At 41.0% G+C, this 134,645-nt stretch overlaps 6 protein-coding genes and 2 pseudogenes across 8 annotated transcripts; 3 read left to right on the top strand and 5 right to left on the bottom strand.

Annotated features, from left to right (window-relative positions):
- Positions 1 to 8,841: 8,841 nt before the first annotated feature.
- Positions 8,842 to 11,255, top strand: fadd (Fas (tnfrsf6)-associated via death domain). Its single transcript, XM_041938824.1, has 2 exons — positions 8,842 to 9,188; positions 10,564 to 11,255. The coding sequence occupies exons 1-2, from the start codon at positions 8,888 to 8,890 to the stop codon at positions 10,833 to 10,835; spliced, it is 573 nt and encodes a 190-aa protein (XP_041794758.1). The 5' UTR covers positions 8,842 to 8,887; the 3' UTR covers positions 10,836 to 11,255.
- A 3,186-nt stretch (positions 11,256 to 14,441) lies between these two features.
- Positions 14,442 to 15,947, bottom strand: LOC121608019 (annotated as a pseudogene).
- Positions 15,948 to 17,055: 1,108 nt separating this feature from the next.
- Positions 17,056 to 21,223, bottom strand: LOC121604195 (low choriolytic enzyme-like). The gene is made up of 10 exons (XM_041933681.1): positions 21,101 to 21,223; positions 20,885 to 20,915; positions 20,729 to 20,794; positions 20,307 to 20,459; positions 19,560 to 19,677; positions 19,229 to 19,407; positions 18,911 to 18,992; positions 18,303 to 18,427; positions 17,934 to 17,997; positions 17,056 to 17,784 (listed from the first exon to the last, which is right to left on the bottom strand). Exons 1-9 carry the CDS (start codon positions 21,161 to 21,163, stop codon positions 17,942 to 17,944), a joined length of 873 nt encoding a protein of 290 aa, XP_041789615.1. The 5' UTR covers positions 21,164 to 21,223; the 3' UTR covers positions 17,056 to 17,784; positions 17,934 to 17,941.
- Positions 21,224 to 24,131: 2,908 nt separating this feature from the next.
- LOC121608558 lies at positions 24,132 to 27,035 on the top strand (annotated as a pseudogene).
- A 935-nt stretch (positions 27,036 to 27,970) lies between these two features.
- On the top strand, positions 27,971 to 45,104 carry mtch2 (mitochondrial carrier homolog 2). The gene is made up of 13 exons (XM_041939803.1): positions 27,971 to 28,179; positions 29,385 to 29,469; positions 31,729 to 31,835; positions 32,900 to 32,926; positions 34,762 to 34,818; positions 40,553 to 40,610; positions 40,812 to 40,863; positions 40,955 to 41,014; positions 41,581 to 41,674; positions 43,316 to 43,363; positions 43,458 to 43,525; positions 43,601 to 43,676; positions 44,436 to 45,104. The coding sequence occupies exons 1-13, from the start codon at positions 28,093 to 28,095 to the stop codon at positions 44,520 to 44,522; spliced, it is 906 nt and encodes a 301-aa protein (XP_041795737.1). The 5' UTR covers positions 27,971 to 28,092; the 3' UTR covers positions 44,523 to 45,104.
- A 1,249-nt stretch (positions 45,105 to 46,353) lies between these two features.
- On the bottom strand, positions 46,354 to 51,520 carry znf414 (zinc finger protein 414). The gene is made up of 5 exons (XM_041939682.1): positions 51,304 to 51,520; positions 50,976 to 51,086; positions 49,503 to 49,608; positions 48,873 to 49,405; positions 46,354 to 47,088 (listed from the first exon to the last, which is right to left on the bottom strand). Exons 1-5 carry the CDS (start codon positions 51,353 to 51,355, stop codon positions 46,919 to 46,921), a joined length of 972 nt encoding a protein of 323 aa, XP_041795616.1. The 5' UTR covers positions 51,356 to 51,520; the 3' UTR covers positions 46,354 to 46,918.
- Positions 51,521 to 62,205: 10,685 nt separating this feature from the next.
- ankdd1a (ankyrin repeat and death domain containing 1A) lies at positions 62,206 to 86,217 on the bottom strand. Of its 3 annotated transcripts, none has more exons than XM_041941718.1 (16): positions 86,072 to 86,217; positions 85,180 to 85,283; positions 83,283 to 83,381; positions 82,820 to 82,918; positions 82,627 to 82,731; positions 82,272 to 82,370; positions 77,578 to 77,676; positions 73,421 to 73,519; positions 73,222 to 73,320; positions 72,154 to 72,252; positions 71,852 to 71,950; positions 67,242 to 67,337; positions 66,547 to 66,748; positions 64,663 to 64,794; positions 63,767 to 63,836; positions 62,206 to 62,277 (listed from the first exon to the last, which is right to left on the bottom strand). In XM_041941718.1, exons 1-15 carry the CDS (start codon positions 86,103 to 86,105, stop codon positions 63,775 to 63,777), a joined length of 1,527 nt encoding a protein of 508 aa, XP_041797652.1. In that variant the 5' UTR covers positions 86,106 to 86,217; the 3' UTR covers positions 62,206 to 62,277; positions 63,767 to 63,774. The 3 variants fall into 3 exon arrangements, with proteins under 3 accessions (XP_041797652.1, XP_041797661.1, XP_041797642.1); XM_041941727.1 differs by lacking the exon at positions 62,206 to 62,277 and adding an exon at positions 83,474 to 83,601 and having other exon boundaries at positions 63,550 to 63,836; positions 86,072 to 86,103; XM_041941708.1 differs by lacking the exon at positions 62,206 to 62,277 and having other exon boundaries at positions 63,550 to 63,836.
- A 523-nt stretch (positions 86,218 to 86,740) lies between these two features.
- On the bottom strand, positions 86,741 to 110,853 carry plekho2 (pleckstrin homology domain containing, family O member 2). Its single transcript, XM_041942468.1, has 7 exons — positions 110,315 to 110,853; positions 101,899 to 102,048; positions 101,452 to 101,574; positions 91,165 to 91,269; positions 90,908 to 91,006; positions 89,840 to 90,148; positions 86,741 to 89,734 (listed from the first exon to the last, which is right to left on the bottom strand). Exons 1-7 carry the CDS (start codon positions 110,321 to 110,323, stop codon positions 88,343 to 88,345), a joined length of 2,187 nt encoding a protein of 728 aa, XP_041798402.1. The 5' UTR covers positions 110,324 to 110,853; the 3' UTR covers positions 86,741 to 88,342.
- Positions 110,854 to 134,645: the final 23,792 nt, after the last annotated feature.

The following is a 134,645-nucleotide window of genomic DNA, read 5'->3' on the forward strand; positions in this document are numbered from 1 at the left end:
GTGACGGTGGGCTTAATATACTGGGACATGGAACCAAGATTTACAAGTGGGGGCCCACTGGTGCCACCAAAAACCATCACCTCTGTCTTTTTTTCATTAAAATTTAAAAAGTTCATAGCCATCCAGGCCTTTATGTCATCGAGACATCTGAGTAGTCGTACAACAGAGTGTTCATCCCTCTTTTTGAGAGGGACATAAATCTGACTGTCATCTGCGTAACAGTGGAAAGAAATCCCATGCTTCCTAAGTATGGAGCCCAGTGGGAGCAAGTAAAGAGAGAAAAGAAGGGGACCTAAGACTGAGCCCTGTGGGACCCCACATGTGAGACGAGCAGAGGTGGACACAGAGTCACTAAGGCTGACACAGAAAGTTCGATCAGCTAGGTATGACCTGAACCACTCGAGTGCTGTGCCCCTGATACCCACCCACTGTTTTAAACGAGAGATTAAAAGTTCATGGTCCACTGTGTCAAATGCAGCAGTCAAATCTAAAAGCACAAGAATAACACAGTCACCAGAGTCAGTGGCTAAAAAGATATCATTAAAAACTCTGAGAAGAGCTGATTCAGTGCTGTGCAGGGTTTTAAAACCGGATTGGAAGACCTCAAGAATTTTGTGCTCTTCCAGAAATGCCATTAGTTGTCTGCAAACTATCTTCTCGAGGATTTTTGAGAGAAAAGGCAATTTGAAAATAGGCCTATAATTTGCAAGAACAGCAGTGTCTAGTCCTGGTTTTTTAATCATAGGCTGCACTACTGCATGTTTGAAATTTTCGGGGACCACACCTGAGGACAAACTGCTATTGATGAGTGACAAAACAGAGGACCCTATAGTGGGGAGAACCTCTTTGAATAGTCAGGGAGGGACCACATCATCCGGGGAACCTGAGGGCTTCAACTGACCAACAGTCTTCTGTAACCACGACAGAGTTACAGGCTCAAACCTGTCAAAGACAGCAGAGCAGGGCACACAGACTGAAGAGTCATATGCAGGGGGTGAGATTAAAGCCATACTACTTGCCATACAGTATGAGTAAATTCAGGATGTAACTCCTTTGATGATCGCTAGTCCTATTTTCATAAAAAAATAAAACACAATTTTTCCTCAGTCGAATGTTGGGGCCAGTCTGTACATTGTAAAACTGCTCTACCTTTGACCAAAATGTTCGACAATAGAGACATTCAAAAAAATAAATGGCAAATAGATTCCATCTCATGGTTACAGAACACACATTTTCTCTCCACAACTCCAAATCTTACAAGAACATGATTTGTTGGGTAAATTAAATGTAATATTTTGGAGGCTACTTACTCGATTTTTATTTGTTACATAGAATTTCTGATTGTAGTCCATACAGATTTCCATTTAATATTCTCAAAATTTTGAATTCCAGATGGATTTTGACTGAGGGGTTGAGGTTTGGTGGTACAATTTCCTAATATGTTTATTTGTACATTTGTTACTTGTTAATTGTATTCCACCTAAATAGAGCTCTGATGAATATTGTGTGTTCTCCTCTCCTCCCCCTTGCAGAAGTGTTAACAGTCCAGTAGGAATTGCATCAAATACTATTGCATATTCTTTAGGAGTGACAGGAATTTTATATTTCATTAGAAATTCTGTATAGCTGTACAGGTGTTTGTTTCTATTTAATAATTGCGTGACAAACAGAATGTTGTTTCCAACCCAACCACCAAAAAACAATGTTTTATTTTTATATTTGATGTCTTTGTTGTTCCAGATTAATGATCATTAACCATAACATTAAGGCTTGTTTATGGAAATTAGAGAGATTGACAGGAATCTTACCCACATCAAATTTACAATGCAGCGAAAATTCTATCCCACCTACCTTCCTGAATAACAGTTCTGGGATAATAAACCATAATTTATCTTTTTCTTTTATATATCGTTTGAACCAATTAATCTTAAAGATTGTGTTGGATGTGCCAAAGTCCAACACATTTAAACCTCCTTCAGAGTATGAATTGCATAATACATTCTTTTTTAAACAATGTGGTTTATTTTTCCATATAAAGTCGAACAGTTTCCTGTCAATCTGTCCAGTAAATTCTTGAGGAACATCCATAACCATTGCTGGTTAAACTAGTCATGAAAGACCTTCACTTTTAGACAGTAAAACACATCCAATAACAGATAGATCTCTTGACAACCAAAAATCTAATTTCTTTTTCACTTTTTTTACCAGAGGATCAAAGTTCATATTAGCCCGTTCCTTTTGATTTTTACATATTTTGATACCCAGATATGAAACCACATCTTTAATAGGAATCCCACAGATTTCCAGAAAGTCATTAGGCTTCTCTTTTAAAGCAAACAATTCACACCTTCCAATATTTACTGTTAACCCTGATATGTCTGAAAACTTGTTCAGGCATTCAATGGCATGTTTAACCTCCTCTCCATTTTTTTTAGAAAAATTGTGGTGTCATCTGCTAGTTGGCAACACTTGATTTCTTTCCTGTCTAATGTTGCTTTGATTGATGTGCACTAACATGGTTTGCATAACTAACAGAAATAAAAAGGGTGCAGCAGGATCTCCTTGCTTAATTCCTCTACATATATTAAAGCTCCGTGTTGTGCCTGTAGACAGTCTAACCGAGCTTTTACAATCTTTATATAACAGTTGAATGGAAGATTTAAAGTTGTTACCAAATCCAAACAGGTCTAAGGTTTTGAAGAGAAACACTCATCAATAATTGTGTTGAGGCAAGGTTTAAGTCTCTGAGCAAGGATCAGCGAAAGTAGTTTTACATCATTATTGATTAAAGTTATAGGTCTCCAATTTTCAACCAGTAACAAATCTTTATCTGGTTTTGGTATTAAAGTAATAAGTCCTTGAGACATAGTAGGCGGTAGTTTACCAGCCTCAAGAGCTTCTTCGAATACACATAACAGAAAGTCTGCAATTTCATCTTTGAACTCTTTGTAGAATTCACTGGTCAATCCATCATGCCCGGAGATTTATTTCCTTTCAACTTAGATATACAAATTTTTATCTCAGCTGCCGTTCTTTTTTCATCACATACTTTCTTGGAGTCTTCATCAATACATTTTTCTACATTCTTTATTGAAGAAAAAAAGTTTTCATCAGAATTATGAAGCTTCTCAGCATAAAGCTCTTCAAAATTTTTTTTTTAATTAATAAGAAATTTCCTTCATATTTACTGAAATCTGACCATTAATGTTAAGTTTATGAATGGAGTAGAGTTCGGCATTTCTCTTTTCCAAATTAAAAAAATATTTTGTGTTCTTCTCTCCCTCCTCCATCCATCTCTTTCTGGATTTTATAAAAGCTCCTTTGGCCTTTTCTTCATATAACTGATCCAGTTCTAACTGGAGTTTAGTTAAACTAATTATATCTTCGTGGGACAGTTGATTCTTTCCATGTATCATGATTATCTCTTTCACTATACCATCTCTATTTCCTTACCTCTCTGAATTGCCAATCTCCTAATTTTATATTTCAATAACTCCCACTGTCCTCAATATGAGTTTAAGGTTTTACCTGTTATCCAACTTTCTTTAACAACTGATTTTGTGGTATCTAAAAATCGTTTATCCATTAGTAAGGTGCCATTGAATTTCCAGCAACTTGTGTTAGGTCTTTTACGTCGTAATATATTATTTGAACTTACTGATAAATAAATAAGTTTGTGATCTGTTAGCACCGAGGGTTCAATATATGTCTCTATAACTTGTTTTTCTAATTCTCTAGATATTTACCAAAAATCCATTCTGGACTGTTTACTCAGATCTTTAGTATTTCATGTAAAAAATGATTTATCAGGATTCCTATGCCTCCAAATGTCAAAGCAGTTTAAATTAACACATATATTTTCAAATTCTACATTTTTGTCTGCTCGTACAGAACGGTGTGGTATACAATCCATTGATGGGTTTTGGACTGTGTTCCTGTCACCCCCTAAAATTAATTTGGCTTGAGGAATTAAGACCAGAATTTGTGAAATATCCTCCTCATATTCTTGAAATAACATTTTATTTTTAACACTATTATTTGTTCCATATATATTCCCCAACACAAAAATATTGTCCATTAATTCAACAACTAAAATAACCCATCTTCCAAAAATATGTGTTTTACTTTTTAGAATTTTTCCTTTAAAGTTCCCTTTTAAAGTGGCAACGCCCACCGATCTGTTACTACCATAGGACATCCAAATGTCCTCTTCCCACTGGTTTTTCCAAAACTTATAATCTGACACTAAAGCATGTGTCTCCTGCAGAAAATAAAAATCAGACTTGAACTTTTTGCAAAACAAAAACATAGCTTTCCTTTTCATTACATCTCTGATACCCCTAACATTAATTGAACACAATGACAGTGACACTGTTGTCTGTATGTAGGATTTTCAAAATCTATTTCTCATAAACAAATTAACAGTCATAATACCTTGGATTACTTTTCCAGCGGGGGCTTCAGTGTCTAGTTTTTCAGGTAGTCCCCTTGTCAGGCCGCAGCTCCTTGCCATCAATTATGGCTCTGACCCCAATGAAGAAGGTTTTCCTGCCCTCTTTCCGAGCTGCTTCAATCTGGGGCCACAACTTGTCACGGGCCTCCTTGTCCCTCGCCATCAGGTCTTCCCCGAATCGGAGTCTCTTTGAGGACAGGTATTCTAAACCTTTCCCCTTCTTCCATATCATGTCTCTTGTTGATCTTGTAGCGAACCTGATGATTACTGGTCGAGATTTGCCTTCCATCCGCCTTCCGATCCTGTGGATGATGTCAATGATGATGGAGGAGAGGGTCCCCGACGCAATGTGCCGAGCAGATCTCCATCACAAGCCGTTTAACGTCCTCTCCTTCCTGCTCCAGTAGCCCATACAGCCTCAGGTTCCATCGTCTTTGGTACCGCTCAGCGTCATTTAGTTTCTCCTCCAGCTCAGAGATTTTCTTCTCGTGTTCAGAAGAGGCCTTTTGGATCGATGTAACATCTTTTTTCATATCTTGAATTTCATTAACAGCTCTTTCATTTATTTTGTCTGTCAGCATTCTTACAATATTTTCTTGTAGGTCGGCGAGCGTAGGCTGCACTCTGTCCTTTGACTCCATTTTCCCTTTCTTAGACACCGGTGTTATAGGCGCAGAGTCAGAGTCAGGTAGGGGCACCCGTTCAGGGCTGTGAGTCTTTGCATAGCTGTGCATGTCCAGGGCGCTTGCTTTTATGTCCTTAACGGTGTCGTTGTAAGAAGGTGAGAACAAGTTTCTGCTTACTTTACTAGGCCTGGGTCTTATTTTTCCGTGTCCTCGTGCTCTTCTTCTACATCGTTCCATCGAGGAGTTGGTTCAATTCCAGCTCTGCACGCGAAAAGTTTGCTGACCGAGTAAGCTGAGTTGTCTCACGCCATCGTGCTCCTCCGTCCGACTGCTGGCCCTTTTATTCGGCAGATCCAGCTGTGTCGCGTCATCATTAACGGACGTCGCTTCATGTGACGCTACAGAGGAAAGGACGTCTCAATTCTCCTTCCTCGTTTTTTCTCTCCTTGCAGAACCACTGTCTTATGTCGCCTTGGGGAAAGGGACCTGGCGACAATGCAGCACTGAGGGTGATGGAGTCTCAGTGAGCTGACTGCACCAAGCCCTATGACATGAACCAAAATTAAATCATGCTAAGAAGAGCAACCACCTGAGAATGAAAAGTTGCCCGAAGTTGTACCTGCAGATCACGAATCGACTACTGGTTAATCTCAAGCAGTCTGGATGAAAATAATATCCATGTTAACATTCTGACTACCCCGCTCACAGAACATAAAACTATTATCTATCTAATCTATCTAATTGAACAGCAGCTCAAGCTAGATGAAATCTACAGAGTTAAAGCAGAAGGAGCTTATGTGAGATCCAGAAAGCAATGGCTGGAAGAAGGGGAGCAAAACACAGCATTTTTTTTTTTTTTTTTTTTTTTTTTTTTTTTTAGGTTAGAAAAGTCACGCGGCAGAGCGAACTGCATTCAGAAACTTAGTATAGATGGAGCTGTCACAGATGATCCATAAAAGATATCCAACCACTGCTCAATGTTTTATAGGAACTTGTATAAATCACAATATGATGAAAATGCAACAAAATACTTTTTTGGACATCTCTCTCAGCTCAAATCTATTAGCTTCGACCAAAGGGACCTCTGTGACAATCAAGTAACCACAGTAGAAGTCAGAGTGGCCATTCAGCAACTTAAATAAATCTCCTGGAACTGACGGTTTGACATCTGAATTTTACATAACATTTTGTGACAAACTTGCCCCCTTCCTCCATGCTGTATTCACCGAAAGCATCCATAACCAGACTCTTCCTCCGACCTTATATCAAGGGCTTTTAACACTTATTCCTAAACCTAATAAGGACTCACTCTGCATTGATAACTGGAGACCAATCTGTCTCCTTAACAATGATTATAAGATCTTAGCTGGAATCTTTGCCAAAAGACTTAAAGTAGTACTAGATGACATTATTGATGAAACACAAACAGGATTCATGAAGGGCAGACACATATCAAACAACATAAGACTTGTTCTGGATCTTATTGATTATGCTGAATACTGCCCTGATGACAGCTTTATGTTATTTCTAGACTTTCGCAAAGCGTTTGACACGATTGAACATAAATTCATGTTCCAGGCTCTACAGAGATTTGGCTTTGGTAAATACTTTTGTTCAGCAGTAGAAACCATAAGATAGTGTGTATAAGAAAGCAAACTGCTCAATTAAAATGCACACAGGTACTTCTCCACGTTTTGATTTAGGTTGTGGAATCAGGCAGGGTTGTCCTGTATCACCATATTTATTTCTGATATGTGCCCAGTTGCTCTCCGACTTTAAACAAAGCCCCATCAAAGGGATAACTATAGCAGACAGGGAAATCATCATCAGCCAACTGGCAGATGACACCTCCTTTTTAAAAAAAAGAAAAAATTGCCTCACAAATTTTAGTTGCTATTAACCAAATTTCATTTTTTTCCAGAGCATCCGGACTTCACCTGAATCTCAATAAGTGTGAACTGCTCCCACTCAAAAACTGCAATAGTACATCTATCTCCAACATACCTGTAAAAGAGTCTGTCACTTATCTGGGAATCACCATCAACAAAAACACAAGCACCAGGTGCCTGACGAACTTTAACCATATCATAGAAAAAACACAGAAAAAAATTCAACTCCTGGCTCCAGAGAGATCTGTCCCTCCAGGGCAGAATTCTCTTAGCTAAAGCAGAGGGCTTATCTCGGCTTACATACACAGCAATGTCTTTAGATGTAAACAAACAGACCACTGCAGCTGTAGACAAAATTCTGTATAACTTTGTGTGGAAAAACAAAATCCATTGTATCAGAAAATCAACTTTAATAAATTCCCATAAAAATGGAGGATTTAACTTTCTTGATTTCGTTCAAATTCAACAGGAACAGACAATTTATTTGAAACTTCATTCCCAACTACATATTTTCCAAAGTGGGTGGGCTTAATTTTTTGTTACTCTGCTCCTACAATATTGACAAACTTCCCATAAAATTAGCCAACTTTCATAAACAGATACTTCTTTCTTGGTCTCTGATTTATAAACATCTCCCCCCATAGATACTACATTTGGAACAACAGGGACATACTATACAAACACAGATCACTTTTTATAGAAAACTGGTTCACCCATGGCATAATTTTAGTCAGTCAGCTCCTCAGACCAGATGGCACATTGTTATCATACCCAGAATTCTTAAATAAATATACATTTCCCATCCCTCCGAAAGAATACGCAATAGTATTTGATGCAGTACCCTCTGGTGCAATTATGCTGTTTAAAAGTGTCACGCTGCCTGAAACTGACCCACTACCTCTGGAGCCTGTGCAGACAGAAGTCGGTTGAATCTGCTTTTCAGTGAAAAAGAACAACAATCGAACCAGACGAGCACTGTTCCAAAAAGACATTGTCAGTTCTCCCAATGCTGTATCATACTGGAACAATACATTCACAAATCTGATTTGGAAAAACATATGGTCTCTCCCTCGCAAATATTTAATCACAAATAAACCAAAGAAGTATCCCTCAAGCTCATTCACCGAATCTACCCTTCCAATTTATATATGCAAAGATATAAAAAAAAAACATCATTGAACTCTGCTGCTTCTGTAAACAGGCTCCAGAGGATCTTCACCACCTCTTCTGGTCATGTCCCCACCTGCAGAGTTTATGGTCAAATCTCACTACCTTCATCCGTCAACATATTGACAAAAACTTTGCTATGGACTATCAAAATGTATTGTTTGGTTTCTTTTCAGTTCCACCCTCCCAAATAGACCCATATTACATAATTAATTTGATCTTATTTTTAGCTAAAGCTCATATTCACAACCGGAAATTCACCAACCAAATACCATGTACTTATCGTCTTGAAAGGGAAATCAAACAATACATTAATACAATTACTCAGTCTGAAAACAAGAAAGCCACAAGGACTCTAGAATTATTTTCTTTTTTTCCGTGTTTCTGAACTGATTTTATATTGACCTGTAAAAGATATACTGTATATTCTGTTTTCTTTTCCTGCACTTTTTGATTTCATGTAATATATATTTGAGGCTTCCTTATTTGCGCATGTAACCCTCTCACTCCCTAGTTTTTCTTTATGTCAACGTGAAGACCATTAATAAAAATAAAAAAAATCCCGGGTGGGAGGGACTAAGACGCAAGGAAAAGACGCAAGTGAGGGAAACGTGGATGCAATTTTGAGAAATGGGATGTGCCCACTGTAAAGCTCCAGACGCAAACAGAAGAACGGAAGTGAAAGTAAAACTGAAGTAGTTCCTGGTTCAGGCGGATCACAGCGGCGCGTCAGTGGAGGTGCAGTCCAAGACATGAGCGCTTTCCAGTTTAACGCCGTTTTACTGGAAATTTCTGATCAGCTGACTGCTGCACAGCTGGACCAGATGAAGTTTCTGTGTGGAGACACGATCGGGAGAAGAGAGCTGGAAACGATCGACACTGGAATAAGGCTGTTTACTGCTCTGACGCACAGAGGCAGGCTAGGAGCCGATAACAAGGAGTATCTTTGCGATCTACTACAGAAAATTCACCGCCGCGATCTGTCAGATAAATTAAACGGTTTTGAAAGTCAGACCGGGTCTGCCAACAACCAGCCGGACGACGAGGAGCAAGGTACAGTAGTCTGAACTTTGTGGCGGTGTAAAGCCACAGCAGCGGCCAGCAGCCCAGTGTTTCAGGGGCTGCTGACACTGACACTGATAATTATAGTGTCAGAGCCACTCAAGTCATTATACAACTGTTTTTACAGACTAAGTCCTCAAAACTATTCAGCTGACCTTGATGAATAAAATGGATCTGTGATCACTTTTATGTCATGCCCAATTAGAAAGTACTTCCATGTCCTGACAAGCAGCAGTACATTGACAGGTACCTGCTGGGTAACTGGAAAAGAACTTTTTCATCTGGAAACTCATCAAGTAACAATAGTATTTAAATTTTAGTACACACCATACCAATAGACTAAAAAGTAATATACTGAAAGTAACATGTCTATTCTATTCTATGAGGAATATGATAAAATCTTACCTTAGTCAGGCTTATATTCCATGTTTAATTTAGAAATTACAATACAATACAAATGATTTGTTACGACCCGCGGCTTGTCATTACAGATGCACAAGGTTCCCTTTAGCTTCTGTATGAGATAGACCAGGCTTTCCTGTTACTCCAGTGTAAACCCATGTGCAGTAATATTAGATGCCCAAAGCAACTGCTCCGGCCGTTCAACACGTTCTCATCCCAATGACACACAGAGCCTTCCTACCACAAAGCCTTTCTACCAGGTTAATGTTGTGAAATGGTCGCAGTTTATCTCGGTTTCTCATGGGACACGAACCCTAGTCTCCTGGGTGAAGGTCACGTGTTTGTTTGAGTCATCCAAGTATACTGAGGACACATGAGCCATTCTGAATGAGCCATTCTGAGCCTCAATTCAATCCACATGAATTTTAAATTTTATTTGAATTGAATATTTTATATCGTAACAAATCACAACTGAAGTTCTCTCAGGACACTTTACATTTAGAGCAGGTACAGACAAAACTCTTTATCTACAGAGACAATTCCCTCATGAGAGAGAGAGAGGGAGGGAGAGAGAGTATATATATCATAGTGTGTACATATGTGGTATATTTATGTATGAGATATATGTACATATTAGTAACAGATAGCACATGTACATAATAAGTAATAGCTTCAGTCACTATCCATCCGGACCGTCAAGACAAGAAAGCACAAAGACTCCGAGGAAGAAGCCAAGTCAGTAACATGCCTTGGTAGGACAGGAACGCATACAGATGGAGAGGGAGACAAGAACAGAGGAGCTCGGTGTTTCAAGCTCCCCGACAGTCTAATCCTACAGCAACTGCTTTTAAGTCCCATAATCCCATAATGCTTTGATAAGAATAAAGACGCATCTTTAGTTTCCTCAAATTAGGAAAATGTTTGGTTTTTTTTCAAATCCTCCTCCTGTCTCCTCCTTCTTCAGCCAAACTGGACATTGCCACAGAGGTGATCTCCGAGCGTCTGGGAAAGCCTTGGCGTAAACTGGGCCGCAAACTGGGTTTGAATGAAGTTAAGCTAGAGTCCATCTCCAAGAGGCATCCCACAGAACTGGAGGAGGTTGCGGTGGAGCTGCTGAAGGAGTGGAGGAAGAATCGTGGACCTGAGGCACGAACAGAGGAGCTGATAAAAGCCCTGAGAGCCTGCCAGTACAACCTGACAGCTGATGAAGTTGAACGCAGACTTGCAACCCGTTGATACTGATGGAGATTTACAGATCAGATAAAACAGATTAAGTCTGGAAGTGGAAATGAAAGCTGGGATTTAAAGAAATTAAGTTTCAAGAAAGTTATACACATATATGAAATTATGCAAAAACTAATCATCTTTGGTGAGGTGAATAAATGGACTTCCTGATTGAAACATGCACCAGAGTAAGAGAACGTGTGTTTAAAGGACTGAGCGGAGCTCTTCAGAGTCAGCTGTTTCATGTTTTAAATGAACTCGGTGATGTTCTGATTTTTCAAATAATAAATCCAACAGAAGGGGAGATTTCTGTAGGTGGTGGTGGACACATTTACAGACATGTCAGCAATATCAAAAGCAACTTATAGACACTTTTTCTATGATGGAGGAAATTATATTTTGTATCATATTAAAAAGCAAATTGTATCAACATGTGACATTTTCATTCATACTAATTTAACGTCACCAGTGCCATTTTTAGATGGAAGATGCTGTTTTTAAGTTTTCTGCTTTTGTTAAAGAAGGGAGAGGTCAAACTATGAATTATTATTTTGGCCTTTTCAAGGTAAGCAGGTGATACAGGGACCTGTTTAATACTCTAATATAAAAAGGCTCTTCTTCATCACTGGATATGTGAAAATAGATGATAAAATCGAAATAAGTTGTAAGGAATAGTGCGTTTAGTCCACTTATTCGCTTTTTGGTGCAATCAGTACCACTTTTGTGTGTTTGTTAAATATACACTTAAACAAAACAGATTTAACAAAGCAAGATACAACCTGTTAGTGAGCTTAAGAGGTGCTAGTATTAACCTTCTCCTTTAACTGTCCGCCAGAAAACTACTGACCATATTTTCCTGAATGTCAAACTATTCCTTTAAGATTATTTCTTCCAACTCCAAAATGAAATGAAACAAAAGGAATAAATTGTTACAATAGAGGGAATGATCAGAAGCCATCAAACAGCTTACAGTGATAACAGTTTTTTATGTGATATGAAAATAAAATGAGATGTTTTTTGAAATCACGTTTCTCATTAACATCTCCAAGTGCCAGTGTCCTTTGTCCTTTGAGTATCAGGCAGCAAATCGGCTTTTAATGCGTTTGAAATTTACAGGGTTTTTTTTCCCTAGGACAACCCAAACTGCCATCCACCCAAAACCATTATCTCCTTCATCGACTTGCTCTGATGTCATCAGGGCAGCAGGGTAAAGGCCCTTATATTCATTAGAAGTTTTTTTTTTCTTGCAGTAAACTTTCCTCCTGTCCATACTAGGTGTTTCCAATGTCAGTGGTGGGGAATAAAATACACAGTAATCATTATTTGCAAAAATGTCATCCAAGTTTTATCCGAACGTTATTTTAGGCTCCAGTGGTCGGAGTTGGTCAGATGAATTGGGTTTCTTCCAAAGTTGCAGTCTTTTTAGTCCTAAACTCCCTCTCTGTGTGTCTTGTGGACAAGAAGTCCAACAACACAATACACCATTTGTCCAAGCAATTATTTCCGTTTTCTTTGAACAAGCTTTTATTTTGACAAATCTTTTATTTTGAAAAATGGCCGGATTCTGTCGGTTACATCTCGGTCACTTGAGCGCTCAAATTTAACCCAAAGATAGCAAAATGAGTAAAAAACAGACGTGTTTGGAAAGTTTCTTTGTGAAGGGGAAAAGGCCCAGTGAAGAGACAGAAGAAGAGCAACGACTTCCAAGAAAAAGAAAGCTTTTAACAGACAACACCAGGAGTCCTACTTGAAATATGTGTCGACAGGTGATTCCCACACACCAAGCCTCTCTAATGAGGCAATGAAGCCTCAAAACTGCTTCACCTGGACACCAGGTAAAATTGTCAAGCGTTGGGGACAACTGAATTAGAGGATCTTAGTTTACAACCTATTCAAGCAAGAGATCCACTTTGCACACTAGGTCACAGTGTCTCCTTGGGGGACTAAAATTGTCCATGGTGAGTCAGACAATGTAAGATGTGCACAGTGCTAAGTTCCATACACACTTTCTCCCTTTTCACCATTGATTTTCTGTCTGAGTCAGTAACTTCAGACCTCCCTCCTCTCTTAAATGTCTGCTTTATGTAACAGCTGCATTGAACAGATACACATGCACACGGTACTCTGTTGTGCATTAATGCTGGAGGAGATGTAGGATATAGAGTGTGTTGCTGAAGAGGTTAGAAGAGCATCAACCCCTTTTCAAATGTGTGGAAGTGAAACATATTTATCTCTGACCACTTAATTGCTTTTGAAAAATAAAGGCATACTTTGCTTTGCAAGATAGTTGGCTAGTACCACTAAAATTAGTAGCCATCAGTCCATCTGGTTGTTTAGCCTTCTAGCTAATTAGCTTGTTGTGACTTGTGATACACAGTTATTGCAGAATAGTATTTTCAACTTGTTTCTTAAGGTTATTGGGTAAGTAGGGACGCCTGGGATCTTTCTGTGTGGAGTTTGCATGTTCTCCCTGTGCAGCGTGGGTTTTCACCGGGTTCTCCGGCTTCCTCCCACAGTCCAAAAACATGCTGAGGTTAATTGATGACTCTAAATTGTCCGTAGGTGTGAATGAGTGTGTGCATGGTTCTCTGTGTCTATGTGTAGCCCTGTGGTAGTGTCCCCTGCCTCCCTGTGCGTTGTGCGTTTTCTTCCTGGAGTGTGATCAGAGTGGTAACCAGGATTTTTGAGAAGAACAGTCATCACTTGGCCTCTTCTTAAACAGTTAATTATATTACTAAGAGTTGTGAATGAACAAATTAATGAAGTTTGAATGATTTTGGCTTCATTTTGGAGTCCGTAGTGTATCTATTTTCAGAAATTATGTTTTTTCAAGTCCAGTACTGATGTTTTCCACTAAATCTGAAGTGAATGGAACTACCTCTGCAGACTGGAGTCTCGAACAACTATAATGAACTTGTTTTGCAGTGTAATTATACCTTCAAATAATAATGCATATGCCAACTAAATTAAATTACATGGCTTAAAAGTAGATGTTTCTTTTAACACTTCATGTGAAATAGCATCAGTGTGTTAAGTTGCACTTTCTGAGTAGCTTGAAGCTTTGCTGCCACTTTCAACAAAAGCGTGGGCAGTTTCAAAGTAGTTTTCTAACACTTACTGAGGAAATACTGTCTGCATGTATTTTTATGTGTGTATTCATCAAAATATACTAACCTATGAAATAGTGGAATCAGCCTATAAAATACCTGTGTTCACATCTTTTAAATAGAATTTAACTTCAATAATACATTGCAATACTTTCAGTAACACATGTACTTTTCACCGACTTGATTTTGCCACCTGTTTGTCATTTCTTATTTGACTGGAGTTGCACTGGGGAAATTTGGGGAAACCTTTGACATCAGTATTTTTTTAAATCCTATTTTTGTCCTGATCCTGTCCTCAACAACATTTTTACTGTAACCTACCCACACATTGTGCTGGAGAACTGACAGTTTGAGTTTGAAACATCTGTCACTCAAAACCTCCTCTGCTCTTATCAGTGTGGGACATTCAACACTGTTGCCAATATAAACCCACCCACAGCAACAAACAACATGCATGTTAGCATGTCTTCGTGGAACTGCACCAGCAGAGCTGAAGTGAAGCCACTTGTTCTCACCTGTGGTACTGCATGACAGAGTTGTAGTTGTAGGGAGTGCCCTGGTTGAGGGTGGCAATCTTCCTGAAGGTGTGTTCCATTCCTAAAAAAACAACAAGGATAACATTAGCATTTATTTATTTATTTACTCTAGACAGCAGAGACTCCAGCAGCTCGAGAAATGGTTTGGTACAGATGTTTAATATTCCAAAAACAGTCAGACACAGCAGTCACACAATGAACTTGTGAGCATGTTCAGTGCAAGATCAATTTTGCAGAAATCTGTATCCCTTAACACAATGTGTTTCCCCTGGCACCGTGATGATACAGCTGTTTTTGTTCAAGAGGAGGTGCCACAGAGCCACTATAGCCCCATGAGTGTTCATATTTTCTGTGAAGCTTTTGACCTCGACAGTCACTGTAGGGCAGAGGAAACATGATCTTTTAAAAAGACTAAAGATTTTTAACATTAGTCTGAACATTTTCAATATTTCACATGAATAATATTTCCACTATTTTGGTCTCAGAATGGATCCCTGTCCCAGATAAGTCCGTAGCACACGACAATACCACAGCGTAAAAATATTACATTACAAGTAGTCCTACAGACAAACTTTTACCTTTTATAAGGAGATTTGCTACACAAAGCTAAGAGGCTCCATGAGGCTGCATACAAACAGCTAAATGCTAAAATAGTCTAACAATAACTATGTTGACCTACTGATATTATATGAGCATGTTCACCATTATAGTTTAGCGTGTTAGCATGTCAACATTTGCTAAAAACAAAGAATACAAAGTACACGTGAGGCTGATGGGAATGCCAGTAGTTTCAGGTATTTGGTCACAAACCAAAGTATTGGACAAATGCAATTTTTTTATGTGATCCTAAAATATAATTTCTTGAATCTTTAAAATCACTTTGTAAATTAAAAGTTGTGACTAAAAGTAATCTGGGTTTTGCAAAATTGTCTGATATCTGCATTTTTGTATGGCTATATAACCACAGAGTTTAGCTTAGAGCCCTTCATAGCGTTTTAGACAAAACAAATCTTTTTGAATGACCAGGTGTGCAGTGTACTCTAATATGTCATTCTGAATGATAAACAGTTGCATTACCGGACTGAACATTTTGCAGCAGGACTCTAATGTGGTTGTCCCTGTCAGAGCGGGTCTGTTTATGGTTGAATCCCAGAGCGTGGAGCAGCTCATGCTGCATGGTGCTATGGTAAAGGCATCCACGACGGCCGACGGGCCAGAGACACCACCTGCTTCCCACCACGACGGCCGACGTAGGAGTAGCAGCTGGACAGGATCAGAGGTGAGTTGAACAACACTGAAGTCAGAGAAAAGCTTCCATTCTAACTGTAAGTTGTAAGTATAAGTGTTTCTTACCCATTGTTGGACTCAATGCTCAGCCAGTCATGGTCGCTGCTTCTGCTGGGCCTGAAGCGGATGCAGGAGAAGGAGGAGAGGGCCTCAAGTCCACGGGTGATGATGGCCTTCTCACGGGAGGCTGGCATGATAACACCGCACAATATTTAGCCTTTTCCATCCCTCAGCATAAAAACTGTATGATGTATTAGCCCAAATATATGACAGCTTTTCTTTCCTGGGAATTGTTTTAGAAAAAGTGGGGTTGTATCAATTATGTATTCACAACAGCCAATTGTTTTTGAATGGAAAGAGTACCAGTGCATCAATGGCTCCTACAGAGTATGGCATTGTGGGCTATTTGTATTCTTCTTCACACCTCAACAATAAACTGGACTGGTCCACGAACACTGATGCCCCGTATAGACAGGGCCAGAGTCGTCTCCATCTTCTGAGAAGACTGAGGTTCTTTGGAGTATGTAGGACATTACTGAGGACTTTCGATGACTCTGTGATTGCATCTGCAGTCTTTCAGGCGGTGGTCTGCTGGGGCTGCAGAAGCTCTGAGAGGGACAGAGAGAGACTCAATAAACTGGCAGCTCCTTTAGTAACAGACTGCTGCATTCAGTGTGTAAGACGGAACGCTACCGCAGGTCCGTCATTCCATCAGATGTCAGAAAAAAAAATCACAAAAAAATGTACACTTCTCCATTGCATTCTGCTGCAGACATGCTGCAGCTGAACTCACCTTGGATGCTCTCTGTGTATTTGCGCAGCTGAGATTTCACTCCAGGTTTTTATATAAGCATAACTGTGTATATAAGACCAAATATGGATTATTTGTACACTAAGAAACCAAAAGAATCAGCTGAACTCATTTATCTATACATACACACATACACAGACAGAAACACCTCCAAACTACTATGGGCGGGAAAAAGGACACTTGTTGCATTTACTATCAAAATGTATAATGCTTCACTGTTTTCTCTGATTTTTACTGTTTTCTCTGATAGTTGCAATAAAGTGTAGCAAGTGTTTACTTCTGTTAATTGTTCAGTTGACATCAGCTGTTTATATTAATTAGAAATTAGATCATTTTTATGTCCATTGATCAGAGTTAACCTATAGAGTGACACTTTACACACAGAGAGGGGAACAAAATAAAAGCAACACCTGTGCAGTGTCTTGTGTTATAAAATGCACTCTGTCATTTTATCCACTTCACACCGTATACAAAAGAGGATGGACAAAATAAACAGTACAGTACTTTAATATCTAAGGCTGCCTCTTACAAAATGACCACAAATTAACAACTCATTCACAAAAATTGAAACAAGTCCTATTTCACAATTTTATATCATGAGAATTAAAAAGGGACATGTTTCCACAGTTGTGTGTCTGAGTGAACATACTCAGTATGTACTGAGTCTATCATTCAGACCAAGTCCAAAAAAAGGCTACAGTATGTGTTAAGTAAGTTTGATCACCTGTGTGTGTTTATCCCTCCTCATGCCCTGTTCATGAATTATTGCTGATCACCTGTATAAGTTCACAAAGATTTCTACGTCAATGCTCAACCTGTACTTAATTCACAAGTTCTTAGCTTTTGTGGCAGTGAATGCTGGTACAGTATTTAGTCATTTTGTCTTTTCAGATCAACATATGTATGGGTAGTGAAAAACAGAAACAGGGTGCCTTGAGGTTGAGATAAGCAAATATATATTTTTATTCATTATCAATTATTCAGCCAAGTTTGCAAGCACTTACTACATACTGTAGTTATATATACTGACAAATATAAATCTGTGATGATGTCACGGGACACTTATAATTTTTCATTAGGTCAGCACAAAAAATAATTGTATTAAATTCTGAATTTCATTGAAGCACAATCATTAAGCACAGGATGCATTTCTGGTTTTGCTTGTAGATAAAATGTTGCATCAATCATCAATTCATCAGTCCTCATTTCCTCTTGATTTCCTGTTGGAATAAGGAGGAATATGTTGAAAAAAATCACTGAATATGCATGCATGTGTATTTGCATGTATATGTTTCTTTTTTCAGTATATTGTTTTATGCCTTCCACCACAGGCTTTTGCTTTAAAAAAAAAACATCCAGACACACTTACTTTCATTTCTAGATGAAATTGTTTCTTTGCATTGGTTCCAGGTGAGGTCTGGAAACAGTTGAGTCTGAAATGAATTTCAAAAGACAGAAAAACCTTGAAAAGCTGCTTGACTTCTTTCTGGTACTGCTACAATGTACATGAAGTTTTCATCTTTGCAGGCCCACGTTCACTAGTCTGTCCTTTTTGTCAGTATGAGAGTGTACAGTTGGTAGGTAGATAGGTACACTAGTGTGTAGCCAGGTAGGTAGATTGGAAGACAGGTGAGAATGTTGATAGCTCAGAATAAATATAGTGTAGATAGATGTAGAAACAAGAAGGAAGATATTCAGTTGGGGCAGCTGGAAGCTTCATAGGAAAAAAGGTACATACTGCAGCGATACAGGCGGTTCACCCGAAGGATGTCAGTAGGGCTCATTTGGCTGGCCCTGCCAATGGCTACATTGCTGTTGGGGATGGGAACGATGGTTGGCTGCCTGTTTCTAGAGAAGGCATATCTGTGGCACAAATACACAGCAGTTATGAGAGGTTTAAACTGTAGACCTGCCACCATGTACTGTAACAAGATGAAAACATGTAATCTGACATATTATCACCTTATAAAGTTGGTATAGCCTAGCTAAGAGGGGAGTGACTACATATAAATACTCATGTCTCTTCATGTCTGCTGGTTGTGTGAATAAGGACCTGTGTGCTAACATGTTTGCCACAGCAAATTTAAAAGATGATAATATAGCATATATATATTTACAGCTTATAATTAGGATCTCCTCATGGCCAGTCTGGAGAGAAAGTGTCCTGTATCTCATTCAATGTACATATGGACATGTGAGCATTGAATGAAGACAGACTTGAAAAAAAAGGGAACATGTCCTTTAAAAATGCTTACTTGTGATATGTATATTACACAATTTTAAATCTTCAGAATAATTTTTTGTAGTATATTATTATGAAGTTCAGTAATTGAAGTGAGATGCTACCTTCCGTAGTGCATGACCGAGTTGTAGTCATAGGGAGTGCCAAGGTTCCTTGTTCTGATCTTCCTGAAATTGCCCTCCATTCCTGCAGGGGATCACACAGCTCAATCAAATATTGTCTCTGTTTTATTACAGTTTGGCATTCAAAATGATTGAAAAGTGCAGTAATGAAACCAGTGAGCAGTTATGCACACCACGTTAACGCTCTATTATTGTAGCGGCTCGGTTTTGATTCCAACCTGTGACCCTGTGCTGCATGCAATCCCCCTTCACTCTTCCAAAAAGAAATAAAGAGAAAAGAGTTTCTGTAATAAGACCCACCAGGAATAACGTTCTGAAGTAAGATGCGAACATGCTGGTCCCTGTCAGACCGGGTCTGTTCATGGTTGAAGCCCAGCGCGTGGAGCAGCTCATGTTGGATGATCTGCTGGAAAACACAGCCCTGGCGACTCAAAGACACTGTCTGGCCACGCCCACGCCGCCCGACAAATGAGAAACACCTGAAACACAGCAGTAAATAATAGTAAAGTCCCTTGAGAATAGCCCGTAAGGCCTGACTCTTGACCTGCACTTGTTGAAGACAAGTGTGTAAAAAGGATCTCTAAGTGTATTCATGTATGCATGTGTGGGATGTGCATTGTGTGGTCCATACCCTGAGCGAGACTGGATGTCCACAAAGTCAATCTGACCATTCAGTGGGGTGAAGCGGATGCAGGTGGATGCAGCAAATGACCGTAAACCTTGGATGATGGTATCTCTCTCTCTTTGAGCTTGACAGTAAAAAAAAAATAAAATAAAATAAATAAAATCAGTTTCGAGGATTTTGATGCTGTCGACCTCTCTGCCATCATGTTAAATCATACGACTACTACTAACACTTCTGCTACTACTACTACTACTTCTGCTGTTGCCAACACTGCTACTGCTACTACTGCTTTAAGGACTACTGCACCGCTACTACTACCACTACAACTGCTACAACTGCTGATGGTATTGCTACTATTACTGCTACCTGTTCCGTGACTACTCCTACAACTAGTGTTGCTAATGATACTGCCACTATTGCTACTGCTATTACTGTTACTACTATTACTACAACTACTATATTCATACTACATGCACTGCAACTACTACTGATATTGCCATTGCTACTTTTGCTACTACTACTGCTAACGTTGCTATTACTGTTGCTCATTGTTAAACCTACTATTTCTACAACACTACAGTTTACTGCTACCACTAACTACTAGCAATGTAACTAAAAATATGTATAAAGTGTGCATTTGATATTATTTGAATCATTTGAATTGTGAACAGTTTATGGGTGATATTTATTATTACTATAGAGAACCAATATGAAAGTCCTGCCTTGAAAAAGGGACTGGTTGTTGAGACTTACAGTACTGTCTGGAGATGCGGTAGGGTACATAGACATTGCCGTCGCTGGCTTTAGGCCACAGGCATCCTCGTGCTGTGCAGGGATCAGCATTCTGTAGACCAGTTGGCATTGCTATGTCTCCAAACATCACGAGAGGCTCATTTGGGTTCTTTCCTGCAAAATGACATGAGCATGGTGGAGAAAATGCTTTTGTCTAGTTTTGACTGTGATAAGGGCAGGTCAAATCTTCCACACTGATGATTCGGTTTATTTCGTTTATTTGCTGTATGCACCATAAGCATTATGCATTTTTCTGATGGTTATGTTCTACAGTATATTTAAGATTATGTTATGATTATGTTTCAGTCACTGTGCATTTGCTAATAGAATGATAACTTAATCAAAGATAATGAATAAAGCAGTTGCAGAGGAGATGGACATACCAACATTAGTATTGGCCCTCTCTAACAGCGTGGAGACACTGAATTCATCATCCTCAATGGTGTTACCTGAGTAGACACAGTTTGTTCAGGCATTAGTTGCACAATGTAAGACTATATTTGCAAAATGTTACTGTCTGAAAAGTAGCAATGTCTTACCAGAGTACTCATCACTCTTTTCAAAAGAAGCCTGACACAAAGTAAAAAAAAAAAAAGTCAGTTAAAAATAGTTGAATTGATATGGAGCCACAATGGTGTTATAGGAAATAAAGATGTTAAAATTCCCTTCTATGTAGGTTCAGATAGAGTGTTAAATCTAAGGAGAGATGTGACCTCAGCTTCAGAATATTGTGAGAAGTTTCTGCTGATGCCTACCTGTATAGTAAAACTGTTGACAGAACAGAAGAGGACAGTGAGCACAGCCACCTGGAGCATCATGACTGGTTGTAGGACAGCAGCAGCAGAAGACAGACAGAAGACAAGAAAATGCCTGGGGAAACAGAAGTGTTTGAACTTATATAGCTGGCAAAGTCAGTTAACTTTCAACCTAATATGGTATCCTGCTCACCAAAGACTTATTGACAAATTCAGCTCAATTGGAAGTGGCAGTTATTACGTAATTCGGACCAACATTTGTGCAAGATGAGGGCTTTGTGTTCTGCTGTTTATCCCTACTCTAACTAGGAATTGAAAAACACACCTTAATTTATTGTCTAGTGTAGTAGTATAGTAATTTAGTTTGAAGTGTAGAAAGTACGTTTATATATGTTTAAGAAAGGATTTACATTCCATATCTCACTTTAAGTTGAAAAACAAAACATCTTCTACAAAAAGGAGACACCATATTTTTTCTGCCTGCAACACTAAATAGAAGTATTCCACATGCCTTGTGCATCATTTTATACGCACTTTGCCAAAATTCAGCCAGACAAGTAATTTGCTCCACGTTCAAATGATAAAGATAAGCCTTTGAGCTGAAATCCTTTTGAAAGATGCAATAGAAATGATGGAGGGTCTGGCAGGACTGAAATGGCTGCAGACATATGGAAGTTCAGTAAACTCCATAAAGAACTCACTAAAACTCAATAGTAATGCACCATACCTTCCAAATCAACACACGGTAAGCTAATGGAAGTACGTGTGCTTGGAAAGGAGAGAGGATGAGTTATCCTTTTATCAATGCATTGTATTGTTTTCATCATTTTAGATTACCGTCAGTGAGGTAACTGTTATTAATAAGTTCTGGCAATTAAAAGCCAAACAACAGTAGTGTATGAGTAGTGAGAAAAATAAATGTATGTATGTATTGCTTGATCATGATAAAAGTCATTTACATTTTCTTAATCTAACATTGTAAAAATGAAGATAATGAAAGCTTCTTAAACATAATAGACCTCTTAAATACCCAGAAGATTTCTATTAGGTAATGATGAATCCAGTATATTACAGTTCCAGGAAGTGTCTGGGGGGAGGGAAGTCTGGGCATCCCTGCTTAGACTGCTGCCCCTGCGACCCAGCCCCGGAGAAGCGGACGAAGATGGATGGATGAATGGATGAATAATTCATGATATGCTACTGATGAGTATATACAGTTTTACTGAAAGTGCTGTATACTCAAAACATTTTTGAGAAATAGCTAGAAAATGATACTAAAGACATCTGCAATATTTTCAGTTGATGGAGGACATTAAATATGGGTCTGAATATTTACTCAGTGTAAATACTATATCACTTAAATGAAGGACAGAAACAAGCTGATATAGGATATGTAAAGTACACAATGTGATAACAGAGTGGAATAAGATGATTTTTTAAACCTTATGGGGAAATAAAAGGAGAAAACTGGATGTTAAGGGGAACTGGTTAGAGGTACCACTTTCTAATAATTCTGAAATATCTATCCAGAGTTTCTCCAGGCTGCTCATAGGTGAATGTGCACAGGGGTCGCTTGAAGACGTTTGCATGTCAGTTTCTTCTATACTGTGGTACATTGCCTAATGGTTTTATTAATGGTGAATAAATAACGTACTCATACTTGAGTGACCAGTCATTCTAACTCACTCTAGCTCATCAAAGAAGAGCCCTCTATTGGACGGGTTGACCACTTACCTTCTGGGAAAAGGTCAGTAGCAGTAATTGATTAGGAGATTATATCTATAATATACAGCAGTCTGGGGATTATGGTCTATAAATAAATACAATAATAAATAAAATATATAAAAAAAAATATTATATTCATTACCAATTAAATTGTTTAGTGGCACAAACAGAGTTATGATTACACTTGATTAGAGAACTTCATTAGAATATAATGAAAAGCACATAATTGCAGAAAAATGTTGAGGTTTTCATTGAAAGTCACTGATGCTTCACACAACGATATCACACAACTGAAGTGAGCTACACAAAGCAGCTGTGTCATGTTTATGTTATCACACTGAGGTTTGCACAGTTAGACAACCCCTCTGTGTGGTTAAGCTCACACATGTGCAGTTGCAAAAGCCTTGTTTGTGTTTATATGACTTCTCTAAATGTTAGGCACATTGCAACATGTGTTTGGTTTACACACAGTCTTGCAAAATGTTGCAAAAACAGGAACAATGACAGGGGGAAAGCACAGATTGTACTACTTTGCATGACGTGTTTGAAAACCATTGCAAGTCACTGATAACATACATTTTTTAATATTGTTAGAAACTGCCTTTATGAAACAGTAAATGTCATGAGATGTGTACACACTCACACACACTCACACACACACACACATACATGTGCACCATTTTCATATTAAAATAAACAAAGAAACAACAGAACCAAGTGACACAAAATGAACCCAATCTTGCAAAACAGCTATGACAACATTAAAAATGAATGAAAGAATGAATGAAATGAAATGACCTTGTAAAATTTTATCTGATTACACCTTCTTATATCTTCTCATATGAAATGTATTAAGACGTAATAAATACTTAGAACCACCACTTAGATATTACATTACTAATAATAATAAATAATTGTTTCAGCAGAAGATTCATAAATCAACTGAGTTTTTATGTCATTGCTTCAAATTAAGTTATCCTTTATTGATCCCTGGAGGGAAATTTGTTCCCTGTATTTAACCCATTCTGGGGAAGCCGGTGTTTCTGGAGGAAATCATGAATGGAAAGGAAATGCAAAGGAATGCACATGCCCCAGCCAGGATTCAAACCCAGCACCTTCTTGCTGTGAGGCGACAGTGTCTGATCCAATCTGCTGCAACAATTTCTCATCACATGGCAAGAATGAGACCAAGACATTTCTAAATAGAGATGGCATGGCTTTGTCTTTCAACATGTCAACTGAAGTAAGAACTGTTTCAAAATCGTATGTTTTGTTCTCTGTAATTCACAAACTGATTGGTCCTAAACAATTCCCAGGAAAGAAAAGCTGTCATATATTTGGGCTAATACATCATACAGTTTTTATGCTGAGGGATGGAAAAGGCTAAATATTGTGCGGTGTTATCATGCCAGCCTTCCGTGAGAAGGCCATCATCACCCGTGGACTTGAGGCCCTCTCCTCCTTCTCCTGCATCCGCTTCAGGCCCAGCAGAAGCAGCGACCATGACTGGCTGAGCATTGAGTCCAACAATGGGTAAGAAACACTTATACTTACAACTTACAGTTAGAATGGAAGCTTTTCTCTGACTTCAGTGTTGTTCAACTCACCTCTGATCCTGTCCAGCTGCTACTCCTACGTCGGCCGTCGTGGTGGGAAGCAGGTGGTGTCTCTGGCCCGTCGGCCGTCGTGGATGCCTTTACCATAGCACCATGCAGCATGAGCTGCTCCACGCTCTGGGATTCAACCATAAACAGACCCGCTCTGACAGGGACAACCACATTAGAGTCCTGCTGCAAAATGTTCAGTCCGGTAATGCAACTGTTTGTCATTCAGAATGACATATTAGAGTACACTGCACACCTGGTCATTCAAAAAGATTTGTTTTCTCTAAAACGCTATGAAGGGCTCTAAGCTAAACTCTGTGATTATATAGTCATACAAAAATGCAGATATCAGACAATTTTGCAAAACCCAGATTACTTTGAGTCACAACTTTTAATTTACAATAGTGATTTTACTTTGCACAACTGCTCTACTGCACACATATTTAACTGCTCGAATGTTTAGTTCAGATGTTTATCCCTTAGTTCTTTATTTTTATTTCACTATTTTTTCTTATATTGTTATTTTGTATTTTGTATTGGATTTTTGCCTCTTACTTGAAAGTTGTGCCTTACTTGAAGGTTGATCTGTACTTGAAAGTTGTTCATCACTTGTAAGTTGCACATTACTTGAAAGTAGTTCCTGTTCTTATTTTGCAGGCCCTTGTGTGTCCACCTTTTTGAGCTGCTGGGACTGCAAATTTCTCTTTGGAGATGAATAAAGTATCTATCTCTCTAAAAGATTCAAGAAATTATATTTTAGGATCACATTAAAAAATTGCATTTGTCCAATACTTTGGTTTGTGACCAAATACCTGAAACTACTGGCATTCCCATCAGCCTCACGTGTACTTTGTATTCTTTGTTTTTAGCAAATGTTGACATGCTAACACGCTAAACTATAATGGTGAACATGCTCATATAATATCTGCTAAATATCAGTAGGTCAACATAGTTATTGTTAGACTATTTTAGCATTTAGCTGTTTGTATGCAGCCTCATGGAGCCTCTTAGCTTTGTGTAGCAAATCTCCTTATAAAAGGTAAAAGTTTGTCTGTAGGACTACTTGTAATGTAATATTTTTACGCTGTGGTATTGTCGTGTGCTACGGACTTATCTGGGACAGGGATCCATTCTGAGACCAAAATAGTGGAAATATTATTCATGTGAAATATTGAAAATGTTCAGACTAATGTTAAAAATCTTTAGTCTTTTTAAAAGATCATGTTTCCTCTGCCCTACAGTGACTGTCGAGGTCAAAAGCTTCACAGAAAATATGAACACTCATGGGGCTATAGTGGCTCTGTGGCACCTCCTCTTGAACAAAAACAGCTGTATCATCACGGTGCCAGGGGAAACACATTGTGTTAAGGGATACAGTTTTCGGCAAAATTGATCTTGCACTGAACATGCTCACAAGTTCATTGTGTGACTGCTGTGTCTGACTGTTTTTGGAATATTAAACATCTGTACCAAACCATTTCTCGAGCTGCTGGAGTCCTTGCTGTCTAGAGTTAAAATGGATTGGAACCAAACAAATGCTAATGTTATCCTTGTTGTTTTTTTAGGAATGAAACACAACTTGAGGAAGATTGCCACCCTCAACCAGCACACTCCCTACAACTACAACTCTGTCATGCAGTACCACAGGTGAGAACAAGTGCAATGCGTCATCATCATACATGTGTGGGCTAATTTTGCAGGATGGGCTGTGGTTCTGTCTCACTGCTCTGTGTGCTGTTGTTCTCCAAGAACAACCTGCCCGGTATGGTCCCTATCGCTAATTCTAACGTGTCCTTTGGCAACGCTAAAGAGATGAGTCGCAATGACATTGCCAGGCTCAACACGCTCTACAAGTGCTGTGAGTTTCACATGAGCACATTATGAATAAATATACATATACACATACTGGTGAACACTAACTGCCTGTCTGCAGTTTGTGTCTACTATTCAAATCATATCTTACCCAATCCACCTCTGCACTGTTGTTACAGAAAAAGGCTGTCCAGATGAGAGGTCCAAGGGAAGATGAGTCCTCATGTTCACTGAAGAACAGATGCTGCAGACCACAACAGTCAGTCACAATACGATAAAATCACTTTGAGTGAATCACAGCATTCTCTTTCCATTCTTTCATCACATCTTTGTAATCAAGGTATACTCATTCAGTCATTTATTTTTTCATGAGTAGCTGTTTGCTCTTCTTGTGTCATGTCAAGTGTAACCATGACATTACAGTGCCATTAAATCATAGACTAAATATTGAGAGGAACTTAACTTAAATGTGCATCAGCAGTAACTGGTTCTGTAATGTGTTGTTCTTAATCATAGACGTCATCAATTAAAGTAAACAGAATGAATCAAAAATGGGATAACACAAAGAAAAATGCAAACTGGCCTAGAAAAAGGAATTAAGTTAATTTTGGATTTATGTATTACACAGGATGAATTTTCAACTGTTAAATAAATCACCAATCAAAATAATGGCATCTAAGATAATTATATCTGAGACGCCATTTTTATTTTATTTTTTTTTTTATATTCATTTTGAGCCAACAAAATTATCTACGTTTTAAAGTTTGAATGAAGTCTCTAGGAGAAAGTATGGCGAGGCAGCGGACAATTGAAAAAGGCTGAAATTTGAGGAAATTTCCCATTCATTTCTTATTGGAAATTTTTCGCAGTTTTTTTGTGAATAACTTTGTGAATTATTCACGAATCCTGTCGTAAGTACAAAGCACACCATTCCCAATCGAGCCGCACGTTTTGATATGTAGTTTGCGAGGGTTTTCTCAAAGCTGCGGGACTAGTTACGCAATGCTGACGCGAATATGAAAAATGAGAAGAAAAAACGCGAGAGATTACAATAGTGGCTCGTGCATTGCCTCGTGACACTAAAAAGTACTTAGTCATGATAAAAAATGGTCAATCTAATACTCTTTTCCTGGGGAGTTTTTATTACAATTAAATAAAGTTGAAGAAATAAATTTACAAGGCGATACATGAACATTATCTGTACAACACAAGCACATTACTAAACATATTCAAAAGGTAATATGCCCTCAGACTAACTATTTTATAGCAATAAGGAAGAAATTTTGGATCATTACTTTTTTAAATGTCCCTGCTCGGATAACTTCTGGAGAGAGATGTGTCTACTTCTCTTACTGGCTTCCTTTATAAACTCGTAATTACTGTATCACATGTCTTGTTTTTGGAGCTTCATGGAAAGTCACACATTCACATATCAAGATAATTAGCAAATGATTTTTGGTACCTTTTCGTAGTTAGTCTGTAATTTTGGACAAAATTATATGAACTATGAAATGCTAGAGGTGTATTGTTTTTGTCTTAATATGTGCTTTGTTTCTTTTACTGCAATCATAAAACTAAAATATTTTTAGTTAACTTATTTGTTTGCATTTATGTATATTTATAAATTTCTAATTTTCAGTGGTCATTGGTTTTAAGAAATATCCCTGCACTTTTCTGTTGTGTTTTTATGATTTTGTATTTTGAATTTTTCAGTCAGACCAAGAAAAGGGTCCATGCCGTCAGTAAACACTAGATGGCGGTACCATTTTACCGACATAAAATGTAGACGCTATCGGCTCCTATGTCGCAAGACCAAAGAGAAGAACTTCCTGTCTCCCTGTCTCTCCAAAAATGGCGGACACGTGTGGCCAAGTATTGCTGGGATCAGGGCTCACCGTCCTCTCTCACCCTCTGATGTACATTAAGGTCCTGATCCAGGTAAGAGGGGAAGTGCAGACGCTGGGAGGATGTTACTGCTTCTTTAGTCACGGTTTGCGAGCTTTATAAAGTACAACTCTACTAGGTAGTAGCCTGGAGGGGAAACTGTCAAGCTCAAGCTCAGATTGAGGTTAATGTTACCTCGCTTATCAGTAAATTAATGCGCAGTAAAGAACGTGACACTTACTGGAATCACTGTGGCGGACTTTAAAATTCATCATCTATCTCATACACATACCTGTAAGCGTTACGAAAAAAATCAGCTACATTATTGGTCAGTGTGCTGTCCCTATGACCTTCTGTTTCCAAAGTACTCCGTAATGGGCGGAAGCGAAGTGTATGAACCAGTTCTAGAAGTTAATGCTGTATTCATATGCAGAGTTGCTTCCTTAATTTTCTGTATGCTGAATGTACCATCGTCGTGAGATTTAACGTTATTCCCACATACATAACGTTAAGTTTTCTATCAAGATACAGCGTATGGAGTTCCGATACACTGAATAGCTAGACAGAGCAGCCGGGTAGCCGTCAGCCGACCAGCTCTGTGATGTCCTCTGACGTTACTGTTACACACTGTGTTGCAGCATTTTAGTTTATAGTGTAGTTTCCACCCGTGGAAGATTATTAAAAGCACAATGATTTTGTTGACCTGTGTGACAGTTAATGGTCGGAGAGGAGCTACTTAACGTTTCTTGGAGCTAACATGCTGTTTATACCCCAGAGGATGTTCGCTCACTACCGTCGTGTCTCTTAATTAACACATTTGTAATATTATTGCCTGCGTTGTGACCAAAGTCTTCGAGACCGTGTCATTTACGGATCGGTGCCCTTTGGCCCACTAAGATAGCTTTTAAGCTAGCACTAGTGTTTGCTAACTAGCTAAAGCCAACGTTACAGTTCGCATGTAGCCTTCTTCTTGCTGCTTTAAGTAAAAGTTGTTGTAAAGACGGGTAAACGTTTACATCGTATGAAGACTAAAATAACTGTAACTTAATAACTTCACTGACAGCGTGAACAAAGTATTGAGGCAAATATGGCAAGAAGTTCTTGAAAAAAAGTTCTTGGGTTAAAAAGAAACCAGGAAGTTTCCTAAACCCTCAGTTTTAGCTTCTAAGACATAATGAGAGTGCATTGACAGATCAGTTAAGGTGCACATTACTGATCACTCTCTTCAAAGCTGCCATGGTTATTCTGTGTGTTGTCAGGTAGGACATGAACCACTCCCTCCCACCCTGGGCAGGAACCTTTTTGGCAGACAAGTCTACCAGCTGCCTGGACTGTTTGCTTATGGTGAGTCTGGCTCTGCAGGTGAAGCGCTTTTCAGAAATGAGATCTGTCTGTTTAGTACAGCTGTCTTAAGAAGGCAGAAAGAGTTGTGCTTTTAATTTCTCTTTATGGGAATTTAACCTTGTGCTGCTGTAGCTTTTATTTTAATCTAACAACTCTGACTTAAGATGTGTTGGCAGTGGCATGGAAATGTAATGAGGTCTGACTTTGCCAGGTTGGACTTTGACTTTTATAGAAAGTGACTGGCCGGTTTATTCAAACATGAGAACAACTTGGAAACTTGCATGCATGTTTACAAAATGAGGTACATGTCTGAAACCTCTCTCTTCTTTTCTGGGTTTCTTTATGCCGAATTTGAACTGTATGCAGTGAGCTGTCAGATGCCAGATCTGTTTTTCCTGAGGAATATAATTTCTAATGTTTTGTGGGAATGTGAAAGCATTTTTCTGCTTGTCAGTAGGAATATGAGGCTTTTAAAAGTTAAAATATCTGTGTACTTAAGCAGTAATGACACAGGTCCAGGCAAGTCTTTTGAATTGTAACTCTGTCATCTGAGTTTTCTTGTAAACAACAAAAATGTTAATATTCAGTGTTTCTCACCAAAATGCACTGTATGTACCATTGTTGAGTGCATTTTTGTCCTTCAAATATGAATTATATATAAATAGATGAATTCAAAAAATTGGACATTGTTTAGATGCTAGCAGTGTACTTCTTCCTTTGTAGCATGTTACTGTCTAGCATGAAACGACCCGCAAGCCTGCACACATGCATGTAGACGCATGATATATAATATATATATAAATAATTCCCGAGTTTGATTTGAAAATATTCTTGCTCTACGTACTGTTTTTGCTGCCTCTCTGACGCCTGCCCTCTCTCTTGCTCCTCTCTCAATTCAGTGAATTAAGAGTTAATTTGAACCAAACCAGTGTTAGTGACGACTGTTGGAACAATAAAAAGACGGTTTTGGTGGGTTTTACTACGTTTTTGTCGCACTTGAATGAATTGAAGTTTTTTACAATGATAAATTTAGTTTCTGTGAATGGAGTCTGGCGGCTCTGGCAAGAGACATAACAGCTGTTTCTGGTTAAACAAAACAGGTCTTACTCTTTAACCAAACTGTATACCTGTAGGGATCTTTTCCTTAATATTGTTAGACACAGAATAAGAATCCGAGCCTGACAGTGGCAAAAACAAACACTTTTAGTGGACATACATTGACACCGTAACGTTTGCACAACGTCTATAATCAGCTAGAATTTGACTGGCATCTCTCCTCTGTGTCTGGGACATTGAAATCTTCCAGGACATGTGGACCAGTACTAATTGGAAACGTTACTTTCATTGATCAAGCAAGTGCAACAACATGAGGCATAACTTAGCATTTCAAAAGCCATATGGGAACCTGTAGATGTTTCACAATCAAAGCCTTGTGACGAAATGAGGGGTTTCTGTCCACGCTTTTTGGAATTTGAATTGGCTACAGAAAGTGTTGAGTTTGTGCATTAACTTTAACAGGGCAAACAGGAGTGCATCAAAACAAGGTTTCATAGTATAATTTATCCAATTATGCTCATCAAACAGGGAATAAGAAACAAAGGCCTGCCTCTAATATAAACCAGAGTAAAGACCGGTTGCTGTCTGCAGTTGACGTAGATAAAGGCCTCAGTCAATATTTGAGAAAATACAGTATTTTAGCAAAAAATAAAGCTATGTGTCCACCAGGAACCTCCGTAAACCATAGAAAGTTGGGGCAGAACAGCCACAGTCAATGTATGTACGCTGAAAGTGTTTGTTTTTGCCACCGACATGCTCAGATTCTTATTAAGTGTCTGACATTATTATGGAAAGGATTCCTACAGTGATACAGTTTTGTTAAAGAGTAAGATCTTTTCTCCACAAGATGTGATCCAATTTCACAAAAATCATTGGTAGTTGATGGTGTGACATAGTTAAGTAAATATTAGTGACTTAGTTAAGTTTTATGCACTCGCTGGAGACCCTACCCACGCAACTCAGGTTACATAGTGCAAGAACAGGCGGTTGGGGCACAGAGTGGGAATGAAAGAGGCACCATGAAAAAGATTTTTAAGCTGTTATTTTAATGTAAATTGGTTGCAGAATGTTGCTTTAAGTTGATTTTGATTTTGAGCTAAAATATTTTCAATAACATGATTGTGGTTTCTCAAGGAGTCTATTTTATACACACATACTGTTTTTCAAATGCCTCTTATAACTTGTGTATAATGAATGTTTCAGCAAAACACATCATCAAGATCGATGGCAAAGTGGGTCTCTTTAAAGGGCTTGGTCCAAGACTCTGTGCTGGCACCATCGGCACCGTCGTACACAGCAAAGTTGTGCAGGTAGGCCTGAATAAATCAAGTGTGCTATAAAAGGATATAATCACACCTGTAGCTTGTTCTTAAGTCAAAGTAAGGATCTAATGATCAACTTGTATAGAGGGATAGTGTCATTTCATCCTGAAAGTATTTCCTTTATGGTGTAAATCCCTTTTTACATTGTTGGGCACAATTGAGCATGAAGAAATGCTGGAAAAATGTATTTATTGAGACTGTGTCTTGCTACACAATTCATTTTCAGACAGCACCAACAACCAGTTTCTTTTCCATGATAGCAGAGAGTTAAATATGAAAACACCGAAAAAATGTGCTGTGTTGCTTTATTTTTTGCGTTAACACACAGTATATGACAAAACCTGCAACTTCCGGACTTTTCATGCTCAAATTTTGACAAGTTTACACCTGGCTGTAAAAAGCAACGTGATTTAGAAAGATGTCTCCATTACATATTACTTAGCAGGGAGCACTGATGAGCCTAATTTTTTAATCATATCTCCCATTCAGTAAATGTCTAGGTCCCAAGATTATTAGCAAAAATGTTGATATTGTGTCTTTTTGTGAAGTAATGAATTAAAGAAATTATATAATTCACATTTTTCAAAACTTTAGAATAAGTGCTGCAACTAATTGTGGTGTTGTCCATCATTATCCTTTAATACTTTGATTGTGTCCATTAATCATTTACTTTCTAAAATGTAGGGAAATATTGAAAAAAGCCTGGTATCATTTACCAGAGTTAAAAGTTGCTAAATTAAAAACCTTGTTTTGTCTAACAGTTGTCTAAAACCAAAGATATTACATTTACAATGATCTAAAACTGAGAAAGGCAAGCTAGTATGATCAGCATTTTGGTTCCCCTCTTTGGGAGGGGATTAGACTCAGTGTAAATGTTGCTTGATGTTTGCACTTGACAGTCAGGGTAGTTTTGGGGGCTTTCACATGTGGATTTATATGAGGCAAAGCACTGTACTGTACTGTACAAATCGCCAGCCAGGATTTAAATGTAACTCACCAGGTCTTTATTCACATGGGTCATTTCTTAATTGTTAACCTCTCCTTTCACACAGAAATGTCAGGAACAAGGCACACCTCAGGTAAGAGTTCTTTCTGATTTATTGTTTCTACTTTTACAAATGGCACTAGATGTTATGTACATTGTCACAGTACATTTGTCATTCCCAAAGTGCAGTATAGCAGTAGCAGTAGGTTGTCTGATACGTGTCATGTCTATTTTTGAAGATATGTCAGTCTGCACAGAGCAGGTTGAGTGAGACAGGAAATCCAACGCAAGGACGATGTAGAGAATCCAGTAAATCTTTTTGGAATAAAACACCCCATGCAGACTCCTGATTGCACATCAACAGTAAACGCAATTAAAACAGATAAAACAAAGAAGCCAGTTAACTGTGAAGCCTACTTTCCCATGGTAAAAGCACAAATATCAAAGAAAAATGACCAAAACAGCTAAATCTGAGCAAGTCGACAAAATCAGTCAGGCAAAATACTCCGCCTCTGAAACGTGGCCGGTGGAGATTGCAGTCATGAGGAGGATGGAAAACAGCATGTTGCCTATGCTACGTCACAGAGACATGCCAGTGGAATGCCGGATTAAGGGTCAGGTCATGCTCGAACAGAATTGGTTGTATGATGTGTAGTCCGATCATGTTGGAAATCAAAAAAAGAGTTGTTCCAAGCGGCCACATTTGAAGATGGAGTGAAATGCCAACCATCATAGAGAAGGTGGAGATGTGATGTTGTTGAACTGTGGAGATAACACATCTGTCTGTCTCTGCTAGAAGACATTCATAGTGCTGACCTCAGTTGTTCACATGAAAAGTGACAAAATAGTTGTGTGAAGAGTGAAAAGAGAGCTAAGAGAAGTTCATACCCTGCTTGCTTTCTCACTTCTACACAGCTGACCTTTGAGCACACTGTGTGAAGTGTGATTGAAGAGAGATTCATCAGATACAGCATCCCATCCAGTCCGACATCGTAAAGGTGTGAGGGAGATCATATGCAGTCATATTTATTTGTGAAGCAATGTTGATCATAGTTGAGCCTTGAGCAAGTTAAGTATAAAACAACAAATAATAAACTGGGCCAAACTCAGTAGGGTTCTACCCCCTGGGGCTTTGAACCCTAATGATAATAAACAGTGCAGACTCAGTAGGGTGCTACTCATTCTCATCAAAGTAATGTGAACATGAGTTTCCAATTTCAGTGTCTCAGACATTTATGATTTATGATTTATGGACCCTATTTTCCCATCTTTTCATGTCCAAGTGACTAATGGAAACAACAGTTTTTGAAATGGGTCCAGCATTGAGGGAGAGCGTTGCAGCCGGCACCCATGAAATAGGAAGGATCCATGCAGACTATTTGTTTAACAGTGAGATCCTTTTTGTTTAACCAGAAGCAGCTGCTTTATATAGCCAAAGCCACCTGGCAGTAATATAATTATCATTGTAAAGAAAACTTTATGCTCCAAGCTTGACAAAAAGCAGCCAGCAGAAAGGACGTGTAGAGCTGGAATATTTTCACGTCTAACTCTGGAATTATTTTCATAGGACCTTATGAGTGGAGAGACTTAGATATACCGGACTTCAACCGATTTTCCCAGTTAAATAAAACATTAATTACCAACTTTCACAATCAAATGTCTGAATTATTTTTACAATTTGATCCTATATTTGAATTTAGAACATTCGTTGACAGCCCTTCTGAGTGTAACGCCTGATCTATTAGTGGCCTGGTGGCCTAGGGGTCAGGACACCTGCCATGAACTTCAAATCTGGCTGCGGAACTTTGCTGCATGTCATCCCCATCTCTCTCCCCTTAATTCATGGCATCTGCCTGCTGTGTGTTGTCATAAAATGGCCAAAATAGTTGTTGGAGAAAGAAGATGTTGACGTGTGTCTCTGTTGTCCAGGTACTGGGCGGCCAGCAGAAGGCTGTGGAGGGCTCCCTACAGCACGTTGTTAACGAGGTAAGACACATAAACATCATGACATGCTGCCAGAAAACAACATACCTAGTCTATCAAGTCTTTCACCTTTTACTGAAGACTTCTGTGGAAAGAAAACAACATACCAAACCAGAGCAAGCTCAGGACATCTCTTTGGAGTTTCTGTTACTTTTAATCCACTACACATTGTCACATTATTTTTTGATCTTTAATTATATCATCCTCTGTGTTTTAACTGCTTAGCTGCCTTCAGAATGTATTGTAGCTCAACAAAGTCCTACAACTTTCACTTCCACTCAATGTGGTCTGGCAAGGTTTGTCATATTTACGCTTTTCAACAGATCAACAGTTTTGTTCAGCAGTCAGTATTCCTACAGCTAGCTGGATTTAAAAACTCATGGAAGCTGTTCTGGAGTCAAACTCATTACCTCATTAGCCTGCAGCTTGTGTAGTCTACTTTTGGTTGAGTAGAGCTGGAAGCAAGGTAACCGTGTCATAGCAGGCTTGGCTAACATAAATTAATGTGTTATATTCTATACTGACCACCTTTGGTAAATAAGAGAGCACTGAGGCAGAGAAAGTAGATGCTGCCACCTGCATTACATGCAGGGTAGCATGTAATACAGCATAAAGATGCTGCACATGCAGTGTGCAGAAACAGCTAACTGTAGCACTGTACTTCAAAAAGGTTTTTTTTTTTAATCCATTCTATTGTACATATTAACCAATTTTATATGCAGTCAAGTTAAGGGTTTTGAAAGAACTGTTATCTGTTGTTAACTGTTATGTTGAATTTCATAGGTAAGTCTCTCGTTGTGCTGTGTGCAGTTTTCAGAGGCTCTATTCATTTTGGCCTAACATCTTATTTCATTCATTATTTTCTTATAGCGCAAACTTGTTGAGCAGGAACAACTAAATGTAGCAGTTAACTTCAAAAAATATTTTATTAACAATTTATAAATGCAGTACAGCAGTGATATTGCTGAAACAAAACTCAAATGGACTGTGATGTGCAATCACACACACAAGATAAGATAAGAACCAAACAAGAAAGTACAGCAGTGACATACTTCACAGAAGTAAATATATAAATATGTATATAAACAAAAGTATATTAAAATATATATATTCAAGAGAGATATAAACAGATGATATTGCACGGATAGGAAATTACTGCATCAGGTATCTTATTGCACTGAGAGGTTCAAGGTTCAAGGAGTCCTAATTGTCCCCGTGGGGCAAGTTGCTCTATAGCCAGCAGTAACAAAAACAGTCAACAATCACAAAACAACAACATATTGCACAGAGGAAATAATAAATGGAACAGCAGATTAATCAATTACTTATTCAGAAGACCTATGGCTGTTGGTTGTTTAGCAGTCTGATGGATGTTGGCAGGAATGAGTTCTTGCAGTGGTTTAGCCTGGTTCTGGGGACCCTGAGTCTCCTGCAGGTAGGAGCTGGAACTCATGGTGTAAAATGTGATTCGGGTCAAACACAATTTTCTGTGCCAGTCTGGTAACGGACTGCTCATAAAGCAGCTGGAGGGGAGGATGACTCCTGACCCCTGTAATCTTCACGGCGGTCCGCACCAGACTGGCAATCTGTGACCTCGACTGCACAGTCAGGTCGCCGTACCAGGCCGCAATGCCGTGTCTGATGATACTTTCCAGTGCAGCCAGGTAGAAGAGCAACATGATCCTCTGCTCCACTCCACAGACCCTTAGTCTGCGTAGAAAGTAGAGACGCTGTTGGCGTTTGGAGCAGAGGCTTCCAACATGTACCTTCCAGCTGAGGGTGTTGTCAATGTGGACCCCCAGATACTTGTATGAACCCACCTGACTGATGTGTTGGTTCTTAATGACGACTGGCCTGTGGTCCCTGACGGACTTTGGGTCAAATATCATCTCCTCTCTCTTCCCCACATTCAGTACAAGATGATTTTGGTCACACCACTGGACAAATTCCTCTATTTCTGAGAAATAGTCCAGTGGGCTGACGATAGCTGTGTCATCAGAGAACTTGTTACACAGTCATTTGTGTACAGTGTGAAGAGGATCGGGGAGCTGACACAGCCCTGTGGGGCGCCTGTGCTTATCAATCTTGGTTCCTAGAGGGCGCTGTTGACCCTGACTTGCTGTGTGCGCTGTGTCAGGAAGGAGTGATACCACCTCAGAATGTAAGAATTCACATTCATCTCCTTCAGTTTTCCCATAAGCAGGTGCGGCTGCATGGTGTTGAACGCTGAGCTGAAATCAACGAACAACACATGTTCATAAGCTCTGGGGTCCTCGAGGTGTTTGCCGACCAGATAAGTGACGCTTGTAATAGCGTCATCAGCGCCTCGACCCTGCTTACTGGAAAACTGAAAGGAGTCCAAGTGTGTATCTACTTCCCTCCTGAGCAGAGTCACCATCATCCTCTCGAAACACTTCATGACTATGGAGGTTAGAGCCACAGGCCTGAAGTCATTGTTGGCCACAGGACATCAGAGTGATTACTGATTTTTTTTCCAGAGACTGGGGATGGTGTGTGAATCCACAGATCTCTGGAAGATGGGGTACCAAGCTGTCGTAAGCTCCTCTGCACAGGATTTGAGCAGAAACGCAGATATCCTATCTGGTCCTGTGGCCTTTTTGGTGCAAACAGACCTGAACATGGATTGGACCCCATGACGATGAATCACCAGCTTTGGGTCCTGCTCAGTTGCTGAAATTGAAAACTAGGACTCAAAGATATAGACAATGTATTTCGGTGCACTTTTTTCGGGGGGTACACAAGAATACTCCACAGGCCACCTTTTAACCTCACTTTCTGGACATTTTGGAACTTTTTCACATTGCCAAAATAGATGCAGAAATGTCACTTCTTAGCACATCCTGGGCAGTTTATTGGATATTTTTTTCTATACTCTATGCATCCTTACTGAGCGACTCAAAAATTTGTGAACAAACTAAAACTTAGCTTCTTTAATTTTGTGACTTGTAAATAAAAAATATGTTCTGTGGCATGCAAAAATATGATTATTGAGAAAAAGATGACCTAATTTCCAAAAGGCATAAAGTTTTTGATGAAGCATTTCTTGTAATATTTTATAAAAAACTACCTTTTAATTTCCATCTTTTGCAGTTTTGAAATAACAGAAAAGGACATGATCCCCTGCATGGTCAGTGCTTAGTAAGACCCCATCTGGTGAAAATCACAGCTTGTAAACTGTTTTTGTGGCAAGCTACGAGTCTTTCAGTTGTTGTTTCGCACAGGGATTTATAGAACTGTGGTGCTCTGCAGGAGATCGCCCTAAAGGCACTGATTTTATCAAACCGGCCCAAAAATTAGATGAATGAACTTTCCTTTTAATACAAATCAACAGAGACTGCTAAGCCTTCTGGGGGTATTTGTTTCATGGTCAGTCAGCGCTGCTGTTAAAACTCACTGGAATATGTTTAATGCAGCTTGCAACAGACTCAGTGACGCAGGAACATCACATTTCATCACATATGTATTATTGAATACATATATCGCAGTAACCTCTGGGATGGCTGGAACTGCTTCTCTTTGGCGAGTTGTCTGATAACGGAGGGTAGTGATAATGATGCCAGGTTCCGGTCAGTCAGTTTTTAGCGGAACTGAGTCTTTACCAGAGTCAGTTTTGAAAAGAGCCGCTCACAGGAGTATGTCATGGCTTTGCAGCTCAATGATTTCATGTTGTTGTTTGTCGGGCAAAACAGCTGTTCCACAATAAAGCCTTAGCAAATTGATCCAGTTCCTTTTGATACTTTTTATCTCCTGAATCCTCTCGCCAAATGCCCGAAGAAGTGTTGCACACTCACTGGCATATTCAGATGTCATAACAGGCTTTTGTTAGTGTAGAGTAGGAAAATGCACAGTGTTAGCCTTTTCCAGTTGCACTTGCCACAGCTTTAATTTCACTTCAGATGATTTCACATTTGAAAGCAGAGAACTGAGAAGTTGCCTAGAGTTTGAGGTTCAGCTCTGAGAAGTACTTGTTATATAATAATGTTATAATGGTACTGGTAATGTTCACTATGAAGGCCAAATCACACACACACACTTACTATCACTAAAAACTGTGCGTACAAAAATAAATGGATACCAGGATCGGCCATAGTGGCCAAATATAAGCTGTTGGCTGCTGCTGCAAGAAGAAAAGCTATGTAGTCCAGTTATGCAGCAAAACTGACGCCCCTGCCCCCTCCAGACCCTCATTTAATTTATCCAGGAGGTAAGGGTCATCCTCCCGTTTGTATTCCTTGGAATACACATTAGAATGACCTGAAGTGGGAAAACTAACAATGACCACGTCATTGCAAAAGCTCAACAATGACTTAACTTCCTTAGGCAGTTTAAATCATACCAGACAAAGCATCAACTTCTCCATCTGCTCTACTCTGCCCTCATCGAGTCCATCAACACATCCTCTATTAGATAATGGTACGGCACATGGACAGCCAAACACTGATAGAACTACACTGGATTGTCAACAAGGCACCCAGAATCATTGTCAACTAACTGCCCTCAGTTGAATCTCTACATGCTCACTGAACTGTAAAGCAAGCAAAGAAGATCATGTCCCACCCTTCACGTCCTGCTCATTACCTCTTCAGCTCCTTTCCTTCTCTCTTAAAAAGAATACAATCATTTTTCTATTTTTTCCTTCATGCTGTACAATGACAAAGCAAAAACAGGTTTTTGGAGTGTTCTGTAAATGTATTTCAAATAAAAGACTGAAACATCCAATTTACACAAGTATTATGACACTCACAATTGATCTCTGGTCCTCTCGTCCTTCTACTATCAGTGGTCCTTGAGATGCTTCTACAGTTAGATTGACCTGTGCCTAACTAAATTAATTAGACATAATTAGGAAAATCACACCTGTCTATTTAAGAGCTCATAGTTGATGGTGTATATCAGAGTGGCGAGCAGGCCATGGGGTCAAGACAATTGTCCATAGACCTGTGAGACAGGATTGTGTCGATGCACACATCAGAGGAGGTTTTCTGTACTGTCAGTCTGAGACTAGTCAGGATAGAGGGAAAATTGGATGTAGAAAAATATAGAGCAATCTTGAGTGAAAAGAGTGCTCAGGATCTCAGGCTGGGGCTAAGGTTTATGTTTCCACAATACACTGACCCAAAGCATACCGCCAAGTACACACAGGAGTTCCTTCAGGAGAACTCTGTGAAAGTCCTGGAGTGACCTAGCCCGAGTCGGGACCTGCATCTGTGGAGTGATCTGAAAATTGCTGTGCACCAACAAGCGCATCCAACCTGGTTGTGATTGAACAGTTCTGCTTGGAAGACTGGGAGAAGACTTAAAAAAGCTTGTCGGACCATTTCCAAGAAGTATAAAGACTGTCATTGGTGCTCAAAACAGTCCAAAAACTGGTTTTTGCTTTGTCAGCAAATTGTGTGTAGAGTGATAAGAAAAAGAATTAAATAAATCCATTTTAAGAAGAGTCTGAAACAAGCAACAACAAAATAAAATGGAGAAATGTTGAAAGGGTCTGAAAACTTTCTCCATTTAATTTCTGGTTGTGTGTTATGTGTCTATGATGATTTGCTGGCTGTATGTCTGTATTGTGTTGTGATAATATGTGGATTGTCTGCTGTTGTCCATTTGTTTTCATGCTGCAAAGTATAAAACACTGTACCGAAAACAAATTGTGCTGCAAATACACTTGTCTCATCTATTCTAAATCTAATCTCAGTTGATTGCTTTGTCTTTTCTGCAGACAACCAAAGAGATGATTGCTCGTTCCTGTGCCACCATTGTCACACATCCCTTTCATGGTACGTCATGAATATCTGCAACTGTTCAACTCTTTCAGATTGCGTTAAATGGCTAACCAACACATTACATGTGTGTTACAGTAAGAGACTGTATTAGAACTTAAAGTGGTTTCAGTTGTTATTCATTTGCATTTTCTGGTTGGTAAATCAGTGTGGAAAGACGCTAGTCTGCATGTCAAGTATGTTCAACTTGTTTTTCAGTGATTACTTTGCGATGCATGGTCCAATTTATTGGGAGAGAAACAAAATACAGGTAAAGTTTTAATGTTTTAGACACAAACTTCAATGAAAAGAGCCATGATAATTGTTAAAAACTTTAAAAAAATGTTTTTTTCTGTTGTCAGTGGGGTGTTTGACTCTATCGTCACAGTCTACCGAGAAGAAGGCATACTAGGCTTTTTTGCGTAAGTTTGTTTTTTCTCTGACCAGGTTTTTGGTGTATTGCTTTGATGGTCAGCTTTAACAAATTTTGGTGTAAGTGTTTTCATCACTTAAAGGCAAAATGTGAGTAGATTGTTTGCCTTGGTTGGCTATATTGATGAATAGCGTCAAACATTATTTAAAAAGTAGATATCAATGCATGGGACAGCACAGTGTCTGCTTTTGAAAACCCCTGGTTTATATGATGGCTGAGAAGCCCCAAAATTTGTCCAATAGGTTGCTTTTAATATTTCTTCCACTGTGGAGCAAAATTGGGAAAACCCAAAGCCAGAACAATCTTAGTGCAGAGATGAGTGTTTACAAATCGATCAGGCTGTATTGTTTTAACAAGACAGCTGTGGCTCCATGACATGCAACAGCTTGGACATGCAGGACTGTACACAGTCTGAGAATGGGAAGCGGTTTGGTGGCGAATTGGATTTTCCAACGGTGTGATCTTACACCCAGTCTACTGTGTATTTTCCTTCATATTCAAGATGTTTCAATCAGGAAAATGTATTGTTTTTGATGTTTGTTGTTTGTTTTTCAGTGGGTTGATCCCTCGCCTGCTCGGGGATGTTTTGTCTCTGTGGATTTGTAACCTGCTGGCTCACCTCATCAATACATACGCCATCGATGACTCGGTACGCCACTTGTTTTACTCTGCTCCGTCAAATTAAGGGTTGTGCATTCTGTATATAATGGCCCTGTTTAAGGTAAGAATTGCCCTGATATACACCTGTCAATACACCTATAGTGTGTGTAAATGGCTGTCGTGGACGGTAAATGTACTGAAATGCTGTTTACCTACCTCTGAAATTCTGAAATAGCATTTACATATACACTACTTTACACCTGTGAGTGAGCTCAAGCTGGGGACACAGTGATGGATGTGGGTTTTCCCAGCCTCACCTGCTGTTTCCAGTCTGTCAGGAAGTTTTTTTTTTATCCACTGACAGGTGGAGGCTGGCACAGTGAGCTAGGTGAGTTTAGACTGGAGGATGTCCCTGGGTGGTCAAGGTGCTGCAGGATGTAGGGTAGTCGCATGTTGACTCTATGCTCCATCAACCTGTTTGCCTTGCAAATTGCCGCAAAACTTTACACCACCATGATCGTGGAATAAGACCTGCTGTTATAAAGTGGGGGCATACACGTAGTCTTGCCAGTCACCTAGTTCAGCCATTAGTTCAGCTGCTGAAAACACATGCTCAGGTGGAACAGGTGTCCCAGGGATGTACTGTTGCACCAACATAACTGGTTCACCTAGAAAGAGTTTTGCTTTGATGAGGGGTGCACTCCACTGTGTGGCACTGCATTGACTGAGCAGCAGTTAGCTTGTGTTGATGCTGCTAGTTTGGCATCAGCATGAATCTCTGCATAGCTAGCCAGCCCCCAAAAGGCACCTCTGTGGAACTTTCAGTTTTACATTTTGTTGAAGTACAAACTGCCAACTAGATTCAGTCAGTTCAATTAAATTTTATTTCTATAGCGCCAAATCACAACAGAAGTTGTCACAGGACACTTTCCATATATGGCTGGTACAGACTATACTCTTTTCGTACAGAAACCCAACAACATTCAATATTCACTGGGAACTAGTTGACCATTCTGCGAGCCCCCTGCTCACGCTGTCACACAAACACACACACACACACAGTGAAGGTGCTTTGCTCTCAAAATATTGTATATATTAACATGCAGGTATCTCCACTCTCACACATGAGAAAGATCTGATGAACGATGTCATAACCACACAGGTGAAAAACAAGACAAAACGAGAGTCAAATTAGCTGTTTGGTTCTTGATATCTGACTATTCAAAAATCATGACCCATCCCTATTCACCACATAACGTAACAGATCCTCTGGTCTCTGTAAAAGAGGGGAAACAGAGGATGCAAACATGGAGACAAACCAAAATATCTCTGGACCAGTCCAGGAGTAAGGTGAAGGAGAGACATGAATGAACTGCTGGTCTAATATATATACAGTATATTTACAGTCTTCTTAGGTCATCATCTAAATCCAACATAATTCAAAACCAAAGATTTTCTGTGGAAAGTTCTTGAGGTAGGATCAACCTCACTCAGCCTTTATTTTACCATGACAGCCCTAGCTGTTTTTCACCAGAAATCTGACACAGACAGCTACTTAGACCGACATTGTCTTTTAACTTTTGTCGCTGCCCTTCCATGCTGTGTGATTCATGCTGAGGGTTTGAGTTGAGCTGTCTTTAGTCAAGGGTCAAATACAGAATTGACACTGATGATTTGTTCTTCTATACAGATGAGTCACACAGGAGAAATCAAGAACTGCTCTCAGGCTGTGACAGGGGTGAGTCTAACAAACATGGTCGTCTACATCATCAGTGTCTGTCTGTTTCCAGCTCGTAGTTTGGTCATGTTTCTCTAATGTTCTTTTCTTCCAGTTCTTTGCTAGTATGCTCACATACCCTTTCGTTTTGGTGTCAAACCTGATGGCTGTCAACAACTGCGGGTGAGTTGGTAGGTTATTTGCTGTTGTGAATGTGAAAGTAGATCAAGCAGACTCATATTTCCACTGTCTCTGCAGGCTCGCTGGGGGCCTGCCACCCTATGCATCAGTATATCCGACCTGGGTGGACTGCTGGAGGCATCTAAGCCGAGAGGTAAATGCATCACATACCAATTGGTGGTTTAGTCACTAGTCACCATTACATAATGTTTCCCCAAATTCTTTTATTATTTACCATTTATTGGTTTGAAGTCTAAAATGAAAGCTCATTGAATCAGCCCAGAAGATACAAACAGAAGACCTCTCATTTCTGTCACTTAACTAATAAAGTACCATAGTGCTGGTTCATCATATCATTTGATTACATTAAAATTCACTATTAGAGATGGACCACCTGTGTGTCAGCTTTAATTTTTAATTTTCCTTTTATGTCTATTAATTTAATTGTAGTTGGAACACAGAACTCTTTCTAAACCCTTATTTTCTCTTTTCACCTGAGAAGGGTTGCTGGGATGCTGTATCCAGAGGTGTACAATATAAAAGCATTGCGACACTAACTCTCAGCTCCTCACAGATGGAATAAATAAATTAACTATAGCATGGACACAAATGGTTAGAACCCTACACTGTCCAATAAAGTAACAGCCTTTTGGGATTTGTTAACTTAAAGCCAGCTTTAACACAGGCCACATTATATTCTATTGTGATTTGTTTGTGGAAACAGCCACAGTTGCAGCAAGTACCCACACTCTGTAACTGCTGTCCAGTCATGTCACAGTGTATTAGAGCCTCCCTGTTGTCCAAATGTGGTGCTGACACACCAATTATCTGCTCGTATATAATTGGCATTTTGGGTTTGCATAGACTGTAACACCAGCCACTACTAAACACTTCTTTCCTCTCTTCATTCCAGGGCAACATGAGCAGAGGAAACAGTCTATTTTTCCGGAAGCTTCCAGCAGGAAAGATGTATGCAGTTGACCAGAAAAGATTTTTTTAAAGCCTCAAGAGAACTGAGCTCAACAAAGTTGTGATAATAAAGAAAAGAAAAAAAAAAACATTGCCTGATCTGGGAGTTGGACAGTCAGCACTTAATCTTTTTGTATGCACTTGTTTACATGTGAATCATCATGTGAAATAAAAGCGCATTAGTTTCCAGTTAATTTCCACCAGGTTTTGTTTTAACAGAAATTTGCAGATTGAAACTGCAGGGTTGTAAGACAATAGGCTGTACGAGTGTGTGTGTGTGTATGTGAGACACACACACACACACACACACACACACAGCACTTCAGTCTGCATGTGGTAATGTCTAATAATACACGTTAATGATGAAGTGGGACCTCTTGTCATATGGTATTGTCTTGATGTGTTAATTGTTGTAAACCTCACTGCCCGACGGGCATGTAAAGCTAATGAAAAGGAGGGAAAGCAGTCAGAGGTAGTGGTTGTTCAGGAGCATGTATGGATGTACTAAGTCATGGCAGGTAGCCTGAGCTGAAAATCTCTTGGCACTGTGAGCAGTCAAGTGCTTGTATCAACTCTTTCTGACTGACCCAAATAAAAACTGCTTTTTGTTTGATCTCCTCTTTCTTGTGAGGGTGTTTAGTGTAGACTCAGAAGTACGTGAAAAATTGAGAAACACCATTTAAACCAGCAAGGCACGGCATCTAAGAGCTGCTCGGACAGAGTTTGAGTTAACAGATGGTGCTGGTCTTAGTGGCAGTGGTATTATGACAGTGTCCACAAAGACCAAACCAACAGTGAATTTAGTTTTACAGGTATTGTGTGTATCAACACCTGATATCTTTTTGTGTATCTCTGTGCCATTTTTCAAAAAACTAGCAAAAACACCTGGGTGAGCCACACTGTTGCACTGGGACATGCTCCTTCATTACTATAAAGGGCACCCATACTGGAGTTTTTGTTTTGAGTCAGTCCCACATATACTCTCCTGATGCCCCAAATACTTGCAGGAGACTGATAATAGTCCCCAACAATTGTATTTTGTCCTATTTGATAAAGCTACAGTTGCCAGCAGTTTTAGGAAATTACTAATCCCACTTTCAAAATGAGTCTACATTTGTGGTGTTTTTGAAGATTTACTGTAGTAACCAATGGGCTTGAGCTGAGAACCAGGCTGTGTTGTTGTTTTGGATGTGGTCTTTTCATCGATTTGTTCCCGATAAGACAAATCCAGAATAACACCAGCGTATTAAAATGGCTAACTTTACAACAGAAATAAACATGTTTACAGTCTGGTACAAAAAACACTTCTGGTTTCTAGGGCTAATTCCCCCATTCATGCCAAGTGTACAGGCTAAATATTCATACAACTCACTTATATAAATTATATTGAGGCTTTAAGTTATGCATAGTTATGGAAATTGCCACTTTGAGTGACAGCTAGTTGCTAGGTTTCAGCAACCAGGCTTCATCCGGCCTGCCTCAGCTCCACCCATTTCTGGATTAACTGGGAGTTTGGTGGAGTGACGCATGGCCAAGATGGCGATGGCCAGAGCCACTGTCACTGAACTTCACAATGGCTCTTTAGAAAGCTATGGGTAACGTGACTACGCTCTACAACAGCACGATACAGCAATGCTCAACCTTTATCTATCAACTTTTATCTTTGTATAGTGTCCTTGAGTGTTTTGAAAGGTGCTTTTAAATAAAATGCATTATTATTATTATTATTATTATTATTATTATCCTCCTGAGTAGGATGAACAGCGACTGTAGCAGTGGCTTTTTTCAAGAAATACAAAATTGCAGTACAGTTGTTTTTAATGCAGTCACATTTATCTGTTGAGCAATGGGAGGAGCAACAGGCACACCTCTGCTGTCTGGAGCCAAACTGACACAGGCGAACTCAGTCTGTCCAGAGTCAGTGCCCTCCTAACTGAGAGAGACACCAACCAGACCTGTGTTTCCCTATGCTTGTTAAATATGTATAAAAGTGAGTTCTGTAGTGTTAATTTAATGAGAATTTGAGTTTGATAATAAAGAACAGTTAAGATGATTGAGTATATACATGGAACTTATCCATTACAGTGTGCCATACGTCTTTTTCTGTTTGTGTAATTAATACAGACCCACCACTTGACAATGTGAAAGGGGAAGTTGTCACAATAAAATTCCTTGTCTATGGAATCTGCTGCCTCACTCTCCCTAATTCAGGTGCATCATGTCCAATATTTGATGTCCTTAGGCTCCAGCAATCTCCAATTGGGACATAAATAAAACAAAGTAATGTAAAATGTTTCAGTTTATTACCAAACAATCAGTTTATAACTCTGAATAAAAGGTGTATTATACATGAACTTGGGGCAACAAAAGGTAACATTTGCTTCCAAAACATATCTGGTACAGTAAATGAGTCCTTCTGCTTCCACTCTATCGGTTACTGGCAGAGCTTCCCGTGTCTTCTGCAGGTTTGTTACCACTGTGGTGAGTGTTGATGTGTTGAGTCATTTCCTTACGGTTGGTTACAGAGTGGCCACACTGCACACATGTGTAGCGCCCTTTAGTGTGCTCCCAGAGGATGCGTCTGTTGCAGGCCATACCTAATGGGTGAAAAGACAAAGTAATGTTTGAACGAAGGAACTGCATATGTTCAAATTCAAAATAACTCAAAATCAAAAAACACAAATGATGCTTCATCCTGGAACAGCAAAGATTCACATTACCCCAACAGCCCTGGCTACAGACAGCAGGTTCCAAAACAACTTCGAGGTCAATACTTGATGCTTGAATACTTCAACAGACAAAGCTACCCCACAGCCTGTTCACGCTCCTGCTGCCTGGCAAGCAATACAGCAGTATCTGCTGTCATACCACCAGAATACAGAGTAGCTTCTTTCTTCAGACTGTGATTCAAGTCTATTCAAGTCATCCTACACACTCCACCATAAAAAAACTTTTTCTTGTGTTGCATAACGGTGTCACAACTTGCATTTCATTGTGCAACCCTGTGTTGTATAATAATATAATTATATAATTCTTCTCTCTAATCTCAACATGGTCACACTACAAGATTTGAAAATCATGGCACAAGAGTGAGATATAAAATTCTACAGTTACCTCAGGAAAGAGCTGGATGAGCTGTACTGTGTCTAAAGGAACATTTTGAGCAGCAGAAATTTGGCCACTACTTAAGTGGTATACATCCAGGTATAAATCAAGATGGTCAGAGATAGAAAACTCTATGGGGAATGGACTGCCAACATGCTGGGGACCCTTTATTAACTAATCATTTTTCTGACCCTAATAATCCTTGGATGACTAGCTCCTGTGAGACATGGAATGAAATAACTAATAGGCACCAAATGAAAGGCAGGACTGAAACCTTAAATGGTTTGCCTGTGACCCAGATTTCATGCCCAGAAAATATGAGACAAGGTTGGATTGGAAATAGTGTTATGGTGTATTGTACACTTGTGCACTTTGAGCTTCCAGGACCTTAAGGACAACTTCTGTAAAATCAGGATCAGGAATTCGGTATTTACTGTTATGTTGGCAAGAAAGTTCAAAAACCTGACACTACAATGGAAAAGGAAATTGGTATTTTTCAAAAGCCTATAAAAACTCTTGAATAGTAACATCTAAATTATATTCTGCTCTTCAAAACTTTAAATGAAACCATGCTCTGGATATTAAAGCAAGATGAAAACAGAGGGGAATTTCACAGTAACATTGAAAGAATGGGATACACTCTGCAGACAGCAACGGTTAGTGACAAGCTCCCCCTTCAGGAGGGAATTCAGCTGCACATATGTGACTTGGACTAGAGGGCAAAGACTTAACTATTCTATTCAGACTGCCAGCTGGAGGTCCAGTGGAAGTGATCGAAAACCACTGTATACTGATATTTATATATATATTCTGGAACTGTCCCTCTGTGGCTCCATTCTGAAGAGGAAGCAGTTTTTAAGTTTTTAAGATGAAAATCTTTAAAGTTTAAAATGATGTGGGGTGCTGTTGCTAGTGGCAAGCAGAAAGAGAGAGAGAGAGAGAGAGAGAGAGAGAGAGGGGGGGGGGGGGTAGGGGGTGTGTATGTTCTGTGTTCAGTGCTCAATGTAAACAAAATAAAGGGTGACATGGTGCAACAACTCGCTGCAGTAATGCTTTGCAGTAAGAAAAAAGAAAAGCAGAGTGCTAAAGGTGTCTGGATGGTTCAGGAAATGTCAACACAGGTTGAGAGAACAAACTCCATCCGCTGATGAAAATAGTGAAACGGATATGAGTCGCTTGAGTCTCCAGCTTTTTGTTTCCTTAAATGATCAATTTACCACCTTGAATGATTTCATCATGGAACATGGAAGCAAACATTTACCCAGGAGAGGCTCACCTTGAGTCTTCTTCCACACAGCTGAGGACCCAGGAGGAGAGTGAGGAGCTGATCCAGGAGACCTGATCTGTGTCTGTTGCTGAGCCTGGGCATCAGGGGGGTCAGGAGCTGCCACTGGGCCAACCAGATTTAGAGATAGCTGCAGATCAGAGGCTTTGTTCCTGAGCTGAGACTGGGCAGCTGTCTCTGCAAGCTTCTGAGAAGCAAGCTGGACAGAGGAGGTCTCTGGTTTAGACAAGAAATGGGGGACGAGGAGAGGGGGGGCAGCAGAGTCTGGCTGACCAACAACAGCTGGGAAGGAAAGGTCTGGGTTTGAGATTTTAAAGGGTAGTTCCTGGGGTGTGGATGCCGAGTCTAGCTGTGGGGGATCCTGGTCCGTGTCCATGGGGGTCAGGTTTGGGTTGGTCACGGCAGCAGGTGGAGGGGGCACAGGTTCAGTGGATTTTGCCTTGCCCCGGGGTACTTTAGAACAGGTGTGCAGGTGAGTCAGAAGACCGCGGTAGGATCGTAGTTTTGTGCGACAGCTCTCACACCTTCAGAAAAAGAAGCAACATTACTGAAAAGATTTTCACTAACGAACTCACAGAATCTGAGCTGAGAGCGCAGGACAGTGACTTTACACCAACTCACAGGAAGAAGATGTTGGGTTTGTGATGATGCCTCATATGTTCCATCAGTTTCTGCATGTTGGGGAAGGAACCACTGCAGCCAACAGTAGAGCAAAGCAAGACTTTATCTGTGGAGAGAACACAAGGATTCATACTCTGAGCCCACGGGTTTGTAGATGTGCAGTAGTGCTCCCTGGCTTAGTCTAGCGACTCTGTTGTGGTTTCATTGTCCATTGGAACCATTTCAGAGGCAAAACATCTGCTCTTCAGCAGCCACTTTCTTACCTGTAGCTGATGGTAGTACCCTGGATTTTGTTTTGTTGTCTGACAGTATAAGGCTATATCAGTGTGCTAATCATTTCACTGCAGACTGCTTCGAGGGCCAAGGAGGGGTTTACTTCAAAACTGAAGCTCAAGGATGGACTGATACCGAGTTCAAATTTACAACCTCTAAGTCTTCCATTTCCATGTTGCTTTCTGTTTACTTTATGGGTTAGTGTGTTGAATTTGGCATTAGCTCGTTTCACAGCGACAGTCAAGAGAAACTGTGTGAACTTTAAACCAGAGTTGTAGGTTGAATGAGGAAAAACTGTTTTTTTAATTAGGTTTTAGGTCACCAGACCTAACGTTATCTCCAAACTTCACACTGCAATTAGAGATGTCAGTTGTGGTTAATTTTGCTTTCAATAGCTGGACAGCTTTTAATTAATAACTAAGCAGCACGCTGGACTGCATCTCCCAGTCAGCGGTGTCCTGGAATATTTCAACGTCCCAGATAACTGGAAGAAATTCTGGTCATATAATGGCTGAGTTTATGGACCTCTAAGTGATTAACAGCAATTGGCTGTGTTGTAATCCCTCCGCTTAATTGTGCCCGTCAAAGTATGGTGTAGTAGGGTGTAAAGCCAGAAGCCAGGAATTGTTTCCACCAGACATTATGACCAGACACTTACATATACCACACTTCGACGGGATAACAGAAACCCTGCTCTCCGTCAGCAGTCAGTGAAGTAACAGGTAGTTGTGATGTAGCTTTCGTTAGTGAGAGCTGTCCAGTATTTGGTGGTCAGGGCTTGTCTGCCCTGGAAATCTTCACGTTTAGCTCATCCTTCCTGTTTTAGTCAGTGTATTCAGGGTCGAGGTGCTGAACTAGTACCACACTGACTGGCAGCATACAGGACTCAATCATACAGCACAACCACGAGACCATCACACTATGTGTGAGTGTGTGTTTATGCAAATTAACCTATAGGCCAACATGCGTAACTGGTCAAAGATATAATCAGTGGTTAACTAATTAACAGTTAAGTATTGACATCCCTTACTGCAATACAAGCTCAGCTGATTTTGTTGTCACAGGAAAGGCTCCTCTGTTGCGTTGATGTGTATGTTGCCGAGACTACATACATTGCTTTGGTGCTTACCCATGTCCTACACATATAAGGAGTAAACATTAATAATCATCTCACACGCATGTCACGGATGGAAGGCTCACCAGGAAGAGACTGAGCTGAGATCTCATGGTCCTTGACGTGGGTTTCTAGAGCGTTCACATCCGTGTACACCCGCTTACAGCCGTGCAGTGGACACGGTATCCTCTTGTTTCCTAAAAAAACGAACGAACAAGATTTTGTGAAATTAAACTAGTTTGTTATGTGACAGCAATCGTGAAAAGAACGTCACTAACAAAGACGGAACTCGATCTGGTTGGCGTGCTAGATCATTTAGCTCACTGGTTAGGTTAGCGGTCTTTAGTGTCGTTGTGCACAGTGGGATACAAACGTAGCGACTTTGGTATCTGTCTGCAACGTTTAATTACAAACCTCCGTTTCCATTTTCAGCTGCCTGCGAGACTGTGTTGTCCGCAGACATCATAGTGTCAGAATGGTCGAGCTCTGCAGCAACAATGGTGGAGCAGAAACAGACTACAAGTACCCCACTGCATTGCGACAAACAGTGCACGGATAGAGAATGTGAATACACCGTACGACGCGCCGTGTTGCATGTTGGGACGTGGGCGCCATCTTGTGAAGAACGTGCTGTTTACCATAGACTTACATACGTAAACGCCGCATCGATCGCTGAATCATACGTTGACGTCGCCGCCATATTGGATGTGGCATACACATCATATATGTTGATCAATCACTTAACATCAAAATGATTAATGAAAATCAGTTAAATGTAAACGTTCGTGCTCTTTATTCAGAAAACCCACCTCTCACATGTACGTTTCAGGACCTGGTTATTACAAACACAGACGTTTAACATAAATATATAAATATTTCAATATTTATCATCACAATAACAGTGTCACCTACATTGGTAGCAGTAAATCTCATATAATCATTTGAAAAATACATACATTGCTTTGGTGCTTACCTATGTCCTAAACATGTAAGGAGTAGACATTTATAATCATCACATTAAAAGTTACATACGTTGTTTTTGATACATATTTGTCTCCCAAATATATTAGTGCGTGTAAATGGGTAGATAAAACTTTTTTTTATTAACTTAAATCATTTTTCTAGAAAGACACTTTATAACGTTCAGTCAATTTCCTTGCATTAGTTTACGGGGCAGATCTGCCTCATCCAATGTAGTGGACACACTGACGTATCGCAGCAACTGGCCAACCCGCTCTATGTTTAAATGTCTATGCTGTTTACACCTGTTTAACCGTAAATGCTACCATCACACCTTTGTTTTGCTTTAGCTTAACATCTGAAGAAACGGTCTTTTGACAAACTACTATAAATAATATTAATTTGGGCCCTAAGATTTTTGCATGCAGAAAACACAGATGGAATCACAGAATTTGATATTAAAAACTGAATCAATCGTAAAATGTGGAATATTGCAGATATTTCCAAAATGTTGATGCACGGTTTAAGTCAGGGTTTTCTATGCCTATCTATCAATGTGTTTTTTGTCACAGCATCTAAGATGCACAAGCAGAAAAAAACAAACTGCTATGTTGTCTCAAAAGCACAGAATCATGTCAATGAGGTCCTCAAAGAGAGAGAGAGGCCACATACAAGCAAGAACTCATCTCTTCAAAAAAAACTCTCAGAAGTGCAGCCACATTGGCAGATGCCAGTGGGAGCTCATTGAAGACTTTGTGGCTAAAGTCAGATATTTTATTATAAAAAGAATAAAAAAGCTACATCCATTTCTAGTCAAGCCCTGGTAAACAAGGAGGAGCAGTGCCCAAACCTGAGAGCAGCCTCTGTCAGACCCACTTACCAGGTGTGTTCAAGCTGCAGATGAAGGCTGTCCTACAGAAGATCCATTAAATAAAAAATAATGTTGTGTTACATCATATTCATTAATATCCAATACATTTTGAATGTTTTTATTAAGTTTTATTCATCCACCATATGACAAGACATTGCTTCTGATGGCAGGATGTGCTTAAATTGTCAAACGCAGAATTCAAAAAAATATATTGACAAAACACAGAATTTGGGAAAACATAAAACCCAATCTGGAAAAAATGTAAATAAATTTCATGTGGTCCTAATTGGTTTAACAGCTGTTTCGAAGGTTCTTGTCTTTAAAGATAAATCAGTACCAGTTGAGGGCATGGGGTAATCAAGTTTGTCTATAATAATCAGAATTTTATCATTATAGGAGCATATGAAATAGTTACTGTCTTCTTTTTTAGAGGGACAATAGAGTCCAGTGTCATATGCAAAGAGCCTGCAGCACCATCAACAAGATGTTAAATGTTTGGGTTCACTAATAAACTCAGATAAAGAAATGAGAGCTAGTAGGATGGATACCATCTCTCCTTATCAGACCAGGTCTTTTCCAGAAAGTCTGCCAATTATCTACAAAGCCGACATCTTTTGCTGGACACCTCTGACAGCCAGCGGTTGAATGATGACATGTGGCTAAACGTCATCACTGCTCAGATATGGCAGGGGCCCAGAGAAAACTACAGAGTCTGACATTGTCTTTGGATACATACACATCAACTCAAGATTACATTTGGTGACCTCTGATTGGCACAATTGCGTTGTTACTGCATCTTACTGTATTGATGTGATCCTATTAGAATGTAATTCAGTGCCATGTCTCAGTCCAACAGAGGACTGTTGTGATAAGTTTAGTCCCTCCCAAATTGATCATCTGGTTGATAGTGCTACAGGTTCATTACATATGACACTTGACTCTACTGCCTACCTAAAGAAGAAGATAACAAAACAGAAGAGGTTAGCTCCTCGGTATATCCCCATACCCGCAAATTAACATTGTGAAAACTTGAAAGGAAATGGCGTTCTACCAGTTTGGAAGTAGTTCATTTTGCCCAGCAAGACAGTCTTAAAATGTACAGGAAAACCCTCCACGGTGCCAAAGCAGCCTATTACTCTTCACTAATAGAGGAAAATAAGAAGAATCCCAGGTTTCTCTTCAGCACTGTAGCCAGGCTGACAGTCATAACTCCATTGAACCATGTATTGCCTTAAGCCTCAGTAGTAACGACTTCATGAGCTTCTTGTATTCTTGTATGTATTCTTATTATTAGAGACAGAATTCTTAACCTCCTGCCCTCAATAGGTAAGCTATTAAACCTGTTTTATTTTTTATACAGCTTTTCTCCTGTTGACCTTCACCAATTAACTAAAACAATTTCCTCATCAAAATCATCAACCTGTATTTTAGATACCATCTCAACCAAGCTGCTGAATGACGTTTTACCCTTAATTGGATCTTCTTTATTAGACATGATCAACCTGTCTCTGTCAACAGACCATGTACCACAGTCCTTTAAAGTAGCTGTAATAAAACCTCTCCTCAAAAAGCCTACTCTTGATCCAGGGGTCTAAGCCAACTACAGACCTATATCTAACCTCCCCTTTCTCTCTAAAATTCTTCTAAAGCAGTTGCTAGTCAGCTGTGCAACTTTCTACACAACAATAGTTTATTTGAGGATTTCCAGTCAGGATTTAGAGTGCACCATGGCACAGAGGCAGCACTGTTTAATTTCTAACTATCAGGCTGTCCAATTTCACAGCTAAACACTCTCCATTTAATCCAGAATGCTGCGGCGTGTTCTCACAAAAACCAGGAAAAGAGATCATTTGTCTCCAATATTAGCCACTCTGCACTGGCTCCTTGTAAAATCCAGAATAAAATTTAAATTCCTTCTCCTAACCAACAAAGCTTTAAATAGTAAAGCAAGATAAAACTTTATAAAGAGCTCATAGTACTCTATCACCCCACTACAACACTGCATTCCCTATATGCATTCTTACTGGTGGTTCCCAAAGTCTCTAAAACCAGAATGGGAGCAAGAGCCTTTACCTATCAAGCTCCTCTTCCATGGAACCATCTTCCAGTCGTTGTCTGGGAGGCAGACACCCTCTCTACAGTCAAGAGTTTTCTTTGGTCAGTTTTTGGTCATTTGATTCATTGCAAATTTGTTACAGAATTTGCCCGGCAACAGGTATTTCATTTTGATCTGCTTGTGGCCACGTCAACATCTAGTTTTTAGAACAAAGGACAGTCAAAGGATAGAAAATCATCAACTGTAGATCTTTCAGCTTCTATCAGTTCATTTCTGTTGGTCATCAGCAAATGTAGATTTGTAGGAAAAAACTGAAATGCAGACATTTGCTTTCTAAGTGGAGTTTTGATTGATCTTTTGAACATAGTTGTACATAGTTGTAATGAAAATGTATATATTAATTATACAAAATAAATTTTCATTGGTTCAGAAAAAAATTATTGCATTAGTTTTGACAAAAGTACTCTTAAATCATTTATCCCATGGGGAGTTCAAAAAGCAGGCTTTCTAAAATGTGACTTTCTGCATAAAAACAATTCTTCAACTCACGCAAACCCAATTTATATTTAAACCCTACCTACACATATGATTTAGAACTCACCTGTTGACAAATAAATTTAACATGTTTACTCAGCTTTTGATAGTTCAGATTTTGTAAACCAGTAATGATAATTCAACAAGGTGCAGTCAAGTTGACATTCAGCAGTACCCTGGCATACACAATACAGGAGAGTACTATAAAACTATTACGGTACTTACATTTGTCATACAAACCATTACTAAAAATGGTGTTATTACTTTGTGAAAGTACTTGGGAAGAAATTTGTATTCACTTCATACGAAAATAGCACTTATTTCATACACCATTAAACATACTTACATCTGGAATTAAAATGCATTGTGGTCCAAAAAACAGGCAAGTAGAAAAGGAAATACATATATAGCCTCTACAGACACAACACCACCAAAAAGAAAATGTCGGACTCAGGTTATAAAATGAACTTTTTTTTAAGGCATACAAAGCCTGAAGTCCTGCTGCCCACAAAAACAGAGAACCGTGCTGTTGTGTAAGCAGACAGATTAAAACCTGACATCAATGCAGATAACACATCAGCAAGAATAATAATAATAGAGATCCTGATAGGTTTATCCGTGAATTTCCATGTGCTGGTATGGTTATATGATTCAGTCATAGGTGTCTACACTGTATTCAGTGTCCATGAGAGCTGCTGCAATGCATGACTAGTGTTGTCATTGCATGATAAGTAAAACTGGGTGAATGACTGAGTGAGTAAAGTTTATTTATATAGCACCACCATAGAGCAAACATCACAAATTCCTTCACAATAAAAGATCATTAAAAGAGATAGAGACACAACAGAGCAGTGGAAAATTTACACAGATATTTTTCAATGTTGCCAACACTGTCCACAGATCTTCCAAGATAAATAAGTATTGAGTACAGGGCTTATTTTCATTTAGTATGGGGCTTCAAAGAGATCAATATGATTTTTTTGTTTTAATTACGAAAATAAAGCTACAAGCAGCGATTCCATATTCAAGCCCTCTTGTGCTCGAAAGAAAGAAGCAGCTCAGCGGGCCAAAATGTAATGTAAAATGTGACCTTTTGGGGATGGGAGCAAGAGCCTTTAGCTATCAAGCTCCTCTCCAGTGGAACCATCTTCCAGTCATTGTCTGTGAGGCAGACACCCTCTCTACATTTAAGAGTGGGCTTAAAACTTTCCTCTTTGATCAAGCTTACACTTAGGGCTGGCTCAGGCTTGTGTTGGACCAGCCCCTAGTTATGCTGCTGAGGGACTTCCAATGACACCCAAACCTCTGTTCTTCTCTCCCTCTCCATCTGTATGCGTTCCTGTCCTATCAAGGCATGTTACTGACTTGGCTTCTGAACCTGGACTACTGATTACAGCTGCATCTCCTGCCGTGACCCTTTTGCATCAAATGATCCATTACAAAGTTCACTCTCCCAGCCCTCTCAGGGTGTTCCAGACCTCGATTCTTCAGTTGTAACTGGTCAAACTGGCTGCGCTGAGTAACCCTGCACTGCTGTATGTATGTGTGTCTCCAGCCGCCACTGCAGCTTCTATTACGATTAGCTATACTAAGATTATTATCAGATCAGTAGTGCTGCATTATGTTCATACACTATCTGCTATTAATATGTAAATATATCACATATATAAATGTATCACATATGTATATAATATGTATATCACATAGCTACAAATCTATTAGAGCTGTCAATAAGTTGATTGCATTACTGTCTATCCCCTGCCTCTCTCTCTCTCTCTCTCTCTCTCTCTCTCTCTCTCTCTCTCTCTCTCTCTCCAATAAGCTTTATTGGCATGACTGTAGATCAACAATATTGCCAAAGCCATTACAAATACAAAGTACAACAACAAAAGTAACCGAGCAAAAACATAAACACAACAGATAATTCACACAAAATTGGATTAGCTCGATTAGATGTATAAACATAAAATTACAAATGTACATTAAATAGATAATTAACAATAATAATTTTAAAAATATATCATGAACATAATGAATTTATATTCATGTGTCACAGAACCATTTTTCTGCAACATATGAGTTAAATAAAAGAAAAAAAACAGATTGTAGATATATACAGGTGTGTCAGGTGTTGTGATGGTCATCTCTCAGGCTGTGACACAGTTTGACATATTTAGCTGCTGCTAAGCTACTGACTCTGTTCTCTCCGAGGATGTGTTGCATTTTAATTTGATCAGGCAGAGAATCAAAGTCAGTGACTGTAACTTTGATTTTTGAGAGGAACTCTGCTCTCGCCTGTTCATATTTGCTGCGGTGCAGCAGGAAGTGTGTCTCTGTCTCCACCTGTCTGTGTGGACAGAGCTGACACAACCTGTCCTCTCTGGGCAGCCCGGTCTGCCTGTGTCTGCCCGTCTCTATGGCCAAGCTGTGGTCACTGAGTCTGTACATGGTCAGAGTCTTCCTCAGTGTCTCATCAGTCACAGTGCTCCGATATTCTGCCACCGTGTACTTTCTGTTTAGAGCCAAATAACACTGAAGTTTGCTTTGTGTTTTTGTTGTAGATGTCCAATAGTTAATGTAATGTTGTTTTTGTTTTTCTATGATTTGGGGGGTCCAGATTGTGTGGGGGCTGTCCTGAGAGGTCCTCAGGATGAGCTGGCTGAGGGGGCTCTTCTCCATGTTCTCCTCTTGGCATTGCAGAGCTTTGTAGTGGTAGGAGTTGGGGTCACTTGTTTTAAGGTGTTTATAAAATTTGATGGCTCTTTTGTGGATGCTGATTAGAAGGGGGAATTGGCCCAGCTCGGCTCGGCATCCATTGTTGGGGGTGTGCACTCTGAGGATGCTCTTGCAAATCTCTGTGTGCAGTGTTTCGATGGGGTGTTTGTCCCATTTTTCAAAATCATGATTTGCGAGAGGACCCCACACCTCACTACCGTACAGAATAATTGGTTCAATTATAGATTTGAATATTTTCAGCCAGATTCTAATGGGTATATTGACGTTTGAAGATTTGTTTATTGCATAGAAAGCCTTTATTCCCTTCTCTCTGAGATCATCAACAGCCAGGTTCAAGTTTCCTGTGGATGTGATGTGTAGTCCTAAGTATGTGCAGTCATGTGTGTGTTCCACCTCCTGAGAGCCCAGGAAAACCTGGTTTGGTTTCCCTGACCCCTAGGTCATTTCTGGAATATCATAATCTTGGTTTTGTTCAGATTTACTGTCAGGGCCCAGGTTTGACAGAAGGTTTGCAGATGATCCAGCTGTTGTTGTAGTGCTTCCTTTGATGGAGCAAGCAATATGACATCATCTGCAAAAAGGAGGCATTTAATCTGTGTGTCAGACAGAGTGAGACCAGGGATGTCAGATAGTTCCAGTGATTGGGCCAGTTCATCTATATAAATGTTGAAGAGGGTGGGACTGAGACTGCAGCCCTGTTTCACTCCTCTGCTCTGGGGAAAGAACTCTGTTTCCATGTTGTTAATTTTAACAGTACATTTCATCTGTGTGTACATGGTCTTGATGATGTTGTAGGCCTTTCCCCCTACACCCTTCTCAATTAATTTTAGGAACAGACCATCGTGCCAAATTGAGTCAAAAGCTTTTCTTGTTTTGGTGGACGTGTTTATTAATGAGGGTGTGGAGGGTGTAGATATGGTCTGTTGTTCTGTGTTTGGGTGTGAATCCTATCTGACTCTTGCTCAGGACCTCGTGTTCTCTGAGGAAGTCTTGCAGTCGGCTGTTTAAGATGCTGCAGAACAACTTCCCCAGGTTGCTGCTGACACAAATTGGTGTGGTGATTCCTTCACTCTAGAGGTCAGGGAAATGTCCAACACCCAGAATGAGGCTAAATAATTTGAGTATGGCAATGTTAAATTAATGGTCATTGAATTTTAGCATTTCATTTAAGATGCCGTCAGGACCGCTGGCTTTCCTCGGCTGCAGCGCCTGGATTTTAGCAAGTAGCTCTGCTTCAGTAATTTGGTAATCTAGGGGGTTCTGGTTGACTTTAATGACTGATTCTAGAATTTGTAATTTATTGACGAGATTGTTTTGGACCGAATTCAGGGGAACAGCAGTATAGAGATTTAAAAAATGATTTTTCCAGATGTCACCATTTTGAATAGCCAATTCTTCTTTTTGTGGTTTGCTGAAAGATTGCCATTTCTCCCAGAAATCATTGGAGTCAATGGACTCTTCAATTATTTGTAATTGATGCTTTACATGCTGTTCTTTTTTAGTTCTGAGTGTTTTCCTGTATGCTCTCAGTGTTTTCCAGTACTGGAGGCGGAGCTCAGGGTTGTCAGGTTGTCTCTGGTTTTGATTTGATATATTTCTGAGAGTTTTTCTCAGTTGTTTGCATTCTGTATCAAACCACTCGTCATTGGTCAGGTCTTTTGATCTGTGGTGCCGGGGCTTTTTCAGACTGGATAAGTCTGCCACATGGTCAAATATGTTGTTGATGTCCTGTACAGCCTGTCTAAGGCCGTCTTGACTGAGGGGATACGAGGTGGAAATAAAACAGTCCAAATGGGATTGAAAGATTGGGTTCTTGATTGCTGTCAGGTAATCATCTTTTGTTTTTGTTTGTTTCCATTTATAGGGTCGTTTTCTGTAGGTCAGATTGCAGGGTTCTACTGTGTGAGGGTCGTTTGTGATTTTACTATGGTCTGATAAAGGGGTTAAGGGGCTGACTGTAAATGCTCTCGGGTAGAAGGGGTCTAGGTCGGTGATGCCATAGTCTACTGTGCTGTTGCCAAGAGGAGAGCTATGGGTGTAAAGACCGAATGAGTCCCCTCGAAGCCGACCGTTGACCATGTACAGACCCAATGTTCGGCAGAGCTGCAACAGTTGCTGCCCACTTTTATTGACAGTTGCTTCTGTGGGGGAGTGAAGGGAGGGGGATGCTGACTTGACCAGGTATATGTTTGTCTCACTGTGTGCTGATAAAATCTGGTTCTGTACCAGTCCTGGCATTCAGGTCTCCACAGATCAGTACACTTCCCTGGGCCTGAAAGTAACTGATCTCATCTTCAAGGATGGAGAAACTGTGTTTATTAAAATAAGGGGATTGTGATGGGGGGATATATGCTGCACATACATCTTTATCTGTGGTGATAATGTCTTTTTTGATTTTAAGCCAAATTGAAAATTCTCCTTTTTTTATTAATGTAATGTAATGTAATGTCAATGTTTTGTTGGAGCTTTGCTTTATACCAAATCAGCATTCCTCCTGAGTCCCTTCCTTGTGTTACTCCCTTTTAGTTTGGTGGACGGGGACATGATCTCTATGTAGTCTGAGGGACAACCAGTGGAGACGTCTCCTCTACACCAAGTCTCTTGTAATATAAACACATCTGCATTTTCTAATTCTCTAATAAAGTCTGAGGTCCTGCTCTTAAGACCAAGAGCAGAAGATCTCAGACCCTGAATATTCAAACAAGAAATAGTAAAAGATTTCATTAAATTTAAAACTTAAAAAAAAGGCTGCATTTGGTGATCAAAGTGAGAAAAACTACTAAGTCAAAGAAAATAATAATAAAGTATCTATATAACATATTATAAAAGGTAACAATCCAATAACTGGTATATAAAATAATCAATACTTGTGTACAAAGTAATGTCCTTTTTTTGTTTGTTTGTGTTTTACACAGTATGAGAATAAGAGATGTTCTAATGATACATCATACAGTGTCTATTGTGGTACCTGTCCCATCAGGTCCTCAGCAGGCTCAGCTCTTTGATCTCAGCCCTGAGCAGGCTCAGCTCTTTCCTGTAGTTGTCCCTGTCCTGCCTCAGCGTGTCCAGCTCTGTACTGATGGTCCAGGGGTCAGGCTGAGCTCCCTGGGCTGGTCTGGCTGTTGGCTGATCAGCTCTCTCAGTTGTATTAATTCTCTCTCCAGGTCTGTGAATTTCACCTTCAGGTCGGTGATGGTGCGGTTCAGCTGGGGGTCCTGGACCTCCTCTGGGCTGGTGGGCTCCTTCTCTTCAGGGGGCTGTTCAGTGGTCCAGCAGCTGGGAGTATCTGGCAGGCTTTGGGAGCTGTCAGTGAAGCTAGATCTCTGCTGCTGGGCTTTTTCCTTTATCAGGAGGAAGTCTTTCTCAAACAGTTTTAGGTTCTCCTACACCATGATAGTCCCGTTCTTATATAAATTGACTGTCATCTTGAAAGTATCTGGATCTTCTGCTTCTCTTATTTTTATTTTTCCAGCCGTTACAGATCCCCTCTTTATTGACAGAGGGGTAGTGGGCACTGATGGCTGATGAGTGCCACGCTAGCGGCTGGTCTGTGAAGAAGATGAGGTTGCTGATCTCCCCTGACTTGTAAAGATCCGAAAACAGTGTCTCTGGTCGTTCCTTTAACAGTTTTTGTTTAAATGCTTTCCTGGCAGTCTTGTTGGTGACATGAGAAGGATAGAGGAGAGGAACAGCCTCTGTACAGCTTTTGGTGGACTCCATCAGGTTCTGCTGCAGTTTAACTGTTGCTGTTTATATTCCTTGGTAACAGTTGCTAGGGTCTTGTTTACAGCTAGCAGTATTGTGCTAGCTCAAGTTCAATTAGTGTTGGGTAATTATTTGTTTCCTCTTCTTTTAATATTATATTTTCTTTCTGAAAGTTTCACTCACTTGATTCTTCAAGTTTCTTCTTCTGCTGTTTTCCTCCTCTTTGCTTGGCCTTTTTTTTGTTGCTGGTTGGACAGATAGGCTAACTGTCAGTTTGGCAGTTGGTTCTGTTTTCCAGTTTTCCACTGTTTTCTGAGGTTTTTGCAGGTTTTTTTCCTTCTTGAAAAGTTTTTTTTCCATAAAAAAATTGTTTTCTCTTCTGTTTTCTTCTACTTCTTCGAAAAATAGTAGTTTATCTCAACTTAAGATCTCCAAAAAAGAGATCTCTCTCTCTCTGTCTCTCTCTGTCTCTCTCTTGAGGCAGATGGCCGGCTGCCCAGAGCCTGGCTCTGCTTGAGGTTTCTGCCTGTTAAAAGGAAGTTTTTCGTCACCACTGTCACCAAGTGCTTGCTCATGGGAGAATTGTTTGGTCTCTGTAAAAGAGTTTGGTCTGTACCTGCCCTATATGGAAACTGTCCTGAGACAACTTCCGTTTTGATTTGGCCCTATATAAATAAAAATGAATTGAACTGAATTCAATACCACGTCAATCATTTTATATGCAGTAAGAAAAAAGAATATACTTAGAAACTAATTATGAATGGCAAGCTAATCTTAAATATGATATTCTTGTTAGGAAGCCTCTGCCTCTTCCTCCCTTTCCTTGTGTTTCCCTGTGTTTTTCATCTGTCCCTTTGTGTTGTGTGAGTCCTCTCCTTGTATCTGTACTTGTGTATGGTGTCTGGGCAGATTGGTTGCTCTGCAATCACGTCTCACCCACACCTGCTCCCAGCCACCATGGCTGCAGCCAATCCATAATCACCGTTCACAGGATAAAAACCCAGATCTCCTCGCCAATCTTTGCCAGATTGTTGTACTCACAAGCCTGGTAACACATCTTGACCACATAGCTCTCCTACTGCTTTGTCCTGTGCTCGAGCTTGCCTTGCCAATTATTGATGTTTGTCACTGTCAGTGAAAGTGGTGATTAGATGATTTTGAGACATCCTTACCAATATTTCTGCACACAGACAATACAGTATGTAAACTGATGCATGTAATGCAGACCAAACTTCAAGTGCAAGTTCCATCCAGGATCTTTTTTACCTTACGCCATTAAAAACATGCTAAATCAGCACAAGCTGATTGATGTGCAATTCAGTCACACTCTGGCAAGCACAAATGAAATGCCATAGCTGGAATCAGTTATTTGGGAACATTTTGTTTCCTGGTCAGCTACAACAGAACACAGAGAAGGAGAGTTGCGAATAAAACAAGGATGATGTGTAAGTATTGCTCCACATGCCAAGTCATTCAGGTCAGGCTTCCCCACTGGGCCACACAGACACTGACTGGAAAAACAACTGTTTGTTACTGTAACATATTAGCCATAACAACTTGTTTCGGAGGGTGTTTTGGAACCTTCCCAAACCTCATCGTTCAGTAAAACTTTAAGGGAGAAGTTTGAGAAACACTCAGAGACAAAGCATTACATTATATTATACATTGGACTCGTCATAATATACTAAAAAAAAGCCCTTTGTTGAGATATAATACAGTATGAGTACTGTCAGCAAGTGTTCACTGCATCTACTAAAAATGTAAATTGTTATTTTACAATTAGACCAGGATTGTACAGGTTTACTACCATAATTTCCCCTAATTCTTTAAGAAAACAAATGCTCTGTGAACCAAATTCAGAACAATGATAACGTGTGTCAATGTAAACAAGTCACGCCATGGACAATACAAAGATTTTTCATGGTCTGAGCTGAAAGAATTTACAGTGAAATACAGTTCTGATGTGACCTGAAACCTTGGATTTGTTGTGTTGCCTGTGTTGCACAGTAACTCACAGTGTTGATCACATTGTAGAGCAAATTTTGGGAGAGGTGGTCTCTGCATTCGCCTTCTGCCGGATGCACTCTGAATGATTAACACAACAAAGAGACATCATGCACCTATACATTCCCGATGTTGCCACCCCACACCCACCACCTCACAGACCACAGTACCAGATAGAAAGTAGACGAGCACAAAAATGGACCAAAATGTACGGTATTGGGCATTCTCGTTTTTTCTATGGAGTTGGTCAAAATCAAAAAATCAATGGCACAAATAGAAAACTAGATAAAAAACTACAAATAAATTTGTCAAAGCACTATGGAGCCCCAAAGTCACTGTGGAAGTCTTTACATAGAATACAAGACAGCACAGGAGATCATACAATAGCTTCAACACAATACTCAGCTAGCACAACCATGTTCATTCACTGCGCACACACAACCCCTGTTACATGCATTATAAATTAATGTGTCAGCCATAACCACAGCCACAATGACAACAACAGCAACGAGCAAAGCTCTGTCATCTCATGACTAGTCATAATCACAGCTACAGTCCGTCTTAGTCAGCCGTGGCAGCAGTTGGTCAGAGAGCTAGGTTAACTAAATCCGCTAGTCATCTATTTAGTGACAGTCGTACAAACTTGTGGCTGAGCAGCCACATCTGAAGAGTGCACTGACTATTACTGTGTTCACAACCTGTTGCGGTACAATACACAAAACTGTAACAAAATACAGCTCTGCCATCCCCTATGGTTCAGAGGGAATCCAAAATTGCTTAGAAAATTTTAAGAGGGAACATTTCAGTATTTCAGAAAATCATTCCCAGCATGGCTTTGCAGGGGCTCCATATAGCCCTGACAGTTAAACAAGAGCACAAAACACAGTGCAGTGTTTGATGGACTCACCTGCCAAATCTGTCCGTGAGATTTCCACCAGCCCCTCGTAGAGGCCTTTAATCGGGTTCTCCCCAGCCATCACAACTCCATGAAGCCAGATTAGCAGCATTCTGTGGCCATGCTCTTTGAAGCTTTTCATATCTAGAGGTTTAATTCAGAATTACAATACATTGAGGTACCAAAGTTAATTTATCCCAATTTGTGAAGGTACTGCAGCTCTATGGGACTGTTTGGAGTTCACAGACTGCACATGTTCAGAGATGCTGCCATGCAAGAGAACCACATCAATCTTGAGACGTATACAACAGTGACACCATACATCAACAAATGTGTTGATGTGGTGATCACAAAGACAAAAAAAATCACTGGAGAGACACCTCAATACTAGGGGTGCAACAGTTCTGAAATGTCCATGGCCTGAGTCAAAGTCAAAGTCGATTTTACTGTCAATTTTGCCACATGTACAGGACATAAAGAGGGATCAAAATATTGTTTCTCACATTGTTCTACTAATGTCACCTCACACTACATCAGTGGAGCTGAGATGGGGCATCATAGAGAACCTGTCATGGTCATGACACGTCTCTACACTGGTAAAGAAAGCTCAGAAACAAATTTCTTTTAGGAAACTTTTACCTGTTACCTTTTAGTGAGGAGCAATAGGAAGTGCTATGATTGGAAATAATACAAATTGGACTTGAGTCTGCACAGTCCAGGACAGGAGGGCCCTGGAGCAGGTGATTAAAACTGCCCAGAACATCCTTGGTGCTCATCTACCAGGAATCTGCAATATCAGTGTGGTGAGGTTCCTACGCAGAGCCTAAAGGATGCTAAAAGTCAGTACCCACCCCAACCACACTGCTGCCATGTGGCAAGTGATGGGGAAGTGTCCTCTGCCATACCCCTACACAACAGCTTCTTTCTGCAGGCTGTGAGACTCCGAAATTCATCCTCTGCACTCCAAGATTAAAGGTTTAACATTAATTTATTCTTTATTCTAAAGGGTTCACAATGAAATGCAAGTTGCATTCCCTTTATGTTACACAAGAAAACAACATTATGGGTTAGCATTTTTGTTTTGCATGTAGCCACAGGAACTGCAGCTCACATTTAGATATTAGAATGATAAATAAATTAACCTTGAACCTTGAACATTTGATAGAAGTAATTTGCGAGGAAAAGCAACACACCCTTCAAGTATCACATGACAAACCTCACTCATTCAAATAATCAAGATGCTTTTATGAGAACATATACATTCTTAATCTCTTTTTAAAAGCAGTTTTTCCCTCAATTTCACGAACCACCACTGGAAGATTGTTACAAAACACAGTTGACCTGTAGAATACAGTCCTCTTCATAGAGTCAGACTTAGGGAGGGGTAGAGTAATCTGTCCACTAATCGCCCCTCTAGTGTAATGTGAATGCGGATTTGAGCAGTAAATTATATTATCCTAAAGAAATTGAGGATATTAAAGTTAGCCCAACCACTAGGAGTCACTAGGGCAGCTAAAAGAGTTCTTATTGCCTTCTCACTAACACAGCCAACTGTGTTTCTTATTCATTCATGTTTTATAAGAGTTAGATAGAGAGACTGATAACATTCTCATTTCTGTTCAGTAATCAAAGCCACAAAATATGCCATTCCCTACCAACAGCTCTAAAGCCAACTCTTTTCTGGCTTTGGCAAGACGCAGGCAAGCTGTTTCCCCTGCTTTCAGTTTTCATGCTAAGCTAAGCTAATCAACTCCTGGCACTACTGTGTGCAATGTAAAAAATAATTACATCATTTTATGGTATTCAAACCAATATCTCCCTACTGGAGCCACTAATGTCACAATGTCATGTTTGTGTTTTAAGCCATTTTCAAGAGGTCAGCATATTGCAGCTCACCTGTCCACTGGTGTTCTATAGCTCGGATCTGTGCATCACTGAAGTCCCAGTGTTGTGCCAGGATCTTCCATTCCCCACGGCAGAGGTGCTTGGTGGCCAGGCTCCACATGACAGAACGAAGGTGCTGTGTCTCTGGCTGGTGGTCCTGCTTGAAGCTCAGAGGCCTCCCCACCCAGGAGTCCTGCTCACTACCCACGTGATCCTGAAGCCAAGAGGGGATGCAGTTTTTTATCCATAGTGTATGTGTAGGTATGTGGTATACTGTGAAAAGCGTCTGAAGTCAACACAAAACATTAAATAACTATTAATACCTGAAACTTGCAGATGTCCAAGAAAATGGGCTATGTTGTGTATTCTTGTTTGGTAATCAACCCTACCTGAACAGCGTGCTGCACATTACTCCGTTTTCTATTTGGAACATAGAATAAGTTTCTTGCTGTTTTTATGGTGAAAAATAAAAATTACAACAATAAAACATTCTTCTGTTGTAGTCAGAATTATTGATCATTGACCTGTCACTCACAAATCAAAGGCAAATCCTTAGACCAATGTTCCATGTACGATAATTAAATAAACCAAAAAATCAGTTCCCAGAGGAGAGAGTATTTAGTACTTAGTATTTTTGTGTTATTCTATTTAATAAAGTCATTCCAGGTGAGCCGCAGCAGGTCCAGATGCAATGAGGATCAACTCACCTTCTCCCATTTATAAAATCGGTCAGCTTTGATGATCATGTCGACCAGGACAACATTGTTTCCTCTTGCTGCCACTTCCAGACAGGTTTTCCCCTGCTGTGTATATCATCAGTAAAACACAATGAATAGGAAGTTTATTACTCGGCTAAATGACATCACTGCAGCAGTCATACTTCATGGTATTATCAGGTAAAAATAAAAAGAAATATTAGACTAGTAATGAAGAAATTACACACAAAACACAGGCATATGATACCATATAATACTGCGGTTCTACTTGCCATACATCACTATACCAAAATTTTGGTTTGTTCAATCCCAAACTCATCCTCTTTCCTCATACACCAGTCTCATAGCATGTATACTAAATGTATACTATGAAATTTAACATACTGTCTTGTGTCATAAGAAATGGTTCAAGGTAGTTGGTAGTAACTGAGATTTCACAAAATACACCAAAAAAATGGAAAATACCTATAATGTGAATTAGCATGGCAACAGGTAAATAAAGAGCAAAACTCAATTTTAATCCAGCGGAGCTAGAAATATTAATGCATGCCTATATGGAACATGAAATTTATCTTTAAAAAGAGGAGTGGAGAAAATAAACATATAAACACTCACTCAGCATTTAGCTGGAATTTCCTTAATGGCTGATAAATTGCTGGACTCCTACTGTATGTTACATTAGATTTTTAATCTATATTTATTTAGCTGTAACCTGAAAGGACAAAATGCAGGTGTCAGCAACTGATGGATCAAATATGGATCAAATAGATAATTTGATTTGGTTACTTTATGGACCAATGATCGCAAAGTCATGGGCCAACCCAGCAATAATGATTTTGGTGATTTCCAGTTGAAAAGGTGTCTTTGTTATAACTGATTAGAAATTTTTAGACATCTATTTTACATTCACAAATCTACACTGCTCACAAAAATTAAAGGAGCACCTTAAAGAAACACATAAGATACATCAGATCAAAATATGAAGTTGGATATCTATACCAATAATGACAGGGCACTGTTTTAGGAACAAAAGGATGCCAAGTCTTTTAATGGAAATAAACGTTTTCAGCTTACAGAGGGCGCAATTGTGTAGACACCGTAAAATCAGAGTGAAATGAAGATGTTAAGGGCTAGTCAATTTTTTCCAAAACTTAATTTTTGCCACTCAAAATGCTTTTCAGTATCTTGTGTGGCCCCCACGAGCTTGTATGCATGCTTGACAACGTCGCGGCATGCTCCTAATGAGACGACGGATGGCGTCTTGTGGCATTTCCTCCCAGATCTGTGTGAGGGCATCCCTGAGCTGTTGTACAGTCTGAGGAGCAACCTGGCGGCGCCTAATGGACCGAAACATAATGTCCCAGAGATGTTCTATTGGGTTTAAGTCAGGGGATCGTGAAGGCCATTCAATTGTTTCAATTCCTTCATCCTCCAGGTACTGCCTGCATACTCTTGCCACGTGAGGCCGGGCATTGTCGTGCATTAGGAGGAAACCAGGACCTACTGCACCAGCGTAGGGTCTGACAATGGGTTCAAGGATTTCATCTCGATACCTTATGGCAGTCAGAGCACCATTTCCTAGGCAGTAGAGGTCTGTGCGTCCCTCCATGGATATGCCTCCCCAGACCATCACTGACCCACCACCAAACCTGTCATGTTGAACGACGTTGCAGTCAGCATAGCGTTCTCCTTGTCTTCTCCAGACTCTTTCACGTCTATCACAGGTGCTCAGGGTGAACCTGCTCTCGTCTGTGAAAAGTACAGGGCGCCAGTGGCGGACTTGCCAATTCTGGTGTTCTTGAGCAAATGCCAGTCGAGCTCCACGGTGCTGGGCAGTGAGCACAGGGCCCACTACAGGACGTCGGGCCCTCAGGCCACCTTCATGAAGTCTGCTCCTGATTGTTTGGGTAGAGACATTCACACCAGTGGCCCTCTGGAGGTCATTCTGTAGGGCACGAGCAGTGCTCAGCCTGTTCCGCCTTGCACAAAGGAGCAGGTATCGGTCCTGCTGAGGGGTTGAGGACCTTCTACGGCCCTGTCCAGCTCTCCGAGAATAACCACCAGTCTCCTGAAATCTCCTCCATGTTCTGGAGATTGTGCTGGGAGACACATTAAACCTTCTTGCTGCAGCACGGGTGGATGTGCCATCCTGGAGAAGTTGGACAACCTGTGCAACTTCTGTAGGGTTAAGGAATCGCCTCATACTGCCAGTAGGGATATTTACGCAAGCCAAAATCAGCACGAGTGGAAAACCAGCCGAAAAAGATGAAGAGGGAGAAACTTGAAATGACCTCCACATGTAAAACCAGTCCTGTTTTGAGGGTTTTCTAATTGTTGCCACTGAAGTGCACCTGTTGTTTATTCCATGAACACCAATACAGCTGAAATTGATTAACGAGGCCCTCAGCTGCTTGACCAACCAGAAAATTATCAGACAGGTTTAATTCAATTCATGCCAGGGCCAATGAAAAAGGTGTTCCTTTAATTTTTGTGAGCAGTGTATATGCAGCCTACATTCAAAAACCCATGTTAACCCCTTGACGCCTGAATTTATTTAGAATTATATTAAAAAATTAATTCTTTGTGTTTTTGCTTTCAAATTGATCCTAAATTAAGAGGAGTTTGTTAATTTTTCTGTAGCACATACAATAGATATAAATTTAGGTTGGTTCACCAACTAGAATAGGGTTCAAACAAACAGTATATGTCTCTTTCTTTCAATGCTTAAATGCAGGAAAAACATCTTTTTTGTTTATTCAAATTTTATTTTGAATTTATTAATTTCATCAAAACAGCCACAAAATTGTCTTACAACCATTACATTGTAACAACAATTAGAACAGGGGTTCTTTCACTTTGACCGGTCCGACGAGAAACCAGTGCATTAGAGGAATGCATGCTCGATTCGGCAGCGATGTGGATTAAAGCGGTATGATGCGAATTCACGACAAACAGCGTTAAGGGGTTAAATTACATTTGGTCCAGTTTTACAATACCTAAGTCTTTTCAGCTGCACCCCAATCATCCGCACACAGAAATATTCACACAATGTCCAGCATGATATACTAGCTATGATAGCAATGTTCCATGCAACCAATCACAACATGATTCACAACCACCTAGGTTTGCCCCCCACTACATTTCCAGCTGTGAAGCTGGTTTCACCGCTCTTTACACTCTTCACTCACCACACTTTTTTTTGTATATATTGCTACCTATTGGGACTATAGACTGTATAAAACATGTAATATTCTCTATGATGTCACCCATTGGTTTCTAAAGAGCCATTATCAAGATCAGTGACAGTGGCTGCTGCCATCACGATCTTGGCAGTGCCTGACTCCACCTAAGACACCGCTAATCCAAAAATAAAAAAATATATAAAAAGGGCTGTGAACATGTTTATTTCTACTGTTAAGTAGGGCATTTTAATATGGGGGTCTATGGGGACTGACTTGCTTTTGCAGTCAGTCTCAAGTGGCCATTCAAGGAACTGCGGTTTTTGACACTTCAGACCTGGATTCATTTTTCAGCCCCAGAGGTTGCTGCTTGACTGGGACAAGCACAAAAAGTATTTTCATTATCAACTGAACAGTTCTGTGTTGTTCAGTTTGAATAATTTAACTGTATAGTTAGTAAGATTATAAAAAAGTAAGTTAGAGTCAATAAACCCAAAGGCACACAGTGGTTGAATGCAAGTACATTTACTGTGCGAAAGTTTTCGAAGTACCATATTTAAGTAGTCATAATTTATTGAAGCATTTCCTTTTTCTGCCACTTTAGTTCTACTTCATTAGATTTGTGAGGGACATATTGAACATTTTTACTACACATTATTAGTTACTTTGCAGATAAAAAATGTACATAATAAAAACCTGTGATGACTTTGTGGGATATGATGCAGTTGTTGTAGTTAGAACTTGAGCAGCCACAAAATTAGAATGCTGTGTACATGTTAATGTATCAGTAAAGATTAAAAAAATGCCATGATATGATGACATGGAAAGCCATTCTTCTGCATAATGACTGCTTTTACTTTTGATACTTAGTAAGATTTTGAATGTGAGGCAGTTACTTGTAATTTAATTTTTTACACTGTGGTATTACTATTTTTACTAGTAAAGGATCTGAATACTTCCTCCACTACTGCACTTTAATAAAATATGAAGAAACTTGATCAACTAATCAAGTTGCAGTTTACATCCATGTTTGTCCAGACTCACAAAATATTTGTAGTGAAGACTTTGAAGGAATTTCATAAAATATATACATTTATTTTTTGCTGAAATAGAAGTTATCACTCAGTCCACATGTTACAGTGGCCTTGATTGCTGACCACCAAATTCTAATCAGTTCACCCTTGAGTCCAAGTGAACATTTGTGCCAAATCTGAACAAATTACCTCAAAGCGTTCCTAAGAGACCACGAGAATGGGATGGATGTACATACATATGTACTAACATCCCAAAAACGTAATGCCTCTGGCCGCTCCTGTCACCAACGTGTATTAATTATGATTAGAACTAGAAGATAATCAAAAGCAGCACATCATGACATTGGAAACGCTGTTCTGTCTCGTAAAAGTGTGTGTTGTGCTGTACCTTATCAGGCAGACTGAGGTTAACACCAGAGATCAGGATCATCTCAGCCATGTCCTGCCAACCATGCTCTGCTGCTATATGCAGAGCAGTCTGTTGTCTCTGAACCACATGACAGAAATCCATTAGGTAATATTATTGCACTGTAGGACCATCACAATGTCATCGTGAACTGTGCTTGTTTTAGCACAAGGCATTCTTAGTTTTACTAAAATGAATGTGAGCACAGAGAGGTCCTGCAGATCCAGGTGCTTCTTCATTGTTCTATAACGTGCACCAGTGCAGCTGTAGAGGCTCGTACTCACACTGTCAGTGATGTCCAGGTTACAGTCAGCATCAATAAGCAGCCGTACAACCTCTGTGTGATTGTTGATCACAGCTAGGTGGAGCGATGTGTTGTGTTGCTGTCTCGAGCACAAAGAAAAGAAGACAATAATAAGAGCAACCACTGCACAAAGGCCATGAGTTTGTTTTTGGTAGCTATGAGAATAGTAAATCTTATGTCATGTCTCTATTACATTGCCTAGGAAAATGCTTTCCTCTTTGCTCTGTGAACATATTTTAAGATTTATTGGGGCTATTCCTTTTCAAATATTACACAAATGATTTAAATCTACCAAGAATTTAAGAAACAAATCTTAATGCCCCACTGCTTTATTCTGATATCAAATTTCCTCTCAATAATTGTTGTGGGTTTCAAAATGTTCAACAAGTAAACTGAGTTTCAAACATCACTGAAAGTTGTTATTCAGTTTAATTACTTTAGTTTACTCATACATTGACTACAACCTGTACAGCTCCTTAAATCTTATCCACACTTAACACAATTTTTTGACCATTTTTCTGTGATTTTCATGCATGTAGCTAGCTAGCTATGATATCCATCAAATTCATAAAATCCTGATGAAGTATTGTTTATTTGAAGTTTATCTTCCATGCAGAACCGCTTGCTTCTGCTGAAGGCTTTGTTGTTGAAAAAAAAGAAACTACTTTATTTGGTGCAAATTGGTGCAGTCTATGCATTGTTTGGAGCTTGTATATCAAGTGTGCCCCAGTTAAATCTGTGACATGTGTGTGTGAATGAGGGCAAATGTAAAGTGTAAAACACTTTAAATTAACTGCATGAATGGATGAATGGCTACAGTAACATTAAAACCTGCAATGTTTGGGGTTGCTTGTAGTTTTCCAGACAAGATGTACTGTAAAACTGGGCTTTAAAATGTGAAATTAAAACAACAGTAAAATAAATAAATAATAAATACTGCATGGATTCATTCAATCTTACTTTTTTTAAATAAAACTTTATCAGCAGGAAACATTTTTTAATACATTATACAAACCAAGAAAGTCACAAAGAAGTTGACATTACTTACATTGTTTACAGCATCTGTGTTGATTCCTGCCTCCAGCAACAAACATGCCTCTCTGTCAAAGCCATGCTGTGCCACAAGATGGAGAGCACTCATATTCTTCTGCAGACAGAAAACTCAGACTGTCAAAAGATTCAGAAATATTCTGGAATCTCTTCTGTTTACTGCAAATGATATGTGACTTCAAATTAACAAACCGTACATTAGTTTGTGCATTGATATTGCAGCCAGACTGCAGCAGCAGTTTGACACATTCATAATGACCTCCATCAGCTGCCAGGTGCAATGCTGTGAGACCATCCTAAAACAGACAACAGGTACATTTCAGCCAGGAACACTCCACGCTGAGTCAAACTGTTTGATATGATTAGTAACATGTTCATCAAAGGTTAGCAGACATAGAAAGTGACATCTTAAAATTACTTATTTTGTCCAACAAACAGACAGAATAGACAGTCAGTTTACAAAGATATGAACTTGAGAAAAGCACAAAATCTTTAAGTTTGTAAGTGGGAAGCAGCAAGTGTTTTCATTTATACTTGATTGATTATTTAAATGATGAGTCACGTGTCAGTTTTGTAGGAATTGAAACTTGAGCCTGACTTGCCCAATGGAGTCATGTAAATTAAACTATTATTGAAATGCACTTTTTTAAACACGCAAACAAATGTTCACTATTAAGCTGGGATTTAGAGTACTGCATGATCCGAACAGTACCACATTAATAAGATGTAGTGACTTTTCTGATGTTTGTGATTGGGTGTTTGTTTTTTTTCACAAGTGTTACACAGACTGTGCATATCAGGTTTCAGCCATGGAACTTATTCAAACAGAAATCAGCATACAGTGCCTCTGTATGAATATGTAAATAAGAAAATGATTAGATCACAGCCACATGTTTTTGTGACTAGATTTATAGTTTTTCATTATCAAGCAAAAAGAATGGACTGGTATGGGCAACATAAAGAAAAAGGGTCTTTCCATTATTTACTGTCTGTAATGGGTTACATCCTACAGGCACACAGAAGCAGTCCGTTTTTCCAGCTTTTTACACATCGATCATAGACTTAAGATAAAGAACACTTTCTTCATGCAGTTTTTTCACTGACAGTAGAAGTCGTCATCTTTGGTTGGAGTGTTTGTTTACAGACATGTTTGCTTGATAGCTTTCTTGTTTGCAGCCAAAAATATCTTAAAGAGACATTCATGCTATGCAACCAGTTTATCCAGGATTTAGCCCAGGCAAAAAAAAAAAATCTCATTTCTAACCCCAAAAATATGAAAGTGAAAAATCTTTTATTACATTACCCTACGGGAAATGCAGCTGATACAGTGGGGCTGCAGTAATTAGGGACACGGGGCAACGTCCCGAGTCACTTATTGTTATCCCGCGTGTTTCTTCTTCTTCTTCTTCTTATTTTTCATCCTCCTCCAAATTTTCGTCCCTTAACTCGTCCCGCAGCTTTGAGAAAACCCTCGCAAATTATATATCAAAACGTGCGGTTTGATCGGGATCGGTGTGCTATTACTTTTCTCAAATTTATAAATTTCCCATAAGAAATGAATGGGACGGGCGAAAAAATAAAGATTGAAATTGGAGTTTTTCAAACGTCTGTAGCTCAAGCATACATTCACCGAGAGACTTCATTTAAACTTTAAAATGTAGACCCAAGTCTGGTCTATTGGTGTGTTCATCCACATTTTGATTGGTCGTATAGTTTTTGATCAGTCACTGTTCAATGACAGTGATCGTTTTGAGGGAAATTTTGAGATTATAATGGGTGTGTATTGCGCGGAATGTTCGTGCTAGAGTGGGGACAGAGTCTAAAAATGATCCGAAAATCTTCTCTTTTTCTCGTCGCTACGGCCACAAATTACACTCTACACGCATAATTTTGGGATCATTTTGTAGACAAACTTGTCCTCTTTCATGTGATGTCTTCGAAAAAAGCCGAGAGACTTACTGAATTTAAACAGTGAGACTTTTTGTGCAGCCAGCTCCCTCCTGCTCTCCCATTAAGTCCCATGTTAAAATTCAGAGCTGTTTTGTGAGCAAAGCAGAAATGCCTCCTGTCTTTAGATCGCCATAAAACGAAAAGTTGTTGTCTCAGGAATAAAACGAGGAGATGGTCGGACTCAGGAAGTTCTCGGGAGTCCAATGATCTATAGTACACTCTGATACGAGGTACGGTTCTCTCACCAGAGGATTTAGTTCAGGAGGTTCGCCGAACCCAAATCTCACTGCATACAATACAAACTCCTGTTCTCTGAGTCGCAGAGTCTTTTTAAGTCGACCATTTTGTCATTTTTCTAAAGAATATCTGGACACAAAACACACGTACATCTGGCCCAGACTTGTCCGCATCTCACAGTGTAATCGGTTTTTTGATAGCAGCTACGGTTTTGACACAATCGCAAGTTGTTCGGAAGAAACCGACAGCGAAAAAACTGCTTTTCAAGGGAAGAGTTTAACAGGTGCAACTGTCATTTACACACACACCGGTCAATAACCCACGCACACACATCTGCAGGACAACAAGCCTGAGAATGATTATCTTAACGAGCTCAGTCAAAACAAGGGCATTGTTTGAAAACAATCTCCGTCCAACAAGCAGTTAAACTCAGCTTCAGAAAGCTCTTTGCCAAAGAGGTTGAGACAGTAGTCACACAAATGCACACACAAACAGGGCTAACCAACAGCTAAAAGTGATTAAAAACAGCACGTCAAAACTGAACAGGAACAGGTAAACAGTGGGAGAGGTGCAGAGGTAATTATCAGCAGGTGGGGCAGAAGTTACACACGCACACACGCACACACACACACACACATTCAGTCACACATATACCAGACACATCTCCATGTAGGAGCTGGTTGGGCTGCTTGTGTAGTTCAAGCAGACACACACACACAAACAGACGAAGACACACACATACGCAGTCACACACAATGACAGATACATAAACACACACACACAGACAAATGCATAATGAAAACCCCACCCCCCGCCCCCTTGTTAACGCCGTTAGCTCTGTTAGCGTTAGCGCCGTTAGCTCTATTAGCGCCGTTGGCTGTTAGCTCCGTTAGTGTTAGCTCTGTTAGCTCCGTTAGCATTAGCTCCATTCATGTTTATTGATTCAGTTCATTAATTCATGTTAACAGAGACATGAAGCAGAGGAGAGAAGCAGACACAGACAGCTGAGGTGATCAACAGAGACAGACAAGGAGAAAGCCACAGAAACACAGCTGAGAGCAATTCATTAATCAGGGACTGACTACCTCTGATATCTGCTGTTTCCTCAAATTGCAGCCTTTTTCAATTGTCCGCTGCTTCGCCATAGTTTCTCCTAGAGACTTCATTCAAACTTTAAAACGTAGATAATTTTGTCGGCTCGAACACACCCCGTGTCCCTTTCAAAATTTCCCAGGGGGAATTTTCTAGTTCAATTTTGGAGTCACAAAATATCATATTGTGTTCTTACAACAACTAGAGTTTGTAGTCTGGGTTTTGCATATACATTATCCTACCTATCATCCTCTGATACCGCCAGGCCTCATTTATGGATTGTCAATAATCTATTTTATGTATTTGCGATATCGATGTTTGTCTTTAGTCTTACAGCATATGCATCAATGAATATATATTTTAAAAAAAAACTATCCATGATCCCAATTGTTTATTTACTGAATTAGTCCCTGACCTCGAGCTATCTGAATTATTTTTTTTAAGGTTGTGAGTGTGAATGGGTGAATGCTGGCTATTGTAAAAATGCTTGAAGTTGTTTGTAAAACTAGAAAATGCTATGTAAATACAGTCCATTTAAACCACAAATCAAGACCAGAAAGCTTAAACACTGCGATGTATGCCACCCGCAGTATTCTCGCATGGTTCTCAAGATGAACCCTTTTATAGGCCCTGACCATGCCCTGAGGGATACCTTGGTCCACTAATAAATCCAGATCTGTCTACTTAGCTGGTTAATCTGGATCTTTTAGATAGTAAACTGAATATCTTGTGTTTTGGACTATTGGTAGGACAAAACAAGTAATCGGAAGATATACTTTGCACAATTTTATAAATCAAACAATTCTTCAATGAATAAAAAAACAGATGGAAATCTGCCATAAGTTAGAAGCAGATTAATATGTCTTTTAATGCAGACTAAAGAGCTAGCATGTATTGTTAGATATGATGTATATAGTGTCATCATTTACATTTTTGGTTCTGATTGCAGTTTGCAAGGTACTACTGCAACAAGTACAACTGAGAAAATGAAAAAGTAATGTGGAGAAAATGCACTCAGACACAGAATGCTGGTGCCTATAAATAAAAAGTTTGCAGGCCAGTCTAGTCCACTTACTATATTCCTTTCATCGATGTCAACTCCAGTCTCCATGATGCCCTGCAGGACTGCCGTGTGCCCACACTTCGCTGCTAGATGCATGGCTGTGTTCTCTTCCTGTAGTCCAGACATAACAACACATTATAACCAGACAACTTCCTCTACATACAGTATATCTACCAAAACACAGAAAAAGAGCAGTCTGCTTACACCTGAACCTTGTTGTCTGATGTGTTGCTGTTTGGGTTAGGTGTCGCAGTTTGCATTTGCCTTCATACCACTTGGAATGTCAGAAGCTGAATGTTTCAACAATGAATCCATTATTTTATTAACAATGTTACCAGATCCTAATTTTAATTTAATTTTAATTAATTTAATTTTTAATTGAACAAACTGTGTTCACTGTGTTTATAAAGTGTTCCTGAGTCCATGCAGTAACATCCTTTATACCGTCATGATTTCACAAAGTGTTGAACCTCGCTCCATCCTCGCTTGTGAACGACTGAGCCTTTCCAGGATGCTCCTTTCATACCCAAACATGACACTGTCACCTGTTACCAATCAACCTGTTTACCTGTGGAATGATCCAAACAGGTGTTTTTGGAGCGTTACACATCTTCCCCAGTCTTTAGTTGCTCCTGTCCCAACTTGTTTGAAATGTGCTGCTGCATCAAATTTAGAATAAGCAGATATTTACAAAAATCAATGAAGCTGATGAGGTCAAGCATTAAATATATTGTCTTTGTACTGTTTCATGTCCAAAAGGATATCCAAAGTATCACATTCTGTTTTTTTTGGGGGGGGGGGTTTGGGAAAAGTTGGGATGCTGTTAAAGAATGAACACAATTTTGTCAACATTGTATTAAATGTCGTAGAGGCTTTTTTCTTCCCCAGTCTCTTAAACAGCAGTTCTGCTCCAAGAACATTATACAGTTAGAAAAAAACATTGAAAAATGTTTTCTTCACCTGGGTGCTCCAACATGTGCACTCAAACTTTTTGAAATATTCAGCTTTCTTTGAAGTTGGGTTACAATGGCAGTCAATCAGAAAACCCACTCATCTCCAACCTCTTCCCATTCATTCATTCATACACTGACATAGAAACTCCAAACTTTCAAACATTTCAGATACTTTTCAGGGACTTTATCACATTAATCTAACTTTTTCACATCATTAATATTTGGGGGGAATGTTCAGCAAGAGTGGGGGAGGAGTTGTAAAATCATCTAAAGATTTTCTCTTTAATTTGCTCTCGTTCCCACAGTTTTCACTCTACATACATAAAGACACACACATTTGGCCAGTTGCAAACATTAATCATGGAAGCAAACACACTTTTGGCTCCCTGAGCTTCCAAGGGGCAGGGCTACCAACTAACTGAGAGTACAAATTTCAGGAGGGAAGCACACACAACCACTTTAACTGCTCCTGTTCTCAAATTTCTGACAACACACAAATTTCGCGTGTGACTTCTAACACACAGCCGTGCGCATAAAGATGCATCTCTGTGCACATCCTGCAGCTGCACATGCACAGGTACGTGTGTGCACATGTGTGACTCTTAATGGTCAGGCCTCAGCTACCAGAAGCAGGTGAACACTGTTATCAAAGGTAGAAAAAAAACCAGCTCTTTAGGTAAATGAGGACCACATTAAATAAGATTAAACGGCAACATTATGATTGCCAGTCTGCTAGCTTACCAGAAAGCCACCACGACTGATGGTGGATCAATCAGAGGCTAAGTAGCCAAACATTTTCATCTTACACCAGAGGAGCGCCTGAATGGATTTTTTTTTTTTTTTTTTTGAAACACTAAAACAAAAAGATACACAAATGACAAAAACAGATAAAACAGCCATAAAGAATCATACTAAGCTATTAATGTTGTCCACATTTAGATAAACGTCGGTTTTCTCCTGTTTCTGTGCTGACAGTGCTGACATATATTTTACATACTTTAATCATATAGTTATCACTTATTTCATACTGATCACTTTGGAGCCCTGTATAGTTCTGCTATTAATTAATACAAGTAAATAAATAAAAAGAAAAAAAAATCAAACTCCAACACCAAAATGGAATGTTAATACGGTACACAATATGAGGTAACCACTGATTCATTTTGTATGAAAGCTACACTTCCCACCTCACGTTCAAGTTGGGCATGTGATTTATTAAATGCTGTCATCTGTTTAAATGTGCTAACCAGTAGTGTTGAAATATTTGCTCTGAGGTCGCTGTTGGAAGTAGCAGTATGAGAATGATTTAGCTGGCTATATCCCCTTCCCAGTATACGCAGGATTGAAGTCAGAGCATATCCTGCTGTATACTGTTCATTTGTGTAAAGACGGCTTTAAAACTTTGGAATGATGGCTTTACTTCCATTAGTTTGGCCAAGGTGTGGTCATGTTTTTTGCAATTTAACACAAACAACAGCCGATTGTGTCTTGCTTGTTTGCCTGAGAACAATATTGAGGTGCATATGTGCATGTGTGCACTTTTAACAGAGAACCACCAAGCATGCTTTAAATCATACTACATGTTTTTTTATCTTTAGCAAAGAGGGGACCAGGAGGTGTGTCAGTGTTAAAGTCCAGAAAGCATATTCCAAAGAACAATTATGGCCTTGCTATATGCATCCACCAACCAGTCAAGTTCCACTGTCCACCCATGTCTGTCCAGACTCAAATCATTTATGAAGTTAGGACATTGAGAAAATGTAATAAAAGATATCAAGTTTATTTTTATTGTATTTTTGGCAATATGGAAATTATCACTATAATGACATATGATTCAGATCCAGTGAATTTCCATGCTGCTGAAACATGCTGTCTAAACTTAAAGACGATTTTTCCAGAGGAGTACAGCTTCATCACATGGTTCAGCGACAATATCCAGACAACCAATGGGCTTGTGGTGGACTACAATGCTTCAAATATGGATGTTGCTGCAGAGAAGCTACAAACTGTAAAACGTGGATGCTTCAGACACACACACACACATACTCAACCCAGCAGCACAGAACATACAATCAGCACAGTTTCAAGGTGGACACCCAAGATTAGTGTCACCAATTCAGTGTCTGACCAAATGCGAACTATGGTAACAATCTTCCCTTCTGTTCCTACGTTATGGCCAGAGAAGTGTTTTCACAGTGAAGCTGACCTTTGACCTTTCGAACTTAAAGGTCATTATTTCATCATTTTATCCATTTTAGACATTTTTGTGAAATTTTGTCACAATTAGCATATGAATACTTGAATCATTGCCAATAATGTGTTTTGTGAAGTCACACTTAGCTTGACCAATCTAATCTTGGTCATGACAATGGGATGGATGGGTGGACAAATCAAAAGCACAATGCCTCCAGCCATGACTGCCAGCGTGGAGGCATAATAAACAGTATTTGACACATACAGTAAACCTCTCTGTGCCAGCTCCAAGAGAGGCTGATGAATAACATGATCATATCTAAAAAGTATACAGACAAGAACAGATAATACTAATAATATTAATATGTGAATGCATCACATACATAAATATATCACATATGTATACACATATATACACATAGGGTGGAGGAACGGGCTCATGGTCTCACCCTTTGTTAATGATTGCTTGGTATCATCATTCATTATTATTATCAGTATTTTCTAAGACTGGTCTGCTTAATAATGTGATTTTTTTTTCCATTGGAATCTGTTTTGGTTCATAAAAGTAAAAATTATAGCTGCATCTGAATCGCCCATTGCACTAGAGATGCCGGCAAACTGGGTGCTGTACTGAGTATCGTTAACTCTTGTAGGAGTTCTCTGTGAAGATTCTTACAGTCTTCCAGGTCACATTTTTCCAAGGAGGGCTGAATCAAGGTGAACTGGAAAATGTTTCTGCTCTCTTCCAAAGGGCTTCTTCTTCTAACTGGCTGCTGACTGGTGTGGACTCCAGGTATTTAACCTCTGTGGAGCTGTTGCCACGTTCATTGAAACCACTTCAGTGTGGCTGCTTGTCTCACAGAAGACACTCACGCACTGTGTTGTTTGTTCCAATTTATTAGTTGCAAACAAACAAACTTTTCATCAATTCCGTGCTCACCAAAAACATAAGCACGTTCAGTGAACGCTCTCTTAGCACATTCAAGCACAACACTGGAGACAGAAGCTGGAGTTTAGACATAGGTGAGGTTTCCCATCTTTGAAGGTCAGATTTCATTTTAGGCAATAAAGGGGAGAAATTGGCTGAAAAGGGAAGTTCATGTTCTGGTCACATTGATCTGCAGGTACTGACAGCCCAGAAGGGGGGGGTAATGCTTTATGCATTAACTTTATCCAAGTGCATCTGTCCTTGCAGCTCATCCAGTTTAGCATGTTTCAAGCTGGCTGTCACTTCAACAAAAAATAATTGTTTGTCCTTCCTCTTAGAAAAGTGCGACACTCTGCTTCTACTTATGTTTTTGTTCATGTGCCATGATGTATTGACACCATATCAATCGTGGTGTGTGTTGTGTTCAGGGACCACAAAGGAAGAACTATTTTTGTTATATTTTTAATTGCTGAAAAAAGTAACTACTTTTTTGTACGGCCTTGTGGGCCGGATTAAACAGCCTTACAGCCACATACGGACCAGAGGCCAGAGGATCCCCTCCCCTGGTGGAGATGATAGCTCTCTGTTGGTAAAATTGGAATATGTGCATGCATGAGTGTGTGTGTCACTACCTTGTCCTTCAAACCATGTGTGCAACCCATTCCAATCAGAAACTCCACCACTTCAGAATGTCCATGTTCAGCAGCCAGGTGAAGTGCTGTCTTCCCTGACTGGTCAGAGAGAAATCAGCAGGTTACACACAGGAGCGGCTATACCTATACTGTATTCACACTGTAGTCAGATAAAAGGGAATGTTCCATTCACCTTCATTTATAGGCAAACTGCTGATAGGAGCTAAATAATTGTTACCTTAAAGACAGCATAAAGCATAAACTGAGGATTTTTGGACCCATACATTGTGCAAAAAGACAGTTCGTTTTAAAATTTGAGCCACATAAGTCTGTAAATTGAAAAGCAAGGAGTCACCTTGTCAACGCTGTCGAGACAGATGTCTTCCAGGTCCTCCATGATGAACTCCAATATGCTGATGTGGCCTCGCTGAGCAGCACAGTGCAGCATATTCAGACCATCCTAACACACACACATAGATTGTGAGACAATTAGACAATAACCTCACAGTTTCTGGTCTGTAGTGACGATAAGACAGAGCAGCTCTTACTTTGTTTTCACAGTTGAGCTTCGCTCCACAGGACACCAGGATCTGCAGGAGTTTTAGGTGACCAAACCAAGATGCTAGAAGCAAAGCATTCATGCCAAACTGTGGACACATATTTAGAAGTGTTTTGTGACAGAAAGCTCTGATAGTACAAGTGTATAAAGTACTACACAGTTTCTCGACTTGCTTATGTCCTATTGTGTGGTCGGATGCTTGTTTTATGTTAGAGAGGTTCATAACTGAGCAAACCAAAAAGAAAGTGACAGTAGGCTCAGTGCCAGTCTCACCATACACCTGCATAAATGTAAAGTCTTCTGTTTTGCATCCCCCTGGAAATTTAATATGCTCAGACATGTCCATTCATTCTGCCCTTGATGTTACTGATGTAAAAGATGCAAAGTGTTGCGAATGTTTTCATGAACTGGCAAATGTGTGTTAGGATCTTACTACAAACTTATGTACATACAGTGTCCCTCTCGTCAACTTCAGTGTCATGGACCAACAGGAGACGTAGAGCCTCTTCATTCCCAGCTCCTGCTGCCCAGTGCAGTGCTTTACGGTCTCTCTGGACACAAACAGAGAGATACATGACCAAATGCACCTCCAAGTGCAGGCACAGCTAAATCAGACCATCATCCTAAAATACAGACTATTCACCTGTTCAATGACACCTCAGTCCTCAGTCTGTAGCTGACCTTTCCAACAGCTGTCATTCTGTCATCATAGCAGCAACATCACAGGTGTAGTTCCATGACATGACTGATGGGCTGGCTGGGTTCCATGAACTGTGTCAATAAGTCTAGCTTTACTTTCATTACATTAGAGATTTCAAACAGAACAATCATGAAATGCCTCTCCCTTTACCATTAATGCTGTATTTGTCTAGGCATTAAAACCAAGCATACATCGAAAACAAAACCTCAACTGAAAAGGAAACATTGGCATTGAAGCACTAGTGAAAGATTAGATTAGATCTCACAATGGAGAAATTGTGTTGGGACTGAAACAAATATTGGCACTGAAAAAGTTACACTAAAAAATAAAACAGACAATAAAAATTATTTAATTTTATTAGGGTTCAAGCCGTGAAGCAGCAAAAACCTGTTGTGCTTGTGCCAGTATATTATTAATATTATTGGGATTGAAGCCTTAAACCCTGATAATAATAATACCTATCATCATTGTTTGTTTTCTTATTCCATGGCTCAAATATGAAACTGGGCTGGAAATGATGTGCACATGCATCCTAAGAAACATAAGCCCACTTGGCCAGATGGTGGCTACGTAATTCAGGCCAAAAAATGCTATTTTGCAAAGGTCATGCCCCCTGTGATGTTAGTCCAAATGACTTTAATTTCGACATACAATCCAGCTCAATGTGCCCTTCAAAAAAGCTTCTTTCTGTTTGGGTATAGGGATACTGAAGCCACAAATACCAACAGCGTGTAGCTCAAAACCAAGTAGAGGGAATTTAGGTGTACATGTTCTTGGGGCAAATATTAACCAACTCTAAAGTAGCATAATGATTGTTGAAAGTGGGCATAGCCTATCACATGTTTGCTCATAACTCCAGGTGTATTTCAGCAATCCTGATTAAACTCATTAGACACATCCTGTGCTATCTCCTGAACAATACAAACACCCTTTTCATTCAAATTTGATGAAGGAAGGACAAATCAGTGACATTCTGCAGGCTTTGTGATGATGAAACAAGTGTGTGACTGGTCTCACGACTTAAATTAAACAGAATTAAGCTGAACTGACTTTGCTCACCCACCGGTTGCTGCTTGTGGCTTTAATTTTAGCTCATTGAGCTGCTTCCTTCTGTTCAGTGCAAAAGGCATTGAGCGCAGGCTTTTTTATGCTGTCAGTTTTTTTTTTTTCAGTGTCACTTGTTTTCAGTTGAAATTTTCTGTCACTGTTTTGGCATGTGGAGGAAGGGTTTGAGGGGAGGGATAAGGAGAGCGTGAGATACACATAACATACTATAATATAATTCAGGAAAAAAAATCACTCCTCTGGACACAGGGTCAACTCCAGAGCCTCTGAGATGATGTTGCATTGTCTCTGCAAGTTGACCTGAAACTCGTTAACCATAAGTCTGTTTCTCTCTGCCGTTGTTTTATCACATGGACTGGTTTGTGTTAACTTTCAGTTGATGTTTTTCTGGTCTGGCAATGGAACAAGTGGCAATGCTAATCTTTAAAATTGCACTAACTAGCTCACAAAACACCTTTTTCAAAGCAGACAACTTAACAGACATAGCACAACAGGCACAGGCGTAATCAACAAGGATTGTGGAGTGGAATGGAGCAGTGACTGGCGAGCACTGGACAAGTGTACATGTCCTTCAGCGGGCTTACTTTATTCCTGGCCTTGACGTCCACACCATTCTTGATCAGTTCCTGCATTTTCTCTGTGTTGTTCCTCTTTGCAGCATCATGCAGCTCCTTTTCTGACCACAGCACTGTAGGGAAAGACAGACGAGGAGTGTTGAGTCCGTTCAAAAGTCAGTTTGGATTCTAAATCAAACACGTGGGCCTTAAACCGACGATACAGGCCCACATTATTGGCTGTAGTGTTAAGAAGCATTGAACATTGCTGTTGTAATTTGGAGTTTAATTGTTCTGTGTAGTTTGCATCTTATTCTGTTCTTATTTGATAAACTCTTTAACAACGTATCTTTTTAAAGTTGTCATTGAAAGTATTTTAAGTTTTCTATGCTCCCGAATTTCCGCAGCTGGAGATTAATAAAGCATCTCATCTTTAAATAACAAGGATTGTCTTCCACTGGTATATAGCACCAAACAGTAAAGTATAGTTGTGCGGGTCCCTGCATGTTCTCATGTGCTCTTGATAACAGGAATTTAACACTACAAGCCCATGTGTTCATAGACATCATCAGCCTACGACAGGCACGTGGAAATGAGGCTGAAAATCGGTGAAATTGTCCTTTAATGTACAACAATACCAACCAATTATGGGTGCTAAAATGAGCTTTTGTTACTAGCAACAATACTTTCCAAATTTGGGACAAAGGACAGTATGCTTGTAGATAACGAAAAAGAATGATTTGGGTGAAGATCAAATGTCGCTCAGTATGTAACGTTAATGCCCACCGTCCTGACACCGCGGTTAGCAGTCTGAAACACTGCTTCCACTGTCCGGCTGTGCTCAACACGGACATCCTGCTGCCGACACATGACAGCTGGCTTCCCTGAAGCACACGGCTCGTCCATGCCGTCTGGTACTTACAGATATCCTCCTCCGACACCAGCTCGTCCTCCATCTTTGCGCTGCTTTAAAGGAGCCTCTGGTCCTTTGCAGTCACCGCTCTCATTTCAGTGCTGTGGTATATTTTTCGGGAGATGAATGGAGTCTGTGCGCAATGCGAAACAGTTCTATCAATTTATCAAGGCACACAAAATGAAACTGGAAAAAACGACTTCCGGTTATGACCTTCAAAATAAAATAGATAATTTTATCGTCAACCCAGTTAAATTATCCTTTTCGAGAAACGGCGCTACCTCCGCGGGAGAGGGGCATCTGTTTTCATGATCACTGTATTCCTTTTCAAACAACACGTAAGGTGACGTCTTCAAATTGCTTGTTGTGTCCAACTAACAGTCCAAAATCCAAAAACAAGCAGTAAAGCAGCACACATTTGAAAAGCTAACGCCAGCATGTTCACCATTTTTGCGCTATTGATTATCAAAACTGTTGTCTCTTTTCTGTCAAATTACTGATAAAGTATTGTTTCAGCACTAAAAAAATGAAACAAATTTTAAGTGGGCATACTAAAATCCTGACGCCACCCCTAGAGGAAACAAATAATAGAGAATGATACAAGTAAATTTCTTCAAAAAAATCGTTGAGATGCTTTCTAGAGGTACAACTGCATTAAAGACACAATACATAAACAGATAGTTTCCCTTTGTTTATTTGGGCAATAGCAAATTGTATCAAAGAGTACAAAATTATATCTAATATTAGAAAATATTCCTACATACTCTAAATGGAATTGCATATTCTGGCAGATCTTTTAACAACACACTGGACAAAAAAATAGGGGACATTTTTTAGTTCATGATTGAAATTGTGGGGAACATCACTGATGAGCACATGTTGTAAGAGGGGTTAGTGATAGGCTGCTGGAAATGCTTTGTTCTGTGCTATGTACACAATACAGTATGCATTCTATGTGGTGCAGCATTTGTTCATTGTTCGTTTTGTTTTAATCACATATAGTCCTAAAAGATTAACTTCAGAAAAAAAACTCCTGAGCTATGTTGGTACATCTTTTTAAAAGTATACAGTATGTACAATATAAATTTGCTCATAAAATACCGAAAAAAAGGTATCTCAAAATAGGAGAAAAGGCTTCTTGAATTGTACTAACTACTAAAACAGCTGTGTAATCTAGTATTAACAATTTTAGTACTTTGTTGCATGTTTTGACAGTACTGCTTTATCATTATATTATTATTTGTCAAAATAGCTATGAAGTAATTCTTTTTGAAACTGTCCAATATTTTATATACAACAAACAACAACAACACACTTACAATATTAAGCATTTCAGCTTCCAGTTGCAGAGAAAGTTAAACTAGAAATAAGTGCACTTAGTTAATTATGAGCAAACAGTTGTATGTGCTACATAACCTTCAAAAATGAGAGACTTCTATCATTCTGCCCAAGTCCATCAGTTGACCGTTCGCTAAACCCTGACCCCTATTAGCTAATGTTGCTACACCTGTCAGGCTTTCCAATCTCACACAGCACATACAGTATGCAGTGTACAACGCTAACTGTGTCAAATTTACCGCTCAAAATTCTTCACAAAAGTTTTGACTAGTAAGTCTTTGATTTCAGACAGAGGAAGACAAAAGCAGCTTCACATTTCTAGCCGTCACTGTTACAGGCAGATTCCAAACAATATCATTAACTTTTAATATTACAACTGAAAAGGCATTTAGGATATATTTTTCAAACTGAACACTACTGTTGCCTATAGCTGCTTGAAAGCAAACTACCCAAATCCAAAGAAGCACAGGACAGAGCCACTAAGTCAGCCTAAACTCTTATAGTATCCAGAACTGTCCTCCACATATTGGGGATATAGCACATAGCAGACGTGCTGGTCATGACATTTTTGTAAACTGTAATCTTTAATCTCTCTAATCTCTAAACAAACTAATGTGGTTAGGCAATGACAGGCTACTTGAAAGTATTGCTAGATTACTATTGTAGGAAGTAAGCTAGTTAGCCAGAAATACTAAGGACTGCAGCTTTCATTAAAGCAGACACTTTTGCTCTTGAAAGGGCTAAAAAAGATAACCTCCAAACTCATATACCATACATCACCTTACTACAGTCTCATGCAAACTGTACAGTGTGTGGAGAAATCAAAACCTTGACAGGTCTGCTGTGGCTATTTAACATTGCTAAGCTATGACTGGACAGTCATTGTTAAGGAGAGGGGTTTAGCAAAAGGTCAAATCCAAGTCAGTCTGCTTTGACTGTCATTCACCAGCTCTTCCTGTTGCTTGAGCTCTTCACAGGATTCAGTTTCTTGACCTCCCTGAGAACACGATCAGCCTTCATCAGCTTTTCCATGGCTTTGGCCAGCAGGTCCTCTGGCAAGCCCTCCCCATCATCTCCCCTCTGGGACTGGGACACTCTGCTCAGGAGCTCGCTCGTCTTTTCCATCTCTAGAGCCACTTCAGCCTCAAGTTTCATGAAGTCACCACCAGAAGTCCCATCGTTTCCAGCCACAGCTCTGGTATGCTGTCCCACCTGAATACAGGCCGAGGAATCAGACACCAGATCTCCAATGGAAGCTGACCTGGCCTTGGTTGATGGTTTGAGAGAATTAGGCTCTAAGCGCTGACATGGAAATACCTTTGATCTAACCTGAGCCTTGGTTGTGGACTGTGTTGGCCTTAAATTAAAAGAGATTTGAATGTCGTCCTCGCTGGCATCCAACATATCCAGAGCAGCCTGGCTTCCTCTCAATGCAGCTGTGGATGCTGCCAGTGTGTCTTCACTCCCAGAGCCTTCACTGTCATCGTCTGAGTGCTGACCACTGTCTACAGATTTTTCCTCTGCCTTCTTTTTCTTGTCCCCATGCATCTGACAGAGCAGTGGACTCAGGCTAAGGCTGTCAGTGGCAGGGTCATTCAAAGAGATCACTACTGAGGGGACTTCACTCTTGGGTAGTGCCTCTTCTGTTTGAGGAGAACTGGCTGAGGTATCTGAGGCTGTTTGCAGCAATGCAGAAGGGTCCTGTCCCTCAGTAGGATACGTTATAGTTGTTTTGTCCTCTGTGTGTTGCATATCAGGCCAAACAGGTTCCTCAGACTTTTTCTTGGGGGTTAGAAGAGGACTAGGGCCCTTTTTGAGTGACTCTGTGGGTGTTTGTGGCTCATTGACAGATGGCTTGTTTACGCCACTGCTTATAGTCTCCCCTGATTCTTTTACAGAAACCTGTCCTTCTGTGCTGGAACTCTCAGCTTCATCATCTTTGACAGTAGGTACAGCTTCTGTAGAGATCAACTGTTCTGCCTCATCTGTTTCCACAGCTGTTTCTTTCACCTCCTTCGTACTGTTTTCTCTCCCCTTACTCTCATCAGATGTGCCTTGAATCTGTTGGTCTGGCTCCACAGCGTGATGGGAGGGTTTCTTCTCTTTGGATGGAGGGGTAGGAGGGTGGGAGTTTGGCTTGGATTGTGAGGCCTCCACAAAGTTGCTCATGCTGGAGCTGGGTTTGTTGGGAGGGGTTGGTGGCGGACCTGTCTTTTTCCTGGCATCAGGATTCTTTTCAGACATCTTCTCAACTTTGGCCTTCTCTGTATCTTCTTCAACAGATGAAACACAGGCCTTGCTTTCTTTAGATGGAGGCATAGGTGGCTTCAGGACCTTAAAAACATTAAATCATATCTCATTGGCAATGTTATCCAAACAGAGAGATATACAAAAATATTTCTGCATTGTGGGACAAGAGTTAAATAACATTATACAGACCTTTTTCACTAAGCCATCATCCTTATCAGGTTCATCCCCTGTTGTACTGGGTACAACCTCTTGAGTAGGGGGCATTGGAGGTCTGATGACATTTTTCTGCTGACTGACCTCTGGCTCAGTCAGAGTCTCCTCCTCAACAAATGACCCTGACTGTTTGTTGGTGGCTTCTTTGGACGGAGGCATTGGGACTTGGATGGCCTGTTTGGGGGTCTCAGTGCCAACACTGGCATGATGGTTCCCATTTGCTATCAAGGCATCCTCAAGATCAAGATCCAAACGCTGGATACCATCAGACGACATAATGGCTACCTAAAGGGGAAAACAGATATCATGCAGCCAAGATATTTAATTTAATTAAATTGTAAAGAAAAAAAGCTGTTATACCACTTCAAGGGCTGGTTGCTAACAAAATGGTGGAAGTCATGTCATTCTCATCCCTCTGAGTTTCTCTTTTTAACCTTCTCTTTTTACTTTGCCTTCTACTTTGCCATCTTGCAAGTATTTCTCTTATGCCTCCCAGTCTCTCAGCTGCTGCACAGTGCATTGAGGTTATTTCTATTATTTATTCTATTTCTATAATTTAAATGGGCTACCACTGTATTAATAGCTTCATGTATGCATTTATTGGTTGTTCATCTTGCTGTGTTCATTGCAAATATTCATGATGCAAGCATGAATTATTTATTTATCATTATTCACTAATGGTGTTTAGTAGTTATTAGTTGTGTGTGTAGTTACTAGTTTGATAAACCTTTCTTTTATAAAGCAAATGATAATTTGATTTTGTGTGAAGGACGTTTTGCAATCACTGTACACGAGTCAATAACTTAATTACTTTCCCTTTGTAAGGGTAGTACCCCAAGGTGAAAGTAAGATACGTTAAATTCTGTTATGAATATAATATAAATACTTTCTGAGAGCCTGAATTTCCCTACTTCATCTTTTGGTGCCTCTTTGAGATTCATTATCGTGACATATTTTGGTATATTCAAATCTATACCTTTTTACTGTAGGGACAGAGCTAACCAGAGCTAACACTCACAGATTCTCCCATTCACACACACAAACCTCTTTCATGTGTATCCTGGTTGGTGGCCGGCGGTTACGGTTCCCTTTAGGCCTTGTTCGAGTAACATGCTCTAAATTACTGCTTTCATCGATCCTCACCTGTGAAAACAAACGACACAAGCTCATACATTCACTTTTCCACTAAATCAGTTTGACCTTTGAATGGTTTTACTTGTATAAAACTCATTAAGGATGTCATTGGCTGAAATTAAGAGACATTTGATGATGATTCTGTGTAGGGTTACACAGATGTTTACCTCATCAAAGACCTTGTTCTTTGCTCGACTGATGGCATCACTCACAGCTTTAATCCAAGCCTCCTTCTCCTCTGCAGTCTGAGCTTGGAACTTCACATCATGGACCTGCCAGTCACATAAAACAGAGAAATTACTCATGGCAGATGTAAATGCAGAATAGTCACTTCACAATAAAGTTGATGATCAAAGGTAAAACATACAATCAATGTTATGGAGCATTTAATATACAGCCTTGACTTTTTCCAAACCCAGCACAGTGGAGCAAATTAAGTTTCTTTATGAGCCTTCACAGGCACATATCATCATGTCTGCATTGAAATGATTATCTCAGAACATTACAGTGAAAACAGCTTCAGCTGAGTGTTCACAGTAGAGAAGCCAGCATGCTAAGAGCATATTAACAAAATATCGTTCTTGTCATTTGGCCAACTCATAAAATTAATCTTTATTAGCGAGAGCTAAGTAAATTTGTCAGTTGTCATTATAACTAGCTAATGACTTGCAGACTAAATATTTCTTTTCCTGCAACTTTAAAAGACATTGTTAAATGACTATGGTCAATTGCAAAAGAGTTTACAGTGGAATTAGCCAATAGCCTGGTGCGTCTCATACAGACGTTACAGGTGAGATGAGATATCAGTATTTGACTTTCTGGAAATGAGACCAGGCCATGTATGAAACACCTTTTAAAATGTACTTATACAGTATTACTTCACTAATTTCATCTCCAACCTGAGCATCTTAACTACATAAGTACAACTCAAAGTTTTTTAACACAGGTTGTGAGAAAAATAATTGCTGCTGTAAGAAAATTGTATTTGTCTTTTTGGCATCATTGAGTCATGCAGAAGCTAAAGAGGGTTGCCCTGGAAAAACCAAGAGGCAGCCAAGTTTTTCCAGGTCAGACCCACTCACTCAATTCACACTAAGCAACCACAATACAGCACAAACTACCAACAGATCCAGGAACACCCCTTGTAAAACAGTACTCTTTAAAATTTGTATGAGATGGTACCAGGCTTTCAACTGACTAGGAGAAGTTTGCCCTCAGAATGTCATGACCCGTGCTCTGCACGCCGTTTTTTTGTTAAGTTTCCCATTGTGTGTTGTCTTTGCCTGGTTTTTGCTACATCCTGTTTTATTTTGTAGGTTCATGTTGTGTGTCTTTGTGTTGCTTTACTTCCTGTGTTTTCCGTCCCTGTGATTGTCTGATTGTTTCCACCTATGTGTCATTAGCGATCCCTCCTTATGTATTTAAGTCTGTGTCTTACCCCCTGTCTTGGTTGGGTCGTTGTCTGCGCTACCTTGCTTTCTTGTCACCTTGCCGTATACCTTAGCCACAGCCACAGCCATAGTCATAGTTACAGCCTTAGCCACAGTCATAGCCATAGCCCCATAGTGAGTGTTATTTGTTGAGTTTTCTTTGTTCATGTCCGTGTCTGTGATTCCTAGCTGTCTGCCTTCCCTTGCCATAGCCATTGCCATAGTCCTTTAGTGAGTGTTTGTCGTTGTGATTTCTTTGTCATGTCCGAGTCATGTTTCATGTAAGTGTTTTTTGCTACATTGTCTTTGTTCATTTCCGTGTTTCTGTTCATGTCTGAGTTGTCCCTTGGTTCTGTGTTCATGTGTTCCCTGTGAGTTCCCCTTTTATTGTATTTTCTATAGTCTAGTTTTGTTGTTTTGTTACTGCCGATTTTGTTACATAGTCGATTTTCAGTTCCTTGTTAGATTGTTCTTTGGTTCAGTTTTTATTTCTTAGTAGTGATATTTTCCTCCGGTTCTTCAGGAGTGATTTTTGTTTCTGCTGTTTTGTTAGTTAGGTTCTTTAGGCCTTTCTTAGCCGTTTTGTTCCTTCCTCCTTCGGGAGCATTTCCCTTTCTTTATTTTTTATACTTTGATAGTTATTCATAGTCTTGTCCTTATCTCTGTTGTGTCTTGTGTTCATGTGTTGGTATTCCCAGTGTTGCGTCGTGTTGTGTGAACCCTTTTTCCCTTGTGTGTCTTTAGTCACTAGTCCCCTGAGTTTTGGTTGTCTTGAGTTATCCTTGTGATAAATAAATTTGTTTATTTTGAATCTTCGCCCCTGTGTGTCTGCATCTGGGTTCTATCCTTCAAAGTTCCCCGTAAATTCACCTTCCTGACACAGAAAGCCTTTCTACCACCTTTCTAACATGTCACTTAAGCTGTGAAGCGGTCACACTGGTTAGGAACCAAAACTCCTTGTTAGGTTTGCAAAAAGATCATGGCTTGAGTTAAAATAATTAATTTACCACTGACTTTTGGTTTCACTTGGGACACAAACAGCTGTCTCCTGTGTTTTACCCATACATCCACCCTGACCTCCTCTTTATGTGGAGTGAATTTTGTTGCTCTTCATACTGCAGCATGTGACTTGCTCTGATACTGCGGTGGATGGGTTTACTCTGGAGTTAGTGAAGGCCTGGTGCGTCTCCTATAGACGCTACGCTACGCTACAGACGCTAATTTCTCGTCTTTATAGGGGTTATCAGAATCTTTATTATTATCATCTAACTTTTAAATCACACTATTATTGACAGGTTCTTAGTGTTTCAAATCAGTAAATGCAGTATGTCCAGACAGAGTTCAAGTCTATCTAATCTAAGCTGCAGTTGCCTGTCACCCTTTGCTTCCAGTCTCTGTCCCTCCAGCTTCAAGCATTGGTAGACCGCGGGGCGGAGGACAACTTCATTGATAAAGAAATGGTGGAGTGGTGTGGAGTGCCACTGGAGCCCCTGCCTACCCCAGTCACTGCTATTGCCTTATATGGCAACTTCCTGGTCGAGGTAACATACCACAAGGTACCTATAACCCTAACCCTGTCCAGTAATCACTCTGAACAGATCAGCTTGTGTGTCATGTCTGCACCTCACACCCCTTTGGTTCTTGGCTTTCCCTTTCTTAAATGACATAATCCACATGTTGATTTGGCTAATAATAAGATTTGTGTCTGGAGCTCATTCTTCATCACTCTCTACAGTCCGCTCCCTTCCCTGTAAAGACCTATCATGTTAAAAATAAATACTGTCTGCCACTTATCTCCTCTGCATTCTCGTCACTTCAGGGAGCCACGGTCTTCTCCAAGTTAGATCTCCAAAATGCTGACCATCTAGTGAGAATAAGGGAGGGGGATGAGTGGAGACTGCATTTAACACTGCTGTGGCATTTCGAATACCTGGTGATGCCTTTGGGGCTCACCAATGCCCCAGCTGTCTTTCAAAATTTTGTCAATAACAGCCTTTGGCACTTGCTTTTTCTTTTTCGGCACACTATTTTTTTTAAGAGTCAGGAGCAGCACAGGTATTAGTCAAAGTCAAAGTCAAAGTCAGCTTTATTGTCAATTCTGCAGTATGTACAAGACAGAGAATTGAAATTGTGTTACTCTCAACCTCTGTGACAAGACATAAAACATATATTTAAAAAAAACAATGACACATTAAGAATAGACAAAGCAGTTGCAGTAGTGCAAATGGTAGTGCAAAGAGAAAGAAGTTAGCTTATCGTCTAGTGGTGGTTAAAGTGTCTGTGTGTTGTTTTCCTGGAGGGGAGGATTACAAAGACTGCCACCAGCCGAAAAGTGTGAGCTTCACTCAGCATCAGTCACCTTTTTGGAGATGGTTATTGCTAATGGACAGTTGAGAGCCGACCCAGAAAAAATAAAAGTGGTGGAAGAATGGCCTACTCCCAAAAACTGCAAACAGCTCCAGCACTTTCTAGGTTTCACAAATTTCTTTATTTGGGACTACAGCTGGGTGGTGGTCCCCTTAACCAGGTTAAAGTCCCCTTCCACTCCATTTTTCTGGAGGCAGCCGCTGCATTCTCTAAGCTTAAGGGCTTGCTCACATCCGCTCCTATCCTCATCCAACCTGACCCTCCTCTCCAGTTTGTGGTTCAAGTGGATGCCTCTGATACTGGGGTAGGGGCAGTGTTATCAAAATGACCTGGCTCAGATCAGAGACTCCATCTCTGTACTTTCTTCTCCAGGAAACTCCCAAAGAGAGGCACTATGATGTCAGTGACAGAGAGTTTTTGGCAGTGAAAATGTCGTGCTGTCATTGGCTGGAAAGTTTCAAGCAACCATTTGTGGTCTGGAACGATCATAAGAACCTCTTCTAAATCCAGTCAGCTAAATGACTCAACTCCCACCAGACACAGTGGTCCCTGTTCTTCAGCCAGTTCAACTTCACTCTTACCTACCGACCTGGTTCCAGAAATATAAAACCTGACACCTCTTCCGGCAGCACAATGCTGATGAGACCAGTTCTGAAACCAAATCCATCACTCTCTCTTCCTGGGCGGTGATGTGGGAGATGGAGTTTATTGTCAGAAAGGCCCAGCGACTCCAAACCGTCTGTCTGTATCTGATTCTGTCCTTTCCCAGGTTCTGCAGTGGGCTTACATATCCCGGTTCACCTGCCATCCCGGTGCCAATTGAACCTTAAGGTTACTCACATGACATTTCTGGTGGCCTAGGATGGGGGGTGGCACCTGAGAGTATGTCACCACCTGCTCTGTCTGCGTTCAGGGGAAAACTTCTAATCAGGCACTTGCTGGTCTCCTCAGACCATTGCCTTTCCCAGGCCACCCCTGGTCAGAGATCGCATTGGATTTTGTCATTGGACTACCCCCATTACAAGGTAACATGGTCAGAGTAACCATTATAGATCAGTTCTCCAAAGTCACTCAATTTGTCGCCATGCCCAAACCCCCTTCTGCTAAAGAGACTGCTGAACTGTGCATCATGTGTTCTGCCTGCATGGTATCCCACTAGACATAGTCGCGGACAGAGGCCCACAAATAATTTCTCAAGTGTAGAGAAAGTATTGCTGGGCTCTAGCCTCAATAGTCAATCTGTCCTCGGTCTTCCACCCTCAAACTAATGGTGAGTCTGAAAGAACTAATCAGGACCTGGAATCAGCCTTGAGGTTCATGACAGCTGACAACCCCATTTCCTGGTCTATCCATCTCCCATGGGTAGAATGTGACCATAACTCTCTCACCAGCTCTGCCACAGGTCTATCTCCATTCGAGGCATCTCTCAGGTATCTGCATCCTCTGTTCCCTACCCTGAAGTAGGAAATATCTGTCCAGTTCCACCTCAGCAGAGGAATTAATCTATCTATCTAATTAATCTAGTTGGCGGTGGAAAATATACAATCACCACTGCAGAGAGGCTCCCAAATATAAGCCAGGTCAGAAAGTTTGGCTTTCTGAATATACCTCTCAAGACTGACTCTGAGAAACCGGCTCCCTAATTAGGCAATGAAGCCTTCAAAACTGCTTTGCCACTTGGAGCGCCAGCACCCTGGATTAAAAGAAAATGCTGTTGAAATTGTCAAGCATTGACCGGTCCGCGGTGATAAAAAGGTTGAGGACAACTGTGTTATAGGACACAATGTGACCTTTTTAGTGGACTGGCGCTACAACATCCGTTTTAACTGTAGCAACCTTACCTACAGCTCCAAAACTCAGTGGTAGGACTGGCTGTTGGAGCTAGTGGACAAGCCTGTGTGGACAGTTATTCAGCTCTGGTGTACATTGGATGATCAAATGATGAAACATTCATTCATTGCTTCAAAGAATTTCCAGTCAATCTGCTGGGCAGAGATTTGATGTGCTGTTTTGGCATCATTTTTTTTAACACAGGGTAATCCCGATTATCCATTTCTCTCTGACATGACAACACAAATGGTTAAATATAGTCCAAAAAGATTGCTCTATGTCTATGTGTGGCAACTGTTATATGACAGACACACACCACAAGAAATTTGATGTCATTTGCATACACACACACACATCACACAGGCAGAAAGTTACATTAAACCACAGAGGCTGCACTGCACAGTCATGTAAGTGTAAGTGAAGGGCAAGACACAGACTTTGAGGCAGGCTCCTCTCTGAGCCCATGGTGGCATGTTATCGATATCCAGCGTCTCTAAGCAACTACCTCTGACGTGGATGATGTCATTACCGAATGCCGACGGCTACAAATACGCAATAACGAACCATAGCTGTGCCAAACTACAGCTAAAGTAGCCGACAGCCGGCTCAGAGGGGAATAGCACCAGCATATCATAACAAAATATTGGAATATGAACGAGTGTCGCCGCAGATTATGCGTTATATAGAGGCTGCACATGGATGCCCCGAGTACTCGCATTATACGGATATACGGATTATCAGTCTCCATGTCCTCCACCAGGCAGCTGTAGTCCCACTGAGGGGGACTTCTGTGGATAACTGCCCCCGGCTGCACCCCTCAAACAGCCATTGTCTTTGGGTAGGCTGATGTGCACACAACTTGGACTGCTCACCTTTGAGCAAAGAGCCCTTTAACTATATAGTCTATGTCCCCGTCCCACTATATTACATTTCAATAGCTAGTGTCATTTGGTGGATTACAAGAGGTGTGCAGCCCATGGCATGAGCAGCATGAGAGATAACAGGATACAGGTGTGGTCACGTAGTCCATTTTTTTCCCCACTTGACTTTCTTTCTTTGCATCAAGAATGGGTTGAAGTAGCTAGTTAGAGTTCCAAAAATGTGCTCAGCTGTAGGGCTGTGGCTGGCAGCTGCCATTTTATCTGAGTTTGTCCTGGTTTATTTAACTGGTTTTATGCTTACCTCTACTGTCTTGTTGAGGACGAAAGGTAATTTTTGTGATGGCCTTTGTTAGCCTTTTAGTTTTCTTTGTCATAGTGTACTGCCCTCCTGGTCCTTATTCAGAATTTATATCTGAATTCCCAGAGTTTCTATCAGGGTTATCAGGGGATTCATAATTCCATTGAACCACGTATTCCCTTAAGCCTCAGTAGTAACGACTTCATGAGTTTCTTTAATGAAAAAATTAAAGTGGGTACTGATTTATCTTCAAATACAGAAACCATAGCAGTGGCTGTTAAACCTGTCATATTTTTAGACAGCTTCTCTCCTGTCAAGCTTCACGAACTAATTTCAACAATTTCCTCATCAAAATCATCAACCTTTTTCTTAGATCCTGTCCCGACCAAGTTGTTTAAAGATGTTTTACCCTTAATTGGATCTTCTTTATTAGACATGATCAACCTGTCTCTGTCAACAGACCATGTACCACAGTCCTTTAAAGTAGCTGTAATAAAACCTCTCCTCAAAAAGCCTACTCTCGATCCAGGCGTTTTAGCCAACTACAGACCTATATCTAACCTACCCCTTCTCTCTAAAATTCTTGAGAAAGCAGTTGCTAGTCAGCTGTGCAGCTTTTTACATTGCAATAGTCTATTTGAGGATTTCCAGTCAGGATTTAGAGTGCATCATAGCACAGAGACAGCACTGGTTAAAGTCACAAACAACCTTCTAGTTGCATCAGACAAAGGACTTGTCTCTGTACTGGTATTACTAGATCTTAGTGCCGCATTTGACACTATTGACCATGGTATCCTATTACAGAGACTGGAACTCATTGGCATCAAGGGAACTGCATTAAGCTGGTTTAAATCCTACTTCTCAGAACAATTTTAATTCATACAGGGTTAATGATGACTCCTCTGTGTACACTAAAGCAAGTCACGGAGTTCCACAGGGTTCTGTGCTTGGACCGATCCTTTTCACTCTATATATGCTTCCTCTAGGCAACATAATCAGGAAACATTCCATAAATTTTCACTGTTATGCAGATGATACTCAGCTATATTTATCAATGAAGCCAGAGGAGACCAATCAATTGACTAAACTCCAAGGATGACCTGCAATTTTTTTATTGAATTCAGACAAAACTGAAGTTATTGTATTTGGGCCTAAACACCTTAGAAACTTACTATCCGATGAGATTGTAACTGTGGATGTTCCTGTTCCTGTCTCAAAATAATGCAGAAAAACTAGTCCATGCATTTGTTACTTCCAGGCTGGATTATTGCAATTCCTTACTATCAGGATGTCCCAATTCGTTGCTAAATACTCTCCAACTAATCCAGAATGCTGTGGCACGTGTTCTGACAAAAACAAGGAAAAGAGACCATATTTTTCCAATATTAGCCACGCTACACTGGCAGCCTGTAAAATATCAATCAAATAGAATTTAAAATCCTTCTCCTTACCTACAAAGCATTAAATGGTCAGGCACCATCTTATTTTAAGAACCTATAGTACCCTATTACCCCAGTAGAACATTGCAATCCCAGAGTGCAGGCTTACTGGTGGTTCCTAAAGTCTCTAAATCCAGAATGGGAGCCAGAGCCTTTAGTTATGAAGCTCCTCTCCTCTGGTACCATCTTCCAGCTATTGTCCTGGAGGCAGACACCCTCTCTACATTTAAGAGCAGGCTCAAAACTTTCCTCTTTGGTAAAGCTTACATTTAGGGCTGGCTCAGGCTTGCCTTGGACCAGCCCCTAGCTATGCTGCCATAGGATTTAGGACTTCCAATGACAGCCAAAACTCTGTTCTTCTCTCCCTCTCCATCTGTATGCGTTCCTGTCCTATCAAGGCATGTTACTGACTTGACTTCTTCCCCGGAGTCTTTGTGCTTTCTCATCTTGCAGGTCCAAAGGGAGAGCAGCTGAGCCTGGACTACTGAGTTCCCCTGCCGGACATCCACAGCAACCTTTATTGTTATTAGCTATGCTACTTTGCTGCTTATTAGATCATTAGTGCCGTACTATGTTCATATACTATCTGTTATTAATATGTTAATACATCACATACATAAATATATCACATAGGCATATACCATGCCATATGTACTTTGTATACCTATAAATCTATTACAGCTGTCAAAACTGTGATCTCTGTCAAACCCCGAACCTCTCTATATATCTCTATATCTCTGTCTCTCTCTCTCTGTCTGTCTGTCTCTCTCTGTCTGTCTCTCTCTCTCTCTATCAATTCATTGATAACAGGAGAACTGGTGACGCCTGCCGCTAATCTCAATGAATGATCTCCTAATAATCACATAACGATAATGCCGTAGTGAATGGAAACAAGAATTCATTCACAATTTCCTTTTGATTTTCTCAAAATTCAGCTAATTTTCGCTATACATTTGGATGGAAACTTGTACTGTAGAGAGGAGTTAGTCGCCTTAACCCAAGCAGAGAGAATAGTTTGCTGCTAATGTACAGAGGTTCGAAATAATTCAGACCAATGGACAAGGACTTGACATGTATTGTACAAATTACGTATTCATTGAAAATAGAATTGCTACTTCACAGTCATATGTCATGTCATGTTGCAGCTTACATTCATAGCTGTCCAGAGTGATAATATGTGTAGTGAAGACTTTAGAAGAATTTAGTAACAGGCATTAAGTGTATATTTTTTAGCAAAATGGAAGTTGTGGTGTGTGAGTGTTGCATTGAATAATGGCCAGAAAGTGTCTTTGCAAAAATATACTGTTGTCACAGTGAAGTTGACCTCTGACCTTTTGGATATAAAATGTCAGAATTTCATTATTTTATCCTATTAGACATTTGTGGTACATTTTCATAATTAATCAATTCTTGAGTTAAGGCACAAAAAAAAATACATGTTTACATAACTACGGTCACAGTGGCTCAGGAGGTAGAGCAGGTTGTTCACTAATCAGGGGGTCGGTGGTTCAATCCCAGTCTGCATGTTGAAATGTCCATGAGCAAGACACTGATATCTAACCATGCTCCCAATCGCTGTGAGTGTGTGTGTGCGAATGGGTAAATGTGGCATGTGTTGTAAACCGTTTTTAGTGGTCGGTAGACTAGAGAAGCACTATGGGAGTCTGTTTACAGTGACTGACCATCAAATTCCAATCAGTTCATTCTAGAGTCCAAGTGGATGTTTGTGCCAGCTGAGAGCAGCTGATGACATGGCTAAACTTAGTTTTTTAACTTAGTTTTGCTCAAGAATTGACCATTTTGATACTGACTTCTTTTGTGTTAAGATGACAAGAAGAAGCTGATTTTCAATCAATCAATAGCAATCATTTCATCACACCTCTCACACTCCAATTGCCTGCTTTATTTTCATCTTCTGTACACCGTGAGTCACTTTCTTGCTTGTCCTGCTTGCTCTTAACCTCAATTTTTTTGAAAAATATTCTTTTAAACCTGACAAGAGTCATCATTTATTGCAAAACCTGTGTCTGGTTATGTTGCGTAATATTTGTTGTGCTAAATGTGTTATTTTTATTGTATGTGAGCAATAATATAACATTTTTTTAAAGATACTGCTGTATTTGATCTCTTACTAATAGGCCTTGCATATCATGTTGCATTACACGTGTACACAATGTTTTATTTTCACCCACAGCATCTCTCCGCTCACCTTATTTCCAGACTTGGGTGATCGAATCAGTATCAGTCTGTGCTTCTTCTTGAAGGGGCTTTTTAATTCATGGCATTTATCATAGTTTTCCAGGTCAAGCCTCTCTAAGCAGTTCTGCAGGTCCTACAAAACAAAGTAAAGGTATCTAAAAATGTGTCATTCCAATTATAGTATAAAGCTGACATCATTTAGCTTCTGTTGATCACCAAATCCCACATGGAGAGCAAAACCAACAACCTCCTAACGAGTACTGCATTGTCTTTGTCGCTACATAGCTGTTTATTCTGAACAACTGGGTGACTGTATGTTCATATCTTCAGAGCTTTCTATGGCTTTATGAAAAGAGAATAAAAGATGACATTACAACAGCTACATTACACTGGTGCAAATTAGTGAAAGCCCTGCATGAATAGGGTGACATAACTTGCAGCAGAAATGGCAGTGTACCTCATTTTCATATACCACAACCTCTGTCTTCTCCACATGGATGAAGCGGTCCTTATAGCTTGCCAACAGTCTGCCAGAAGCCTTCTTCACCCAGCCAGCCTTACCCAGGAATTTTGGCTCTTTCCACTGGGCTGGGTCCTCTTTTGCCCCCTACAATAATAAAGAGAAACAAGATCACACCCCAAATAGACTGAAAAAGGAATGAGGTGATGCTGATTTGATACTTAATTGTACCAGCATACTACTGTAGAAAATTTGTACCCTTTTATCATGTATAATCCAAATTCATCAACATGTGTAGCATGCGGACAAGAAGCTGTCAAGGTATAGTAGCCTGGATGTGCAAGTTAACAAACTTCAACACAGGGAAATAGAACAGTAGTGTACCGTGACCAAGCCATCAAGTTGCCAGCAGTGTGAAGGCCGGCTCAACCTGTTAGAAAGCCACCAGGCACCATCTCAGCACAATGTAAGATAAAAATGATAAAAGATAAAATTGCATCCTAAAGCTGCCCATTTTTGGTGCAAAATGGGAAAATGCCAAATCCTGCTTACAGTGCAGTTTCATTTCAAGAAGAGTTTTTGGGTTGAATGTTAAGATCTTAATGTTAAGACTTTTTCTTTTCTGCCCTCTTTTTTAAAAAGAGGTGTCTCTGACACATTTCTTCTGACCTCAGACTAAATATAACATACATAAAACACCTTTAGACAGTATGTATCTACTTTGTGCTTTGCTCTGCACATTAGCTGCTGATATGTATGTTTTGTCCCATTTCCAACCGTCGACAGATGAGGGGTAAATGGTAGCGTGCCACTGCCAAAATGGACAGTATCAATGCACAAAATAAAGAGCATGACATCAGCAGCTTCTAGGCAACGCAGAACACTAACCAAGTAAATTACTGCGATTACTAATGAATCTGTGAGTAAAATAGAAAGGAACCACTTTTACACTCATAATGAAAGTGGTAAAGACTGCTGTGTGTTCCATTAGTACATGCAACATACTTACAAACAAATGGTTTGTAAGTATGTTGCAAACTCAACCCACTCCCCAGCATAATCCATTTGCAACTCGTGCTTATCAATATAGTCAAACATTTGAATTTGGTAAAATACGGCTAAATACAGGGTTCACATTTAGGGGTGATATGACTGCAAAAGAATGTTGTGATATTTCAGGGAGTGATAACGATATTCTTGATGATATGACAAAATACAGAAGAACGTTTTTTGTTGAGAAGTCACAATAGCTGTTGAGCTCTCATACTCAACCAGGTGCTTTTTGCGTGTGGTGGTTAAATATGTTTGCTGTACTGCCCCCTTCCAATGTTACCGTCTTTTCCTACTTCTTAGGCATAACCATGGTTTGTTGTACATCTGATCTTTAGCAACTCAACCACTTCCACACTACTGAACACCCTTTTTGGAACTAACTCCTCCACCATAGAGCCAGTAGCAATGTTCCCTTGCAGCCATGCATGCTGTTAGTGTACATAATGTGTGACGTCATTACATCAACAAGTCAGAATTTTGCCATTATCACCATATAATATATATTTTTTTACCATATAAAACACTTTACCAGTATTATTGGTACTACTTTCATTTACACTAGCATGAATAGATGTTCATGTTAGCAAGCAACACAAGCTAATGTAGTTCCAAACTCCAAATGTAAAAAGCTAACCACCATAGTGACAGCACAGAAAGGTTCCAATCTTCATGGATTAAGACAAACACTTAACTATTTTTCACCATTTTAATTTTGGATGTTGTTTCTTTGTTCTAATCTGTTGTAAAAAGACCCATTAAGATATTTCACAGCATAGTTGTCTAGGATACAGTTGTTAAATGGATGCTAGTGTTGATCCAGTTATACAGCTACACACTAACTAACTTCTCCCACTTCCTCTTATCCTTATCAGTATTTTGAAAATGTTCATATTTTTGCCAAAATATGGCCAAACTTACTGGTTTAAATTTACTAAAGAAAAACTACTCACTAGTGTGGGCAAAAATGTGCAAAAGCAAATGAAGCTGTGAGCACTAATTGTGAAAAGCTAAGTGCTTGCAGCAAGTAAAAGCTGTATTTAGCCATAATATGACACACTTTGGCTAATGGCTGCTGACCTCCATGAAATATAGACTTGTGTCTACATACAATAGACTACTAATTTTTCATGACGACTAGATAACCATGACACCAACAAGTGCAGGTGTCTGCAAAATTCACAGCCTTTGTTTGTGCTGGAGGAACTGCCACAGGATATCTTTTTTTCTTTTTTGGGATTAGGTGGGAGGTCATCCAACTGTTTGTTAACTTTCACTGTAACTGCAAGTGTGTCTCAACTTGGTGCACAGCAGCGCAGAAACAAAAACGTAATGCCAAGCAAGGAGGAAGACAAAGCGAAAAGAGCGAAAATAAAAAGCTACTTTGTAAAAACACTTCAAAATTGAGTGACAGTGCATCTATAAATTCACCACAGACAGACAAAGCACCCTTGGCTCAGAGTAACCTTGGCATGTTTTTGGCATGAGTGAAAATGGAAAACAATGCTGAGGTTAGGTTGAACACTTCAGTACAGAGTAGCGCTGACCAAACCCTTGCCACAGAGCAGCAGTGAGATGTTCCATTATTCAGGGCCCGGTTGTCTACTATAGATCTGTACTGCACTATCACATAGTAGGTTAAGGGGCTCTAATTTTGGACTCACACAGGAAGTCTGCTCTGCACCTCTGCAAACATAGACCTAACCAAAACATTTACCCAAAACTATTAGTAGTCCAATCTGCAGTGTTCTGAAGAATAAAACTGATCTACAGTCAGATGCAGATTAAAATAATATGCAGAGACAAGTGGTAATGCAGTTAGAAAATTACAATATGCTAAAGCTAAGGTATCTCATGCAAGATGGGTCTTAACAGAGGCAGAGAAAACAGAGTGCAGGGTTTAATGGAAGAGGCACACCTTCGCAGACATATGTTTCTGATTAAGTTTTAGGTCAGGGAGCATCTGGCATTCATTGATTTTCACGCTGACCTGCCCAGCTTGAACTCACCACAAGCCTCACTAGAGCTCACATTTTATCCCCAGTAACCCCTTACTATTCAAGCTGGGAGAAGACAGTGGGGCTGGACCAATATATGGTTTATATTGGCTGGACCAATGTATTGCTGGTATTATTAACCTGTTAATAGCTTTAAATGAGACACAAGTTATTGGCCAATCAGTAATATCCACCACTATTTCCAAAGTCTACACAAAAAAGGGTACAAAAGCAGAAATGATGAATAATTAAGTTCTGATTCTGAATTTCTGACATAAAAACAGTAAAAATTCAAACATACTCAACTCCATGGTGAGCATATACTTCCTGTTTCGTGTCTTTGCAGCCATGTTACAGCCAAATGTGCTGCAATAAATAACAGGAGTGTTTCACATGCAGCTGTGGGGTTGATTAAGCTGTCCACACCCTTTTATCAGAAACAGATACAGCCTTCCTCATTGCTCAGTGCTGTTTTGTGATCACTAAGCAAGTCAATCATTGTTGGCTATACAATGTATGCATTTTCAAGCCAGAGAATATGCTATACATTTTAACTTTTCTTCTTACTTATATCTTACTTATAAGCTGCAAAAACAAGGCCTCTGTTCTACAGTACTTATCACACTACAGACTACAGGTGGGCACAAAAGCTCTAATGTGTTTGCAAACAACAGTATAAAGATACTGAAATAAATGAAAATTGTGTTCTTTATTTTACTGTCATGACATAATATTACTATGGAAAACAATTACCCAATAAATGTATGACAAGAGAGAGCTCTTCCTTTCATTCTCTGTGTGGTGAAAACTGGAGAACCTTCTACTAATATCTTTTTAACTTGTTGGTTCTGGTTCTGAATTTAAGGGTTAAAACTGACCATAATATAATGCTTGGACCCAAGTTAACCCACAGAAGAAGAAACGAGTCAATATGTAAAAGGGTTCACAAAAGTAACCTCATCTTATGTTGGTGCAGTAGGTTAGCTGTGGCGTTTCTGTGTTTCAAAGATCAATTACTCATGCAAGGAGGAAATGTATTTTTATAGTGTTGCCACAGCCATGTATTAACCTTTATGCATATGAAACATTGCAGATTAACACCCATGTTCTTCCTGTCAAAATAAAGTCTCACTATATAGCCTATTGTCACTGAACTCAACAAATGTCAATAATGCAAAAACTAACGTCATCACAACACAAAAAAGTGCATTATAGCAGCAATAAGAAATTAAAGTTTCCACAAGGAAACAATGTACGATAAGCAAGATAAGCAATTAATGATTATTTTCACTATTGACAGTTTCTCATTTTGCTAAAGCAATAGTTTAAAATCCCAAAGATATTCAGTTTACAATGAAGCAAAAAGGGAAGAGTGACAAGTCCTCACTGACACTGTGGAGGCTGATAATATTTGCCATTTCCTCTTACGAAACTACTTACAAACCAAATCACATCATCAAAAGTTTGTTTGTAATTACTTTCTGTTGATCATGTTTCAGCTATGTTTTCAACAGTTAACCCAGACTGAAGAGCAAATGAGCCCCGGTATGTAACAACAATACAACTGTCCAAAAGACTGAAAAAACAAAACAAAATCGTGACCTCGACTTACATCCTGTTTGTTCCTGTTGTGGACTATTGAAAAATTATCTTGACAAGCCACAAAATCCAAATAACCAAAAAAAATGCTTCCACTCACTCACATATGGTGACAGCTGGACCAATTTATTTCACAACCATTCAGAATGGGAGCCATGTAAATTGTCTAATATTGACCAGACTAATGAAGCATAGTGTTATTGATGAGATTGATATGATTGCATTGGTAGGCATCAGCTGTTTTGTTCATTCTTCACAATCACTGGCTCGTTCACAAACTCTGTAGCATTCAGATGATATAAGTGAAAAGCACTTGATGTCATAGTAATGTACACAGGCTTGTGCTATTTGTGTTTTCAACCAGAATTTCACATCCTTCTGAACTGACTGTCAGGCGCCTAATATTGTCTACGTAGAAAAAAGGACATGATTTTTACTTCCAGAAACCTTGAATAGGTCCTTCCACTTGCAACTCTGTTTGTGGGTGTGTAGGATGCTGGTGGACAGAAACAGGTCCTGATATTACGAAGAATAAATTGTGAGAAATACGTCAAAGTAGCAAAGACATAACCAAACAAAAGCATTATTTCTTTCTTTCTATTTAATTATATATTCCCTTGTGCAGTATGAAGAAATGAGCAAAATGTCTTCAACAAGAACATTTTCCTCATTTTTATATCTTTTGAGGACTTTCTATCCCTGCAAGGACACAAATTAAAGAACACAGACATCCATTCACTATTGAAGACTCATAAAGGCACTTTCCCAGAAATTGTCAATGATGCCCCAATATGACAATGTGCACACACACACCCAATGTGTAAGAGAGGCCTGGACAGCACGACGATTTGAAAGAGGGTAAATTGTTTTCTGCCTGGCACATAATGTGGCAGTCTGTTTCCTCTTTTCTGAATGGGTCACGCAGACACATCACTCTTTGCACTCTAGGCCAGTGGGATATGTGATAAAAGGATGATTTATAGAGCTGAGACAAATGATCATCAATGAATCATCATTGAAGGGCCACAGTGGTTTGGGGGGGTAAAAGTAAAGAAGACAAGGCAAGGTGAAGTAGAGTGGACAGCAGGAAATGACAAATTAAAACTAAAAAACAGTAAAGATGCAGATAAGCGCCAAACAACAGTCAATGGACAGCCAGTCACGTAGTGGGTGTTCATACTAGCACACTTTGCAATCATAACCACCAAGCACTAGTTTCAGTTCACTAGTTGTACGATAGTACAATATCCAAACAAAAACTTCTTCAAAACCATAAAAGTTCAAATGAATTTTAATTTCCCTGGACTGTTCTGTACACCATAGCGGTTGTGCAAATTTTTCTAGTTTTCAATACTGACTTAATTACGTCATAGTCCTGTGCAACCTATGGCCATTGATAGAGGCTTTGTTCAACAAGCCCACCCAGTGTTGGTGCACTTATGCACATAGGAATTTAAAACCTCTGTTTCATTACATGCCTACAAACTGTTTGTCTGTTGGAATTGAGAGTCTTCCTGTCTCTAACAATTATTGCGCCTACCAAATTACACCTATCCTATCACCGCCCACAATGTAAGGGCTTCTGTCACTGCAGAACACACAGAACTCTCATTTCTTCTTTTTGGTAATTACATTTTGACCAAATAAGTACAGAAATTAAAACAAATCACAAGGCTATATAGTATATATTCCTTAGGAAAAATACATTTTAATTTCAGTGCAACTTTGTGAACCACTTCACAAAAAACAGCACATGTAGTAGAATTGTTGAATGCGGCCATACTCTTACATTTTCTACTGGAACCTTTTCAGGCAGTTTGTCTTATTGGCCCTCACCTTTACCCATCTGCACTCTGGGAATCCCCAACCTGACATCTTTCTCTCACATCACAAAATTTCAATACATTATGCTGGTTAAAGTTTAAAGCCACTGATTAAATCTGGCTTATTCAAATATCAAAAATATGTTATAATGATGTTTACAGTTTAAACTGTCATCGAGTATTCACCTGATCTGAGGGTAGACAAGTTATGTTGAATGAAAAGCAAATGCAATGCAGGACTCAAGTCCCACCATCTGCTGGACAAACTTCTATTTCTAAATTCCAATTCTGACACAATGCCATCCAAAAACACACACAAAACACAGATAAATGCAAAAAGTGATGAAAAGTGCCACCTTTGAAAGTCATCAATCAGACCCCACCACCCATGACAGTGACCTCATAGTTCTGCTGTTCCTGTTTGAAGAGAAATTCTGACAAATCACTTAACAAAACTGGAACTATGACTGTTGTATTGCTTAATATGTATGCTTGGTGGAAAATCTTCAAACATAGGTTCTATTCGTAAGTTAAGCTCTTCTTATAGCCTTTATTTGATAAATAGCCTCAACATTTAATTTGGATGAAGTCGCAGTTACGATTTTCTCACTGGGTTCATGACTTGCAACATACTGTTTATGGTGGAAGATACTTGAGAGAATAAGGGAGAACGTATTCTTACTTTAAATGGGAGCTGTAGCTGTGTCATGGTTAGCCTACACAGTCTGGACTGGAGAGTGATAGCTAAGGATTCAAGTTTTGAAAAAAGAACAAATAAGCTGAATCATTAGATTTTGAATGAAAAGGGGAAGGCAGCTAAATAAGTGTCCATTTTTGATCAGTTCCAATCGAAGGGTGGAAGGGGCTACTGCAGGCTTTAAAATGCTGGCAACAAGTTCCCTGCATACTGTCAGTTAGGTAACATATCAGGCCTATGTCTCTACTTGACTTCCCTTTTCTAGTAAGTTGGCTTCCTCAATATGCCAAATTTTCACTGAGGCCTGCAGTTCATCAGTTGTTTCTTTACTGGCGGTTATGTAATAGTGTAAGGCCTTTTCTGATTTTAGGATTCTTGTGAGGCACAAATCATTACAATAGTCTGTCTTGTGATGAGTGTTATTAATACTGTTCACTTACGCCAAGCATCGTTCATAAATACGACCAATTACAATTTACCGGTTATTATTAAAACAGGAAACGCTTTTACGCAGTTGTTAAAAAGCTTTCTGATTGATCACAGTCGATTCACCTAATGTACAATCCAACAAGTATTTTTTTATAATGAGAAATGTCAACCCCCCCCCCCCGCCATCCTGCTGCACTGGACCCGTTACGGAGCGTGTGTAACCCAATAGTAACTCAATGCTGAAATGTAGTTCACATATGTACTAAATGTGGGTTGTAATAATGCCGAATCTACAAAATGACCCATCTGACTCAGGTTAAGTCTGAAGCTCTGTTTTAAAAGGTTATGTTTCTGTCCACACGTAGCGCTACAATAAAATGTCGGGTTTTTAAATGGAGTTTGTAGCTCTCTCTAGCCTGCAGTTGTCGTGGAATCTCTCCAACAAGTTGATGCAACAGATTGACAGGTGGGCAGGTGCTTTGTTCCAAAAGTGCTGACTTTAGTAGCCAGACTGGCATCGCTATAAAACCCCAAACGAACATCTTTCTTTGATGAGTATTAGTCTCCGTGTATCACGAGAATATCGGCTCGACTGAGGACTGCCACCTCTTCTGTGGGCCCTAACTTCGCTCTAATAACTTGGTCGCGCCCTTGCAGAGTTTATTTCACTCCTGAGGTTTCTAACATCACACAGAGAATGTGTGCTGGAGGGTTCACTCTAACTAAAATATCTCAAAACTACGACCTTACATCGCAAAGACAGTATCTGCTCCAAAAAGCGAAGCCGCACACACAGTGAGACTGAAGTGACTACTCACATCTTCCATGATAAAGGACCAAAATCCGTTATGTGTGAGTGTTGACAAGCCTAAAATCACTCGACGTCTCCCTGATCCTCGCACAAACACTTTTCTTCTCCCCTGTTGATCGGCAGCTCACACATTTCCGACACAACGCACAACGAAGAAAATAAGGAACCGCGTTGTTTATGACATCAGGGGTCGTCTCTTTTCCTTCTTTTGCCTCAGACAGAAAGTTCGAAGAAAGGCGTTTAGTTTCCGGTTGAAGTCCGTTCACACTCTTGAATCTAAAAGTCTATCGAGGAGGAGCAACGCGACCAGCAGACAGCAGCGCCTGCACGCATCATCCGCGGCGTCCCGAGTCAAACTCAGCACAAACAGCGAAGTTTCACTGATGATGTGCTCTGCATCAAGCGTCATTTCTCAGTGTGATGATCACACAAAAACTGCTAACAGCTTCAGCATCTTCAGAGGTTCATCAAAAACATCCTGTGCAGAAACCATTTCCACAATCCAGCGAGCTCCAGAAGGAGGGCGTATTCATGCCAATATGTTGTTATTTGACTCGATGCTCTCATACTTGTTTTTAGCCTCCTAACATATCTTCGTCAGTACACAGCCTACTGGATGATGATCATTATCGTACAGTCAACACTTCCTGGTAGGACTCAGGCTGTTCTGGGCCTGGTGGTAAGTAAGGAGGACAGAACGAACACGTTTTGGTCCAGAATTTAAGTGGTCACATGGTCCAATCAGTAAAAGGGATTTTTCACTACCTGTCAGTCCTGGTGTTTAATTAGAAAGTGATCCGAAAGTGATAAATAGGCCTAGCTCGTTAAAAACAAATGTAAGGACAAAATAAGTTGAGTAATCAATGAGCTATACAATTTTTAATCCTGCATGACAGATTTGTAAAGCACATATTACATGCAATGATAATAAACGTCATAGTACTTTTTAAAATACAAAATATACAATTCAAATATCACAAAACAAAAAAGAATCGAATAGACAATGTAAACAGTTAAAATGCAAAATACATTTTGAAAAGGAGGGAAGTAAAATAATAAACTATTAATATTATATGATCAGTTAGTAACAATGATATAGTTAGTAGCATAATGCCATTCATGTTGTGTTAGCATGGTAGCCTTGAATTCTTACCTCAAACAAGTAGGCCTGCAGCTGAAGCTAACAGGAATGTTGTTAGTTTTGCAGGAAGCTGGCCATAAAGTATTGGACAGATAAATGGCATAGCTTTAAAAGACATTGGAATAGTAATAATTGTTTCAGGGTAAGCAAGGCTGAAAAGAAGAGTTTTGAGCCTCAGTTGGTGTTGCTGTCCTCACATCTAGAGGAAGATAATTGCACAGTTGGATTCCAGAACTACAGAAAACAGCTTCACATTGGCCTGTCTGTTTGCATCTTATTGCATACGTAATTAAGGGCACATCCATGAATAGATTTATTGTCAAGTACAAGAATCTTAAAATGTTTCCTTCCAAAGCACACCAATGAAAGATTCAACAGGGGATGTTGTGATGTTTTAAGTGTCCCTGGCACGCTGATCAAACTACAAATACTGTAAATAAGAGACACTCCTTGTGCTATTGTGTTCAAAAGTGGCAAGACATCTTCAAACACCCGAGAAATATTAGAGGAAAATCTGGAGCAAGCAGTGGTTATTAAGAAGACAACACAAGGGAGCTTTTCATCTTGGTTGTGAGCTGAAAAATGAAGACAGATCTGCTTTTGTAATCTTCTCTCGAGTCACACCAGAGCAGAACACAGTTCACCACTTCACCACGTCCAAATACTAATTACAGTGACTGAACATTTCCAGGGCAGTGATTGATGTTCACTTTAAAGTTTTGGCCACAAGGGGGGGTACCAATTAAGCCAGCCTCAGGTTACAGTCTAATTGCTAAACACACTGACATTTAAGTAATATGAATAAACATAACTCTCTGACGGTGTTCCAGAAACCTGTGAAGCTGCCTGGAGGTAGGTCACTCTGCAGTCTGAGTGGACTGTATCTACACCTCAGGCTTACTGTACAAAAGATATCCTACTCAGCAGTGATACAATGTAACCCTTAAACCTTTAAACAATTAGGCCATCAGGACATTTCTCTGTGTGTTTTTAATTACAATTGTTGTTGATAAATGTAAAATAACATTTAAAACAAATAAATATGGATATAAATTGATAAATATGACATGTTGAAAATGTGTAGGTTGCATTTAAAGTACAATTATAAAAGAAAGAAATGTGTATCTTGTATTTGAGTGCATTTACAATAAAAAAAATGGCTTACTGTGTCACTGTTCCCAAATGGTGTGTGGGACTTTATGACTGCCATACATTATTATTATTGTTATTATTGGAATGCACAACTCATGGTAAAATATATGCCTTGTCTCTGGAGTCTGAGTCAGGACAGGAGGAGGAATAATCTGGTGGATGTGAGTTTCTCCAGGAGAGCCTGGTCTTGGCGAAGCTTTGTGGAGATCTGTGGTAAAACCCGGAGCAGACTTTTGACTTGCCTTTATGTTTCTGGTTGTGAACTGGATTTGACTGAACTGTTTTCAGGTTGTGGGGAAAACAAAACGAAATGTGTTTTTGAGAGCTTCTGGGAAGAAACGACATCTTTAGTTACTGCAGTTGTCAAAATCAGTACGTAATCCCTAAAACCGAACACAGACAGCACATTTGTAGACAGACTGAAAAGAAACTAAAGAATTCCATGTTTCCCTTCATATTCATTCAGTCCAATAGTTCTGATCTAGAAATATGTTTATAAGAGCTTTTGAGAAAAGTCAAAATAATCCTTAACCAGTAAATTTGGCATAATATGGGCACATGATGACAATAGACATAGAATGATAAGAAACAAGCTGAAGCTGAAATTTTCCTTTACATTCATTCAGATTTTAATATTTCTGAACCAAATGTGTTTCTAAGAGCTTCTGAGAAGAAACTACAGCTTCAGTCCCTGTAGGAGCCAAAATAAGTCCTAATCAGTAAATTAGACTGAAGATGAACATATGCTGCATAAAGACACAGCTTCACAAGAAACCAACAGAGATCCATGTCTTAACCTAAGCCTTCATCCTAACATTTCACAATGTGATGTTTGTCCTCACAGAAATGTAGAGAATCTGTGTAGCAGATCATCTCCAGAAAAAAACCTGCACAATACCAAAAAAATGCATACATGTATGTACAAGTCACTACCGTGACTTTTCCCTGAGCAGCAAACATACTACAGTCAGAAAATGCAAATATCAAAAACACTGCTAAATTATATACATACTATACACTTTAAAGCTATTCACTGCAAAAACAGATGCTTTTTGGTACCTTAATCCCTTTAAGTAGGTAAAAGAAAAAAGTTACCAAAGTACCAAAGTACCAGCACACAGCTGTTGTGGATACAACTGACATCGTCTCAACCACAGATGATCTTTCTCAAGTAAAGATAAAGAAGTGAACATGTATTTATAGTCAGTTTGAGATGAGATGTCATGTCATCATTTTCTGATTATATCATCTAATACAAATACTCCTGAGCCCGGATCTTTGTACGTGGATAACCAAGACGATTTTGACACATCCTCAAAACTAGACCTGCTGTTGTGCACCCTAGTGACAGCGAGTTGATCATTACCAATACTTTTCAGGGTGAACACCATACATAAACTCATTTTCAGATACAGATTCAGATCACTTTCTTCATGAACTGCCTATAAAGGTGTACTCACTTCTTAACCTTTACCTGAGGAAAACCACTAGTGGTTGATATGGTATTTCATTCATTTCATTCATGTCAACATAAAATAAAAGAAGTTTGATTTTTTATGAGCGCAAATTTTTCTCTGCTTTTCCATCACTCTTATCCAGGCTTCCAAAGACCGTGATTTATAAAAAAAAAATCTTCTCACACCGGTGGGGTGGTATCTCTGTCATCTTCAAGCTTGGGTCCTCTACCAAGCTTGGGAGTTTGAGGGTTCTGCGCAGTGTCTTGGCTGTTCCTAGGACTGCGCTCTTCCTGAGTGAGGCTTCAGATGTTGTTCCTGGGATCTGTTGGAGCCACTCTCTCAGTTTGGGGGTTACTGCCCCGAGTGCCCCCAGTACCACAGGGACCACGCTAGCCTTGACCTTCCACATCCGTTCCAGCTGCTCTTTCAACCCTTGGTACTTCTCAAGTTTCTCGTGTTCCTTCTTCCTGATGTTGGCCTCAGCTGGGATCGCCACATCGATTACCACCACCCTCTTCTGCTCTTTGTCCACCACCACTATGCCCGGTTGGTTAGCCAGGAGCTGTTTGTCAGTCTGGAAGCTGAAGTCCCACAGAATCTTGACCCTGTTGTTGTCAGCCACTTTCTGTGGTATGGCCCAATGGGATTTGGGTACTTCTATTCCATACTGGTTGCAGATATTCCTGTATACTATCCCAGCCACTTGGTTGTGCCTCTCCATGTATGCTAATCCATCTAGCGTCTTACATCCTGCTACTATGTGCTGGACTGTCTCAGGGGCTTCTTTGCACAGTCTGCATCTTGGGTCTGATCAACTCTGGTAGATCCTGGCCTCTATGGCTCTTGTGCTTATGGCTTGTTCTTGGGCTGCCATGATTAGTGCTGGTAGGATTTCTTGATATCAGCCACTTCTTCTATCTGACGGTGGTACATGCCATGTAAGGGATTGTCCCTCCAGGTTGTCTGCTCCTTCTCCTCTACACTCTTATCAGGGTTCTGCTGCCTGAGACATTCACTTAGCAGTCCATCCTTTGGGGCCATTTTTTCTATGTATTCTCGAATTTTCGATGTTTCATCCTGGACTGTGGCCTTGACACTCACTAGCCCTCAGCCTCCCGCTTTCCACTTAGTGTATAGCCTCAGGACGCTGGACTTGGGGTGGAACCCTCCGTGCATGGTGAGGAGCTTTCTAGTCTTGATATCTGTGGCATCTATCTTCTCCTTTGGCCAACTTTGTTGCAAACACAGAGGAGGACCCAAATGCAGGACACAGACTCAAAAGGAGAGTGCAAAAAGGGGTTTATTACAAAGAATGGAGACCGAGGGAGTGGGCTGAAGGCAGGGAAGCTAACCAGGCTGGAGGGGTTTGAGTTGGCTGGAAGTGATGGCAGGCAGGCAGGCAGGCAGGCAGGTAGGTAGGTGGTGATCCTGAGACAGGGAAAAAGACAAAGTCAGTTCTCACAAACACAACAAGCTGAAGTGGAATACACAATTCCAAGGCGGCCTCTAACGTGACGCTACCACACTGGTAGACACAACGATCTGGCGAAGACTGGAGAGGAGAGCTGCAGGGTTGATTACTGGATGGATGTCAGGTGAGCAGCAGGGAGCAGGTGAGTTGAATCACAGCGATCAGGGACCCAGGAGAGTGAGGGAGTTGCCACGCCCACAGCACAAACACACAGACCCAGACAGGGGGAGGGGGAGAAACAGAGGACAAGAAAAAAAGGAAACACAAGGAAACCTGTGACACGGCCAGGGCCGTGACAGTACCCCCCCCTCAACGGGAGCCTCCAGGTGAACCCCCTGTCAGGGTGGGCCCGGTGGAAGTCCTTGACCAGGGTAGGATCAAGGATGAAACGCCAAGGGACCCAGCAACGTTCCTCAGGGCCATAACCTTCCCAGTCAACAAGGTACTGATAACCCCGACCACGGCGGCGAACATCCAGCAGCCGCCGGACAGTGAAGGCCGGATGATCATCCACAACCCGGGCGGGCGGAGGGGGATTGGCTGGAGGGCACAAGGGGCTGAGAGAGACTGGTTTCAACTGAGAGACATGAAAAGTGGGATGAACCCTCAAAGATCCTGGCAACTTCAGTTTGACAACTGATGGATTGACGACTGTTTCAATCTCATAGGGGCCAATGAAGCGTGGTGAGAGTTTCTTGGAATCTGTTTTTAATGGAATGTCTCTAGCAGATAACCAAACTTTCTGACCTGGCTGATAGAACGGAGCTGGGATCCTATGGCGGTCTGCCAGACGCCGGTTATGGATGGCTGTGCAGAGCAGGGCAGCATGGGTGTCCTTCCAGATCTTGCGGCAACGACGAAGGTGAGCCTGCACTGAGGGCGCAGAGACTTCCTCCTCCTGAGCTGGAAATAGAGGGGGTTGATAGCCTAGAGAACTCTCAAAAGGGGACATACCAGTTGCCGAGCTGGTCAGAGAATTGTGGGCATACTCAATCCAGGGAAGGTGTGAGCTCCAGGAAGAGGGGTTTCTAGCGACCACACAGCGGAGGGCAGCTTCCAGATCCTGATTAGCACGCTCAGTTTGACCGTTAGTCTGGGGATGGAAACCAGATGAGAGACTCACTGACGCTCCAAGAGCTTGACAGAATGATTTCCATACCTGGGAGATGAACTGTGGACCTCTGTCTGACACTATGTCCAAAGGGATGCCATGTAGACGGAAGACATGATGGACCAGCAACTCAGTTGTCTCAAGGACTGTGGGAAGTTTAGGCAGGGGCACAAAATGCACTGCTTTGGAGAAACGGTCAACAATTGTGAGTATGACTGTGTTACCTTGGGAGGGGGGTAATCCAGTGACAAAATCGAGAGCAATATAGGACCACGGACGGCCAGGAATAGGCAGTGGGCGGAGCAGAGTGTCAGCATCCATGGTGGGCCACCAGAAGCGCCTCCTCAGGAGAGAGAGAGTGCGACCAATTCCAGGATGGCAAGCGAAGCGAGATGAGTGCCCCCACTGGAGAACCTGGGAGCGGACAGAATCTGGCACAAAGACACGGTTATTGGGACCGTTACCTGGATCAGGTTGGGTGCGCTGTGCTTCTTTAATAAGAGACTCAATCTCCCAGGTAACAGCTGCCACAACACAGGAGGTAGGAAGAATGGTGTCAGGGGGGGCAGAGGTTTCTTCGCAGACTTGCTGGCGAGAGAGAGCATCTGGCTTAACATTTCTTGTACCTGGGCGATAGGTAAGTGTAAACCTGAAGCGGCCAAAAAACAATGCCCAGCGAGCTTGGCGTGAGTTCAGGCGTTTGGCTGTTTGAATGTAAGCAAGATTCTTATGGTCAGTCCAGACAATGAAGGGATGCTCAGCACCCTCTAGCCAATGCCTCCATTCTTCCAATGCTAGCTTTACTGCGAGCAACTCACGGTTCCCAACATCGTAGTTGCGTTCGGCAGGGGTCAGACGACGGGAAAAAAAAGCACAAGGGTGGAGCTTTTGATCCAAAGAGGAGCGCTGGGAGAGCACAGCTCCAACCCCAGTATCTGAAGCATCCACTTCCACAATGAACTGACGTGAAGGGTCAGGCTGAACTAAAACAGGTGCAGTGGTGAAGCGCCTTTTGAGTTCTGTGAAAGCCTGCTCAGCCTCTGGAGTCCAGGAGAATGGCACTGCAGGAGAGGTGAGCTTGGTCAGGGGTGCAGCAATGCGACTGTAGCCTCTAATGAAGCGCCGGTAGAAATTGGCAAAGCCAAGGAAACGTTGAAGCTGCTTCACTGTAGTGGGTGTCGGCCATCCTGCCACTGCCTGAATCTTATCAGGATCTGTCTTCACCTGCCCGCCTTCAATGATGTACCCCAGAAAGCTCACTGAACTGACATGAAATTCACATTTCTCAGCTTTGACGTATAGCTCGTTCTCCAGAAGACGTTGCAAAACCTGACGGACATGTTGAATGTGCTCGTCCATGCTCTGGGAGAAGATCAGGATGTCATCTAGGTACACAAAGACAGAGCGGTTGGGCAGGTCTCGTAGCACATCATTAACCAGGGCCTGGAAAACAGCTGGGGCAATTGTCAGTCCAAAGGGCATTACCAGATACTCAAAATGTCCAAGAGGGGTGTTGAACGCAGTCTTCCACTCATCTCCTTCCCGTATCCGGACCAGATGGTAGGCGTTTCTCAAGTCCAGTTTACTGAAGACTGTGGCACCATGTAAGGGTTCGAAGGCTGAGCTAATCAGAGGCAGGGGATACTTGTTTTTGACAGTGATGTTGTTTAAGCCACGATAATCAATGCAAGGTCGGAGTGTACAATCTTTCTTAGATACTAAAAAGAAGCCAGCTCCAACAGGAGAGGAAGATGGGCGGATAATACCTGCTGCAATGGAGTCCTTGATGTACTTCTCCATGGATTCTCTCTCTGGACGGGACTGGTTGTACAAACGACTGGTAGGAAGGGGAGCTCCAGGGAGGAGGTCAATTCCGCAGTCATATGGGCGGTGAGGTGGTAGGGACAGGGCATGCTGTTTACTAAAGACCTCCTTGAGGTCATGGTATTCAGGGGGAACATTGGAAAGATCAGGAGTCTCTGGTTCAGATGAGGGTGGAAAATCAATGCCCACTGGGGGAAGAGCAGATTGCAGACATGTGGAATGGCAGTACTAACTCCATCTTACAACTTTTGCTGCTGTCCAGTCAATATGGGGATTATGCAGTCTCAGCCAAGGCTGTCCGAGAATTATCGGAGCGAGGGGGGATGAGATGAGATGAAACTGAATCTGCTCCCGGTGGTTTCCAGAGAGAATGAGAAGCAGAGGACAAGTCTTGTCAGTGACACAGGCCAGAAGGCTTCCATCCAGTGCATTGGCATTCATAGACTTAACAAGAGGTTCAAAGGGGATGCCAGCTTGAGAGGCAAGATTAATATCTAACAAATTCTCATCTGCACCTGAGTCTACTAAGGCTAACAAGGGAAAAGTCTCACCTCTCCAACATAATGTGGCTTGGAACTGCATACGTGGGAAAGAGGAGGAAATTTGACTCACCAGTACTCCCACAGCTACTGATGAGCTCCCCCTTTTGGCCGGAGAGAGCAGGAGGCGAGGAAATGGCCTGTCTGTCCACAATACAGGCACTCTCCTGCCCTCATTCTGCGGTGACGTTCTGCTGGAGTCAAGTGTGCCCGGCGAAGTTGCATGGGCTCTTCTTCAGAATGAACAGAGGTGGCAGCACTGGGAGGATTACTGGGGTTGGTTTTCATGAGAGGGGGAGATGGATTACTAGAAGTGGACCAGGATAGTGGGCGGCTAACTTTCTCCCTACGACGCTCTTATCTGTAGTGTAGGTTGATGGCTGCTGTTCGAAGACTAAAGAACACTGCATCAGGAAGGCTCTGCACGTTCCCAAATCCCCAGAGTAGCGCTCTGGCGCTGGAACATGAGGCTCTCTGATTGGGAGAGCAGGGGAGACTGCAGTGGCTATCGATGGAGGCTGGCTGGGCTGGGGTTCAGGGGCTGGGTTGGAAAGGTGGGTTGTGAAAAAATCCATCTGCATCCCAATTCGAGTTACATGAGTCGAAAGTACCTTGAGGGTTTCCATAGTTTCTTGGAGGAGCTGTTCGTGGTGGCCAACACGAGCGCCTTGAGCAGCGAGGGCATGGCGGAGGGGGTCAGCGTCTGCTTGGGTAAAAACAGGGTCATGGGGAAGGAATCTGTGTCTGCTTGGTCCATGTTGGCCAGATCGTTCTGTTGCAAACACGGAGGAGGATCCAAATGCAGGACACAGACTCAAAAGGAGAGTGCAAAAAGGGGTTTATTACAAAGAATGGAGACCGAGGGAGTGGGCTGAAGGCAGGGAAGCTAACCAGGCTGGAGGGGTTTGAGTTGGCTGGAAGTGATGGCAGGCAGGCAGGCAGGCAGGCAGGTAGGTAGGTGGTGATCCTGAGACAGGGAAAAAGACAAAGTCAGTTCTCACAAACACAACAAGCTGAAGTGGAATACACAATTCCAAGGCGGCCTCTAACGTGACGCTACCACACTGGTAGACACAACGATCTGGCGAAGACTGGAGAGGAGAGCTGCAGGGTTGATTACTGGATGGATGTCAGGTGAGCAGCAGGGAGCAGGTGAGTTGAATCACAGCGATCAGGGACCCAGGAGAGTGAGGGAGTTGCCACGCCCACAGCACAAACACACAGACCCAGACAGGGGGAGGGGGAGAAACAGAGGACAAGAAAAAAAGGAAACACAAGGAAACCTGTGACACGGCCAGGGCCGTGACAAACTTATGATACCAGCGGGGTATCTGATGACCGGTATTGCGTACATGTTGATGGCTCAGACCTTGTTCTTGCCATTCAGCTGACTTTTCACGACCTGCCTTACCCCCTGGGGTATTTGGCTGTGGTTGAATTCCTTGTGGCCTCTTTATGGTTTCCATTAGCCTGTGGGATACCAAGGTACTTGTAGCTGTCTTGGATATCACCTATGTTGCCTTCTGGTAGGTCAATCCCCTCAGTCCTCTGATCATCTTGCCTCTCTTTGAGACCATTCGGCCACACTTGTCCAATCCGAATGACATCCCTATGTCATCACTGTAGATCCTGGTAGTGTGTATCAGTGAGTCTATTTCTTGCTCACTCCTGGCGTACAGCTTGATGTCATGCATGTAGAGCAGGTGGCTGATTGTTGCCCCACTACGGAATCGGTACCTGTAGTCGCTCTTCGTGATGATCTGACTGAGGGGGATCAGGCCTATGCAGAACAGCAGTGGTGATAGCGCATCTCCTTGGTATATGCCGGATTTAATGTTGACTTGGGCAATCGGCTTTGAATTGGCCTCTAGGGTTGTCTTCCACATTTCCATCGAGTTGTGGATGAAGGCCCTTAGGTTCCTGTTGATCTTATACAGCTCCAGACATTCCAGTATCCATGTGTGCGGCATTGAGTCGTGGGCTTTCTTGTAGTCATTCCAAGCAGTGCACAGGTTGGTCTGTCTAGTCTTACAATCTCGGGCGACTGTTCTATGAATCAGTTGCTGGTGCCTGGCTCCTCTGGTGTTACTGCCAATTCCTTTATGTGCTTGGCTCATGTATTGAGCCACATGCTTACTCATTTTTGCCACAATGATGCCTGACAGGGCCTTCCATGTTGTGCAGAGATAGGTAATTGGCCGATAGTTGGATGGGATGGGTCCCTTCTGCGGGTCCTTCATGATTAGGACTGTCCTGCCCTGGGTTAGCCTGGTTCATCTGTGCTGCTAGGCGTTCATGGAGTGCAGTTAGCTTCTTCAGCCAGTACGTATGGATCATATCGGGGCCTGGTGCTGCCCAGCTCTTCATCTTCAACAATCTTTCTTGGATGTCTGCCATTGAGATGGTTACTGGTCGTTGTTCTGGGAGGTTGCTGTGGTCAGCTCTTAGGTCTGCTAACCATTGGGCATCGGCATTGTGTGATGCCTCTCTTTCCCATGTGTCTTTCCAGTATTTTTCTACCTCAGCTCTTGGTGGGTCTGACCTGTTGTTGTTTCCCTGCCACTGAGAATACACCTTGGCTGGTTCAGTGGAGAACAGCTTATTTATTCTCCTAGCCTCTCCCTCCTTGGTGTATCTCTTCAACCGGGTGGCCAGAGCTGTTAGTCGCTGTTTTGTAGTTTCGAGTGCCTCTGGTATGGAGAGTGAGTTGCACTTCCTGGGTGGCCCTTTATTCACCATGTTGCCTTTCTGCAGTTCTGCTAGCTGGCTAACTTCTCTCCGTGCTGCCTTTATCTTGGCCTCTAGCTGTCTTTTCCGTGGTGGACACTGTTTGTCATGTCCCAAGCCCACCTTGTACCCAAGCTGTACTGTGTATCAGCTTGTTGGTCTCAGTGATGGTTCCTGTGGGGACTGTCTTCAGAGCCGCATTCACATCCACTAGTAGATCTTCTGAAGGTACTTGGCAACTCAGCTTTGGTATTCATCGGGGGCTCCAGGTTTCTAGTTGGATCGCGATCTTCCTTCTCAGGTCAGCAGCTCTCGTGTTGAGGCTGTTGGTATCTGTTGGGGCTTGGTACCCAATCTTTGGCTGTGGGGGTGATGATGACATCCTCCCACTGACCTGTCATCCTAGCTCCCCCTTGCAGTAGCATTGCTGTTGTATCTCATTAATCTCTAGTTGTGATAGTAGATTTCGATTATGGATGTTGGAACACTGGGCTAATAGCTGTTTCTTTGTTAGCTTTGATTGTGGGTTTTGAAGTATCCAATGCTCCCACATTCGATGCATGTATCCCCTCTCTCTGGGATAGCTTGTATAGTAGCATTCCAGCAACTTTGTATATATATAGTTACCATGATGCAGTTACTTCAGTAAGGAGTGGTAGTTTTGAAGCATGATGTAACGTCTGTGTTATTCAATTCATTTAAATTACACAAACATCATGTCACACACATCTGTCAGCTCAGTGCCATAATGGTCAGATGCTCGTTGCATTGTGGTCTCTCGCTGTAATTGCTTTTGAAAACCATATGCCAAAAAAGAAAAAACGTCGAGGCCAAATAGTCATGCTTTGTCTCAGCACACCAGCCTCTCAAAGGCATGTGCAGGAATGCAGAAAATAAAAACTTGCCTAAATAAAGGTAACGCAATCAATGTATCCAAATGTAAATCTAAAAGTAATGGTTTTCTCTCAAAAATTCTAACCACTGCTGTCTATCGTACCCAGTTAAAGCTATCGAGGCAACATCCTCTTGAACACTTCCAACACCTCACCCTCACCCCTGTTACATTGGCAACCTGTATTTTTTCCTGTTCTTTCTTATTCATGCTTCTCTCCTGAAAGAGACATTTTGCCTCTCCTCTGACTTATTCCTTCTGTACTCATGGTAGGTATGAAGGGATGGCACTTTTGGGGCTGCTACCACTGCAACACAAACAGAGGAAAGTATTGTTATGAAAACCTAGCTGTGTTAAGAAGTAAGGGGCGACCAGAAGTAGCCTTTCAGCTCAAACCTAAATCATGAGACAGAACGCAGTGAAAAGTTCTTTCAGGTTTTTAGCTGAAGTTTGGCCACTGTGTCAATTCCTTCCCACAATACACAATTTTCGAACCACTTGCACTCGCAGATGAGGCTATGAGATACGAGCATATTCACAACAAACATTAGCCAGAAATCATGCAATGAAGCCAAACAACAACCTGTAGAAGAGAAGTGGGAGCTGGAAATTGACTTGTCAATGTGAAGCCTTTTCAAAAAGCAAAAGGCCTAAATGATTTGCCAGTTGGCCATTTAAGTCCCTTGCGTTCCTTAAATGGCCTACTGGCTCTGTGTAGCTGACTTAGTCCCTTGCGTTCCTTAAATGGCCTACTGGCTCTGTGTAGCTGACTTAGTCCCTTGCGTTCCTTAAATGGCCTACTGGCTCTGTGTAGCTGGCCAATAACTTTAACACATGTGCATCATCAGTTGCAAACATTTCTGTCGGAAACAATGAAAACTTAATGAATGTGAACGGAAACGTGGATTCCTTTCCGTTTGTTTCTTGTCAGTCCTTGTCTATACATAGCACGTGTTCACCTTTAGAGGTTACATGCTGATTTAGGCTTAATTTGACTATTTCATTAATTAAAAGGGTAGTTTCTCTGAGAGAATGCAGAGGATAACATAGATTTCAGGATTGCAGGCAACCTACAGGCAGAAACTGAAATCTGCTAAGCTAAGACTGTGAAAAGATGGAGCACTGACACAAAGCTGGAACTACAGGCCTGCTTTGACCACACTGACTGGAGTGTCTTTGCGGCTGCAGCAAGAGATCTGGATGAACTCATGGACACTGTGACATCTTACACTAGGTTTTGTGAAGATTAGTGTGGTGCCAAGTAAAACCTTTTGCACATACAATAACAATAAACCATGGTTCACAGCTTAACTCAGGTTGCTTTGCCAGGCTATGGAAGAGACTGGTTACATGACTGCATAAGTCAGAAACGAACAGACAAAGGAGATTAAAGTAGCAAAGAGGTGCTACACCAAAAAGCTGAGTGACAGCTTTTCAGCTCACATCCCTTCCGTGTGGAGGAAACTGCAGGACCAACTACAGGAGACCACCACACCAAACAACTGAGAATCATCAAATGGCCGATTCCCTGAATACATTTGACTACTGGTTTGATAGACCCACATCAACACCCATCAGCCACCCTCATGCTATAAGCATAATAACTCTTGTGGCAAAAAAAATCCTCCATCTCAGGATTAATTAATGATTTTTAGTATTCCCTGTGTTGCCTGTGTTTCCCCTCTCGTGTGTTTCGTGTGTGTGTGTGTCTCTGTTCCTCCTGTGTGTCTTTGTTTGTGTCTGTGCTGAGCTGGGCCACCTGCTCCCTCCTGCTGCCAATCCACCTTCACACCTGAGGCTTATCACCCAATCAATAACTGAAGTATATAAACCCCGGCTCTTCACTTCAGTCTTCTCTCCATCATTCGTTAACACTTGTGGTATCTATTTCTATTTTCTGTTCCTCATTTTTTTTTCCTCTGTTGACATCAATAACTACATCAATGACTAATTTAGCAATTCAGGCAGATTTTGACTACTGCAGGAACTAAAGCTGTAGTTTGTTTTTAGGCCAGAAACATAAAAAAATGATTTAAGTTTTTTAGTTTGAGTTTATTTACTTTAATATGAAGGGAAACATGGATTTATATGTGTTTCTTGTCAATCTTTGAATATTAATAACCTGTTCACTTCAGGTGTTAGATACTGATTAAGGCTGATGTTGTAGTGTTGTGACTTTCATGAACGAACTGGTTCTTTTGAACGGTTCGTTAACATGAACGAAGTGAACCGAGTCACAGCTGGGAACCGCCCCCCCAGTTACATGGGGAGGAGCGCTGCTCAGCTGTGCGGTGCTTATTAAAAATGCAAATAGCATCACGCCGCGCTGTGCACGCTGCCTTCACGTGAGTGCGCCAGTAACAAAACAAACAGACAAACTAACAAAAAACAACAACACAGAAACACATAAATGGCCCCTGCCTTGGACAGCCACAGCAGCGAGCGGTCTAAACGAGGAGGAAACAAAGCAGCATTTGGATGCACTTTTCTCTCTTGGCAGACAGTAAGGCTAAATGCAGTATTTGTCAAAAAAAAAAATCTTTTAAGTCAGGCTCCACAAATAATTTTCACAGAAATTCATTGTAGCCTGCTTTGTTTTTTAATGTTTATACGTGTTCAAGTCATGGTTTACATACATACACAGAATTTGTACAAAGGTTAATTCACGTCACTGTCAAAGCAGAGTGATATGGCGCCACCCTGTGGAATATTTACAATTAATCCAGATTAGACTTTAAAATCTAATCCACACATGTCAAATAATGTTATAATCAATATTTCAGAATAACTCAAACTCATATTGGTGGGATATCTAAATTCATTCCTCCCAGTGATTATTTCCAAGATAAAACGAATTAAGGCCAGACTGCCTTCTTAAAACTTTATAAATATAAAAATGAGCCAAATGAGCCAGTTTTTTGAACTTCTCTTTGAAAGGAACGGCTCACCAAATTCCGGCTCCCCTCAAAGAGCCATAAATCCCATCTCTATTATGGTGTCATTCAGAAAAATTAAAACCTGACTGAACGATTAACAGTCAGTTAAAACATTTCTCTTAATTTCTTGTAAGTTTCGTCAGACAGCATTTCTTCAGTTTTAAGAGTTTACTGTTTAGGCTTATTTTGACTACTGCAGTCACTAAAACTGCAGTTTCTTTACAGACGCTCCACACATTTTTAGCTCGCAAATATAAAAAAATGAATTTATATGAAGGAGAACATGGATTTATATTAGTTTCCTGTCAATCTTTGACTTTTAATCACTTTTTGACTTTTAGGGATTAAGTACTGATTAGGATTTATTATGCCTACTACAGTACTGAAGCTGTACTTTCTTCACAGAAGCTCTTAGAAACAGATGAGAAACAGTAAAAACAAAATGAATATGATCAAAAATGTGAATTTCTGGTTATTTTTTTTAATTCAGTCTTTGTATGAAGAACAAGGGGTTATCTATTCATTAAGGCTTATTTTGACTACTACTGTAATTGAAGCTTTTCTTTCTTCCTAGATAGTCTTAGAAACACATTTCTATTTTAGAAACATTAGAAGCTGATATGAAAGAAAAACACAGATTTCTGAATCCTTCTTGTCCATTGTCATCTATCAAAGGCACCTGCTGACTGTAAAGAAATGACCATTTATTTGTGTATATCTATTTGGGGCACCAGGAAAATTGATCACCGAATTAATTCAGTAAATGACTTAATCAGTCTAAAAACTTTTTGATTACATTTAGCGCCATCCCTACTTCAAAGGGATACACAGGACACCAGCTTCGAGTAAATTAGCATTTATTAGCCTACCATCTGTTCACAAAAGATAAATCAAATGGCTAATCCTCACACTCTGATGGTCAAAGTTGAACAGCTAGCAATATGGGATCTATTGATGATAAAGTAAACTATGTGTGGCAAGGCGAGCGGTTATAAGAGAGTTGCAGACAACGCCTGGGGACTGGTCTATCCTGGGGACTTTCACCCCAGGATATACAGGACTCATAAACTACCAGCTTTCAATTTGAAACAAAGGCACGCAGTTCAAGAACTCCACAGGACAAGAGCGTGACTTTATAAAAGTAGTTTTATTAAAAATTATTTACAGACTAAATAAATCCAAATAATGATAATAATGGTAAGGAGTGATGTGAGGAGCCACCAAAAGGAAATGAGAGACAGGACTGGGGCTTACCACGACAGCGGTAACGAAAAAGAGAGGGATCCAAAACTACACTGCACCTGTGACACAGCAAACCAAAAAGTGAAAAGGAACCACCACCAGGGGAACCGCTGCCGCACTGGGCCTCAGCACCTGTCAACAGAAAAACAATATTAAAACCATAAAATCAAGGCAGTCCTCACACACAACATAACACAGAGACTGTGTACAAGAAGGGGATGAGCAGATCCTTCAACGTGTGCAGCAAAATGTTGGAGATCTTCTACCAGTCTGTAGTTGCCAGCGCCATCTTCTTTGCTGTTGTATGTTGGGGCAGCAGCATCAGAGCCAGCGACACCAACAGACTTTATAATCATCAAGAAGGCTGGCTCTGTACTTGGACTGAGACTTGAGTCTTTTGAGACTGTGGTGTAGAGGAGGACGCTGAATAAACTGTTCCATTGTCCATCATGGACAATGATCGGCACCCTCTCTATCTATCTATCTATCTATCTATCTATCTATCTATCTATCTATCTATCTATCTATCTATCTATCTATCTAAAACATATCAAATACCCTAAAACCCAAGAAGAAACTACACTAAATCAGAAATTATCAAAATCAGGAGAAACAAAGATTTCTAAACAATAAATCCAATAACCCATAAACTCAACCAATAATAATTAAAAAAAAAACAGAAAAGGAATAAACTCAGGCAAACAAATGTCTGCTACACTAAATTAATTGAAAGCAGTCTTTAGAGGGGACGGCTTGGTGTCCACGAGGGTCGGAACACCCTCTTTCGGCTCACGTCGGCAACTTTTGTCCAGGCTGTGTTACCACAGTCTTGACCGCAATTAACAGGGCCAGATATAGGAGTCAGATAATGGCTGAACCAGAGGGCCGAGTTTAAGGCAGTTGGAGTCCCCACAAGAGCTGAACCAAGGAGAGTGAGTCCACCTGAGAAGAGAAGGCAGAGGAAACCAAAACAAAAAAACAAAACAGAAACTACGACAAAAAGCCAAAACAAAAAGAGAGAGAGACAAAACAGCAGCGAGGCCATGCACGGAGAGCAGGATCAGGATGTCACAGCGGAGGAGGACGAAACCCGCAGCCCAGACTCTACCAGCGATGGCCGCAGAGAGCGCACCACGCGCACACCAGCCCGAGGGAGACAGCCCAGCTCCGGTAACAGCAGATTTGAGATCGAACCTGCGAACCAGCGAGGCACCGCCACACACTCTGTCGGCTCCATGAAGGACAAAGAGGAAACGGAAAGGATGAGGAAGGGCCTGACCTGGTCTATTTATAGGCGATCGCTCGCAAATTGTCTGCCACACCGCCCCTCACGGTAGGGAGCGCAGGGCTATCCTGCCACATCTACCCCCAGATTTTGCGTCGTCGGCCCGACAATGACACAAGAAAATCACAGACATTAACACCAGGGCCTAAAAATGGCCATTTGGACATTAGAAAACAGGCTGTGGTGGATTTCCATGCTGGCTGCAGGCAAGGGAAGATGGTGAGGATTTGAATGGTGGCCAGCTGTAGCACGAGCAGTCCGACGTGGAACCTGCTGACTGGTGCTGGGTTGATCTGAGGGGGACAAGGAATAAAGGGGTGGTACAGTGCCCCTCGATGTAGGAAGCGCACGTGAACTGGCCTGAACCTCCGAATGAGTTTCGGCAGAGGAGCTACTCGGACCTGCAGGAGGCAAGGGTGTTTCAGGTACCAAAAGCCACAAGTCACCGTCACTAAGGGAGCCAGTCTCCACCTGTTCTGATCTACAAGGTGGTTGGGCCCTAGGAGGGGCTGGTAGATTGGTAGATGGCCAAGAACAGCTTTCAACATGTCTCGATGGACTGTTCGTGCCTGGTGCAAGTTATGCACTGGAGCAACAGTGTAGATTGCTCCTTGGTCTACTGGTGCTGTTGACACCTGGTGAACAACAGAGCTCCAGATATCCTGGATTTTATGCCGATCCCTAGCACTATGATCCTTTAGCTACACCAACTGGCCCACTGGAAAAGGCGACCAGCAGCAGCCAAGAATTGCCCCCGAGCACCCTCAAAAGACACATTAAGTCTGACTTGATGTTCAACAACCCAATCCTGTACTTCCCCACATACAGGATCCTGAACTCGCCCTAAGAGGAAGTCAATAGGAAGACGAGGTTCTCTACCAAACATCAGGTAGAAAGGTGACTCTCCTGTACCCTGATGAGGTGTGGTATTGTATGAAAACAACACTTGAGGCAGAAAGGAGACCCAGTCCCACTTCTTGGAAGCTGGAAGAGTGCGCAAAAAATTATGAAGCGTTCGATTAAACCGCTTGCACTGCGCGTTTCCCGCCAGATGGTATGGCATAATACGAGATTTAGCGATGTCGCACAAACAGCAAAGCTGGTGAATCAAGGCACTCTCAAAACTCCTACCCTGGCCTGAGTGCAGACGACTTGGAACACCAAATTTGTAAAACCACTCAGTAAGGCGGACCTGAGCCACAGTGGAGGCCTGTTGGTCTTGTGTGGGAACAGCAACAGTGAACTTGATTAACACATCCGTCATAATCAGGACATTTTCAACACCATTGCAGGACGGCTCAAGCAGGGTGAAATCAACGGCCACAATTTCATTGGGCTCCGAGGCAAGCAAGTGACCCATGAAACTGTGTGGAACTGAGCCAGAGTCTTTGGCAACCTGGCAACGCTTGCACTCTTGGACCCACCATTTGATGTCTGCGGACATCCCCGGCCAGTAGCAGCGCTGCCTCACCAAATCGGTGGTCCGATCAATGCCCTGGTGGCCATGCTCCTGATGTAACCGATTTAGAGTCTCGTGCTTCAGGGCAGCAGGCAAAATCAACTGAAAGGATTCACTCCCACCATCAGGCTGAAAGACCCGTCGACGGAGCACACCCTCTCTTTCAACCAAGCGGTCCCACTGACACAACAAACCACTGCCGGCCTTGAAACCAGTGGTCTCTCGGCGGAAGTTGGCTTAGCCTGCCTCCGCCAGAACACCAGGACTTCCCCTATTAGGGGATCTGCCTCCTGCAAGGCACGAATATCAGCAGGGGATGAGATGGAAAAACTGATACAACACTCTGGGTTGCCACAACTCCCGGGTCTGGACGCGCTGCGAGCTGGAGGGCACTAGGGATGGAAGTGCCTGGCACAACACCCTCAGCCAAGCCAGAACCAGACATATACTGCCGAGAAAGTTGCTCAGCGTTGCGATTACTGCGACCTGAATGATACTTGATGTCAGAATGCAGTCAGCTGAGCAGCCCAACGTTGCTCAGTGGCACCAAGCTTTGCAGGCTGCAGGTAACTCAATGGGTTGTTATCAGTGAAAAACAGACACTTATGGCCCAACAGATACTCAGGAAATTTTTCAGTCACGGCCCACTTCAATGCCAAAAATTCAAATTTCATGGAGCTGTAATTATCCATATTGCGCTCAGTGGGCCTGAGGCCTCGGCTGGCATAAGCCACGGGCTGAATACCTCTGTCGGTTCTTGGGAGAGCACAGCCCCAAGGCCACTGTGACTGTGACAACCTCCAAAATGAAAGGACGAGAAAAGTCGGCGTAAGTCAAGACAGGGGCTGACACTAACCTTGACTTCAAGGAATCAAAAGTGGTCTCACACTGGGGTGTCCAGGCAGCACTAAGAGCCTGCTCAGACCCTTTTCTGGACTTCTTGTAGGTAAGCTCAGCCACTATCTTGTGCAGAGGACTAGCCAGTTGCGCAAAGCCCTCAACAAAACGCTGGTGGTAGCCCAAAAAGGGGCGCAGCTCAAAAACATGACGAGGCCATTCCCACTTGGACACAGCCTCAATCTTTTTGGGGTCTGTGGAGACACCCTCACTGGAGATAACATGGCCCGAGTACTTAACTTCCTTCTGGAAGAAGGTGCACTTCTCCAGTTTGGCCTTCAAGCCTTCCTTCTGAAGGTGACTGAGCACAACCTTCAACCGCTGGAGATGTTGAGACACAGAGGAGGGGAAGATGACAATATCATCAAGGTACAGGAGGAGAGCCTGACCTTGCTGATCTCCAAACATTCTCTGCATCAGCCGCTGGAAAGTACTCGGGGCATTGAACAGTCCAAAAGGCATCCTATTGAACCCAAAAAGCCCAAATGGAGTGCAAAAGGCAGTCTTGGGCCGATCTGGCTCTGATACTGGCACCTGGTTGTACCCACTGGCAAGATCAATGGTTGAGAACCAGCGGGCACCACTGAGTGCATCGAGGCTTTCCTCAATGCGAGGCAAAAGGGAAAGCGTCCTTACTGGTCTTACTGTTCAGAAGACGGTAATCTACGCACAAGCGCAAACTGCCGTCCTTCTTACGGATCAAAACAATGGGCGAGGCATGAGGGCTACTGCTCTCCTTAATGACCAGCGCTTCGAGAAGCTGATTGATGTGAGCTTTTACAGCTTCATACTCAGAGGGGGGGATACGACGGTACCTCTGCCTCACAGGGACATCATCCAGGAGTGCAATGTCATGTGAGATGAGGTCACCTGAGTCACCATCATAGGTTGCAAAGACTGAACTATACTCCTGTAACAAGGACCTCACCTCCCCCTGCTCTACCTCTGTCAACATTGGCAGATCTACTTGTGGAGCAACCCTGGAGGTTAAGCTAGAAGCTACTTGTGAAGAGATGGTAGCCATAGCCTGCCGCACCTCAGTTACCCCTGTAGGTAAACTCACAACTTGGGCACTGCTGAGAGCGCCCAGACAGGTCCGTGGGTACAAGAGGATGTCCGCTGTCCCCACATTGACCACCGGGATATAAGCCATACCCCGGACAACACGAACCAAACAGGGGGACGCCAGCAACCCATTTGGCAGACCAGAGTCGGGGGGCTCGAACAGCACAGCCTGCGAACTGTGAGGAGCAGGTGCTGGCCACGATCTTCATTACCCCACCAGGGATGCGAAGGGCCTCTTTACCTTGCACCCTGACTGAACCAATAGGGTTTTTAAGACCCTGGGCTGCAGCCTGGTGACATTTCTGAAGGGCCTCAATGACTGGGCCAGGGGCCTGTTACACAGGGGGTGCAGCGAACAGAGACCGATCATGGGCCCCAAAAAAGATCTTGATGACAACGTCTGATCACGTTCATCCCCAACACTCCAGGGACTGAGGTCACAGCTTCAGGCGGGTCTTTAACAACCAGGATCCCACAACGAGACATCACCTTGTCACAAAGGGTCACATCAAGCTCTAAATAGCCAACATATGGAATAGGTAGGCAATTAGCGGCCTGGAGCCGCAACCAATTACAGGCCTGCAGGCGCTCATGGTCCCAGGGTGCAAAGTGCTCCTGAAAGATACTTTCTGTGATGGTGGACCCCGTATCCACCAAACATGGCACCGAGACATCACCCATCGAAACATTTGTAGTTGGCAAGAGGACATTAAACCTGCCAGTTTACTTCCTTCAGAGCCTGGAGATGCCCCCACTGAGCTGTGGCTCAAAAGCTCAGCGGGCTTCAGTTTTCCGGCTGCTGAGTGGACAAAGCAGGCCTAGAGGGGTTGGAAGTTAGTCCAGTAGCAGCATGAGCATGACCACGAGGTGGAACACGCTCACCATCACACTCACGGGCAAAGTGCCCGGGCTGCTGACACCTGCGACATGTGACTGAGTTGTGTGCCGACCAACCTTGAGGTCGTCTTTGAGGTCATGATAAACACTGGGAACACCACTTAAATCAGTTTCCTCAGAGATGGGAGTGGGGTTAGGGGTCCTAGCGGATACTGCGGAACAAAGGCAGCGGGCGTGGCATTGCGTGCTCCAACTTCGGATGGTGGCCATGGACCAGTCTATGTGTGGGTTGTGTAATTTTAACCAGGGGATGCCTAAAATAACTGGGGTGAGTGGTGATGAGATAACAAAGATTTCTAAATGTTTGTGGTGATTCCTGGAGAGCTTAAGTGGGGTTGTTCTGTGGATTACTGTGTCCAAAAGCCTGCCATCAACGGCCAGGACCTTCTTAGGGGAGGCTAATGGAGTCAGGGAAAGACTGTTCGTTTGGACAAAAGTGGCATCTATCAAGTTGTCATCTGCCCCTGAGTCTACGAGCACCTGAAGGGGAAGTAATAGTTGTGAGTCATGCAGCATACCTTGTACTCAGATCTGAGACGAAGAGGAGGAGGAGATTCGGCTCACCAGCACCCGGTGACCTACTGGTGAGCCCCCCCTTTTGGCACCTCAGGGCAGCCGGCGAGGAAGTGACCACCTTGGCCGCAGTAGAGACATAGCCTCCCCTTGTTGCACGTTTGCCGTTCCACCGGGGTGAGGCATGCCTGTCCCAGCTGCATGGGCTTGTTGGAGGATTGGTTGGTCCTGCGCTCAGAAGTGATGGGTGATGTTGTCTATGAGTGTGCTAAGTTTGATCAGCTCATTAAGCGTGGCGCACTCCTCTCTTACTGCTAGCTCATCTTTTGTATAGTCTGCTTGGCCTTTCTGGCAAATGGCCTGGAGTGCCGAATCCCCCTACCTGCTGCTGGTGGCCAGAATGCGGAAGTTTACAGCATATTGAGCGACAGTTTGGCTGCCCTGTTGTAGATCTAGAAGCTGTCCTACCGCTTCTCTACCTTTGACTGGGTGGTCAAATGTGCACTTCATTTCCTCAATGAACTGTGTATAATCCTGGGTTATGGCTGAATTACCGTTTACAATGGCTAGAGCCCAGGCAGCTGCCTGACCTGACAGTAAACTCATGATTAAAGCGATCTTAGCCTAAATGGTGGAGTAAGTGCTGGGCTGCTGGCTGAATAGTAAATGAACACTGTAAGAGAAACTGCGCGCATGTGCCTAAGTCTCTGGAATACCTGGGAGGGATTGGGATCGGGCTCTCTGGGAGTAGTGGGCGCGGTGGGTGGCTCAGCAGGTTGGCTTGGAGGGGCGGAGTCGGCAGGAGGGATCAGCTGGTCCCGCATGGTGGCCAGTTGTCCGCTCAGCTGTGCCATGCTGGATGTCAGCTGCTGTAAATGCTCCATCACTTGGAGCAGGGAGGACTCATGTTGGCTCACCACAGCCGCTTGGGAACTAAGCACCTTCTTCAGGCTCTCCGACTCTGCTGTGTCCATGTTTGCTTTCTGGCTGGATGATTCTGTTAAGGTTGGTATTAAGGAGAGTCCGGACCCAAAAGCAGAGTGAAACGGAGAAGGATATTCATTAAACAATAGGAATAACAAAAAAACACCTTGCGGGGAAAAAACACTGAAGCTTAGAAAAACAAACAAAAAATCGCCATGGGACACCTGCCTACCTGCTTGTAAGTTTGGTCATCTTAGTCCAGGGGTGTCCAAACTGTTTTCACTGAGGGCCACATACAGAAAAATATAAGAGAGGCTGGGCCACTTCCTAGAGGTGAGGTAAATAACCTCACCTTTAGTGTATTAAAGTTAAAAAAATCAATTCACAGTTGGTCAAATATGCTATATTGTTGAATATGATTACAGAAAAAAGTGCCTTCATCACAGCTTTCCATAAATGGACTTTCCTTGATTTATTCAGAAAAAGGGTTGGCAGCTCATTCTCACAACAGCAGCCTCAGATTTCTTCTTAGTCAGGATGGTGATCCCCCACAGTACAGAGATCGAACAATAAACGGGAAAATGGGATGGGTACATTTCAAGCTTGTTATTTAAGTTATTAGGCCTATTAACACACCTATAACATTGGTTAGAAACTGTTATCAGAATTAACAGACTGAACTGGACTTAATAACAGGAGTGCATATAATTTTAGTCAGTTATTCATGTGAGTATCAGCTGCGATGGGTATTTAAATCGGTTGAGGCGTTGACCATCCAGCTACTGTGCTGATCCGAAGCCATTCAG

This window comes from Chelmon rostratus, chromosome 1 (assembly GCF_017976325.1).
Source record: "Chelmon rostratus isolate fCheRos1 chromosome 1, fCheRos1.pri, whole genome shotgun sequence".
Lineage (NCBI taxonomy): Eukaryota > Metazoa > Chordata > Actinopteri > Chaetodontiformes > Chaetodontidae > Chelmon > Chelmon rostratus.

Bases quoted from the DNA above. Each gene is read 5' to 3' on its own strand.
- ankdd1a (XM_041941718.1), bottom strand. From the start codon at position 86,105: ATGGAGGACGAGCTGGTGTCGGAGGAGGATATCT. The intron at 77,677-82,271 runs GTAGTGACACAC...TCTGGACTACAG, and splicing joins CACATGGTTTGAAGGACAAG to GAAGAGAACACAGCCATGCA. The intron at 73,321-73,420 runs GTACGGTTTGTT...TTCTGTCTGCAG, and splicing joins ATATCAATGCACAAACTAAT to AAGAATATGAGTGCTCTCCA.
- fadd (XM_041938824.1), top strand. From the start codon at position 8,888: ATGAGCGCTTTCCAGTTTAACGCCGTTTTACTGGAAATTTCTGATCAG. The intron at 9,189-10,563 runs GTACAGTAGTCT...CTCCTTCTTCAG, and splicing joins GCCGGACGACGAGGAGCAAG to CCAAACTGGACATTGCCACA.
- znf414 (XM_041939682.1), bottom strand. From the start codon at position 51,355: ATGATGTCTGCGGACAACACAGTCTCGCAGGCAGCTGAAAATGGAAAC. The intron at 49,609-50,975 runs GTGAGCCTTCCA...TTCTCTCCACAG, and splicing joins CTCAGCTCAGTCTCTTCCTG to ATAAAGTCTTGCTTTGCTCT. The intron at 49,406-49,502 runs GTGAGTTGGTGT...CTTTTTCTGAAG, and splicing joins AAACCCAACATCTTCTTCCT to GTGTGAGAGCTGTCGCACAA.
- plekho2 (XM_041942468.1), bottom strand. The intron at 91,270-101,451 runs GTGAGCGGAGAG...TGTGACTGGCAG, and splicing joins CACCCAAGTCTGGAAATAAG to GTCCATGATGTGAAGTTCCA. The intron at 90,149-90,907 runs GTTTGTGTGTGT...TTTCCCCTTTAG, and splicing joins CCAGGATACACATGAAAGAG to GTAGCCATTATGTCGTCTGA.
- LOC121604195 (XM_041933681.1), bottom strand. From the start codon at position 21,163: ATGATGCTCCAGGTGGCTGTGCTCACTGTCCTCTTCTGTTCTGTCAAC. The intron at 20,460-20,728 runs GTATGTCCATCT...GTCATTTTGCAG, and splicing joins GAGGGCCAATACTAATGTTG to GAAAGAACCCAAATGAGCCT. The intron at 19,678-20,306 runs GTAAGTCTCAAC...TTTACTGTCAAG, and splicing joins CCGCATCTCCAGACAGTACT to CTCAAAGAGAGAGAGATACC.
- mtch2 (XM_041939803.1), top strand. From the start codon at position 28,093: ATGGCGGACACGTGTGGCCAAGTATTGCTGGGATCAGGGCTCACCGTC. The intron at 28,180-29,384 runs GTAAGAGGGGAA...GTGTGTTGTCAG, and splicing joins ACATTAAGGTCCTGATCCAG to GTAGGACATGAACCACTCCC. The intron at 43,526-43,600 runs GTGAGTTGGTAG...CTGTCTCTGCAG, and splicing joins ATGGCTGTCAACAACTGCGG to GCTCGCTGGGGGCCTGCCAC.